This window comes from Salmo salar, chromosome ssa27 (assembly GCF_905237065.1).
Source record: "Salmo salar chromosome ssa27, Ssal_v3.1, whole genome shotgun sequence".
Classification (NCBI taxonomy): Eukaryota; Metazoa; Chordata; class Actinopteri; order Salmoniformes; family Salmonidae; genus Salmo; species Salmo salar.
The window spans coordinates 12,367,701-12,489,596 of record NC_059468.1 but is presented as its reverse complement, the minus strand read 5'-3'; the positions used below and the strand labels follow the sequence as shown (position 1 = coordinate 12,489,596).

At 42.8% G+C, this 121,896-nt stretch overlaps 9 protein-coding genes and 1 long non-coding RNA gene across 17 annotated transcripts; 5 read left to right on the top strand and 5 right to left on the bottom strand.

Annotated features, from left to right (window-relative positions):
- Window positions 1-1,379: 1,379 nt before the first annotated feature.
- On the bottom strand, window positions 1,380-5,366 carry LOC106588325 (tripartite motif-containing protein 16). Of its 3 annotated transcripts, none has more exons than XM_014177193.2 (6): window positions 4,677-5,366; window positions 3,687-3,782; window positions 3,256-3,495; window positions 2,571-2,721; window positions 2,368-2,427; window positions 1,380-2,143 (listed from the first exon to the last, which is right to left on the bottom strand). In XM_014177193.2, the coding sequence occupies exons 1-6, from the start codon at window positions 5,262-5,264 to the stop codon at window positions 1,623-1,625; spliced, it is 1,656 nt and encodes a 551-aa protein (XP_014032668.2). In that variant the 5' UTR covers window positions 5,265-5,366; the 3' UTR covers window positions 1,380-1,622. The 3 variants fall into 3 exon arrangements, with proteins under 3 accessions (XP_014032668.2, XP_014032670.2, XP_014032669.2); XM_014177195.2 differs by having other exon boundaries at window positions 3,379-3,495; window positions 4,677-5,365; XM_014177194.2 differs by having other exon boundaries at window positions 3,262-3,495; window positions 4,677-5,364.
- An 11,816-nt stretch (window positions 5,367-17,182) lies between these two features.
- On the top strand, window positions 17,183-37,677 carry LOC106588326 (GON-4-like protein). Its single transcript, XM_045709475.1, has 29 exons — window positions 17,183-17,506; window positions 18,178-18,461; window positions 18,593-18,694; window positions 18,931-19,136; window positions 19,344-19,418; window positions 19,519-19,569; window positions 19,669-19,719; window positions 20,083-20,178; window positions 20,471-20,587; window positions 20,755-20,822; window positions 20,855-20,951; window positions 21,510-21,708; window positions 22,984-23,085; window positions 23,211-23,251; window positions 23,342-23,454; window positions 24,159-24,369; window positions 26,825-26,911; window positions 27,058-27,235; window positions 27,425-27,575; window positions 27,813-27,963; window positions 29,882-29,998; window positions 30,265-31,512; window positions 31,633-31,717; window positions 33,693-33,874; window positions 35,025-35,222; window positions 35,387-35,530; window positions 35,725-36,053; window positions 36,200-36,302; window positions 36,579-37,677. Exons 2-29 carry the CDS (start codon window positions 18,191-18,193, stop codon window positions 36,699-36,701), a joined length of 4,896 nt encoding a protein of 1,631 aa, XP_045565431.1. The 5' UTR covers window positions 17,183-17,506; window positions 18,178-18,190; the 3' UTR covers window positions 36,702-37,677.
- Window positions 37,678-37,908: 231 nt separating this feature from the next.
- Window positions 37,909-47,925, top strand: LOC106588328 (protein disulfide-isomerase A3). Of its 2 annotated transcripts, none has more exons than XM_014177199.2 (13): window positions 37,909-38,197; window positions 38,621-38,699; window positions 39,337-39,454; window positions 39,532-39,639; window positions 39,839-39,968; window positions 40,265-40,378; window positions 40,571-40,696; window positions 41,091-41,273; window positions 45,509-45,617; window positions 45,787-45,915; window positions 46,119-46,198; window positions 46,334-46,391; window positions 46,861-47,925. In XM_014177199.2, the coding sequence occupies exons 1-13, from the start codon at window positions 38,037-38,039 to the stop codon at window positions 46,948-46,950; spliced, it is 1,485 nt and encodes a 494-aa protein (XP_014032674.2). In that variant the 5' UTR covers window positions 37,909-38,036; the 3' UTR covers window positions 46,951-47,925. The 2 variants fall into 2 exon arrangements, with proteins under 2 accessions (XP_014032674.2, XP_014032675.2); XM_014177200.2 differs by having other exon boundaries at window positions 38,157-38,278.
- A 1,872-nt stretch (window positions 47,926-49,797) lies between these two features.
- tcpg (T-complex protein 1 subunit gamma) lies at window positions 49,798-59,477 on the top strand. The gene is made up of 13 exons (NM_001141774.1): window positions 49,798-49,849; window positions 50,793-50,854; window positions 52,082-52,132; window positions 52,238-52,300; window positions 52,400-52,496; window positions 53,659-53,776; window positions 54,766-54,952; window positions 55,040-55,322; window positions 55,424-55,505; window positions 55,745-55,925; window positions 56,182-56,427; window positions 56,567-56,698; window positions 58,613-59,477. The coding sequence occupies exons 1-13, from the start codon at window positions 49,822-49,824 to the stop codon at window positions 58,703-58,705; spliced, it is 1,623 nt and encodes a 540-aa protein (NP_001135246.1). The 5' UTR covers window positions 49,798-49,821; the 3' UTR covers window positions 58,706-59,477.
- Window positions 59,478-61,384: 1,907 nt separating this feature from the next.
- Window positions 61,385-68,226, top strand: LOC106588330 (glycosylated lysosomal membrane protein-like). Its single transcript, XM_014177204.2, has 6 exons — window positions 61,385-61,545; window positions 64,461-64,736; window positions 65,084-65,278; window positions 66,991-67,209; window positions 67,412-67,677; window positions 67,921-68,226. The coding sequence occupies exons 1-6, from the start codon at window positions 61,438-61,440 to the stop codon at window positions 68,090-68,092; spliced, it is 1,236 nt and encodes a 411-aa protein (XP_014032679.1). The 5' UTR covers window positions 61,385-61,437; the 3' UTR covers window positions 68,093-68,226.
- A 1,203-nt stretch (window positions 68,227-69,429) lies between these two features.
- Window positions 69,430-85,587, bottom strand: LOC106588329 (CREB-regulated transcription coactivator 2). 2 transcript variants are annotated; one of them, XM_014177202.2, is made up of 14 exons: window positions 85,308-85,587; window positions 81,316-81,417; window positions 79,540-79,653; window positions 74,644-74,705; window positions 74,489-74,557; window positions 74,303-74,406; window positions 74,067-74,140; window positions 73,860-73,909; window positions 73,544-73,755; window positions 72,995-73,446; window positions 71,910-72,881; window positions 70,937-71,023; window positions 70,653-70,809; window positions 69,430-70,200 (listed from the first exon to the last, which is right to left on the bottom strand). In XM_014177202.2, exons 1-14 carry the CDS (start codon window positions 85,479-85,481, stop codon window positions 70,019-70,021), a joined length of 2,811 nt encoding a protein of 936 aa, XP_014032677.2. In that variant the 5' UTR covers window positions 85,482-85,587; the 3' UTR covers window positions 69,430-70,018. The 2 variants fall into 2 exon arrangements, with proteins under 2 accessions (XP_014032677.2, XP_014032678.2); XM_014177203.2 differs by having other exon boundaries at window positions 74,067-74,125.
- A 1,101-nt stretch (window positions 85,588-86,688) lies between these two features.
- On the top strand, window positions 86,689-90,894 carry LOC106588331 (protein JTB). 2 transcript variants are annotated; one of them, XM_014177205.2, is made up of 6 exons: window positions 86,689-86,833; window positions 87,920-88,107; window positions 88,196-88,236; window positions 88,577-88,662; window positions 89,169-89,245; window positions 89,568-90,894. In XM_014177205.2, the coding sequence occupies exons 2-6, from the start codon at window positions 88,010-88,012 to the stop codon at window positions 89,722-89,724; spliced, it is 459 nt and encodes a 152-aa protein (XP_014032680.1). In that variant the 5' UTR covers window positions 86,689-86,833; window positions 87,920-88,009; the 3' UTR covers window positions 89,725-90,894. The 2 variants fall into 2 exon arrangements, with proteins under 2 accessions (XP_014032680.1, XP_014032681.1); XM_014177206.2 differs by having other exon boundaries at window positions 89,166-89,245.
- LOC106588332 (uncharacterized) lies at window positions 90,716-92,165 on the bottom strand. Its single transcript, XR_006762499.1, has 3 exons — window positions 91,895-92,165; window positions 91,650-91,717; window positions 90,716-91,213 (listed from the first exon to the last, which is right to left on the bottom strand). It is a non-coding gene; the product is annotated as an uncharacterized lncRNA (long non-coding RNA).
- Window positions 92,166-95,676: 3,511 nt separating this feature from the next.
- LOC106588280 (cocaine- and amphetamine-regulated transcript protein) lies at window positions 95,677-97,933 on the bottom strand. The gene is made up of 3 exons (XM_014177116.2): window positions 97,442-97,933; window positions 96,197-96,286; window positions 95,677-95,971 (listed from the first exon to the last, which is right to left on the bottom strand). Exons 1-3 carry the CDS (start codon window positions 97,586-97,588, stop codon window positions 95,864-95,866), a joined length of 345 nt encoding a protein of 114 aa, XP_014032591.1. The 5' UTR covers window positions 97,589-97,933; the 3' UTR covers window positions 95,677-95,863.
- An 11,471-nt stretch (window positions 97,934-109,404) lies between these two features.
- On the bottom strand, window positions 109,405-119,304 carry LOC106588333 (uncharacterized). Of its 3 annotated transcripts, none has more exons than XM_014177208.2 (5): window positions 119,124-119,304; window positions 113,950-114,033; window positions 113,634-113,776; window positions 111,095-111,173; window positions 109,405-110,351 (listed from the first exon to the last, which is right to left on the bottom strand). In XM_014177208.2, the coding sequence occupies exons 1-4, from the start codon at window positions 119,197-119,199 to the stop codon at window positions 111,099-111,101; spliced, it is 378 nt and encodes a 125-aa protein (XP_014032683.1). In that variant the 5' UTR covers window positions 119,200-119,304; the 3' UTR covers window positions 109,405-110,351; window positions 111,095-111,098. The 3 variants fall into 3 exon arrangements, with proteins under 3 accessions (XP_014032683.1, XP_014032682.1, XP_014032684.1); XM_014177207.2 differs by having other exon boundaries at window positions 111,057-111,173; window positions 119,124-119,303; XM_014177209.2 differs by lacking the exon at window positions 111,095-111,173.
- Between the last annotated feature and the right edge of the window lie 2,592 nt (window positions 119,305-121,896).

Here is a 121,896-nt window from a genome sequence, read left to right as displayed (position 1 = left end):
TGCGACTCTCTTTGTTTTTCTAACGTCCAGTTTATTCTCCGTTAGTCAGCACCTCAACACTAAATAATGTTCTCTGGGGGTGCTCCAGCTCATGCTTTTTATTGGGCAATGTTAGGAGTTGTGCCATGAACATATTTTATACTTATATTTTACAGTGCTATGCAATTCACCCTGCCTTTGACTTTAGTAGGAATATAGAGTAATGAAATATTGAAAAAGGAGTATTGCATAATAATGGCTGGAACGGAGCAAATGGAACAGCATCAAACACATGGAGACCATGTGTTTGTATTTGATACCATCCCACCAATTCCGCTCCAGCCATTACAGCAAGCCCATTCACCCCAATTAAGGTGCCACCAACCTCCTGTGGTAAACATATACAATAAAAAGATACCCTTTTACAATAGATGTGCTTGATTTACATCGGATTGTGCATTCTTGGGTCATTCTGTTGGCTCCAAAGCGGGATCTCTGTCTACCGACACACCGTCCGAGCTCAACCAAGCGCACCAATTGATTGACAAGCACACGAATCAGGAGGATGTGTCAGGTGCGTCACTTGAATCACCAGCAACGAGATGCACCTGTGTCCAGGCACATGTACAAGGTTAGGTTTAGATTCCTCCCGTTCGTCTAAAAAGCGTGCAAGAGTTCATGGCGTCTCTCTCTCTCGAAGGTCATAACTATGTTAAATGATTATATTAATAAAAAAGGACAAAAAAAATAACTGTGGTGTGGAGATATAGTCTTATGTAATGTGTTTGACGATTATCTTGAAATAAGAGATTGAGTGTTGCATGTTAAGTATGATTCAGGTTGAGTTTTCACACTGAAGTAGTATTACAACAGCAATGACTAGAGTTCACAATTATGCTAACAAGAGTTCCCTTCGCTCAGAGATGGTTCATAACGCAGGCTATGTTCTCTTGCAGTGAAACAACATTCCCCCTCCTGGTTTGATTGGATCGAGATACTAAAAAAACAACAATAGGATTGAATGAGGCATGCAGACCAAGTTTAACATTTCTGGACAAATTTCAAAGTGGTAAACTTGGTCTGCATGCCCCATTCACTCCTATTGTTTTCATTGTTGTCTTATTCCACTTGATACGAAATCGCTGAACTGGGAGCAGGTAATGTTGTTTCACTGCATGAGAATAACATAGCCTGCATTATTTAGTTGATGCAATTGTGAACTTGATCCGAAAGCCCCATTCATTCCAACTTCCTGGTTGGAAGTGGCTTCAGTTGGCTTAATGGCTAGATAGTTTCTCCTGGCACAATAGACTACTTTCAGGTTAAATAGGAAAATAGAGATACATTAAGTCTAAAAAAAAAAAAGTTAAGATATCCTTTAACACATTCAAATCTAAGGATCAGTGGGTAAAAACACCAGACAATCAGTCTTAATTTATTGAAATCCATTAAAAAAGGCCTACTGTGTTTCATAATAAAAAATATAGCAGTACAGTAGTTATTTATATCAAAGTGAGAATACATGGAGATGAATGTGAATGTACAAGACAAACATTGACTAAACTAAAGATATCTTAAATCACAGGATGCAATAATTGCACAGGGTTAAAGTACATGATAAAGCATATCCAGTAAGGCAACCTCTACAACTTACACAGCTCTGCAGTATCTCCAACAAAACCAAAGCAAAACCCAGGAAAGAGGGGCTGAGTGAATGTGGTCTGGACCCTGTGGAGGAGGCTCATTGTACCAGAAACACTGTAGAAGGACAGAGAACCTGCCTTGTGATCCAGGTACACTCCTACTCTGGATGGCAGAGGGCCTGATACTTGAGTCTCAACACTATTGTGTCTGAAACAATAACCACCATGATGACACTGTAAACTCCAGGACTTGTCATTGAATCCTAATTCTGAGTCATTACCACCTGTTCTCTTAATATCTTTATATGAGGCTGCTATAGAAACACCGTTCCCACTCCTCTCCACCTCCCAGTAACATCGTCCAGACAGACCCTCACTGCACAGCACCTGGCAGCGGTCAGTGAATCTGTCTGGATGATCAAGATATGAACGCCCTGGTTTAGCTGTCATCTTTTTGTTCCCATCAGACAGAGAGAGGTTGCAATGTGCTGTGTTTGGGTCCAGAGTCAGCTGACAGGAATCTGGAAGAAGAGCAGAGCAGAGACCAATGAGGAGAGAATAATACTATACTATTTTACTGTACCCTGGCCGGTACCCTGTCTTTGATTAGTGCAGAGCAGAGATCCAATCGGTGCAGGAGTCAGATAGCTATCTAGTTTTTACCATTGCTGTATAATTCAATATGAGGGTGTGTGAGAAGTGTCAGTAAAAAGATTGTAAGTTACATCAGGATGAAGAGACTCACATTGTAAGAACTGTTCTCTGGTGTTGGGCTCTGGAGGTAATAGAACATCCACTGTATTCACTAGACACAAACATGTTCACAGAGAGTGGGGGAATGTTACCATCCTACCTACAATATTACACATGTATAACGTTAAGTCTGGGACCTTGGGTCTAAAGTTGATGTTTTTACAATGTGTATTAGTTCTGTATTATTTAACCCACCTGCGCTGGAGATCTTGGTCCATTGTCCTTTAAGGAAGCCTTGTAGTTTCTCTCTCAGCTCAGACACAGCCTCGCTCACGTCTCCAAAGTACTGATGAGGACTAACAACGATAGCGGGTAAGTCTGAAGATACACTAGGATTGGAGTAAGACTGAGAGAAGACAGACACAGAGAGAACATGAAATAAATGATTGTAGAAACATTCTCAAGTATAGAATGTACTGTATTATCTGTCCTTTCTGAAATTAATATCTTTTAAAAACACTGCAGACAGTCGAAACAAAAGCAATCAGTATTCTAAAAACCTGACTTTCCTGTTGTCTTGTAGACATATGAAATAGTCATAGTTAAGAAGAGAAAATCACAGGGATCATTCAAATAAGACTTCAGTGAAGAACGGTTTTACTTCAGCTTTTTCAGAGGATTCTTAGGTGTTTGATGTTTGATAGCCTATGGCCCCTGGGCTTGCCACCCTTGCCTTATTACAGGAAGTGTGCGACCGAGCAAGGGCATGCTGTATTTGGACAATCCAAATGTTACTTGCGAGCAGATATTTACATTCAGAAATGGACATTACGCCTATGCTCCAAAGTACACAATTAAAAACGAGTCAGAGAGAGAAATACATAGTCGAAAGGGCATTGACAGAATTTGTTATTCCATGTAACAAGGCAAATTGCAATACAGTTACTTGGAGGAAATGGATGTGATCCTCTGTGTGTGAGAGCTGCTCCAGCTCAGTGTCTTTCCTCTTTAGCTCAGCTATCTCCTGCTCCAGTTGCTCAAGGAGTCCTTCAGCACGACTCACTTGAGCCTTCGCCTGGGCTTTTATCAGCTCCTTCGCCTCGGTGTGCAGTTTCTCCAGGGAGCGGATCAGCTCTGTAAAGATCCTCTCATTGTCCTCTGCCGCTTCCTGTGCAGAGCGCTGTTAGGACACAGATAGAGAAGAGAAGGCTCCATGTTAAGCAGCATGCTGTATTCCCTAGCTAACTAGGAGCCAAGACAGCCTGTTCCCCACAGTGGTGCTCAGGGGGATTGAATCGTCGTCGCTCACTGACTGACTGGAAGAAGGAAGTGACACGGTGCATCTCTTTTGGTCAATAATAATGTACTTGCCTTGAGAGACTCCACAGCCTGTTGGAGCTCCTTCAACTCCTTCTCTCTCCGCTGGACTCTCTGCTGGACTTTCTGCTGACTCATCCCCAGCTGTGTCTGTGGAGAAAAAGTGGAGCTACAGTGAACTATCCCTTTAAACTAAATGTGGACTCATAAAAGGTTATTCAGATTCGTATAGAGTGCACATCACTGCACTCTATACTCCTCTGTAAACTGGTGATCTCTGTATACCTGTCGCAAGACCCACTGGTTGATGCTTATTTATAAAACCCTCGTAGGCCTCTCTCCCATCTAAGATATCTACTGCAGCAGCCATCCTTCACATACAACACTCGTTCTGCCAGTCACATTCTGTTATAGGTCCCCAAAGCGCACACACCCTTGGGTTGCTCACCTTTTCAATTCGCTGCAGCTAGCGACTGGAACGAGCTGCAACAAAACACTCAAACTGGACAGTTCTCTCTTCATTCAAAGACTCAATCATGGACACTCTTACTGACAGTTGTGGCTGCTTTGCGTGATGTGTTGTTGTCTCTACCTTCTTGCCCTTTGTGCTGTTGTCTGTGCCCAATAATGTTTGTACCATGTTTTGTGCTGCTACCTTGTTGTGTTGCTACCATTCTGTGTTGTCATGTGTTGCTTCCATGCTGATGTTTTCTTAGGGCTCTCTTCATGAAGTGTTGTGTTGTCTCTCGTCGTGATGTGTGTTTTGTCCTATATTTTTAATCCCAGCCCCCCGTACCCGCAGGAGGCCTTTTGCCTTTTGGTAGGCCGTCATTGTAAATAATAATTTGTTCATAACTGACTTGCCTAGTTAAATAAAAAGAAAGAATAGCAATGGCTTTTGACTTTGTAAAATGGTAATGCATTTGGAGAATCTAGGTTAAAATCTACATGCACTCAAGGTTTGAGGTTGGTAAATAGTATTAACCCAGCCAGGACTGATTAGATGTTTATCAGAGATTTACCAACAAGTTGATCTAGTTTTACCTGTTTCTCAGTCCTCTCTGCTGCTACTGACAGTGTATCATGGCCTTTATGTTCATCCATACACAGCACACAGATACACTTCTGGTCGGTACGACAGTAAACCTCCAGCAGTTTGTCATGATGAGAGCAGATCTTTTCCTGTAGTTGCGCAGTGGCTTTGACCAACGTGTGCTTCTTTAGGCCAGGAATATCATAGTGAGGTTGGAGGTGAGTCTCACAGTAAGACACCAAACACACCAGACAGGACATGAGGGCTTTCTGCTTTCTGGTCCCAGTGCAGAAATCACATGCCATATCTCCAGGTCCAGCATAGCGCAAAACAGGGGGAGCAGCCTGGAGTCCTGCCTTCAGTTTCTCCACCACCTCAGCCAACATGCCATTTTTCCTCAGAGCAGGTCTTGGAGTGAAGGTCTGTCTGCACTGGGGGCAGCTGTAGACGCCCCTCTGGTCATCCTGATCCCAGCAGCCCTCAATACAGCTCCTACAGTAACTGTGTCCACAGCCAGTAGTTACCGGCTCCTTTAGTAGATCCAGACAGACCGAACAACAGAACTGATCCTGGTCAAGCAGAACTCCCTGTTTAGCCATTTGGACTGCTTTTCACTCACAAAGACCGACTCAAATCAGTTTCTCTTTCAAAACGGAAAGTTTGTAGGAGCGGCTTCCTGGTTCTGCCAGAGGGGTGGGGTTAGAAAGAGCAAGCAACTTAAAGGCATAGGGTTTTAATTAGAGTTAAGGCCTTTTAATATTAAGTAAACATAGGAACATTCTCAAATATAATTCATTACAATGTATATGTCCTTTCTGAAAGGACTCAAAGCAGACATACTATTTGGCACTGCGCAGCCATGGAACAACCAGTAATATAAAAACCTAAGACTTTCCTGTTATGTAGATTTAGAAATGGATAAATTGACAGAATATGAAATACTCTACCCACAGCCCTGAAATAGAGTTCTACTTTAGAAGGAAAGAAAGTGTGTCGTCACAGGGATCATTTAAATAAGACTTAAGTGAAAAAAAAATAATGTACTTCAGCTTTTTCCATGGGATTCTTATAGGTTAGCCTATGGCCCCTGGGCTTGCCTCGTTACTGGAAATGAGCAAGGGTATGAGTATGTCGACAATCCAAACATTACTTTCAGATATTGACAATAGGCCTATTCTCCAAAGATGAAAGTAGACATTAAAAACTAGTCTTAATGGAATGAGACAAATTAAAATATATTTATTTTGACAAATCTCACAAAAATGACATACATTTGGATTGAAACAATTTGGACTGCCACTGTTGTAGCAAAACGGGACCCTAGCTCTCCAACGACCATCCATGGGTTTTGACCTGGTCCTTCCGTCTACGCACTGGTGTTAAGGCTTTCAAAGCAGCGAGAGGTTTGGTGAACAGTACCTGTAGCCCAGCCGCTCTACCGGTCTTCAGAATCTGAACAGAAGGAGAAGGGGCTGCCATGCTCGGGGGCGCGTCAGCCAAGTTGGAGTTGGTGCTTGTGGTCCTGCGCTTGTCTCCAATGTCTACAGAAGAACTTGGACGAGTTGTGCGAGAGAGACCGTCCATGTTGGTTTCAAAGGAAGGTCCTGTGGTCTTCGCACCCTTGTGGAATAGCGATTCCCTTCGTCGCGTACATGGACTCTGGGCGAGTGCGCGGAAGCCATATGAGGTGGTGACTTTGTCGACGTGTGGCAGGGACATTGCAGCTCGGGTGGATGGGTCAGATAGGTCCTCTCCCGGTGAGAGGTTCCGGTGAAGCTTGGCCCTCATAGTTGGTGTCGATGGTAGTCGAGGGACCCGAGAGGATAGAGTAGATGCGAACAGGTGTTGGTTGGGGCTGCTTGGGGACAGCAGTCTTGACTGATCCGTTTCTGAATCTAGCTGTGCATGGGGAGATCGCAGCTTTGACGGAATTATAAAGGTAGGAATCCTTTCAGGAGTCAGAGCAATGTTACGCAGAGACACACCTGCCTTTGATGCATGCATGGTCAAAAAGCTTCGATAGTTCAGTGTGCGTAACGTTCAACTTAAGCTGGTAAAACAATGTGCGACAGACTTCGAGCCAAACCTACTGGTATATTTTCAAACAAAGACCTTTATAAAAACGTCGTAATGACCGTAGTGTTCAATTGCAGGTTTTCCTGGGTAACCCACATGGTGTTTTCATAGCCTAGGCTAATGGCGCACCAGGTGAATTGAATTAACCAATGACCCAAACTAATTAGACCATTTCACAGGTTCTGTTAATTGACCGAAGTCTGTGAAATAGTGGTCACCAACCAGTCGATCGCCAAGGCATTTCAAACATTTCTGTAAAAAAAAAAAAGAAATCTACGATCACACCGAAAGTGTCGTTGGATTTTGGTACACCAGAAGTACATTTATTTCCAATGGAACACTGCGTTTGCCTTGCAGCATTGCGTTGTAGTGCGTTCGGTGTGGTGTATACGTTGGATTTATCAAACATGTGCATTAAACTCTATGCGTAGATGGCTTGACAGAAATGGTAGCAGAAGGTGAAAGTTGAACTGTTGTTGCACACATCCAGATGATGCTGCGTACTATTTTGCCCAATGAACCTATCGGTATTTGTGCTGTTCCTCTGGGTACCAGCTCATGTGGGAGTAGAGGGGGAATGAGGTGGTGGATGTTATCACCAAGCAGGCTCTTAAACATCCTAATGTTGACATGGAATTGTCAATCAGTAAAGCAGAAAGCCAAGGGGTTGATGATAACAGTGGTTAAAAACAAATGGCAAGAGTTGTGGAAAGGGGAAGGCACCTGTATAATATTCAGGAAAAGGTGGGGGCAGGGAGGTCATCAGGCCAAGAGAGAAGGGAGGAAAGTGTAATCACAGGGCTGTGACTGGAACGTACAAGGCTCAGTGGGGACCCATCATTCAGGGCACCTGTTTTGAGCCCCACCTGTTTAGCAACATAAATAATAATAATAAATTGTTTTGCATGTTATTTTGCCATTAATACATGTCACATGTCAGTTTTGCAAACAATGTAAAAAAAAAATACATCTTTGAATTAATAAAGACACATACAAATATGGTCTCTTTTTTGCTTTCTTGAGTAAAGCAGCTCCAAAATGCAGGTGTTTCAGCCTAGCTCAGTGTTTTCTGTGGTGGAGGGGCAGCCAGCAGAAAATACAGAGCGTAGGGGTTAATGTTCTCTAGTTGCGCCGTGATTGGCTCAGTGTTCTGTCACTCATGGGGACACTACGTCCCCGCGGAATCTAGGGGGAGAGCTCGTAAATTCAAGCCCCTTGGGTGCTGCCATAGAGTTACATTAGAAGTGCCCATCCAAGAAGTCTCGAGGTCATTAGCCACAGATAGAATGAAGTCAAATCACATTATATCTACCGTAGCTTTGATTGGACTGATCATGTCGACATCATACTTTCAAAATCTTAGCTAGCAAGCTAGCAGTCATCATCATGAATCAAGTCGACAATCTACTGGCAAATCCTTTTCAATCCTTGTCATATGAAGAGAAATTATAGATAAAACGTATCGGTGCTAATTGGACATAAACATTACACAACAAGTTGGAAATCGCAAATTCAACAATGAGTGGTTTGAAAGGAATCAGTGGCTAACTGCAAGCGTTGCAAAGCAATCACTAGCCTGCTATTCAGTGTAGTGGGTGTGTGGTCCAAATCTGGGTTTAAGGGTCTCTTTTCCAAGCTTAAAAAGGATAAACATCCAACACCATGGGCCAGAAAAGGTTGGATACATTGGCCATGCTGTCAATTCAGCATGACTTCTGCTGCGTTCAAAAAAACTAGAAACTCGGAACTGGGAAATCTTAGACTTCAGTGAGTTCAAGACAAGACAACTGGGAACACCAATGCCATGATTACTGTGTATATATGTGATAACCTTTGTATGCTTGCAATTCGCAATGATGGAAAAGTAATGGGTAAATGGAGATGTACTGCTTTAGTTCTCAGGCTGAGAATTGACTGCACCTGCTGATAGTCACGCAGCCTCAAGGCCCGAGATAGTAGAGTGAGAAACCACAGTCTAGAAATGTTTTTCTCATCTTAGATACTTTGTATCTAATCCAATTCAACAATGTTAAGATATGATTGACAGTAGGTTGTCCACACCAACTAGTATAAGGAGCGTTGTCTCCTGTTTCGCCACACGGATCTTTACTATAGACTACTGAGGTATTCTGTATGTGAATCTGTCTGCAATTGCAATTTATTACTAAAGAGTTTTATACCAAGGTTCCTGTGTCTGTGTCATGTATCTGGAAGACTGATTGTTAAAGGAAACTTACATCCCCCCATGTAAAGGACCACCCAACATTTGGCGAGCTTGCCAGGAGTGGGTGACCACTGCCTCTGAATGATCTTTGTCCCACTGTGCAGCTCATCAAATTATAAGGTAAGCAGAAGTCTGTTAAACCAAAAGTCTGATGACTCATTCCAGTATGTAAGTGGCACCTCACTCATGGGGTTGATAATTACAGGAACACTCGATACCTAAATGTATGTACAAGCCCGTAAAATTCTGTATATGTGATAAATGACACAGAATCCCAGGTTTTATGATTGGTGTCCTTACCTGAGGGAAGACACTGGTTTTATGTATGGTGTCCTTACCTGAGGGAAGACACTGGTTTTATGTATGGTGTCCTTACCTGAGGGAAGACACTGGATTTATGTATGGTGTCCTTACCTGAGGGAAGACACTGGATTTATGTATGGTGTCCTTACCTGAGGGAAGACACTGGTTTTATGTATGGTGTTCTTACCTGAGGGAAGACACTGGTTTTATGTATGGTGTTCTTACCTGAGGGAAGACACTGGTTTTATGTATGGTGTTCTTACCTGAGGGAAGACACTGGTTTTATGTATGGTGTTCTTACCTGAGGGAAGACACTGGATTTATGTATGGTGTCCTTACCTGAGGGAAGACACTGGTTTTATGTATGGTGTTCTTACCTGAGGGAAGACACTGGTTTTATGTATGGTGTTCTTACCTGAGGGAAGACACTGGTTTTATGTATGGTGTTCTTACCTGAGGGAAGACACTGGTTTTATGTATGGTGTTCTTACCTGAGAGAAGACACTGGTTTTATGCATGGTGTCCTTACCTGAGAGAAGACACTGGTTTTATGCATGGTGTCCTTACCTGAGGGAAAACACTGGTTTTGTTTTGATATATGTATAATTGGTGGGATTATAGATTTGGTGTGGGACAATTGTTGTATGAGTTGAATGTATTTGCTAACAGTGAATGGAAATATGCTAGTCAATATCAAGAATTTCTATGAACTGAAATAAATCTAGACTGGTATAGACAACAAGTCTCTAAGACTAGTACAAGAAGGGATACATTTGCGAATTGAGTATTGAGAAAGACATGTAGTGAGTTTACTCTTCCATTACATCCACAAGAGAGGAAACGGGGAGACCCCGTATTGAAGTTAAAATACAATTGAAACCAATTGTGGTTATTTACCACACATATGTGGAACCATTTACAGTAGCGTGGTTAGTGAATGAATGTAGTGAAACTAAAGAAGAAGAGGGGTTAGAGAAAATAGAACTGCGTTGGGTATATCATCGTATGTTAGGTTCTGCTACCCGTATACGGTGGATAGAACTGGGTTTTTCTACAGTACCATACAGATAAGTCACTCAGTCCACATTACATAGAACCTGATTAAAACAAAATCACGGGGCACCATGACAGATTCAACCAAAGGCAGTGCAGAGACAGTGGGTCCCACACCAATGAAACATTAGTCCTAAACAATATTTACAGGACAAATATCCCTACTTGAAAACCAACGTGGACTGGGTGTTTTGTAAATGGACAAAAACAGAAGAAAACTACAGGAACATTTGGGGGGGGGGCAAATGTATGCTGAATACAAACCCTGGAGTTTTGGAGATATTGCAATTGCTGCTAAATCCCTACCAAGAATGTTGAATGGAGCGGCCACCAGACCCTATGCCTTGGAGATATGAAGGTAATTTTATCCCGGGCACTCACCCATGGACAGCTCACTGATGTAATGATCCGTTGTGGGTTAACGGCTCAACCCGCTGAGCTGGAGTTAAGCCAGTGCAGACAACACCTATGGGACTGCTTGAGAGATATGTTCACTACCATGCGAGACATGAGTAGACTATCTGACTATAAATTTGGACCCGACTCAGATTTCGGAGATTGGATAGATAACCTGAAACAGAAATGGCTTGAGGAATTGGGAGAGCGCCATGACCATTCTGAAGCCACCGAGGAACATGTTTTATGACACCGTCTGCCGCAACCTCCCAGAAAAGGTACAGACGCAACTGAGGGATGTCGTGGGCTGGGATAGAAAGGCGGGTGGAGAACGCGAGGATTATATGAGACACCACTGCCAGAACTGGCTTTGTAATAAACAAGCAGAGAAACCAAGAAAACAGGGGTTTGATGGTGCAGTAAAAAAGGCCCAATTGGTTCAATTGGAGAAGAGTAATAGAGATGAGCCTGACATGGTGATGATGAACACTCCTGCTCCTACAGCGCCCCCAAGAGGACCTGCACCGCAACCACAGCCCATAGTGCCTTTATGTACAATTTACCCCTCAGACCTATAGGAACCCACAACCACGGGGCCCACCATCACCCAGAATGCCACCTATGCAATGCTGGGGGTGTGGACAATTTGGACACATGAGGAACCAATGTCCACAAAATCCTCAATATCAAGGATGGGCTACAACACCTGGAGTGAACCGAAGAGGGAAAGGACATTTCAGAGGAGGAAACAGAGGAGGATACCAACAACAAGGTGGATATCAGCAGCAACCCAAAATCTATGGAGGACCTCCCCAGCAGGCACAAGGAGGTTACCAGCCTGGTCCTGGCCACCAAGGAGGACGCGGAGGAAATCAACCACAGAGAGGGGGAAAAGGAGGTGTCTGGCCACAAGGAAATCAGAACCCCAACAGTTCCTATTTTCCTGACGATCAGCAATGAAGAGGCCCAGACCCTTTCCTCCAGTGTCCCCAGTACATATTCGAAGATGGGGGAAAAAGGACCAATTATCAAACTTCGGGTACGTGGAAGAACTATCCCATTCTTAATTGACACTGGAGCCCACTGTTCTTGCTTAGGTGCACCAGCCTGACCTCTCTGACACTGCCCTGACTGATGCCGACTTGGAGCTTTTCGTTGACGGTTCTGCATATATAGATCAAACTACAGGGAAGAAACATGCAGGGTTTGGTATTGTGACAATTGATAGAACCACTCACATACAACAACCATTACCAGATACTTTCTCAGCTCAACAGGTGGAACTTTTGGCACTAACCACTGCCTGTAAAATGGGAGAAGGGAAAACGGTTACAATTTTCTCTGATTCTGCTTATGCAATAGGGGTTTGTCTCTCCTGGTGTGGTGTCTGGAGGAGTAGGGGTTTTCACAATGCTTGTGGAAGTCCTATTCATAATAGAACTATGGTTTTAGATCTCTTGGAGGCTATGACGCTGCCCTCTGCCCTTGGCTATTGTGAAGGTTGCTGCTCACACTGGGGGGAAAGATTTTGTGAGTATGGGTAACGCCATGGCAGATGAGGCTGCTAAATTGGCTGCCTCAAAGTGTCATAGCCACTCCATGTTCTTTTCTGCTACTGTTGAGAAAGACACTGATGATTTGGCATCTAAACAGGCTTTGGATGTTGGTTCTCATTTGGTATGGCAACAGCAGGGTTGTAAACTTGACCCCGTTTCTAAAATTTGGAGACAGACTCTGTCTGGCAGATTGTGTCTGCCAGCTTGTCTTTTCGCCTCTGTTTGCCAAGTGGCCTATGGTATGGCCCATTTGTCAAGGGGGATATGATAGAGGCAATTTCTTTGGATTGGTTTTGTCCAAATTTGACTCAGCATGTGAAACAGTTTTTGTTTTGATGTGCTACGTGCATGCAATTTAACATTGCCAAAGGAACACCTCTGAAACCAAGTCATTTCCCTATGCCAAGAGGACAATTTGTCCATCTTGCCATGGATTTTATAGATCTTGCAGAAAGAAAAGAAAGGAAAAGGTACTGTTTAGTCCTTATTGACAGGTTCACCAGGTGGGTGGAGGCATTTCCCACCACACACTGTGATGCTAAGACAGTAGCAAAGCCACTAGTGAGGGAGATAATACCTAGATTTGGTTTTCCTGAGGTTTTATCTGCAGACAATAGTACCCACTTCACTGGTGATGTAGTGAAGCAGGTAGCCATAATGATGGGAGTGGACCAGAAGTTTGTGTCCATCTACCACCCCCAGAGTAATGGGGTTACTGAGAGAGCTAACCAATCCATTAAACAAGTGTTAGCTAAGGCATGCCACACTTAATAAAGGCCTGGGATGTACACCACATGAAATGTTGACAGGAAGACCCATGAATGTTCCCACACACAGACCCATGACTGACAGACAAATAGACCTCACTCTAGCTGAAGTAGAACACTTAGAGTACATGAAAGAGCTAACTACTATTGTCAGATCTCTCCACTCTCACACTAGGATAGCTCAGGAGGAGGTACCAGATGAGGACCCCGACTACCTGCCTGTGGAGGTTGGAGACTGGGTCAAAATGGAAGAAAATGGAAGAAAATGGAACCAGCCAAGATGGAAGGGGCCATTCAAGGTAACCATGGCAACACCAACAGCGGTCAGAGTCCAGGAAAGGTCCGGCTGGCACTACCTGTCCCACTGCCAGAAGGTGTTCAGCCCACAGGAGATGATGGAGCCAGACACAGCCTGAAACAAGAGGCAGAAGCAGATGTGAGTCGAGACCAAAGACTTGAAAAAGATGAAGGGCCAGACCAAAGCACTGAAGAACCAACTGTTTCACATGATCAGCAAGGTTATGTTGTAAATAAACAAACCCTTAGGCGGTATAAGGGAGGGAAGACGACAGCATGTGGTCGTTGGTGGTTGACTGTGTTGGCTCTATCCATACTACTTGTTTGTGTGGGTGAAGCCGGCCCTGTCAACACGTGGGTAAAGTTTGTTCGAGACTTAGGTAGAAAAGTGTCCCCAAACGGGACTACAGTGTTCATTTTGTCTAAACCCAAATCCATGAGAGAGTTGTTTGGTTCAATGAGTAGACCAATGGCAGAGACAGATCAGGCCTGTGGAATGTTGTATTTTATGAGTGTTACACCAATGCCATGATTACTATATATATATGTGATAACCTTTGTATGCTTGCAATGCACAATGATGGAAAAGTAATGGGAAAATAGAGATGTATTGCTTTAGTTCTCAGGCTGAGAATTGTCAGCACCTGCTGATAGTCACACAGCCTCAAGGCCTGAGATAGTAGAGTGAGAAACCACAGTCTAGAAATGTTTTTCTCATCTTAGATACTTTGTATCTAATCCAATTCAACAATGTTAAGATATGATTGACAGTAGGTTGTCCACACCAACTAGTATAAGGAGCGTTGTCTCCTGTTTCGCCACACAGATCTTTACTATAGACTACTGAGGTATTCTGTATGTGAATCTGTCTGCAATTGCATTTTATTACTAAAGACTTTTATACCAAGGTTCCTGTGTCTGTGTCATCTATCTGGAAGACTGATTGTTAAAGGAAACTTACATCACCCCATGCAAAGGACCACCCAACATGTGTAAACTGTAGGGGTACCCATGATGCTGGAGATTAGAGGTATCCGATGAGAGAAAGGCAGGTTGAGGTTGCCAGGATCAAAGTAGTGCAGAAGGTGTCGTATGCAGAGGCAGTGAAGAGAGTAGTAGAGGAAGATGGGTCCAGGGTGAGGGATCAAATCAAATTGTATTAGTCACATGCGCCGAATACAACAGGTGTAGACCTTACAGTGAAATGCTTACTTACAAGCCCCTAACCAACAATGCAGTTAAAAAAATTACGAATGAGAATAAGAAATAAAAGGAACAAGTAATTAAAGAGCAGCAGTAAAATAACAATAGCGAGACTATATACAGGGGGTACTGGTACAGAATCAATGTGCGTGGGCACTGGTTAGTCGAGGTAACTGAGTTATTAAAGTGGTTATGCATTGATAATAGCAGAGAGTAGCAGTGGCGTAAAAGGGGGGGGGGGGGGGGACAATGCAAATAGTCTGGGTAGCCATTTGATTAGATGTTCAGGAAGTATTATGGCTGGGGGTAGAAGCTGTTTAGGTATCACTTGCTGTGCGGTAGCAGAGAAAACAGTCTATGACTAGGGTGGCTGGAGTCTTTGACAATTTTTAGGCCCTTCCTCTGACACCGCCTGGTGTAGAGGTCCTGGATGGCAGGCAGCTTAGCCCCAGTGATGCACTAGGCCGTTCGCCCTACCCTCTGTAGTGCCTTGCGGTCAAATTCCGAGCAGTTGCCATACCAGGCAGTGATGCAACCAGTCAGGATGCTCTCGATGGTGCAGCTGTAGAACCTTTTCAGGATCTGAGGACCCATGCCAAATCTTTTCAGTCTCCTGAGGGGAAATAGGTTTTGTCGTTCCCTCTTCACGACTGTCTTGGTGTGCTTGGACTATGTTAGTTTGTTGGTAATGTGGACACAAAGGAATTTGAAGCTCTCAACCTGCTCCACTACCGCCCCGTCGATGAGAATGGGGGTGTGCTCAGTCCTCCTTTTCCTGTAGTCCACAATCATCTCCTTTGTCTTGATCACGTTGAGGGAGAGGTTGTTGTCCTGGCACCACACGGCCAAGTCTCTGACCTCCTCCCTTTAGGCTGTCTCGTCGTTGTCGGTGATCAGGCTTACCACTGTTGTGTCATCGGCAAACTTAATGATGGTGTTGGAGTCATGCCTGGCCGTGCAGTCATGAGGGAACAGGGATTACAGGAGGGGACTGAGCACGCACCCCTGAGGGTCCCGTGTTGAGGATCAGCGTGGCGGATGTGTTGTTACCTACCCTTATCACCTGGGGGTGGCCCGTCAGGAAGTCCAGGATCCAGTTGCAGGGGGAGGTGTTTAGTCCCAGGGTCCTTAGCTTATTGTTTAATGAGCTTTGAGGGCACTACATGTTGAACGCTGAGCTGTAGTCAATGAATAGCATTCTCACATAGGTGTTCCTTTTGTCCAGGTGGGAAAGGGCAGTGTGGAGTGCAATAGAGATTGCATCATCTGTGCATCTGTTAGGGCGGTATGCAAATTGGAGTGGGTCTAGGGTTTCTGGGATAATGGTGTTGATGTGAGCCATAACCAGCCTGATCCTAAGAGGATCCTTGTGAGTAGGCTGAGGCCAATAGAGAGAGATAGGAATAACATGTGCTTCAGGAAGGTTGTTTGTTTTGGCGTTCGTGGCCATGGTTGTCAACTGTACTGCAGGAATGGGACATAAATCACAGATGATAGATGTTGTGGTTTAGAAAAGTAGGCTGATACATAGCCAATAGAGGTAGGTGGCAGCATGCACCTATAACAATTGTTTGAGGACCACCATTCTATAGGAAGAAGAAGAAGAAGAAGAAGAAGAAGAAGAAGAAGAAGAAGCAGCATTGTATGGCACTTTATGGGATGTGAACAGAGATATTAGATCAAGGAGGAGATAGGAATCCCATTGGCCAATAAATGGAGGCACGTATAATGCCCCACCCAGCAGACTGTCGATCAATCGTGTTCACCTTGTCATGCTGCGTTGTGGTTGCTAATTTAATCTTCATGCAATAGAGTACCACAGTATGAGTCATAATACCCATACAACCTAGCAGTCAAACAGGGAAATGGTTCCAATCGTTTTTCCACCATTCATTTTTCCCATAGGGGATTTTAGAAACACTTAAAATAAGGGCTGTGTTTTGATTACCGTGTAAATCTCTCTAGATAAGGTGACTTATCAATATATTCGCTTATCCCTCAAAATGAAATGCTAATTAGCTGCTAATGTGGCTATCATAAAGAACTACAAATGCTATGATGATATGGACAAGACTTCCAAATCGAGGCAAAAGTAAGAATCTCTGGATTAAGCATCTAATATTAACTAGATGTAGTAATGGAAAAATTGGCAACATTTCTTTAAATGGACAATTCTGTGAACTGTCTTGTGCAAATTTTAAATTGTCACAATACCTGTTAGCAAAGGTGTCAGCTAGAGATGACGTGCAGTAGCTTGTAGGGATTTGTGGTCTTGCATTATGTCTACTTTGATGCTAATTAGCATTTTCGAATCTGAGAGTAAATAGAACCGAATAAATTGATAAAAGTCACCTTGTCCGAGAGAGATTTACATGGTTATCAAAACGTCACGGCAGGGTAAGCCTACACAAAACACAGCCCATATTGTAAGTGTTTCTAAAAAACCCTATGGGAAATTTGAATGGTGAAAAAAAATCTGGAACCATTTCCCTGTTTGTGGGTATTATGACACCTCCACTGTGGGGCTCTATTCCTTCTCAGGGTATGAGTCAAGAAAGTGCCTATTTTCCTCGATTACAAAGCTATACAATATTACATATAGCAAGTTAATTATCTCACATCTCGGAAAATATTTGTAATGTTGTACTTCTTGTTGACGAAATTCATGCTAATGTTGGGTTTTCGAGCTAGCGCCCAATAGACTCCCATTCCCTCCTTGAAGGAGAGGTCTCCTTGTCACATAATCATTCCCAGAATGCACCGCGTGGTCCATTGACGTCGCATGGGCAACGTACACAATGGAGTTTTCCATCTCCTCAAAAGTATCTCTGACAGGAATTAACTAAGTGTTACACCCGGAAACATAATGCTAGTTCTGGATAAGAGCGTCTGCTAAATGACGTAAATGTAAATGTAGTTGTAGTTTTATGCGTTTACTGCTGATGGAGCTAGCGGTGTTGTGGCGGGTAAGATCATGTGTTGTTTTGTAAACTCCTATTCATCAATTAATTTGAAAATAGTATTCGCCCTTTGGGAAATTCGTTTGTTGAAATGTTGTTCTGTTGAGAAGAATTTCTAGGCTAGTAGCAAAGGCAGTTTGTTAGCTACTTAGCTAGCTAGCTTAGGTTGCTAGCCGTCATACCACAACAACAGGCGCTATGAGGATGCCATTGCCACTGATTGATGCCATGGCCAACACCACTCACTCAGTAAGAGTTAACATTTGTCAACTGAAGCTAGCTGAATGCGAACGTGTTCATACATACCACCTCTAGCTAGCTAACGTAAGTACTTTACAGAAGGAGCTGGGCAGATAAGTATTGACATTTGCTTTGAGTGTTAGCAAATACTAGTAGGAGTAACGTTAGCTAATAGTAGTGCACATATGTGTACAAAACATAGTATGTGTCTCATTTCTCTCCCCAAACCAACCTGAGCTGACAACTGGACAGGTAAAATCTAATTATCTGTACTTACGATTTAGGATATTCTATTCTGCCATATGGCTTCCCCCCCATCTTGTCAGACCAGTGCTGATCAAAGTGTCTAGAGGACACAAGGATAGGGAGATACTTTAGACTACTGATACATGCCCACCGTAAACTCTTTGCATGGTTGTTCTCAATCAATCTCACAGATGGTACTACACGATGAGTCTGGTCCGCAAACGCAAGTCCAGCTCTCTCAAAGGCGGCCCTGCCAAGTCTATTAGGACAGGGAAACTACAGTCTACTACAACACCAGCATCCTACAATGCATCATCACCACTCACAACAGAGGCCAGTGCCATCGTTACAATTTCCACGAAGGAGAGAGGCCCGGAGATCCATGGGACATCGTCGCCATGGAGACGGTCTCCCAGGTTCAAGAGTCATGGCCTGATTGGCCAGGTTCCCAGCTCAGACCTTCTTGTTGCTGAGGGTAAGTAGAGGAAAGGGAGACTGGGGCAAAGGAGAGTAGTTCTCACATTTAGCATTTAATGATACGTTTTATCTATGCCTCCTACCTAAGCAATTGATATAGGTAAATATGTGAGGCTCTTGGCTTTGCAGGATCTCCAGGTCAGGTAGAGAATGAAGAGGAGGCAGGCCATTGCAGCCCTGCACAGTGCCCCCCTCAGACAGAAGAGGAAACAGACCTGGTCATCACTATGGGTGAGGAGAACCTATATCTATTAACTGCCCGCCCTTAGCAACTAATCCTGAAACAGTACTCACATCTTGTATACAACATGAACAAGGTAAGGAACGGTGCACAAAATGACCTTGGAGCAGGACCTTATCCACAATCGATCCTGAAGTTTGCTCAGCTAACCATTTTCCTTTTATAGTATGAGTAAAGCATACTGTATGAGGGCAAGACTGATTGACTCTCTCTCCTTCTCTGTCAGATAACAAGCAGGGCGGGGGACACAAGGGCAGCAGGAAGAAGGGAGGGGTAAAGAGGAAGAAGAGAGCTGCGGACGGAGAGGTGGGGGGCGGAGAGCAGGGAGGGGCCAGTCCAGAGGTGGAGATTGACAGGGAGCTGGACCGTGAACTAGAGAACAAGTCCAGACAACACAACTTGACCACGGCCAACGTCCGCAACATCATTCATGTGAGTGCAGAGAGGGACCACTCACTACGACCCTACCACTAACTCATAGCTGCAACCATGCCGAATTTCCTTATGCAGCTAGTGTGGACTGTGGAAGCGTTGATTTCCTACAAAAACAATTTGCCTACAACCTCACATACTGACAGACAAATACAGACAGACTGATTGTAAGCCTGGTTTTAAACCTTTTTGACCTTTGACCCACAGGAAGTGATCACCAACGAGCATGTGGTGGCCATGATGAAAGCCGCAATCAATGAGACGGAGGCCGTGCCTGTCTTTGTGAGTGTCAACCATTGCATTTCCATGTCCAAATGAAGACTTGACACGTTCAAGTCTCTGTGTGCACTTTCATTTAACATCTTTCTCATCTACCTCTTAGGAACCCAAGATGACACGTTCCAAATTCAAGGAAGTGGTAGAAAAAGGAGTGGTGAGTTCACTGCCTCTAGTGTGTGCGTTTTAGCACACATTTAGATGTGCCATGTTATGCTATTGAGCCTCTTGTAATTGAATCTTTGTGTAATTTCAGGTAATTCCCACTTGGAACATCTCACCCATTAAAAAGGTCAATAAAGAGAAGGTAAGGGGATACCTAGTCAGTTGCACAACTGAATCCATTTAACCCAACACAATCAGAGAGGTGCGGGGGGCTGCCTTAACCGACATCCAGGTCATCGGTGCCTGGGGAGCAGTTGTTGTCGGTTAACTGCCTTGCTCAAGGACAGAACGGCAGATCTTTCCACCTTGCCTTCTCGGGGTTTCGAACCCAGCGACCTTTCGGTTACTGGCCCAACGCTCTTAACCGCTAGGCGACCTGCCGCCACCAATGAAAAACAATCAATCGTCCTGCTAATGCTGTTAAAGTTTAGTATCAAACACTCAATACCTAACTGGAAAGTATGGCACCGTACTAGAAAAGGCTGAAGTGCTTGTCCATTTTCAGGCCCAACAGTTTGTTGACATTCAACTAGCGGAGGAAGACTCCTCTGATGAAGAGTACTGCCCCGATGAAGAGGAGGAGGACGAGACAGCGGAAGATGTAAGATTCGTAGGATTTGGCTGTGTCTTGTTGTGAGCTTGTGGCCTGAAATAAAAAATACATATATTTTTTTTTAATGCATTGTAAGACATTCATCATGCTTACGGAGTCATTGTTGTAGTTAAATAAGCGAAACAAAGTGGTTCAGCTTTATCACCTTTTAGAATGCCATAGATACATTATGATTGTATATTTCAACACTTTAAATAGAACATGTGTTGTTTCTATATATATATATATATATATATATATATATATATAATAACTGTATTGAACTTTGTGTGTGTTGTAGACATTTCAGGAGAGTGACATGGAGAGCACGGCCTCGTCTCCTAGAGGAATCAGAAGAGGCTTCCACAGGGGAATACACACACAGTGGGACGACGACAGGAGCGTCAGCCCCATGCAGGTGACACACTCTAAAATACAATTTTAAATGTTTTTATTTGTAACAACATTTTTCTTTTTCATGTAAAATTAATAAAATACAGAATATTGCCTTTTGTAAATAGCATAATATGCTCTTGTTATTCTATTCTTGTGAGATACATTTCAATGTATTTCCTTTCCTCTTAGGTCCAACGCAGCAGGTCCAGACACCTGGCGGTGGAGGTGGTCCCCATGGGCCCTCCCCCTCCCCCCAACCTTCCTCCTCCCATGGCCCCCAGGGTTCTTCTACCACCAGGGCCCTTCCAGACTTCAGCTTCCTGGAGAAGCTCCATGCTGTGGAGGAGGAGCTGGCCGTCGGTCCAGTCTGCCTGGAGCCCTACCAGGTACCAGGGTGATTCCACACCATGATAGAACGAAAATATTTGCACTGTCTCAGATTGTTCTGGCAATTCTCACATATAAACTTAATTGGGAGGAATGATATTTCACATGCTTTTTTACATTTGTATCACAATTTTAGGTTATTTTTTAGACCTATACTGTACATGCCTCCTGTAAGACCCTATGATTTGTGAACTGAACATGATGCATACAAACTCTTGGTGTCATTATCCTCTTTATATTGTGCTCTAAAATATGGAGTATGTCTAGATTCAGAAATAAGAATTGTCACATTCATTTATTCAACATTTATAATTATTAATATCTCAAATACTCTAATTGATTTTGATTATTGTAAGACATATTGCTTAGAACAATATACTCTAGTACATCACATTTACAGAGTGGGTTCTCTGCTAATTCTGACGGTATGATTTGATCTGGTAACCTCCTGCTTTCGCTCTCCCAACCCCGTCCACCTCTCCATATTGTCTTTCCTATGTCTGTTCCTCCCTATTCCTCTCCCTCCACCACCCTCTGTCTCCCTCCCCCTCTCACAGCCACCCATGGCGGACGGTCTGATGGCGTGTCGTACTCGCTCCAAGAGGCCCCTCCGGGACGTCCCCATGGGCCAGCTGGAGGCAGAGCTCTGCGCCCCCGACATCACGCCTGACATGTACGGGTGTGGCTCCGCCCCCGAGGACCTCGAGTGGACCCACTGGCTTCAGGGCATCATGACCTCTGACATGTACAACGATGGTGAGGGGGTGGAGCGTGTGTGTGCTGCTCAATTCCAAATCCACTCCAAGCAACTACCCTCGGCAGCCAGTGTAGATGGCACATTCTCACAAAGCTGTCAAAAACCAAAAACAATTCTCAAGTGTCATTTTTCACAAAATGTCCTCTTGAATCACTGAGATTAGGATCTGTACTTATCTATTTCATCATTTATTATAGTTTTTTATCATATGTGTTTTACCAACATTTTCACAAAATTCTCATTATCCTATAAGTCCAAAAATAATAAATTAATATTCCTAAGAATTATTATTTTTTACATTGCTCCCCTAATGAGTTAAACATAACACTGAAAATAAAATTGAACTTCTTCCCAATTTGAGCTCTTCAGCCAGTTCTGTAATGAGAAGGACAAGTGGGGTAAACGGGGTGTTTTGAAAATATAAACCTCATTCTGAAGACCTATTAGCAAATAAGTTAACTTGGGGGCGGCAGATAGCCTAGTGGTTAGAGCGTAGGGCCAGTAACCGAAAGGTTGCTGGATCGAATCCCCGAGCGGACAAGGTTAACCCACTGTTCCCTGGTAGGCTGTCATTGTAAATAAGAATGTATTCTTAGCTGAAAATAAAAGCTGAAATATTGAACAAAAGTATAAATGCAACATGATTTTACGGAGTTACAGTTCATAGAAGGAAATCAGTCAATTGAAATAAATAAATTAGGCCCTAATCTATGAATTTCACATGACTGGGCAGGGGTGAAGCCAGGTCCAGCCAATCAGAATGAGTTTTTCCCCACAAAAAGGCATTATTACAGACATACTCCTCAGCACCCCGTCTCAGATGATCCCGCAGGGGGAGAAGCCGGATGTTGTCCTGGTCTGGCATGGTTACACGTGGCCTGCGGTTGACGTTGAAGCCGGCATATGGTAGAGAAATGAACATTCAAATCTCTGGCAACAGCTCTGGTTGACATACCCGCAGTCTGCATGCCAATTGCAGTCTCCTATCAGGGATGGGCAACAGTCCTCAGGGGCCTGATTGGTGACATACTTTTGCCCCTGCTAACACTCCTGACACCAATAATTAACTTACCATGGTCTTTAGTTTAGAATGCAATTAGTTTAATCAGTTGTGTTAGCTACAGGGCTGAGAGAAAATTGACACCAATCAGACAAACGAGGACTGGAGTTTCCCATCTCTGATCTATATAATGGATAGTGCTACTACTCTCTGACTTACTCACTCTTGCACTCTGTTCCCCTTTCTCAAATGTCCTTTCTCTTACTCTTTTCAGAGGAAGGCGACGATGATGACGACCCCGAGTATAACTTCCTGGCGGAGATCGACGAACCCGACGTGGAGGATTACCGTAACGACCGAGCCGTCCGCATCCCCAGTGAGTTACCATGGGGACCCTAGGGACGGGGCTGCCTAGCAGCCAAGAGATGGAGTCAGCTCATCTAGGCTGTGACTATGTCGGGCGCTGACCCTCATCTCCCGTTCTTCGTAATTCTTTTTCAGAAAAGGAAGTGAACCAGTTGATGGAGGAGTTGTTTGAGACCGTAAGAGACTGTGTGTTATGTTGTTTCTTTAGTCTCTTTCTTTTGTTGTGTGGTTGTCTATGTGTATTTATCTTTCTCTGTGTGCTCCAGTTCCAGGATGAGCTCACTGCTCAGGAGCAAGATGAGGAAGGACACGAGGAAGAGAGGGAGGAAGAGGCACCTGCCCTGGGGAAGCCCACCTTCAGTACCCCGCCAGATATCCCGTTAGTATACCCGCACATTTATGCACGTCATATACACACTGTTCTGCTGTTTTGTTACGGTGTCATCTTCACAAGTACACTCTGCTGCAGGAGGTTTTGGGGTCAATTGAATTCCATTTCTCAAATCTAATTTTTAACTGTGTAGACTAACAATAAAAATGCTGACTTACGGGTCATTTTATAACAATGCAGAGTTAAAAATACAACAGAAATAGTGACACGAGGAATAAATACACAGTGAATAACGAATTCATAGTCAGTTCAAAATGTAATTCTGAATATTAATGTCAACCTCTAATCTCAACCTTCAACTCGCCCACCAACCTCTATACCTTCGACTTGCCCACCAACCTCTATACCTTCGACTCGCCCACCAACCTCTATACCTTCGACTCGCCCACCAACCTCTATACCTTCGACTCGCCCACCAACCTCTATACCTTCGACTCGCCCACCAACCTCTATACCTTCGACTCGCCCACCAACCTCTATACCTTCGACTCGCCCACCAACCTCTATACCTTCGACTCGCCCACCAACCTCTATACCTTCGACTCGCCCACCAACCTCTATACCTTCGACTCGCCCACCCAGTGACATTTTTTCAATCTCCAATCACAACCTTCATACCTCTGAGTGACAACTTTCAACCTCTTCTGATTTGACCGCTGTATAGCTGACCCAGTTTGACCTATGATCTCTAGATTGGGGGACCCCATGGCGGAGGTGACAGCAGGGCGCTACCGTACGGTGAAGGAGCAGCTGGCCGCCATCCGGCATCACCGGGCCCTGCTGGAGAGCCAGGGCCTGTTGGCCCCCAGGGCCCTCGTCACCAAGCCCCGTGAGCCCCCACCTCCATTCACCCCCACCCTCTCCCACTGCCAGAGACTCCAGCTCCAGCAGCAAGTCCAGCAGGTCTGTGGTCCTTGTCTTTGTGTTGGGGTTAATTCCACAAAATTAAATTCCCTGTCCCTGTAAATTTATTTAATTCAATTCAAATTCCAGGTCAGTCTTTGAATTCAGAGATTATTCAATTCCTCTCAATTCCAATGTTAGGAAAATTCCAAGAATTCTATTCCCAATTAAATATTATGCCAAACAATTCCACAAATACGAATTAAATTCCCTCAGGCTTTCGGGCTGATCATGTCACTGTTTAGACAGCCTAGCTATACTTGGAAATATAGGAATACATGTTGAAATAATTAAAAACAAATACTGCAGTCAATTGTTTTATACTAAGTGCATTAATTCCATTAACTGGGACATTTACAAATATTTAAATTCTAAATTCCAATTGAATTCAATGCAAATTCTCCACTTCATGAGTGAATTGAATTGCAATTTCTAATTAAATTGGAATTGACCTGAACCCTGCGTTGTTACAGTTGAAATCGGAAGTTTACATACACTTAGGTTGGAGTCATTAAAACTCGTTTTTCAACCACTCCACAAATTTCTTGTTAACAAACTATAGTTTTGGCAAGTCGGTTAGGACATCTACTTTGTGCATGACACGTGTAATTTTTCCAACAATTGTTTACAGACAGATTATTTCACTTATAATTCACTGTATCACAATTCCAGTGGGTCAGAAGTTTACATACACTAAATTGACTGTGCCTTTTAAACAGCTTGGAAAATTCCAGAAAATGATGTCTTGGCTTTAGAAGATTCTGATAGGCTAATTGACATCATTTGAGTCAATTGGAGGTGTACCTGTGGATGTATTTCAAGGCCTACCTTCAAACTCAGTGCCTCTTTGCTTGACAACATGGGAAAATCAAAAGAAATCAGCCAAGACCTCAGAAAAAAAATTGTAGACCTCCACAAGTCTGGTTCATCCTTGGAATCAATTTCCAAATGCCTGAGGGTACCACGTTCGTCTGTACAAACAATAGTATGCAAGTATAAACACCATGGGACCACGCAGCCGTCACACCGCTCAGGAAGGAGATGCGTTCTATGTCCTAGAGATGGACGTACTTTGGTGCGAAAAGTGCAAATCAATCCCAGAACAACAGCAAAGGACCTTGTGAAGATGCTGGAGGAAACAGGTACAAAAGTATCTATATCCACAGTAAAATGAGTCCTATATCGACATAACCTGAAAGGCCGCACAGGAAGGAAGAAGCCACTGCTCCAAAATTGCCATTAAAAAAAGCCAGACTATGGTTTGCAACTGCACATGGGGACAAAGATTGTACTTTTTGGAAAAATGTCCTCTGATCTGATTAAACAAAAATAGAACTGTTTGGCCATAATGACCATCGTTATGTTTGGAGGAAAAGGGGGGAGGCTTGCAAGCAGAAGAACACCATCCCAACCGTGAAGCATGGGGGTGGCAGCATCATGTTGTGGGGGTGCTTTGCCGCAGGAGAGACTGGTGCACTTCATAAAATAGATGGCTTCATGAGGAAAGAAAATTATGTGGATATATTGAAGCAAAATCTCAAGACATCAGTCAGGAAGTTAAAGCTTGGTTGAAAATGGCTCTTCCAAATGGACAATGACCCCAGGCATACTTCCAAAGTTGTGGTAAAATGGCTTAAGGACAACAAAGTCAAGGTATTGGAGTGGCCATTACAAAGCCTCGATCTCAATCCTATAGAAAATTTGTGGGCAGAACTGAAAAAGTGTGTGCGAGCAAGGAGGCCTAGAAACCTAACTCAGTTACACCAGCTCTACATTTACATTTTAGTCATTTAGCAGACACTCTTATCCAGAGCGACTTACAGTAGAGTGCATACATTTTATTACATTTTTAAATACTGGCCCCCCCATGTGAATCGAACCCACAAACCTGGCGTTGCAAGCGCCATGCTCTACCAACTGAGCTACAGGGGAATATATAATAGCTCTGTCAGGAGGAATGTGCCAAAATTCACCCAACTTATTGTGGGAAGCTTGTGGAAGGCTACCTGAAACGTTTGACCCAAGTTAAACAATATAAAGGCAATGCTACCAAGTACTAACTGAGTGTATGTAAACTTGTGACCCACTGGGAATGTGATGAAAGAAATAAAAGCTGAAATAAATCATTCTCTCTACTATTATTCTGACATTTCACATTCTTAAAATAAAGTGGTGATCCTAACTGACCTAAGACGGGGGATTTTTACTAGGATTAACTGTCAGGAATTGGGAAAACTGAGTTTAAATGTATTTGGCTAAGGTGTATGTAAACTTCTGACTTGAACTGTATATTTGGTATTGATCTTTTATTTCATTGAGATAAACCTGTTAAAACAACAACAAAAATATCTAAATCAACCTAGGTCGTAAAATCCTGGTCAATCCTGGGTTCACAATGAAGATGACCTTTGTTTGTTTCTTGGTCAGTAATGACTGTATTTTCCTCTGTCTGCAGCACGTCCAGCTCTTAACCCAGGTCCAAATGTTGACCAGCCCGGTGGCTACACTGCAGAGCGAAGCTGCCACCACCAAGCAGTTCCTGGTCAGAGAGAAACATACTGACAAACACACTAAAAACATACTCTCATTCTCTCTCTGATACTCCCACCATATCTCCCTCCCTTTTCATCTCTCTCTCTCTCTCAAAATATATATAGTTAATGTGCTCCTTCCCTACCTCTTCCTCAGATGGAGTTACAGATGTTTGCCCAGCGTGGGGAGTTGACCCGGGGCCAAGTGGAGCCAGGCTTCACCAGTGTGTTCAAAGCCTGTAACCTACAGGGGGCACTGTCACTACTAGAGGAGCTCTCACTGTCCCCAATCCCTTACCAAGAAGCCCCTAACGAGCCACGAACAAGCAGGAGAGGTAAGCGTGCGCGAGAGCTATGACGATAGTCAAATTGATGAGGTAAAGACAACTTCTGATAAACATATACTCCGTTTCATTACAACATACCCGTCTCAATTGAAAATATTTGGACTCACTTAGGATGTTGGGCCTAATTCATGTTTGTTTAATCTTTCTCACACTAACTGGTTCGTTGTGTGTTACCAGTCCGGAAGCATCCGTCGATGCCCCCCCAGCTGGCATGGCTGTTTGCCACGCGGCCGGTTTTCCTGTACCCCGAGCTACTGCCCCACGTCAGCCTGGACCCAGCCCTGCACTCTGCCCGCTCCGTCAGCATGTTCACCGCAGGAGAGGACTGGTAAGAATAACCTATTAAATATCATGACTATACGTTATACCCTCCTAGAATGCCCATATTACACTGTATATGCTCTGTTAAATGCACACCGTCCTAAACCAATTTGTTTCCGTAGTACGTAAACTTGGAATCTAAATTAATTTGATTTCTGTATGCTTTTTGTGTCAACAACTCACTGAGAAATAAACTAAGTCCTTAGGCTGAGTTTTTTTGCTCTTCGCCATTTTGTTTTTCCAGCCTGATCGTCCTGGGCCTGAGGAACCTGGGGGAGACCCTCCAGCCCAAGGAGCTGCTGTGTCACTACCTGCTCCGCGCCAAGAAGGTGTCTCAGCTCCGTGACCACATTTTGGAGAAGTGTAAACCCACCCATGCCAACAACGTCATCAAGGTAGAACCTGGATCTACAAATTCTATACAGTATTACTAAAGTAAGTGTTAGTGGGACTATTTATCGTTTGGGATAGTGCACATACATTTTTCTAAATGACTTGTTTCTAGTTAGTTAGTTTGCTAGTTTCTTTAATTAACTTGGACCTGTTTTATAGGCCAGGAGAGATTATAATCTACACTCTAGATTTCTTCACGTAGACATAGTGGCAAGAAAAAGTATGCAAATCTTTTGGAATTACTTGGATTTCTGCATAAATTGGTCATAAAATGTAATCTGATCTTCAGCTAGGTCACAACAATAGACAAACACAGTCTGCTTAAACTTATAACACACGAACAATTATACTTTTTCATGTCTTTGTTGAACACACCATGTAAAAATTCACAGTGCAGGGTGGAAAAAGTATGTGAACCCTTGGATTTAATAGTTAAATAAAAATAACTGGTTGGCCCTCCTTTGACAGCAATAACCTGAACCAAATGTTTTTTGTAGTTGCGGATCAGACCTGCACAATGGTCAGGAGGAATTTTGGACCATTCCTCTTTACAAAACTGTTTTAGTTCAGCAATATTCTTTGGATGTCTGGTGTGAACTGCTCTCTTGAGGTCATGCCACAGCATCTCAACCGGGTTGAGGTCAGGACTCTGACTGGGCCACTCCAGAAGGCGTATTTTCTTCTGTTGAAGCCATTCTGTTGTTGATTTACTTCTGTGTTTTGCGGCGTTGTCCTGTTGCATCACCCAACTTCTGTTGAGCTTCAATTGGCGGACAGATAGCCTTACATTCTCCTGCAAAATGTCTTGATAAACATGGGAATTCATTTTTCCGTCGATGATAGCAAGCTGTCCAAGCCCTGAGGCAGCAAAGCAGCACCAAACCCTGATGCTCCCTCCACCATACTTTACAGTTGGGATGAGGTTTTTATGTTGGTGTGCTGTGCCTTTTTTTCTCCACACATAGTGTTGTATGTTCCTTCCAAACAACTCAACTGTAGTTTCATCTGTCCACAGAATATTTTGACGGTAGCGCTGTGGAACATCCAGGTGCTCTTTTGCGAACTTCAGACGTGTAGCAATGTTTTTTTTGGACAGCAGTGGCTTCTTCCGGGGTGTCCTCCAATGAACACCATTCTTGTTTAGTGTTTTACGTATTGTGGACTCGTCAGCAGAGATGCTAGCATGTTCCAGAGATTTCTGTAAGTCTTTAGCTCACACTCTAGGATTCTTCTTAACCTCATTGAGCGTTCTGTGCTGTGCTCTTGCGGTCATCTTTGCAGGACAGCCACTCCTAGGGAGAGTAGCAACAGTTCTGAACTTTCTCCATTTGTAGACAATTTGTCTTACCATGGACTGATGAACATCAAGGCTTTTAGAGATCATTTTGTAACCCTTTCCAGCTTTATGCAAGTCAACAATTCTTAGTCTTCTGAGATACCTTTTGTTCGAGGCATGGTTCACATCAGGCAATGCTTCTTGTGAATAGCAAACTCAAATGTTTAGTGTGTTTATAGGGCAGGGCAGCTCTAACCAACATCTCCAATCTCATCTCATTGACTGGACCACAGGTTAGTTGACTCCTGACTCCAATTAGCTTTAGGAGAAGTCATTAGCCTAGGGGTTCACATACTTTTCCCAACCTACACTGTGAATGTTTAAATGATGTATTCAATAGAGACAAGAAAAATACAATAATTTGTGTATTGGTAGTTTAAGCACACTGTGTTTTGTCTATTGTTGTGACTTAAAATTTGATGACCAATTTATGCAGAAATCCAGGTAATTCCAAAGGGTTCACATACTTTCTCTTGCCACTGTATCCACATACATTAACTAATACTCAACTAAATGTTAGCGATGACCATAAACAATAAGAACGAATGGGCCTCAAAAAGTGCCTCTCCCTACGTCTTTTTCAGGCCTACCGGCTCCAGAAGGTGGTCCAGCCCATGCCAGTAGCCTGTGAACGAGTGAACCCGGGTGACCTGCGCCCCTCAGTGGAGAGAGACGAGAGAGCCATGCCCGGATGGCTGGGGGTACCAACCAACACTTAGAATACTACTGCCTGATCCCAATCACAAATCAACAACTAGGATAGTTAGAAACTATATTGTTGGCTACTTAGCATTCCAATTTTCCTAGGGGAGCTTCCACCGTATTGCAAACACTTATTGTCTTCTAACAATAAAGGTTGTTTCAGACTGAAAGTTTGTTTGTATCAGTTAAGATAAGTCAACTTTGTTTGGATATTTGGATAACTAAATAGTTAATATTGATTTAAATACTTGTTCAATTGCTACAGAGAAGTTTGCCTTATATCTACGAGGCAATCGAAGATCTCAACAGCTCGCCAGATGCGGAAACCATGTCGGCCTGTCAATCAAAGAAAGCCCCACTCAACACGCTTCTCTTCAGTTCTTCCAGAACCTTGGACTACAGCTTCCCACCCGCGACTCGCTACCCGCCCCAACTCCCCGACAGCCTTTCATTCCAGCGCTGCGGCTTCAGGCGCTGTCACCCTCCACCAGACTGTGACCTCTCGCTGTCCCTTGCTGTATCGCACAGTGCCACCCACAGTCTGAAAAGTGGAACTACACGCTCAGAAAATAATTTGCAGACGGGTGCTGTGATTCAGCAGGGCATGACCCACCACGAACTGCAACCCATCCACCCTGCAACATCCAAACCTCCTTCTCTTCAGCATCCCACCAAGCCTCATCTGAAACATCCCCTCAGGCCTCAACCCAAACCTTCCCAGAAGCCCCTGCAAGTCATTCTCAATTTGCCTGCCCCAGTGGCTGCAGCTGTCCTTTGTCCCGCTCATTCCGCCAGGGTATTGGCCTCCCGATTGTCCCATTCCGCTCCATTGGCCAAAGACCTGGTTGCTGGGAAGTTCAGCACGCTCGCCAACCTCCGCAGGCTGCCCAGGCTGCTGCCAGCTCCTCCACCCAACAACAAGAACCCTCCACAAACAAACCTGAATACCGTGACACCTAACAGTGGAGCAAACCTCCTTTGGTTTTCTCATATGAATAGTAGAACAGCCTCCTCTAGTACCGAAACCCAAACCTCTGTCTCTACTACGATTCCTATCGAACAATTCAAGGACAAATCCTCCAGGACCAGCCGGCGGGTGACGAAGGAACTCAAAAGCAGCCTGAAGAGTGAGGGTCAGCCCCAGCCTTCAGCCTCCCCGGAACCCCCTGCCCTGGACCAGGCTCTGACCCCAGACGACTGTGTCACAGTTGTAATGGAGGAAGAGGGGGGAGATGAAGAGAAAGAGGACTGTGGCAGGGAAGAGGAGGATGGGGATGATTTTGGAATGACCCTCCTGGCCCTGTCTGAGTCCTCGGCCGGTCCCCCGAGGAGCGTTGACTGCATTGACTCCATGGAGGTGCAGGCGATAACGCTGACCCTATCACCCAGGCCGTCGGGCATGGGGGACGGAGGGAGAGAGGGTGACGAGGGGAGGGGAGACAGACATCGGGAGGTAGAGGAAGCGGTGTCACCAGCCTCCGAGGTGTCCACATTGTCTGTGCCAGAGCTGCAAGTGAGTGAGATCATGCGACACGTTGATATTACAACATATTAATAAATTGTATTTACCAAGTTCTGTACACGTATATCACACGCCTCATAGTTTTGGTTTGTGTGTTATCTTTCCTTGTAGGAGACGATGGAGAAACTGTCACGGCTGGCGTCAGGGGGGAGGTCAGAGGACTCGGAAGAAGGCGAACGATCAGGCACACCCTCAGGTTAGCGTCCCGCCAATCTTTAAAAACCACAACATGTAGGGGGACACGCACTGTTTTTCCACTAGGATTATTTACAGCAGCGGTTGCAAAGTTAGCAGGAGGGGGGGGGTTCCTGCGCAGGGCAGCGCATGCGGTCTTCCTGGGGCATATCTATATGTCTCCATTATAAATAAAACTTGTTTTTATTTTTTGCAGTGTAGGCCACAATTTGCAGTAGCAGCCGCTGCTAAATGTGTATGGGGGGAACACTTCACATAGAATTGAATAGGTTTATGAAATATACTGCTCAAAAAAATAAAGGGAACACTTAATCAACACATCCTAGATCTGAATGAAAGAAAAAATCTTATTAAATACTTTTTTCTTTACATAGTTGAATGTGCTGACAACAAAATCACACAAAAATAATCAATGGAAATCCAATTTATCAACCCATGGAGGTCTGGATTTGGAGTCACACTCAAAATTAAAGTGGAAAACCACACTACAGGCTGATCCAACTTTGATGTAATGTCCTTAAAACAAGTCAAAATGAGGCTCCGTAGTGTGTGTGGCCTCCATGTGCCTGTATGACCTCCCTACAACGCCTGGGCATGCTCCTGATGAGGTGGCGGATGGTCTCCTGAGGGATCTCCTCCCAGACCTGGACTAAAGCATCCGCCAACTCCTGGACAGTCTGTGGTGCAACGTGGCGTTGGTGGATGGAGCGAGACATGATGTCCCAGATGTGCTCAATTGGATTCAGGTCTGGGGAACGGGCGGGCCAGTCCATAGCATCAATGCCTTCCTCTCGCAGGAAGTGCTGACACACTCCAGCCACATGAGGTCTAGCATTGTCTTGCATTAGGAGGAACCCAGGGCCAACCGCACCAGCATATGGTCTCACAAGGGGTCTGAGGATCTCATCTCGGTACCTAATGGCAGTCAGGCTACCTCTGGCGAGCACATGGAGGGCTGTGCGGCCCCCCAAAGAAATGCCACCCCACACCATGACTGACACACCGCCAAACCGGTCATGCTGGAGGATGTTGCAGGCAGCAGAACGTTCTCCACGGTGTCTCCAGACTCTGTCACGTCTGTCACATGTGCTCAGTGTGAACCTGCTTTCATCTGTGAAGAGCACAGGGCGCCAGTGGCGAATTTGCCAATCCTGGTGTTCTCTGGCAAATGCCAAACGTCCTGCACGGTGTTGGGCTGTAAGCACAACCCCCACCTGTGGACGTCGGGCCCTCATACCACCCTCATGGAGTCTGTTTCTGACCGTTTGAGCAGACACATGCACATTTGTGGCCTGCTGGAGGTCATTTTGCAGGGCTATGGCAGTGCTCCTCCTGCTCCTCCTTGCACAAAGGCAGAGGTAGCAGTCCTGCTGCTGGGTTGTTGCCCTCCTACGGCCTCCTCCACGTCTCCTGATGTACTGGCCTGTCTCCTGGTAGCGCATCCATGCTCTGGACACTACGCTGACAGACACAGTAAACCTTCTTGCCACAGCTTGCATTGATGTGCCATCCTGGATGAGCTGCACTACCTGAGCCACTTGTGTGGGTTGTAGACTCCGTCTCATGCTACCACTAAAGTGAAAGCACCGCCAGCATTCAAAAGTGACCAAAACATCAGCCAGGAAGCATAGGAACTGAGAAGTGGTCTGTGGTCCCCACCTGCAGAACCACTCCTTTATTGGGGGTGTCGTGCTAATTGCCTATAATTTCCACCTGTTGTCTATTCCATTTGCACAACGGCATGTGAAATTTATTGTCAATCAGTGTTGCTTCCTAAGTGGACAGTTTGATTTCACAGAAGTGTGATTGACTTGGAGTTACATTGTGTTGTTTAAGTGTTCCCTTTATTTTTTTGAGCAGTGTATATCAATGCTATCAGATTTCTACAAAGTCCTAGGGGTCTGTTTGGAATTAGGGAGTCCTCTTGCTGTTCTCCCATCTAACCACACCTGCTGGGTTTGATTTGTCCTTCCCAGGCTGCTGTAGTAGCACCCCCAACCCTCCCAGCTCAAAGCACGAGCAGCATCACACTGGAGAAGTTGCCAGCGAGGGCATGTCCAAAAGCCCACCAATCCTCTACGGCGATGACGACGTACTCGACAGCGACCCCCTGAGGGAGAAGAAGGAAATAGCCTTCGCTCAGAATTATCTCAACAGGGTAAATAATAATTAATTTTATTTATAAAGCTAATTTCTCGCACCCAAAGCGCTTAAAAGGCTGCAAAGGCTTTTTCTGTCTGATTAACACCCCTAGCATTGAGCAAAGTTGGCCAAAATAATAATTTGAAATAGACTGGGGTGGCATTCAATTCGATACTACATCGGAATAAGGCAGCTTGCGATTGCATGCAGTGTATCACATGCAATACGTTGTTGCACTGTTTACAGTTATAACCACCCTCTCATCAACACCATTTAGATTTCTGCCTAAATAGACATACCCAAACGTGATTATTTTTCACGAGACGGCCATTAACAACTGTTGCGTAGTTTCAGAAAGGTCTGGAACTCACCTTTCTGGTAAAAATAGTTATGAATTGCTGAGGTGTACTCACTTTGAGGACGCAAGTACATAGTACTAATATCAGATTTTTCATAATGATTTCTAAATATAGAAACAATCAAATTATAAACGACTTACTATAAGATTTCACCTTTAGAACAGTAAAATAAATGTGATCACACTTAGTGACAGTACAATATTGGCACAAGTTCATATAACTGACGAGAGACCTTTCTCCTAAACGTCCACTGAGCGGCGCAGACGCCATTCAAATGTGTGCAGGTTTGTTACAACTGCGGCTTTAAGCAGGAATTGATTTCGGCCATCTGTGACCAAGAGAAAGTGGTCTTGTTTAAATTCTATGAAATGTAGTCTTTTCCGGTTGAGAGCTGTCCATCTGACTGAGAATATCACAGTGAGATGAAACCTCAACTGTTGTATTCGCTAGACTGTCCCCTTTCGTATACCGTCTCCCAGGCTGGGCTCAGTCACTCAGAGGAAGAGCAAATCGATTATTTGTCTGGATAGGCCAGAAAATCACTCCTTATGCAAATGTGGGGTCTAAAACCTGACACTTCAAGTCAGCGCCGCTGAGAGAGTGGTAGCACAGAGCAGACAGATGGGGGTTTCTGGCACTAGAAGGAACAGGACCTTACGACAGTCACAGAGCGCTTTGTACACCAGAATGTCAGTCGGAACCAGTCCAGAACCGCCCAAAATCCCCTATATAGGGGACATAACAGCTAAGAGCTTAAGAAATCCTTAATCCTACTGCAAATATAACTCTCTTGCTCTTTATGACCAGGTGTGCCATGCCCTGCAGGAGGTGCCGGGGCGTGTGGAGGACTTTCTGGAGGTACTCTATGAGTTTGAGCAGGACGGAGATGAGTACACCTCTGTGGAACTCTTCACCAGGCTAAAGCCTGTTCTGAATGAGTGGCCGGAGCTGCTCCGAGACTTTGCTGCCTTCCTCCATCTCGAACAAGCCCAGGAGTGTGGACTGGTATGTGCTGGCTTGGCCTTCTATTCACTTTGTAAATACACACTTTGAAACTTGTCGTGTGTGTGTGTGTGTGTGTGATTTCATCAAAACTAAAGCCCACTGGTCTGTTATTTGTGTGTGACAGCCAGTGGTCAGTGTTAATGTTCCTCCTCCACCTGCCGTAGCTCGCAGAACAGCAGGCATTTGAGCGGAGCCGGCGCTTCCTGCGACAGCTGGAGCTGAGCTTCGGGGAAACCTCCTCGCGCTACTACAAGATAGTGAGCGTCCTTCAAGGAGGCCCTACTCTCAGCCCTGCTGGCATCAAGGAGGTGTGCTTGGGAGTGCTACATTGATTTCACATGAGCAGAATGTTCTACTTTTTAACTTGGAAAACGGCAATATAGCGTAATATCAAAGCTAGCGAAGCAGATGGGAGTGAAATATCATAGTGGAGGAGGGTCAATTTATTCATCAGATTCGAGAGGTAGTTTATTAGGACATTAGATGTCTCTTTATCTTTCAGATGAAAGCTCAGATGGCCACCCTTCTCCAAGGTCACACCCACCTGCAGGGGGAATTCTGGGGGTTTTTCAACGAGCTCCACATACGGCCCTCGCTACAGTGTCAGACTGAGAACAGAGGCTGTGGTGGTGTGACCAACACAAACTCCACTTCCCAGAGGTCATCAGCAGCAAATGCCAAGAGATGCCAAGGTCCTAAAACCCCAAAAGCCAATCGAGTAAGGGAGGATGAAGCGGATGAGGAGAAAGAAGGGGATCGCTCTAACCGCCCAGTCTGTGCCAAAAACATCTCGCTTACACCCAGTGGAGAGAAAGTCATCCTCTGGACCAGGTTAGATCCATTGTCCTCCTGTTGTATACTCATTTAAGGAGTGGGATGCAAAGTGTATTCTACCATTCTGGTGTATTGTCAAATAGATGCTTCGCAATTGAAATAATTGTATTCAATCTTGTTTCATTATTGTTATTATTTAACAGGGAGGCGGACCGTGCCATCTTGACCGCCTGCCAACAGAAGGGAGCTAATAAAAGCACCTTTCAGACCGTCTCCACCCAACTTGACAACAAGACAGCCAATGAGGTGAGAGAGAACCACACCCACTTCTACACCTTACCACTTCCCATAGCCCCACTATGGGGCTGAAAGAACAGGATAGCAATGTGAAGGAAACTGCTAGTTTGGGTAGAACCATAACCATGTTACTTCCTATTTAGATCTGTGAAGGGCCAGCAGCTAGACCAATGGATACTAAAATGGAATTGGGTCTGTGTTTGATTTAAGATGTTTCCTTTGAGGAGGTGGCCATTTTACCCTTTTATCCCTTTACTGTAACTTCCCTAAACATGTCTCCTCTAGGTTTGCGCCCGTTTCCAGGACCTCATGCGCCTGTTCCGTTTCTCCACGCAACGGGTCTGCTCCGATGAGGACGCTAGTGACACAGAGCAGCCAACCAGCAGCAGGGAGCCAGAACTGGACTGAACCGGACCCAACACCAGGGCTGCGATCAGCGGGGAAAACGTGGAACATTCAAATGGACATATACTGAGCGTGGCCCAGGGGAAGAGTACTGTTATAACAGTCAGCTGGACTGACCTGAGAGCAGTCCAAGCTACAGAAAAGGAGGAGCACTTGATTTAACAATCTCTGAATACTTGGCTGGGACTGTATAAGAATCTCTGACTCAACATTATAGGGGACTGCAAAGACATGTCTCCCTTTGATGGCGCTATATGGGTCCACTAATGAGAGGATTTTTTACTATTATGTGCCATGTGCAGGCCACATGAGGTTCCTGGTGCAATGAACCATGTAGGTGGGAGGAGGTGCAGCAACTGTGAAGTACAATTGTCTTGATTGTATAAAAGAGATGGATTGCAGAATGTGTAAAATTGGTCGTGGCTCCGCATAATATTTAGTTTGCTGTTCAGGGGATTTCAATGAAAACGGACATATATACAGTAGCACAATCATGTTGAAATGATCAGCTGAAATATATATGAAATATGTTGTTAAAGGGGAAAACGGGTAATTGATTTCCAACAACCAGGTCAGGCGCCATGCCTAAGCGACATAGTCGGTCGCCTTGGGATCTCAACTTACTGTTACTCACAACTTACTGTTGAGTTGGAATAGTAGAATACACAAGGTGCAATTTCGAAATTTGCTTGTGCACCAGCAGTTTTTCTCATCAGTTACTGACAGTCACTAAATTTGCTATGTCAGCTAACCATTTTTAGATTGGTAAATTAGTCTTGCCTAGGGCCCCCAAATGGCTAGGGCAGCCCTGTTTCCAATTGTACAGTTTGCCATTGTGTTTTGTAATGAATCTACTGGTCTTGAGTGGGTGGGCAATTGTGTATATTTGAATTAAATGTACACATTTGTTTTACAGAATAAAACAGTGGTGCCTTCCAGTTTATTGTTGTGTTAAAATAAAACATGAATGGGATTCTTACTTATAGTATTTGATGTCTGTTAATTGATGGCGTATATATTTGGGACAGGTGTTCTGTACTGTATGAAGCCTGTCATTTGGTCATGTGTGATGATATGGACCTTGGTTGCACTATGATTGACATCAAAGTGGACCGATGTACTACTTACATCGCATCAATGTATGTCCTCCTCGACCAATGACAAGGTCAGTTTCCGTCATATTCCGTTTATGTCCCGCCTTTCAATTGCCCACTCGTCTTTTTCCCGAAATAGGAGCAGCAGGGTGACAGCGAGGGTCCTCTTTTCCACAACATATGGCCTCTCTTTATGTTTCTGTATTTTATTTGATCATTCTGTTCACTTGAAGGATTTAGAAATATGGCATCCTTTTTGTCGCTCATCCCTGCTTTCACGTTATCGGTTGTGATATTTTGTGGAGCGGTAGTCGCACGGGGTGACGTGCTAGAGCTAGGGGACGCGGATTTCGATTACCTGGCAGCGGAGCACGAGACGATGTTAGTGAAATTCTACGCTCCATGGTGAGAGAACAAATGGAAACATTCCCTCATGGCTTTATCCATTGTCATTCATAGACATTCAATGTAATTTAAGGCAAATATGTAAGTACAGTATCTATTCTAGGCAACTGTCCAAGACATGTTCCGTTAGCCAGCTAACTATATTCTTTGTTTCAGCTGTCAAGCTCAAGGCAAGTAGCTACTGTATCAATGCAAGCTAGCTAGCGGCATGTTGGCCGTTATGTGCAAATAGTATCTGCGCTATTGATATGTTTTCAAAATTGGCAATATGTCTTTATAACCCCAATTTGCTTATGAGTTTTACAGGTATAACACATTTATACCCACGCATAACTATGGTATCATTTGCATTGCCTGTCACTTCATATTCAGTTCCTTGGATTATATCTCCAGTAATCTATTTTATCATTATTTGCTTCGCAGGTGTGGACATTGTAAGAAACTAGCCCCAGATTTTGAGACCGCGGCCAGTCGACTGAAAGGAACAGTGCCACTTGCTAAGGTATGATGTAGATACCACACACACTTTGTCAGAATAGCTTCCAATTTATTTTGTTTGCCAATTTGTGGTACAGTAGATATTTATATAACCCAGGGACATTATATGAAAGGGATAATATACTTTTATAGACCCCTTTCCGGTACACGACACAGTGACGTCGACGTTCACGCACAGATGCACCCAACTCTTGGCTGCAGTAAGAAAGGCATCGACATATTCGCCCATGAAACATCCAGGATTTACGTTTTTATTACTTCTAAACAAAATAACTTTTCTGGGTTCTCATATGCTTACAATGATGTTTCGATTCTTGCTTGAAAAGTTGCTAAGATTATGTTTGGTTGTGATCTTTGCAAAATAACTTTTGGATGCAGCAGTTGTTTTGCTACATAGGCTGTAGCAAAAGCTAGCCAAAGAGCAATTTTTCGGGTTGAAGTGTTTTTTTAAGTATAATGCAGTTGATTTGCGATGATGACACAAATATTATATTAAGCAGGACATTCACACGAGCCTTAAAATACAATTATAATCCAAAAGTAGTGTGAAATGCACTCATTAAATAGAGCCTTCCCCCCCTCTCTCTCTACCTCCCCATCCTCTGTATCTCTTCCATCCATCTCACTCTCTCACCCCTCAGGTGGATTGCACAGCGAGCCCAGACACATGCGGGCGTTTCGGAGTCACAGGATACCCCACGCTCAAGATCTTCAGAAACGGAGAAGACTCCTCGTCCTATGACGGACCACGCTCAGCAGGTGTGTGTGATTTTAAGTGTTATTTAAAATGCACTAATCATGTAGGCCTACTAATGCATTTGTCTGCATACAAACAGATGGGATTGTCCACTACATGAAGAAGCAGGCTGGACCCAACTCGGTTACCCTGCGCAGCGAGGCAGACGTCGAGGCCTTTGTCAACCACTTTGACGCCAGTGTAGTGGGTACGTAGTACTCTAGAAGAGTATAGTTACCTGTTTGTTCTTAACTGAATCTGTACTTTTCACATTGGGCATCATTTAATTGATGTCCAGTGCTCTGAAAAGCCTTGTGAGAGGTGAATGCAACATGGTGGACGCCAACACTGGCAGTGTTGGAAAGGGCTAATGTACTTTCTCTCCATATTTATCTCTCCCCTCCCAGGTTTCTTCTCTGGGCCTGACAGTGCTCAGCTGGCAGAGTTTCTGAAGGCGGCCGGCGCCATGAGGGACCATTTCCGCTTTGCCCACACCATCAACATGACCCTGGGCCTCAAACACGGGGTGGACACTGAGTGAGTGAGTGAGTGAGTGAGTGAGTGAGTGAGTGAGTGAGTGAGTGAGTGAGTGAGTGGGAGGAAGGGGTAGAGAGATGGGGAGGGATGGGAAGAGAATGGGAAGAAGTGAGCGTGATAGAGAGTGAGATCAAGATAACCCTGTTGAGGTAAATCAGGTGTCTTAGTGCTGGGGTAGAGCAAAATTGTGTACACCCAGGAATGGACTGAGAAACACTGCTATAGTGTGACTGTACATGGTGTGACCAACAGACTGATCAACTACCGTCTTATCGCTCTCCCCTGCGTCTCTCCAGGAGTGTTCTGCTGTTCAGGCCCCCAAGGCTGAGCGGTAAGTTTGAGGAGAGCGTGCTGCGCTTTACTGAGACCATCACCACCCACACACTGCGCCGCTTCATCAGAGACAACATGTAAGACTACTGCTCCCGTCTGTCTACTCTAAATCCATCACCTGAATGTCTGTGTTACATTAGTGTCTCTATCTCTCTCTTATCTCTCTCTCTATCATATCAGTCTCTCTTTTTCATTTCTCCAACTCTGTTTCCCCCTCTACCTCCACTTGAGCGTCTAACGTTATTGGTCTTCCTGTTTCCTTTGGTCAGTTTCGGAATGTGCCCCCATCTGACCAATGAGAACAGAGATAAGCTGAAGGGGCAGGACTTGTTGACTGCGTACTATGATTTGGACTACCTTCGGAACCCCAAAGGCTCCAACTATTGGCGGAACAGGTTGGTACACCTCCAATACCACAACACTTTAAACCATACTCATATTAGATGACCCACACTTAATAGCAACTTTGTCTTTTAAGTCAGTAATGTTTTTAATTTGATACTGAATTCATAGTAGGTATGTTATTATTGTATTGGTTACAATTATGTTACACTCTTTTTTTTTTAATGGGATGATATTGAAATACTATTATTACCTTACATGGTCATTGGGCAACGTAAAGTGTGACCAAGTAGTAATGTAGATATGTATTCTCTTGTATTATGTATTTTGATTTCGATCTTATCCTACATACACTACATATAATACCTGAACTCCAAATATTGTATACAAGGTGGTATATAAGTCTCTTATCATTATTATTAAATGACGTTCATTTGCTCTTCTCAGGGTGATGAAGGTGGGTTATCAGTTTGCGTCCCAGGGCCTGAGTTTTGCAGTGGCCAATCGCAGGGACTTTGTGGACGAGCTGGAGGAGGAGTTTGGTCTGGGTGCGTCGGACGGAGGAGATCTGCCCTTCGTAACCATCAGAACACGACAGGGCTTCAAGTACACCATGAGGGAGGAGTTCACGTGAGTTACAGACATATATACTCAGCAAAAAAAATAAATCGGGGGGCCTCCCAAGTGGCGCAGTGGTCTAAGGCACTGCATCGCATTGCTAGCTGTGCCACTAGAGATTCTGGGTTCGAGTACAGGCTCTGTCGCAGCCGGCCGCGACCGGGAGGCCCATGAGGCGGCGCACAATTGGCCCAGCGTCGTCCGGGTTAGGGAGGGTTTGGCCGGCAGGGATATCCTTGTCTCATCGCGCACTAGCGACTCCTGTGGCGGGCCGGGCGCAGTGCACGCTGACACGGTCGCCAGGTGTACGGTGTTTCCTCCAACACATTGGTGCGGCTGGCTTCTGGGTTGGATGTGCGTTGTGTCAAGAAGCAGTGCGGCTTGGTTGGGTTGTGTTTCGGAGGACGCATGGCTCTCGACCTTCGCCTCTGCCGAGTCCGTACGGGAGTTGCAGGGATGAGACAAGACTGTAACTACCAATTGGATACCACGAAATTGGGGAGAAAAAACAGGTGAAGAAAATAAAAATAAAGAATTGGTCTTTTTTCTTTCAACGATAATTCGTAAAAATCCAAATAACTTCACAGATCTTCATTGTAAAGGGTTTAAACACTGTTTCCAATGCTTGTTCAATGAACCATAAACAATTACCGTAATTTCCGGACTATAAGCCGCAACTTTTTTCCCACGCTTTGAACCTCGCGGCTTAAACAATGACGCGGCTAATATATGGATTTTTCCCGCTTTCAATTTTTTTTGAAAGGAGATGACTTCAGTGGTTTCAGTGCACAGGAGGAGGAAGATAGTGACCACTGACTTTCTTGGTAGGCTACTGTTTACTGCTAATTTTTTATTTTTTGTTACAAGCCGTGTTTCGTTAAAGCCTATTTATTTTTGTTACAAGCCATGTTTCGTTAATGCCTGTGTAAAGTTAATTTGTTTCAATGTACTGGTAGGCACCTGCAGCTTATAGACAAATTCAGTGGGTGCGGCTTATATTCAGGTGCGCTCAATAGTCCGGAAATTACGGTAATGAACATGCACCTGTGGAACGGTCGTTAAGACACTAACAGCTTACAGACGGTAGGCAATTAAGGTCACAGTTATGAACACTTAGGACACTAAAGAGGCCTTTCTACTGACTCTGGAAAAACACCAAAAGAAAGATGCCCAGGGTCCCTGCTCATCTGCGTGAACATGCCTTAGGCATGCTGCAAGGAGGCATGAGGACTGCAGATGTGGCCAGGGCAGTAAATTGCAATATCCGTACTGTGAGACGCCTAAGACAGCGCTACAGGGGGACAGGACGGACAGCTGATCGTCCTCGCAGTGGCAGACCATGTGTAACAACACCTGCACAGGATCGGTACATCCGAACATCACACCTGCGGGACAGGTACAGGATGGCAACAACAACAGCCGGAGTTACACCAGGAATGCACAATCCCTCCATCAGTGCTCAGACTGTCCGCAATAGGCTGAGAGAGGCTGGACTGAGGGCTCGTAGGCCTGTTGTAAGGCAGGTCCTCACCAGACATCACCGGCAACAACGTCGCCTATGGGCAAAACCCACCGTCGCTGGACCAGACAGGACTGGCAAAAAGTGCTCTCCACTGATGAGTCGTGGTTTTGTCTCACCAGGGGTGATGGTCGGATTCGCGTTTATTGTCGAAGGAATGAGCGTTACACCGGGGCCTGTACTCTGGAGTGGGATCGATTTTTGAGGTGGAGGGTCTGGGGTGGTGTGTCACAGCATCATCGGACTGAGCTTGTTGTCATTGCAGGCAATCTCAACGCTGTGCATTACAGGGCAGACATCCTCCTCCTTCATGTAGTACCCTTCCTGCAGGCTCATCCTGACATGACCCTCCAGCATGACAATGCCACCAGCCATACTGCTCGTTCTGTGCGTTATTTCTCGCAAGACAGGAATGTCAGTGTTCTGCCATGACCAGTGAAGAGCCCGGATCTCAATCCCATTGAGCAAGTCTGGGACCTGTTGGATCGGAGGGTGAGGGCTAGGGCCATTCCCCCCAGAAATGTCTGGGAACTTGCAGGTGCCTTGGTGGAAGAGTGGGGTAACATCTCACAGCAAGAACTGGCAAATCTGGTGCAGACCATGAGGAGATGCACTGTAGAATAGCGGTCGACCGATTATGATTTTTCGATGCCGATTATTGGAGGACCCCAAAAAAAAGGCCCGATACCGATTTAATCGGCCGATTTTAAAAAAAAAACAAAAAAAAAATAATACAATTCAAAAAAAAAAAACATTTAGAATAATTTTAAAAATTCAGGGGGAAAAAAATCATTCATAATAATATTAATTTAGCTTTTTTTAAAATTATTATTTATTTATTTTTCCTTATTTTTGTATTTTTGATTTAAAAAAAAATGTAATAATGACAATTACAACAATACTGCATGAACACTTATTTTAACTTAATATAATACATAAATAAAATCAATTTAGCCTCAAATAAATAATGAAACGTTCAATTTGGTTTAAATAATGCAAAAACAAAGTGTTGAAGAAAAAAGTTAAAGTGCAATATGTGCCATGTAAGAAAGCTAACGTTTAAGTGCCTTGCTCAGAACATGAGAACATATGAAAGCTGGTGGTTCCTTTTAACATGAGTCTTCAATATTCCCAGGTAAGAAGTTGTAGTTATTATAGGAATTATAGGACTATTTCTCTCTATACGATTTGTATTTCGTATACCTTTGACTATGGGATGTTCTTATAGGCACTTTAGTATTGCCAGTGTAACAGTATAGCTTCCGTCCCTCTCCTCGCTGCTACCTGGGCTCGAACCAGGAACACATCGACAACAGCCACCCTCGAAGCAGTGTTACCCATGCAGAGTAAGTGACATTTGAAACGCTATTAGCGCGCACCCCGCTAACTAGCTAGCCATTTCACATGGGTTACACCAGCCTAATCTCGGGAGTTGATAGGCTTGAAGTCATAAACATCGCAATGCTTGAAGCATTGCGAAGAGCTGCTGGCAAAACGCACGAAAGAGCTGTTTGAATGAATGCTTACGAGCATGCTGTTGCCTACCATCGCTCAGTCAGACTGCTCTATCAAATCATAGACTTAATTATAACATAATAACACACAGAAATACGAGCCTTAGGTCATTAATATGGTCGAATCCAGAAACTATCACGTTTATTCTTTCAGTGAAATACGGAACCGTTCCGTATTTTATCTAACGGGTGGCATCCATAAGTCTAAATATTCCTGTTACATTGCACAACCTTCAATGTTATGTCATAATTACGTAAAATTCTGGAAAATTAGTTCGCAACGAGCCAGGCAGCCCAAACTGTTGCATATACCCTGACTCTGCGTGCAATGAACGCAAGAGAAGTGACACAATTTCACCTGGTTAATATTGCCTGCTAACCTGGATTTCTTTTAGCTAAATATGCAGGTTTAAAAATATATACTTCTGTGTGTTGATTTTAAGAAAGGCATTGATGTTTATGGTTAGGTACATTCGTGCAACGACTGTGCTTTTTTCGCAAATGCGCTTTTGTTAAATCATCCCCCGTTTGGCGAAGTCGGCTGTCTTTGTTAGGAAGAAATAGTCTTCACAGTTCCCAACGAGCCAGGCGGCCCAAACTGCTGCATATACCCTGACTCTGTTTGCAAGAGAAGTGACACATTTTCCCTAGTTAAAAGAAATTCATGTTAGCAGGCAATATTAACTAAATATGCAGGTTTAACAATATATACTTGTATATTGATTTTAAGAAAGGCATTGATGTTTATGGTTGGAGCAACGTGTACCTAAGCGATTATATGCAATGGAGGACAGGCTAGATAAACTAGTAAAATCATCAACCATGTGTAGTTAACTAGTGATTATGATTGATTATTTTTTATAAGATAAGCTTAATGCTAGCTAGCAAATTACCTTGGCTTCTTACTGCATTCGTGTAACAGGCAGGCTCCTTGTGGAGTGCAATGTAAAGCAGGTGGTTAGAGCGTTGGACTAGTTAACCGTAAGGTTGCAAGATTGAATCCTCGAGCTGACAAGGTAAAAATCTGTCGTTTTGCCCCTGAACAAGGCAGTTAACCCACCGTTCCTAGGCCGACATGTTAAAATGTTAAACGCAGTTCACAGTGAGAGTACGTTACTTTTTTTGCTGAGTTTAGTTGAGGTTTTAAGTCTAACCTTTAAGTTCTACCACATACAACCCTACTAATTATGTTTGTTGTTGAACCTATTTAACAGGAGAGATGGGAAGTCCCTGGAAAGATTCCTGGAGGATTACTTTGCTGGACGGCTAAAACGTTACATCAAGTCGGAGCCCATCCCTGAGAAAAACAAGGGTCCTGTCAAGGTATGTTTGTTTGTCTGTGTGTACGAGTGTGTGTATTTCTGTGTTATTATTCAATACTCAATCACAGTACATTTGTGTTTCTGATTTTGTTGTCACAACAATTCACATTTAGTGTGTGTGTGTGTGTGTGTGTGTGTGTGTGTGTGTGTGTGCGCGCGCCCACTCCCAGGTAGTGGTAGCAGAGTCATTTGAGGAGATTGTGAATGACCCTGAGAAGGACGTGCTGATTGAGTTCTATGCCCCCTGGTGTGGTCACTGTAAGAGCCTGGAGCCCAAGTACAAGGAGTTGGCAGAACAGGTGAGAAAGACTACATACAGACTCACCAATGCCACATTTTAAGTCATTTCAAACTAGAACAGAATATTTTATTTACTGCCACTGTTTACTATTATGGCTTTCCTTTAATATTGTGATTTGTCAATAAACTAAGGAAAAGAGCTAAAGCCAAGTAAACCCTTTTGTTCTCATTGGTTATTTCTCCTGTTTTCTTCTCCCCTCAGCTCTACTCTGACCCTAATATTGTCATTGCCAAGATGGACGCCACAGCCAATGATGTTCCACAAGGCTTTGATGTGCAAGGGTGAGACACCACACTTTATCGCCTGGTTATCCTTTCCCTTCTATCAGCTCTCACTTATCTTTCCATTCATTTTCACACTGTCTCTGGTCATTCATTCATTGCGTTTCTCTCACTCTCTCATGTATTGTTCTGTAGGTTTCCCACCATCTACTTTGCTCGGGCAGACAAGAAGGACCAGCCCAAACGATATGAGGTGAAATCTCCCTACACTGTTATTACCAGTTTACATAAGCAGACACAAACTAGTCATATACCACTGTTACCCATATATTCATTTAGCAGCGGCGTCCCGCCATTCCCCAAAAATATTATTAAAAGAAATATATATATATATATATATAGAGAGGGAGGTTTCTTTGCATATATAGATGTTTCTGCCGAAACATGCTTTTAAAGGGATAGTGCACGATTTTCGCAATGAATCCCTTTTTCTACTTACCAAGAGTCAAATAAACTAATGGATACCATTTTTATGTCTCTGTGTGCAGTTTGAAGGAAGTTCAATGACTGAAAGCAATGCCTCGCAAAACAGCTTCACCCACTAGATTTGCCACCGCTGCTGAAAAGAAATCCTAGGGGAAACACTGCAAATACTGATGTATCAAAGATTGTATATGTTGAGTTACAAGGGGAGCATAAATTGTTTTCCTCTGTAATTCCAGGGAGCCCGTGAAGTGAAGGACTTCATCAAGTACTTGAAGAGAGAAGCCTCGCACATCCCCGTTGTCAGCGGCGTGAGAGAAGACTTGTGAACAGAAGTTAGGCGATGGCAGGGGTGTATGATGGGAAATGTAGCTTGAGACCCCTGGAATTGCGGTTGTGGATACACTGTTCCTGAAGAGTCATAACTTCTGCTGAGATTCTTTATTTCTGATAAAATAACACTCCAAAAACTCTACCCACAAAGTTTTTTTCCCTTGAAACAACAGATTTGAATGAAATCCAAGTTCCACGATTGACTCTCCAGGAACAGAGCCCCTTGTAATTGATCAGGAGGAGGAATAGCATTTCTACAGAAGAAGAGAAACAATGAGTGAGGACTGCCAGCTTCTAATGTCAAGTGACCTGGAAGAGAGATGAGGCTGATTGTCTTGGCATAAGACTGAACCAAACCTTCCCAATTTACATTCATATAAAGGCAAAATCAAAATGTACATCAACAGCATGAACTCACCAAGGATCAGTTTGTTGCAGGTTTGTCATGCATCAAATACCGTGAGATTAATATATGCTGTATAATGATACTGTAATAACACCTATTTGTTTCTACGGTATATAGATCTTGACTTACCATCTCTCCTCTATCTCAGAACCATCTGTCTTCCTCACCATAATAAGCCATACCATCCATTCCACCAATGATGCTTGCTTGTGTAAAATACTCTGAAATGGCTCCATATTTCCTAGTTCTAAAAAAAAGTTCAGATGGGTATAAATACCTGCTGGTCTTTTTGTATGTGCGCTTGAGCTACTGAGTTGGTGTCATTCCAGACAGCACCAACAACCAACCAACCACTCCTGATCTATCTGCCTCCTGACTGCATACAAAATTATATGCCATTTTGCCAGGAATTTTTAGAGCAACTAACTTCTGAAAGGCCTGTACGATGTTTGGATGTGGCCATGAAGGACGTGTGTGTGGGTAGTCATATTTATTGAATAGAGTATACAGTAAGCAACATACTTTGTACATAATGTGTGAAAACAAAGGATATTTGCTATCTTAATTGTCTCTTTTTTGACCGAGCCTTAATTTATTGATGTACATTTTATTTGTTGCTAGAGTTTTGCACTCAGAGGACCCATTATCCTTACAGTTTATTTTTGATCTGCTAAGAAATTGAGATATGTCTTTGGTGTTTTCTCACTTAAACGATTCTGGTACCATTTAAAAAAAAAAAGGTATTTGATGTGTCTGACTTTCTTCTGGAAAACAGTCAGACAATAGTCTACTGTCGTACAACGTAGTAACACAGTACGCATACTTACATCAGTGAATACATATTTTGTTTTCTGGACACAGTGCAGCGTTCCCCAACTGGCGAGCCCCCCCCCAAAAAATATATTTAAATATATATATGTTTTTTGTGTTGGACATACTCATTGTCGGACATACTGAACTAAAATATAAACACGACATGTAAAGTGTTGGTCCCATGTTTCATGAGCTGAAATTAAAAATCCCAGAAATGTTCCATATGCACAAAAGCTTATTTCTCTCAAATTTTGCATTTCTCCTTTGCCAAGATAATCCACCCACCTAACAGGTGTCATATTAAGAAGCTGATTAAACAGCATGATCATTACACAGGTGTACCTTGTGCTTTGGACAATGAAGGTGACTCTAAAATGTGCAGTTTTGTCACACAACACAATGCCACTGATGTAGCAAGTTCAAGGAGTGTGAAATTGGAATGCTGAGGGAAGGAATGTCCACCAGAGCTGATAATTTAATGTTAATTTCTCTACCATAAGCCGCCTCCAACGTCGTTTTAGATCATTTGGCGGTATGTCCAACTGGCCTCACAACCGCAGACCACGTGTATGGCGTTGTGTGGGCAAGTGGTTTGCTGATGTCAACATTGTGAACAAAGTGCACCATGCTGGTGGTGTGATTATGGTATGGGCATGCATAAACTACAGACAACGAACACAATTGAATACAATTGCATTTTATCGATGGCAATTTGAATGCACAAAATACCATGACGAGATCCCGAGGCCCATTTTTTTAAGGTATCTTTGACCAACAGATGCATATCTGTATTCCCATTAATGTGAAATCCATAGATTAGGGCCTATTGAATTTATTTCAGTTGACTGATTTCCTCATATGAACTGTAACTCAGTAAAATCAATGAAATTGTTCCATGTTACGTTAATATTTTTTGTTCAGTATAAAAAACTAAAAACACAAGGAAATCAGCTCAAAGTGATTTTAATTTAAGAAATCTGTTCCGAAGTATTCCCACGCATAATAGAGAGACGTGATCGTATACCAATGTAAGCAAGGTCTGAAATGATTGTTTTAGACAAACATATGTTTGGGCTTCTTGCGGTCAATTTGCAGTCTACAAATGTTCCGCTCCAGAAAGAAATGGCCTGCTTCTGAATCTAGTTGATCCCTGCATTAGTAGGGCGGCGCACAATTGCCCCAGGGTCGTCCGGTTTAGGCCGTCATTGTAAATAAGAATTTGTTCTTAACTGACTTGCCTAGTTAAATAAAGGTAAAATAAATACAAAATAGTGGTTTGGTATTGTCATATCTTTTTTTTTTCTTCAATTCAACAACAAGAAGGGAAACATCCTGTAATATATGTATCCTTGAATTTCAGAAAAGGTCAAGCCAATATTGGATGACTGTATATGGAGTTGCTTGGTTTTGTACAGGGCAATGAATATATGATACAGGGTGTGTCTCACAATGATGCCCTGTACATACTCGCCTCCCCTTGAATCCTCTTGCGTTTACCCCGGTTCCCCAACTGGTGGAAGTCACAGTACATCATGTTTTGCTCGAAGGTTATTGGTTAACACTGGGAGTAATCCGCCCCGCATCTGGATCTTCTTCCTCTTGTGTTTCCCAGAAGGTTCCAGACCGTTGTCCCACACACACTGTCACAATGATGGGCCAACAGGTTCTCGTGCTGAGTAAGTAAATAGTAAAACCATAATCAACGAGAAATTTAACATCTTAACTTTGATTTCTGTGGAAATGTGACGCATTTTGATGTTTTTGTCGTTTGTAATATCCTGACAAGCGGCCAGTACAGGCTACACAGGTAGCCAGCAACAAAGCATGTGCTTCTGCTTCCTTGCCGACAACTGACAGTGCTCGCTAGCTAGCGTTAGCAAGGTATTTAGCTAGTAGGCTAACTAGCTCTTTGTATGACTTTCTTGGCCATAACGTCAGATAACGTTACAATAAACCTCTCTGGCTGGCTACAGTGCATTTTACACAACCGCTAACGTTAGTTAGCTAACGTTAAGTGTTCAACTAAAATGTCCATTCTCAAGAATACATTTTGCAATGACGTTTCACATTGACAATTCATTGCTAGCTAATTTTAGCTAGTTTGGTTGCTGTTGACCAATTGGGGCTAAAAACATGGGAGTCCTACCCATCTGTTCGGCAACATTAGTGAAACTCAGTTCGACTCAAATCACTGCAGTTTGAACCTGGTCGTTGGAGCTTCCAGGCATGTCAACATTAGACAGCTCCTGCATGTCAGTAACTAGCATGTCAGATGATTTAAGCCAACTTTGGTGCTGTATTTGTGTGTAGTTTAGTAACTATGTATCTGTTAGCAACAAGGCATAGTATTAGTGTAAAATGTCAGCCTTCCAAAATACGAGACATCCATAATCCAAGCACGATACGCCTAGCTAGCTATTGTATGATGTAGGTAGCTAGCGAGCTACAGATGTGGGATCTAAATTTGTACATGGAAATCAAAAGGTGTAGAACAAACGTAGACTGGTTGGATCCCAGAGGTAACTAGACTAATTGCTGTAATGATGTTTTGGTCTGCTGTCTTTTAGCAGCATTATGTTACACAATATAGTATTAACTTCATTCTCATGTTCCCTACAGGCCAGAATATGAAGAGGGAGTCTGGACGGAAGGTTCAGACAGGAAATATCAGTGCAGCCAAGGTGAGGTCCCATTAGTTGGTGTCTTCCACTGTACTTGGTTGAATTATCATGGTTTCTAGCTATGTTATTTCATCATAATTGTATGTTTAATTGCTGACTATGGGGCCCAGTACTAGGGCTGGGATGATACCAGTATCGTGATAATTGCTAGCATCGTGGAAAGAACAAAACATGAAGCGGTCTGAACTTCTTTAGGAAAACAGCCCTAATGTTGGAAACAAACATCATGTTGTCATCTAGAGTCACATTTATTTTCCAAGCTATAGCATGCAATATTTGACATACTGCAGGTGTTTAAGGACCAAAGAAGTTGGTCTGCTTTTTAATTTTTGCCATGGAAAAATATTGCGATACTGGTATCGTCACATCCCTACCCAGTACATTGCTACTGTAGCTCAATTTATGAGGAATTTTTATTTTATTTATTTCACCTTTATTTAACCAGGTAGGCTAGTTGAGAACAAGTTCTCATTTGCAACTGCGACCTGGCCAAGATGAAGCATAGCAATTCAACACATACAACAACATAATACAGTAGAACAAAAGAAAACAAAAAGTCTATATACAGTGAGTGCAAATGAGGTAAGATAAGGCAATAAATAGGCCATTGTGGTGAAGTAATTACAATATAGCAATTAAACACTAGAATGGTAGATGTGCAGAAGATGAATGTGCAAGTAGAGATACTGGGGTGCAAAGGAGCAAGATAAATAAATACAGTATGGGGATGAGGTAGGTAGATGGGCCATCTGTAAACAGCCCATCTATGTACAGGTGCAGTGATCTGTGAGCTGCTCTGACAGCTGGTGCTTAAAGCTAGTGAGGGAGATATGAGTCTCCAGCTTCAGAGATTTTTTCCAGTTTGTTCCAGTCATTGGCAGCAGAGAACTGGAAGGAAAGACGACCAAAGGAGGAATTGGCTTTGGGGGTGACCAGTGAGATATACCTGCAGGAGCGAGTGCTACGAGTGTGTGCTGCTATGGTGACCAGTGAGCTGAGATAAGGCGGGGCTTTACCTAGCAGAGACTTGTAGATAACCTGTAGCCAGTGGGTTTGGTGACGAGTATGAAGCGAGGGCCAACCAACGAGAGCGTACAGGTCGCAATGGTGGGTAGTGTATGGGGCTTTGGTGACAAAACGGATGGCACTGTGATAGACTGTAGGATAGCCATGATGCATTGCCTGTTGACAATGTATACATAAACCTTTTTATCGTGTGTGTTGTAGACGATCGCAGACGTCATCAGAACATGCCTGGGACCGAGGGCCATGATGAAAGTGAGCTATAGGTTTCTTTTTATCCTCAGGTTTTTGTCAGTTTTGCTTGAAACATACTTTATGGAAGCACTTGAATTGGGAAACCATAACATGCTTTGTGTGTAGATGCTAATGGACCCCATGGGTGGGATCGTGATGACCAACGATGGTAACGCTATCCTGAGAGAGGTAAGAGCACACTTGCTGTGATTCCCAATACGTCTACTTCCATGCAGAAAATATCAATGTGCAAAGCCCACCTCCTTCCCTCTGTCTCTGTTTCCACAGATCCAGGTCCAGCACCCGGCTGCTAAGTCCATGATTGAGATCAGCCGCACTCAGGACGAGGAGGTGGGAGACGGCACCACCTCTGTCATCATCCTGGGTGAGTCACCACATGCCCAATACTGTGAATACTCTGCACCATCAGGTCTATCCTCGTTGTAGTAGTAGTAATCCAATCCAGCCTATTCTTCATGTATTACTCCTGTGTCTCAACCAGGCTAAGAATTTAGTGGTTTTAGGGGCAAGGCCATTTGGCTTTTTTACCTTAATTTAACTAGGCAAGTCTGTTAAGAAAAATTGTTATTTACAATGACGGTCTATACCGGCCAAACCTGGACGACGCTGGGCCAATTGCAGACCTGCCAACATGCACGCGGTTTGCGTACCAACAGCGCAATTCTATACACGTACGAGATCGGAGTTAAAAGCACGCAGAAATGAATAGGGCCTGATTTTTATATATATATATATATATATATATATATATTTGATTTTCTTTTCATTTTAATCATGTACATTTAATTCTGCGTCCCCTTAGTTGTATTTTCCACACAACCTGATAGACCGTTCCTGCTAAATGCATGTTGGAACATTTGCAAGTATAGCTGCGCTTATAATGTGAAGAAATAATAGGTTATCAACATTTTAATCTAGAAGTTCTGATCTGTTGCATCAGACTCATTGCTTTTACAATTTTGTTTTGATGTACAGTAGTAGTGTTCATTTGTGTTCTATCATCCCACAACTGTCCCAGAGCTTCTGTTTGGAATGTTTCTTTCTTGTACAGAACGACAAGCTGACCCATAGAATAGGTCAACTTATGTGAGATAGTAGGTTGACATAGGTTAGTGCTTTTGTTACTCATCTTGTTGGCTGACAAAGTAAACATGGACAGTTCTAACGTCTTCAATATAGGCCTCGGAATTCGATAAGGATGCGCGCTGTTGCATCCCCAATGTTTCTGACATCACTAGTAGTCTAGTTCGGAGCTGCAATGCCTGTGAAAAGGACCTGATCACTTGACGGGCATTGACTAATAAGAATTTAAATATCTGAGAGAGCCATGTGAGTGGAGAGGTGCTTCGGAGCAGGGCGGTTGTCAGCTGGGAGAAGGGAATTTGTATTATATTCAGCCCAAGGGTACAATGGCCACTTTGGCCGCAAGGCGTGGATTATTTTTTTTAGGGGGCGTTTCGGCCACAGAAGGGGGCATCGACAGCCATGGCTGGGGAGACATCCATACATTTTGTGCATCTCTCTAGCGGGTGAGATGCTGTCCGTGTCTGAGCAGTTCCTGGAGCAGCAGATGCACCCGACGGTTGTCATCAGCGCCTACAGACAAGCCCTGGATGATATGCTCAACCTGCTCAAAGATATCAGGTACTGTTCCTGCCTCTACCACCCGCCCACACACACAACCTTTTAATTGTTAAGGACTGAATCCTAACTTGACATCTGTAAAACTTCACTTTTTATGGAAATCTGTGATTGACATTAATCCTTGATTTTTATATGAAGTCTAGAGCTTTGGCCCAAATACTTTTTCTGGTCACTGCATGTTTCATGTCAAACAGTGATCCACTTTCAAAATGCAAGTTATGTTTTAGACCTGCATTTTAAGGTGAAAGTCATGTTAGCAGCCAATGTCCTGTCACTTCTCTGGAGTCCAGAGCAAGCAGGTTACGACCGACCTGTATGTTGCAGGATCGGATGGAAAGCATGGTCTGTCTGCAGCATTTTTTCTTCCTCACAAATATTGTAACATATTCTGGTAAATGTATTACATCTTCATCCCGTAAGTATTGAAGGCAGTGCGACGTTACAGCTATGGTATCTTTAGCCAGTAGCCACCCAAACTTGGCCTAGGCCTGTCTGAAATATGAAAATGATCAACGAATCCAGGAAGCCTATTCTGGCAAAGATGCGTCTGTAGCACATTGCTAAACATTTTTATATATAAACATACTATGTTTTTGCCAGGTAAAACTGGAGAAAATGAAACCAGTGCTTTCTGGTCATTCATCTGGATATGCACGCCCGCCTTTGCGTGCCAAATGCTTGATGACTGGTCAAGAAACGTTTTGGTTCTGAGGCACAGATGAGATGTTTTTGAGACGGGCCTACAGTATTGTACCAAATTATTATGTTAGTAACCAGATCGAATAGGCAAATGTATAAATATACAATACAAATGGTATATGTAGCCTATTAAAATGTAGGGAAAATATGTATTTTTCCCTATCAGTTTCAACCCCCACAAAAACCTTCTCGCGACCCCCAGTTTGAGAACCACTGTTTTAGGTGGCAACTGCTTTCACACTCATATTTGTATAACAACAGTCTCTCCTCCATCCCTCCCCTCCTCCCAGCACCCCAGTAGACGTGAGCGACAGGGAGATGATGCTGAAGATCATCAACTCTGCCATCAACACCAAGGCTCTGAGCCGCTGGTCTGACATGGCCTGCAGCATCGCCCTGGACGCCGTCAAAACTGTGGAGATGGAGGAGAACGGACGCAAGGAGATTGACATCAAGAAGTACGCCAAAGTAGAAAAGGTAAGGGTCAAAGTGTGTCTTTTTAATGTCTGTTTTCCTGTGCAGTCCAAGTTCTACTTCATCCTCTGTGTTAATGTGTTTGTCAAGGTTCCCGGTGGGATCATCGAGGACTCGTGCGTGCTGAGAGGTGTGATGGTAAACAAGGACGTGACCCACCCGCGCATGCGAAGAATGATCAAGGATCCCCGTATTGTCCTGTTGGACTGCTCCCTGGAGTACAAGAAGGGAGAGAGCCAGACTGATATTGAGATCACTCGTGAGGAGGACTTTGCCCGCATCCTGCAGATGGAGGAGGAGTACATCCAGCAGATCTGTGAAGACATCATTCGCCTCAAGCCTGACCTCATCTTCACAGAGAAGGGCATCTCGGGTACCCCACGCTGCTCTTAAAGCTCTTGTTAAGGCATATGTCTGATGCAACTGACTTAAAAAAATACATATTTACCTCTACTATATTTTGCCTCTCTTCAGACTTGGCTCAGCACTACCTGATGAAGGCTAACATCACGGCTATTCGCCGTGTAAGAAAGACCGACAACAACAGGATCGCCAGGTAAGCCAATTGAAAGCAAAAAAAAAAACATTTGGGGGACGTTACATCAATTATTGGAGACAATTGTCACAAACAAAAACATGTTTAAATGTTGACGTTTTTCTCTGTGTCATGTTACTATGTACATAGCTAGCGAATGACCGAGCACTTTCATTGAATATTGGTTTATTTCTGTTTCTTTAACGGGGTGTATGGTCTTCACAACTACTGCTCTAACCTATTTCCCCGTTACCCCTCAGGGCGTGTGGCGCACGCATTGCCAGCCGTACGGACGAGCTGCGCGAGGAGGACGTGGGCTTAGGGGCGGGCCTGTTTGAGGTCAAGAAGATTGGAGACGAGTACTTTGCCTTCGTCACAGAGTGCAAAGACCCTAAAGCCTGCACCATCCTGCTGAGAGGAGCCAGCAAGGAAATCCTGGCGGTGAGAAACTGAGAATAAAGCTCTCAAAATAATATGCGCTTTTTATTGTGCAACAATCACTAAGTGCTAAAAGAGAGGGATGATAATGTAAAGAATGATGTTAATGGGATGAGTCTCTGCTCCCCCACTCCCCTCCTAGAACCTGTCTCTTTTTTGTTTTAATTGTAAGTCACATAAGTTATCAGCGCAAAGATGTCTAAATTAGGTTTTACTTGTGTTCTGAAATCTCTCTTTTCCCCATTTACCTCTCTCCCAGGAGGTGGAGCGTAACCTGCAGGATGCCATGCAGGTGACCCGCAATGTGCTGCTGGAGCCCAGTCTGCTGCCTGGCGGTGGCGCTGCCGAGATGGCTGTGTCCCAGCGGCTGATGGAGCTCTCCAAGGCCCTCACTGGCGTGGAGCAGTGGCCCTACCGTGCCCTGGCCCAGGCCCTGGAGGTCATCCCCCGCACCCTCATCCAGAACTGTGGCGCCTCCACCATCCGTGTGCTCACCTCCCTCAGGGTAAGAGAGAGACGGAGAGAGTCAAAGGTAGAACCTCATACCATCTCGGAGGAAGACCGATGGGAGAGGGTGTGAAAGGGAGATGGAGGTTTTACTGTACATTATAGTGGCATTTTCACTTAGCTCCATCTCTTTCCAGGCCAAGCACACCCAGAAGGGCAGTGTGTCGTGGGGGGTGAACGGAGAGACTGGCACCCTGGCTGACATGACCGCCCTGGGCATCTGGGAGCCACTGGCCGTCAAGGCTCAGACCTACAAGACTGCAGTAGAGGTGAGACTTCCAACCACCTGCTCAATATAATGTTGAGGGCATTGATGCGCTACACAAGTGTTCATTAGTTACAGTGCCTTCAGAAAGTATTCACACACCTTTACTCTTTCCATATTGTGTTACAGCCTAAATTTAAAATGGATTAAATTGAGATTTTGTCTCTAGCCTACACAAAATACCCTGTAATGTTAAAGTGGAATGTTTTTAGACATTTTTACAAATTAATGAGAAGCTGGAATGTCTTGAGTCAATAAGTATTCAACCCCTTTGTGATGGCAAGCCTAAATAAGTTCAGTAGTAAAACATTTTCTTAACAAGCCCCATAATAAGTCGCATGGCAATACTAGGGTTTAACATGAATTTTGAATAACTACCTCATCTCTGTACCCCACACATATACAATTATCTGTAAGGTCCCTCAACTGAGCAATGAATTTCAAACACAGATTCAACTACCAAGACGGGAGGTTTCCCAATGCCTCACAAAGGACACCTCAAATCAAATGTTGGTCGCGTACACATTTTGCAGGTGCAGTGAAATGGTTGTTTCTAGCTCCAACAGTGCAGTAACGACTAACAAAACAATACACGCCTATATAATTAAGAAATATCAGAACGAGCAATGTCAGTCCGAAATAAATATATATTTATATGATGGTGTGTATAGACATTATGAATAGAAAAGGTGTGTACAGCATTAGTTTTATAGGATGAGCTTTGACTAGAATACGCCTATTGGTTTGATGGGTTAAAACATGTATATATTTTTTTTTAAAGCAGACATTGAATATCCCTTTTGAGCGTGGCAAAATGATTAATTACGCTTTGGATAGTGTATCAACAAAGATACAGGCGTCCTTCCTAACTCAGTTGTCAGGGAGGAAGGAAACCGCTGAAGGATTTCAGAGGCCAATAGTGACTTTAAAACAGTTAGTGCTTAATGGCTGTAATAGGAGAACTGAAGATGTAGCAACATGCAATAAAGCATTAAAAGTAAAACTGCAAAGAAATGAGCTTTATGTCATAATTCAAAGCGTTATATTTGGGGAAAATCCAACACATTACTGAGTAAAAACAAATCCATGAAATTAAATGTATGAAATGTATGCATTCACTACTGTAAGTCGCTCTGGATAAGAGCGTCTGCTAAATGACTAAAATGTAAATGTAAAATGTACCAGTCTTCATCTTTTCAAGCATGGTGGTGGCTGCATCATGTTATGGGTATACTTGTCATTGGCGAGGACTAAAGTTTCTTTTAATCCTAAAAAATGTAGCTAAGCACAGGCAAAATCCTCGGAAATGCTGGTTGTCTGCTTTCCAACAGACACTGGGAGACAAATTCACCTTTCAGCAAGACAACCAAAACACAAGGCCAAATATACACTGAGTGAACAAAACATTAAGAACACCAGCTCTTTCTGTGACATCGCTTTCACCTGGTCAGTCTATGATCCCTTATTGATGTATCTTGTTAAATTCACTTCAATTAGTGTAGATGAAGGGGAGGACACGGGTTAAAGAGATTTTTAAGCCTTCAGAAAGATTGTATGTGTGCTGTTGCGGGTCAATGGGTAAGACAAAATATTTAAGTGCCTTTTCAACGGGGTATGGTAGTAGGTGCTAGGCACACCGGTTTGTGTCAAACTGCAACAATGCTGGGTTTTTCACACTCAGCAGTTTCCCGTGTGTATCAAGAATGGTCCACCACCCAAAGGACATCCAGCCAACTTGACTCAACTGGGAAGCATTGTAGTCAACAGGCCCACATCCCTGTGGAATGCTTTCAACACCTTGTAGAGTCCATTCCCTGACGAATATCCAAGGGGATATGAATACTTTCTGAAGGCACTGTACATATTGTTTAGCTGTGCAGTTCTACTCCCTTGGACTCCTTCTTCTTTCTCTCTCCAGACGGCCATCTTGTTGCTGCGCATCGACGACATCGTCTCTGGACACAAGAAGAAGGGAGATGAGCAGACAGGAGGAGGACAGGGTGCCGAGTAGAGGGGGAGAAGGATTGGGAACAGAGAGGAGGAAGAGGGTAGTGGAGGAATAGGCAATCTGAGCTATTTCTTGTTGTTGCATTGTTGAAGGAACCTGCAAGTAAGCATTTTGTTGGACAGTGTATGCCATGTGTATTTTCTACATATGATTTAATAACTTAACAGCACTGTTTTATAAGCTTCTCACTCATATGACGTTTTGTTGTGGTCACTCTAAGCAGACGGATAGGGTTGTTGCATGTATTACATACTGTATGAATGTACTGGATTTGGTACCAAGGCACTCAAGTTTAGTTTGGTTTGTTTGTGTGTGTTTGTGCAGTATTTATGGCAGTAAGATGTGACTGAATATGTTCTCCTGGGACCAAGGTTTACCTCGGTTAGTCTCACTAGGCATTTCTTTGTTTGGGAGAACTCCTTTTGTGACTTGAGTTGAAGAACGGTTGCCAGTGGGTGGTGACCAAATCATGTGACCAAGTCATTTGAATGAACTACTAAAGCACTGTGATCCTATAGAAAAATAGACCTTGCAAATTATTTATAGCCTGCAATGTCTACCTCCTGAAGGTCCTTTTTAAATGCTGCATTATATGGATTGGATCGTCTTGCATTTCAATGAGTGAGAATGCTTTTTTTTCTGTAAGAAATAGTTGGAGTTACGGTGTTTCTGGTTCTGAATCCTGTTACTCCACCAGACCATTACCCTCCATTACCCTTTGCCTGGGGCTGTTACCTGTGATAGAATCAACCTCAATAAAAGTGGATACAAATGACATGGGCCTATGTTTGTTTCATTCACTTTGCCGCCCATGATGTGTGTTTGATTATGATTCTCTCACCACTTTTATTAATCATGTAGCTTAGCCTATGGTGAAATGTTTCATTAATTGCTAAGGTGGCATTACATTTGCTGCATCCTGAAATCCAGAGTACTTAAGTAAAAAAAAATACTTTAAAGTCCTACTTATTAAGTAGTTTTTGGGGCTATATGTACTTTACTATTTTATGCTTTGACAATATCTACTTCACTACATTCCTAAAGAATGTACTTTTTACTCCATACATTTTCCCTGACACCCAAAAGTACTTGTTACATTTTGAATGCTTAGCAGGACAGAAAATGGTCCAATACACACACTTATTAAGAGCTCATCCCTACTGCCTCTGATCTGGTGGATTCACTAAATCAAAAAATGGAATTAAGAAATATCTAAAATATTAGGATGAGCAATGTTGGAGTGGCATTGACTAAAATACAGTATATACAGATGAGTAAAGCAGTATTTAAACATTAAAGTGACTAGTGGATGTTGTGGAGGGCAGGCAGTGTGCCCCCAGTGATGCGTTGGGCAGACTACACCACCCTCTGGAGAGTCCTGCAGTTGCGGGCGGTGCAGTTGCCGGCTCAAGCGGTGATACAGCCCGACAGAATGCTCTCAATCTGTAAAAGTTTGAGGGCTTTAGGAGCCAAATTTCTTCAGCCTCCTTTGTTTTGTTGACAGTGAGTGAGAGGTTATTTTCCTGGCACCACTCAACCAGGGCCCTCCCCTCCTTGTAGGTTGTCTCGTCATTGTTGGTAATCTGTCATACTATAGTTGTGTTGTCTGCAAACGTGACTGAGTTGGAGGCGTGCGTGGCCATGCAGTCATGGGTAAACGGAGTACAGGAGGGGGCTGAGCACGCACCCTTGTGGGGCCCCTGTGTTGAGGATCAGCAAAGTGGAGGTATTGTTTCCTATCTTCAACACCTGGGGGGGGCTGTCAGGAAGTCCAGGACCTAGTTGCACAGGTCGGGGTTCAGGCCCAGGGCCCCGAGCTTAATGATGAGCTTAGATTGCACTATGGTGTTGAACGCTGAGCTATAGTCAATGAACAGCATTCTTGCATAGGTATCCCTCTTGCCCAGATGGGATAGGGCAGTGCGATGGCGATTGCATTTTCTGTGGATCTATTGGGGCGGTAAGCAAATTGAAGTGGGTCTAGGGTGTCAGGTAAGGTAGAGGTGATATGATCCATAACTAGCCTCTCAAAGCACTTCATGATGACAGAAGTGAGTGCTACAGGGCGATAGTAATTTAGTTCAGTTACCTTTGCTTTCTTGGGTACAGTAACAATGGTGGACATCTTGACGCAAGTGGGGACAGCAGACTGGGATAGGGAGAGATTGAATTTGTCAGTAAACACTCCAGCCAGCTGGTCTGCGTATGCTCTGAGGATGCAGCTAGTGTTGTACGTCGGCCACGGAGAAGGAGTTGGTAGCGGGCCGTGTCGGTGGCACTGTTTTATTCTCAAAGCAGGCGAAGAAGGTGTTTAGCTTGTCGGGAAGCAAGACATCAGTGTCCACTAAACACAAATGCTTAATTTGTAAATCATGTCTGAGTGTTGGTGTGTGCGCCTGGCAATCTGTAAAATACATTTAAAAAACAAGAGAATTATGCCAACTGGTTTGCCTAATATAAGGAATTAGAAATTATTCATACTTTTACTTTTAATACTTAAGTATATTTTAGCAATTACATTTACTTTTGATACTTAAGTATATTTAAAACCAAATACTTTTAGACTTTTGCTCAAGTATTTTACTGGGTGACTTTCACTTTTACTTGAGTATGAGAATTGGGTACTTTTTCCACCACTGCTGAAATCGATACTGACGAGTCAGCTGAAGACAAATCAGCTGATCAAATAAAGTACTCGACACGTGATTCCTCCATGTGTATGCCGAAAAAGAAAGATGCCGGCGGAGATTTTGTACACAATCCACTTTTATGTCTTATTTTTGCTTTTAACGGTTCGGTTTTCTTCTAGTTTTATCGGCAATGGTGATAACTACCGACGGAATGTAAGTTTGGTAGTACATTGCTGTTTGCATTTATGTTGTACAGTAATAAAGTGCTATAAAAGGTTGCTAACGTTAGATAATCTTTTGCTGACCACATAAAGAAGTAAGAAGTACTGTAACGCGCTAGCTGACGCTTTGAGAATTTAGTTAGTATCTAACTACTGCTAGATAGCAAGTTATACGTTTTAGCTAGTTGGTGATTACTAACATTTTGGATATACGTGTTTGGTTTTGTATTTATAGCGCTAGCCATATTGTAATGATGACCAACAATCTATAAAACTATAATTTACCAGTGGTGTAAAGTACTTAAGTAAAAATACTTTAAAGTACTTCTTAAGTCGTTTTGGGGGGTATGTGTACTTTTTTATATTTTTGACTACTTTTACTTCACTACATTCCTAAATAAAATGATGCACTTTTTACTCCTTACATTTTCCCTGACACCCAAAAGTACTTGTTACATTTAGAATGCTTAGCAGGACAGAAAAATTGGCTAATTCATGTAATTATCAAGAGAACATGCCTGGTCATCCCTACTGCCTCTGATCTGGCGGACTCACTAAAGACAAATGTTTAGTTTGTAAATGTGTGAGTGTGCCCCTGGCTATCTGTAAAAAGAGTAAATTGTGCCATCTGTTTTGTTTAATTTAAGGAATTAGAAATTATTAATCATTTTACTTTTGATACTTAAGTAGATTTAAAACCAAATACTTGTAAACTTTGACTGAAGTACTATTTTACTGGGTGACTTTCACCTTTACTTGAGTCATTTTTTATGAAGGTATCTTTACTTTTACTCATGTATGACAATTGGGTACATTTTCCACCACTGTCATTTACCCATTGTTGGACCCCAGCCAACAATGCATACTGTAGCGACATAAGATTACACAATCCCTTGTGGGTGTGATTTGAACTAGGGACATACGGAAAGTTTTCAGACCCCCTGACTTTTTTCACATTTTGTTACGTTACAACCGTATTCTAAAATTGATTAGATTTTAATCCATCTACACACAGTACCCCATAATGACAAAGCGAAATGTTTTTTTTTTTTTTGCGTGCAAATTTACAAAAAAGAAGTATTCAGACCCTTTGCTATGAGACTTGAAAATGAGCTCAGGCGCATCCTGTTTCCATTAATCATCCTTGAGATGTTTCTACAACTTGGAGTCCACCTGTGGTCAATTCAATTGATTGGACATGATTTGGAAAGGCACACACATGTCTATATAAGGTCCCACAGTTGACAGTGCATGTCAGAGCAAAAACCAAGCCATGAGGTCAAAGGAATTGTCCATAGAGCTCCGAGACAGGATTGTGTCGAGGCACAGATATGAGGAAGGGTACCAAAAAAATTCTGCAACTTTGAAGGTCCCCAAGAACACAGTGGCCTCCATCATTCTTAAATGGAGGAAGTGTGGAACCACCAAGACTTACTAGACCTGGCCGCCCAGGCGAACTGAGCGATCAGGGGAGAAGGGCCTTGGTCAGGGAGGTGACCAAGAACCTGATGGTCACTCTGACAGAGCTCCAGAGTTCCTATGTGGAGATGGGAGAAACTTTCAGAAGGACAACCATCTCTGCAGCTCTCCACCAATCAGGCCTTTATGGTAGAGTGGCCAGACGGAAGTCACTCCTCAGTAAAAGGCACATAACAGCCCGCTTGGAGTTTGCCAAAAGGCACCTAAAGACTCAGACCATGAGAAACAAGATTCTCTAGTCTGCTGAAACCTAGATTGGAGTCTTTGGCCTGAATGCCAAGCGTCACGTCTGGAGGAAACCTGGCACCATCCCTACAGTGAAACATCGTGGTGGCAGCATCATGCTGTGGGGATGTTTTTCAGTGACGGGGCAGGGACTGGGAGACCAGTCAGGATCAAGCGAAAAATTGATGACAACCTGCTCCAGAGCGCTCAGGACCTGACGGGTGAATGTTCACCTTTCAACAGAACAACGACCCTAAGCACACAGCCAAGTCAACATAGGAGTGGCTTCAGGACAAGTCTCTGAATGCCCTTGAATGGCCCAGCCAGAGCTTGAACCCGATCAAACATATCTAGAGAGACCTGAAAATGCCTGTGCAGCAATGCTCCCCATCCAACCTGACAGAGCTTGAGAGGATCTGCAGAGATGAATGGGAGAAACTCCCCAAATACATGTCTGCCAAGCTTGTAGCGTCATACCCAAGAAGACTCGAGGCTGTAATCGCTGCCAAAGGTGCTTCAACAAAGTGCTGAGTAAAGGGTTTGAATAATAATGTAAATGTGATAGGTGCCAAAATTTCAAAAAATCTGTTTTTGCTTTTTCATTATGGGGTATTGTGTGTAGATTGTGGAAAAAGTCAAGGAGGCTGAATACTTTCCGACTGCGCTGTAGGTGTAGACCAAAGTGTTTGGGTTTTAAATTTAAATACATTTTTATTTTATTTAACCTTTATTTAACTAGGCAAGTCAGTTAAGAACAAATTCTTATTTACAATGACGGCCTAGGAACAGTGGGTTAACTGTCTTGTTCAGGGGCAGAACGACAGATTTTTACCTTGTCAGCTCAGGGATACTCTAGCAACCTTTTGGTTACTGGCCCAGCGCTCTAAAAACTAGGCTACCTGCCGCCCCAGTTGCTGAGATAGCTAAATCAAATAGTGCTGAAACAAATATAAACCGAACACTACTCTGTACTGGCAATCCAGCCATGTCAGATATGAATAAATATTGATTATGAACGATCTCATTTGAGACTTCCTTGCTTACCAAGTTTTTAGCGTTGTTGGCCTGAGCAGGACTCTGTGCTAATCTGTTATTGATTCATGAATCACCTCTGTTTACAATTTCGGTTTGCTTGTTTGATTCTCACCTATGTCGCCAAAGAAAAATTATAAAACATACTCTGTTTTACTTACCTCTTCCCAGGTATCCCTGGAGCTGAACCCTGGTCTGAACTCCTTGCTGACACCGCTGCCCCCTGGTGTTGGCTTGCTCCATGTGCGGGCGCTTGGCAAAAACAACACACTGCATTACCTCCTCTGCAGCCAGGGGGCGCCAGCATTACTACTGGTGCACACAAGCTCCATTTCATCCAAGGTAGTGGTAGACTGGCCTGCCTTCCTTGTGCAAAATACCACAGGCAGCCTGAAAGTGACTCCAGAGAGCAGTGTTCTGTACAGCAACGCACTCGTCTTTACCAGGGTGAGTCATCAGTAGTTCTAAATTGATGGTCATCGTGTTCATACGTGTCCGTTGAGGTGATATTCTGAGTGGCTGATACAGGTCACATGACTATCTCATTCAAATGCATAAACCATAAAGACAAGTGAGGTTCTAGGTTTTGAACCATAATCCAGGTTATTGAAAGTAATAATTTGCGTGGTCAAATTCTAGCTCTAGACATTTCTTGTAGATCATAAATGTTTGGATGGTTGTTAGCAATATGGTAATAGCTCTAACAAACACCTGGGTATTAAAAACGGGTTGATTTCAGACTGGTCAGCCATACGTAACTCATTCACTAAACCAACTAATTTGTCTCTTGTCAGCTGTGGGAGTATGACGATGTGAACGACACAGCTGACCCTGAGCACCTACCCCCCTCCAGCTTTTTCCAGCCCTACGAGCTGCAGAATTTCACCTGGGGCGACCTGAACAAGACATTGGACCCCATGGCCAACACCGCCCTGCTTTGTGGAAGAGACGCCAGCGAGAGCTTCAGCAATGGCTCACTCTGTCTGAAGGTAGGTGGAACTGGATATTCTAAAGCCTGCATGATGAAATTAGACATTTCATCATGAGCGATTCAGACCTTTGTTTGGATCCACTCAACAGATAGCATGGGACATGGACTCATCTCTACATTACACCACTTTTAACCTCCCTGGGCAAGGTGGGACGTTTGCGTCCCACCTAGTCAACAGCCAGTGGAATCGCGTGGGGCAAAATACAAATACCTCAAATGCTATAACTTCAATTTCTCAAACATATTACTATTTTACACCATTTTAAAGACAAGACTCGTTAATCTAACCACATTGTCCGATTTCAAAAAGGCTTTACAGCGAAAGCAAAACATTAGATTATGTCAGGAGAGTACCCTGCCAAAAATAATCACACAGCCATTTTCAAAGCAAGCATATATGTCACAAAAACCAAAACCACAGCTAAATGCAGCACTAACCTTTGATGATGTTCATCAGATGACACTCCTAGGACGTTATGTTATACAATACATGCACGTTTTGTTCAATCAAGTTCATATTTATATCAAAAAACAGCTTTTTACATTAGCATGTGATGTTCAGAACTAGCATACCCACCGCAAACTTCCGGTGAATTTACTAAATTACTCACGATTAACGTTCACAAAATACATAACAATTATTTTAAGAATTATAGATACAGAACTCCTTTATGCAATCGCGGTGTCAGATTTTAAAATAGCTTTTCAGCGAAAGCACATTTTGCAATATTCTGAGTACATAGCCCGGCCATCACGGCTAGCTAATTTGACACCCACCAAGTTTGGCCCTCACCAAACTCAGATTTACTATAAGAAAAATTTGATTACCTTTGCTGTTCTATGTCAGAATGCACTCCCAGGACTTCTACTTCAACAACAAATGTTATTTTGGTTCCAAATAATCCATAGTTTATTCAAATACCTCCGTTTTGTTCGTGTGTTCAGGTCAGTATCCGAAGGGTGACGCGCGAGCGCATTTCGTGACAAAAAAATTCTACATTTTCCATTACCGTACTTCGAAGCATGTCAAACGCTGTTTAAAATAAATTGATACTATTTTTCTCATAAAATAGCGATAATATTCCAACCGGGCGACGTTGTATTCATTCAAAGGCTGAAAGAAAAAAATTGAGAATTCTCATGAACGCGCATCTCCAGTGTCACTGTTCCCAGCCTGACCACTCACAAACAGAGCTGCTGTACTTAGCCCAGAGACTGCAGACACCCCATTACACTTTCTGGCGCCTTCTGAGAGCCAATGGAAGCCTTAGAAAATGTCACGTTACAGCAGAGATGCTGTATTTTTGATAGAGATGCCACAGAAGGAGAACAAATTGTCAGACAGGGCACTTCCTGTATGGAATCTTCTCAGGTTTTGGCCTGCCATATGAGTTATGTTATACTCACAGACACCATTCAAACAGTTTTGTAAACTTTAGAGTGTTTTCTATCCAAATCTACTAATTATATGCATGTTCTCGTTTCTGGGCAAGAGTAGTAACCAGTTTAAATCGGGTACGTTTTTTATCCGGCCGTGCAAATACTGCCCCCTAGCCCCAACAGGTTAAAGGTCTGAAAATGTCTGACAAACTTAGATTTTATGATTTTAAACTTGGTTACTGAAGTGAAGTGAGTACTACTGATCAGTGAGATTATTAATTTTATTGCATGTTAGCTAGCCTGTATTCAACCATTATTTTCCTAACCTAGTTCTCAGCCTTTGATGTTGAGGGGCGGGACCAAGGCTGGCCCAGTCTCCTCCACAACGCTAACTCCTCCCAGCTAAGGGTGGGGCTGGACGGCGTGGCCCCGAGGTCCAATCGATCCCGCTTTTCCCTAGAGCTACAGGCCGTGGGAGACACCCAGCCCATGAGCAGAGTGGACTTCCTCCGGTCAATAGATGACGAATACACTCCCTCCATATTCAAGGTAATGTCTGTGTGTGTTATAGACATGCAGTTATACTGTAGTAAATGTTACTGAGTAACATAGTGTTTAGATGTTTATATTTCAACAAATGTTGTGTGGTTGATCATTTATGGTTGATTCACTGTTCTAAACGTCCTTCTGTCTGTAGACTGTCACTAAAGCTGTCAGATTCTACAGTGATCTTGTCTTTCCTCTCCCTTAGGTATCTCAGTGGGTGTCCTCTCCAGTCAACTCCACCTCCCCTGTTCTTGGCTACGCCCAATGGAAGCCCGTGGCCTACCGCAGGCCATCGCCTGTCTTTGAGGACGCCACTCCCTGCCGGCACTCAACCCCTGTCCCCGTAGCCCAGCTTCCCCCCTCCGGCCTGGTGCTGGCTTATTTTGGAGGGGAGCGCCAGACCACCGGGCTCAACATGACCTTCAGTATCACTGGAGACCCATTCTACAACACCACCAACTACCTTAGCTGGTAAGTAACTGTTTACATCCTATTGGTTCATCCTGGCTATAATATGTTGCATTTTAGCAACTTGAAATGAATTATACAGCAAATTGCAGTTTATAGCCCCTCTGTTACCCAAGCATCAACTATCAAGCATCTCACACCACCACCAACTACCTGAAATTAGAATGAAATTGTCAGCACTGATATTCTTCCTTCTCTTGCTTTTTCTCTGTCTTATCACCTAACCTTTTCTCCTTCCTAATTCAGGACTGTGTTGGTGGGACTGGGCTCTCCTCCTGTGGACTCGTTTTCTCCCCTGGTTCTGGTCATCATGGCGGTGGGGCTGGGCACTCCCATGCTGATCATCCTGCTGGGCGGGGTGTGTGTGTGTGTCCGCAAGAACAGGCCCCAAACGCAGGTTTACGAGCCAATCAACTGAGGCCAAGCCAGGATACGTGTCCCGCCTTTAACCATTTTCTAGCCAATGAACAGAGACACCTGGGCCCAGTTTTTCAAAAGTTATCTATCTGGATTTGGCCTATCGGATACGATTAAATGCATGGAATAAGTGTCCAGCAGGTGTCACTCTTTTTTTAAATATGGGGTGCACTGATACATGTGGAATACACCACTTGCACGGAGGTCTGTGTAATGCGGTCTTTGACAGAAACCCATTTCTAACCACTTGCATAATTTAGGTGTGGGCTGAATCATCCTGTGGACGAGAGCCAATTAATGAGTGTGTTTATTTGTGCTTGTGAATGCTAAAGGCTCCCATCTCAACCCTAGCATTCCATGTGAGCATTTTTATACAGCAAATTGTGAAAAGGCTTCTTACTGTAGTAAGAACTAAATGACTCATGGAGTACACTCTTTCAGTTCTGTGTAAAACAGTATATTATCTTATTGTTGCTCACCAAACAGTACATGACATGCTCTACTGAAGCTATCTATGTTTGGCACTGCCAAGATAGGATATACTGACCTGACATGGGTTCTACACTGTCTAGTGATCGACTCACGCACATATAAATATCTGACGACATTAGAAGAGTCAGAAGGGAGCAGGGTCTTTTTTTTCCCCGAAACACTGATCTGAGGTCAGTTTCTATTGTAATGGTTTAGGAATTGGTGAAGATGAGCTAATCCTGGATCTGCGCCTGAAGGAGACCCACACAGTGAGAGGAAAATAAATCTCAGGGAAGAACCTTTCTTTCCCAACCCCCTGGATGTTAGTTATTCTTTGGGGAAATGGGAAGCATAGTTTGGGTCCATGTGCTCTTCAAAGTAAACTGAAATGTGATCATTGTAAAATATGTTTAGGCTTGTTTTAAATTCTTGATTAATGTTTGAGCTTCAATGTGTCAGCTAAGTTAAGTTAGCAATCGGTATGGGATTACAAAATGTTTTGTATGATCTTGTAATTAATGTTACTTTGACGCCCAGTGTTGATTGTTGCCCAAAAACTTTTGTCAAACCTCTCCTTTGGAATGAATTTAAAACATGCTTCATAATCAGGTGGTAATCACATAGGAGAGTAAATTGCCTTGTGGAGTATTTACCTGTTTTTCTATTAGGCAACAATATGTTACCTTAATTTTAGAGCTAAATGCGAAATGTAATGCGAAAACACGAGTACCTGAAATATTATTATGCAATCTAATACACAGGTCATGTTAATTTTTATTTTGAGGAAACTTTCCCTTTAACTGATTGGTAATGTATTGTCTCAATTCATACAATTGTATTTTTTGGAAGAAGAAATGGGCAGGCAAGTTATTTACTGCTCATTTTATTTTCTTTGTAAAACAATGTCTGGTACACAATGTCATTACAGATGTTTAAAAAAGCAACAAGGACCTCTAAATATAACTGGTTTCTTGGCCACATTTTATATACACAATATCGTTTTAGATTAATATATATTTTTTTCCATCTCTACAAGAGATGGGAAAAGGCAGGCTGTTAGAATGTAAATAATTGTATTACAAAAATATATATTTTCTTTACACAAACTACACATCTGTTCTCATTATTCAACTACATTAACACTAGGATGCCAGCTCTTGGCTGTATTTTTCCATTGCAGGCAAGCATTAAATTACAACTAAGAAAAAGTGCAGTCAGCTAACCAGTCATGTGAGGCAGTCAATGTCCAGTCACGTGCTTTTCAAATCCCATGACATGGACCTGTCCAATCACATGAGGATGCTGTAAGAAATACCATGTCCAATCAAATTATGTCCAGCAGTGAGAGAACCTGAAACGCATAGTTGGCTGTAGTTTATCATTGCTGCCATTAGAGGATAACAAGACAGCAATCTTAGTTGAAAATAGTGTTCCTGGATGCATCCAATTCCCCAGGTCACCTAAGTAGGTTAGAGCAGTGACCTTTCACAGAGTCCTCGACCATGTCGCCATCTGCCAGCTTGTTAAGCTCCTCCAGGTCTAGAGGATCAATCTGAAGGGGGTTATCCAGGGCAAAGGTGTCTGCATCAAATCCCAGCATGGGCAGTACTCCAGAGAAATCCTCAAAAGCTGTTTTGTCTATTAAGTGAGAAACAAAGATAAAGCGGATAAGAGAGAAAGATTATGACCGGGATTCAATCCGAATGCGGGTTATAGGCATTGTGGCTTTTAAAGGTAATGCTCCCGTACGCGGAGTTCCAATTCACAGTAAACGCTGCATATGTCGGCTCAATCAGAAATTGGCTTTAAAAGCCGCAATGCCTATAACCCGCATTCGGATTGAATCCCGGCCAAAGTTTTAAAATAGACAAGATAAGCTCTATAAAGGTTAAAATCACGGTGCCAATTTTTTTTTTTAACCATGTTTATGATTCAATTGCCAGATCCAACCTTTCAGGAAATGGACTTGTAACCTTCTGGATGAAACAACACACTGTGTAAATTGAAAATAAGGTAACAGTTCCCCCAAAAGTTAACTAACTGCAGCAAGCAATTAAAAAGTACAAGAGGGGGGAAGGAGTGGGTCCTACCTGTCATAAGGATGTTATGACAGTCCACACTGCTTTGGTTCTGGCAGTGGACGGACATCTGCGGTACCTGGTTCCCACAGTAAACCCCTCCATCTTTCCCAACCACAGATTGAGGCCCAGAATCTCCCCAGAGAGGCTCCTTACTGAGTTGTCCCAGCTGTGGACAACCAACAAAGATTACAGACCGTTAGATTAAAACTATGGACACTGAATGAATCAACAGGTAAAATAGAGTTGTCCTTTCAATACTGTTCGATTATTTACAGTTTTAGGTCTTAGGTTACCTGCTGGGAGAGCGCCTGAGTCTGGCTGGGTGTGAGGTGTAGGCCCATGTAGGACTCATTCTGGAAATGATCCAGTATGGAAGAGTCCTAAGAAAGCAGAAAGGGGGTGAGTGAACCATTAATAGGGCTGCACATTGACATTTTAATATCGACATGTGCAATACCCATATCGCAAAAGATCCATATCGCATGCAATATTTTAAAACGCATCTCAGCCGTGTGTAACATCTATTTTGGTAGTTCACTAGTTTTTTCTATCTTGCGGCTGCTTCCCACACACACAACAAGCCCGTCCCCTGTCACTCTAGCAGCACAGTTCCCCAGTTAGATTCACTACACAGGATTCCCTATACAGATGTAGCATCTTAATTTAAGCCAGTTTGCTACAGTAGGAAAATAATCCTGCAGCAACAGGACATTTGAATTATTATGTGGATTATAATTAATGGACATGTTTGTAGGGGTTGATACATTTATGGTAAGGGAAAATCAAGTCTGAAATTTCAAAGTGGAAATCACAAATTTCAAATGCCTTTTTAAATCTCAAATACAATACAAGTTCTACAGGTACGTTCTCCTGCAACAGGGTTATCAAATTAAGATCCTACATCTGTAAGTTTGCCTGCGGTTCTGTTAGGTCAAATGCAGTCAACTGTTCCAAAGAAGAATGATGCTGCTTTCCATTTTGCTTCTACATTCTATTCCAACAGTTCACCAAAGTTTTTTGATCTATATTGCACATCAAACTGCAAAATCTGATCCAATTTTAGATTTTTTTAAATCAAAATAAAATTCGCAATTAGATTTTTTGCCCATATTGTGCAGCCCTACATTACCATACCTTACTGATAGACCTCAAATGGCCTCTTACTGATCCTAAACAGCCTACATCACAGACAAAACAAAGAGGCTGATAAAAGTGCAAAATGTACACTGACACAAAGCTAGTGAAAACAGATGGGGTTATTCTCACATTGTAGAGGTCCGGACTGTTGTCCATGAAGGAGTTCATCTGTGAGGAGATTTTGGTCGACTGAATCTGGTCCTTCTGACCTTGCACCTTTTGATGTGCCCAGCTCCTTCCCTGGGCTTGGGTCTGATGCTTACGAGTCATCTGCATTGTTGATACTTTTTGTGGGTTTGACATGTTCTGCCCGTTCAAGTTGAGGCTCTGAGATGGCGGGTATGCACATTGGAGATGCCACTGATGTTGCTGCTGGTTGCCATTTAGCCGCTGCTGCTGTTGGTATGGTTGAAACTGCTGGAGCTGCTGTTGCTGCTGGAGCACCTCATCTTGTCGAAGTGCTCGGTGTTGCTGAGGTTGTCTTTGGTACACTTGTTGTTGATACTGTTGCTGATGTGGGTTCTGCTGGTGTGGGTGTTGCTGGTGCAGCTGGTATTGTTGCCTTTGCTTCTCTTGCTGTTGCTGTGGGAGGTTTTGGTACACTTGTTTCTGTTGTTGCTGGTGCTCTTGTTGTCGTTGATGCTGTTCCTTTTGTAATTGATGTAAGTGTTGTTGCTGTAAGTTCTCACACTGGTTTGACCCACTTTGACGTTGCTGTTTTGTGTCCAGGTCCTGACCTTCTGTCTGGACATGCTGGGTCTGGCATTGATATAGTTGATTTGGGTGTTGGTACTGTTGTTGATGGTGATATTCCACTCGTCGGAGATTGTGTGTCTGTGGGAGCTGTTGCTGATGTTGTTGCTGCTGCTGCTGATGTACACCTTGTTGTTGTAGATCCCTGGATTTCTCGTGGTGTGGCGGCGTTTTCTGCGGTTCCTGCCTGGGTTGCTGCTGCCCCTCTGTCAGAGAATGCTGTCGCTGTGGCAGACCTCTATGCATGGGCTGCTGAGCTGCTGGAGCACCCTCGTGTTGAGGTTGGCAGTGACGATATCCTGGTGGCCTTGACTCCTGTGGTAATTGGTTGGTGTTCAGGAGAACTCCCTTGGAATGTAAATAAGAGCAATACATCAAACTGTCTTAATATGGAATTATATGAAATAATCGTATTAATGAAAAACAATGATGTCACTTAAATTCTAGTTTGCTTGAGATACCTGAGTTATAGAAGATAACTTTGGAGACCCAACCGGTGAAAACTGTTTAGATTGGAGCCAGCGAGACTCTCCACCAGTGGGAACGACCAGTGGGCTGAGGGGAGTCCGTCTCCTTGACGGAGGCACCTGCGTCTGGCTAGTTGGACGTGGGGAGCAGGATAGCGAAGAGGAGGAGCAAGAGCGAGATCCACCAATCCCACTGCTGTAGCTACAGTGGCTAGTTGTGGATTGCAGGGATAAGCCACTTAGGGAAGAGCTGCTGAGGAAGGACTGGAGGGATTGGTTGCTAGGGGATGACTGCAGGGAAGTGTTGCTGAGTGAGAAGTTCAAGGAGGTGGAGCTTAGAGAGCTGGAAAGGGAGTGGCTGCTGAGAGAGGATTGGATATTGGGGATGCTGTTGGAGGACTGGAGCAATGGATTACTGTATGAGCCTTGGAGAGACAACGACAAACCTGAGAATACAGAATAAATGGACACCATCATCACAATATGAACATACCTAAACTGGCACCGACATACAGTAAGAACTTAGCACACAGACAAACACACCTGGCAAAGGAAATTCATCGTCCCTCGCACCAAGGTGAGAGGGAGTTCCAGGTAGGTGGCCAGTGCTGCAGGCAGTGGGTTTGTCTGGGTCCACACCTACTGGCTGTGGGGAGGGAAGGTGCAGGCTGGAGAGGTCGGGCAAGGAGCCACTCACATTGAGAGCGGAAGGGACGTTGAGAGCACTGAACTGCTGATCTGGAGAGGACAGGATGCTGGAGAAACCACAAGAGGGAAAGGTAGGAGAAAGGGAGGTTCAGTTAGGGCCCAGGGGTTGACTTTCTTTTTGACAACATTCATTTGGAAAAGCAGAACTTACTTTATACCAGGGAATTTACGTGATTTGATTCCAGTGGGAAGTGCAGGACACTAGGATGACAAACAATTAGCAAGGATACATCAGCTACATCAATGAGAAAAATAGTCATGCATCTGCTAGACTCAATAGAGCAATTTTGCACCTATTCACATAGGAAATATGAAGCATTGTGGATGGTTACATTGGCAGGAAATAAGAGAATAATACCTTCTTGGTATTTCTTAATGGTTTTCCCTCTTCTAGGACATTCTCCTCAATCGGAGGCACTGGATATGGAAAAACTTAGTTGACAAAGAGGAAACCATCAAATGGATTAACGCATGGCATAGAAAATAAAACTCCCTTTCAAGAGGCATTCGCCATAATTAACTAAGGACTAACGCAGGAACACCGAACACAATACTATGACTATTTCAATACAACTGGAGGCATTGTGGACTTACCACCATGTCTGTTCTGTGAGGTTACAGCCTGCTGGTTTGGGCTCAAATGGTCCCCTGTGTGGGTGTTCCTCACACTGGTGTGCAGGGCCGAGTCCGAGTTAGTTCTGGGGAGGAGAGCACACATCTTAGAGGGGAAAGCAAGAGTTTAGAAGAACAGCAGAGAAACACCATGGATACATTGCTCACCTATTAAGTGCTGTGATGGGATGGTGCATCTGGTGGCTTTTGTCCACTGGAGAGCTGCTAGACCAGTTCCTTTTCGTGTGACAGAATCAGAGTCAAAATATGTATTAAGATATTTATTACAAAGTGAACTAAACATATCAGTTTGGATCCATTACCTTCTCCAGCTGGGTTCGGGTGGTGGAGACAGATGAACTGAGCGGTAGGGAGAGTTGTCAGTCTGTGGCGGAGTGTTAAGGCTACACACAGTGCCCTTAGAAAAACCTAGGCATAGACCTACTGTTGGCAAACAACGGTACGAAACGTTGACAGGGCATTGCCTGCACTGTGCGGTGTACATGATTAATCCCCTTATCTGTTTCTTAAGTGGATCAACATTTAACCTCTTAGACAAAAAGGTGCTATCTAGAACCTAAAAGGGTTCTTCGGCTGTCCCCATAGGAGAACCCTTTGAATAACCCTTTTTGGTTCTAGCTAGAACCCTTTTGGTTCCAGGTGGAACCATTTTCACAGAGAGTTCTACATGGACCAAAAAGGGGACAGCTGAAGAACAGTAGTGTGGCATTTGACCCCAGCCCACTTTTACACACAATAGATGTTTGGTCATCTTGCAATAGGCAGGAAGTAGGCTACTGTGGGTTTAAGGCAATAGTTCACCCCTTTATTGCAATATATTTATTGAAATATATAACTATTGCTTTACATCCACTTTTATGGTCGTCCTCCAGTGCTTGACTTGGGCAGGAGCTCAGCAGAGCTGAGTACTGGCACCAGCAATTTCCTACTGTTTGAGCTCCTGTTCCTCTTCTAGAATATTAGCTCAAAAGTATTGTGGAGCTCCTGCACCTAAATGTTTGAGTTTATTTATTTGAGTTTATTTTATTTTTACAGGGACAGTGCACATTAATCAACGTTTCAGTAAAAGTGCCGGTTTTAGCCAGCCGGCTAATTTTCAACCGCAGTCCCTGGGCAGGTTATTAAAAACAATTACAATACAGACAATCATTGAGCAGTGAGCACACGCAGAGCAACATAGGACAAGCAAGATGTAGCATACAGACAGAGCAACATAGGACAAGCAAGATGTAGCATACAGACAGAGCAACATAGAACAAAACGCAACAAGACAAAATCCATAAAAGCAACAGTGTTTCCACACCTCACAAGCTACAGACAACAGACAACATGGAAAGCGGCAATACTGTCACTGTACACAATACTGTTATTGTAGTTTGGTCAGGACGTGGCAGAGGGTATTTGTTTTATGTGGTTCGGGGTGGTGGTTTATTTAGTAGGGCGTTTGATTTATTATTTCCGGGTTTTTGGGTAATGTTCTATGTTTGTATTTCTATGTGGTCTCTGGTCTTTTGTATTTCTATGTCTGGTTTATTGGGGTTGGACTCTCAATTGGAGGCAGGTGTTTTCTCATTGCCTCTGATTGGGAGTCCTATATACGGGTATGTGTTTGGTTTAGTGTTTGTGGGAGATTGTTTGTTTCTTGTTTTGCATGTGTGAGCCTGACAAGACTGTTTTGTTGTTCGTGTGTTCTTTCTTTCTTTCTTTCTTTGTTTGTTATTTTGGTGTTTTCTTGATTTAAAATAAATACAAGATGAGCATCCACATTCCTGCTGCGTTTTGGTCCTCCATTCCTGACGACAACCGTTACAAATACACAGCTAGGGATTATGTTCACAAATCTGATTGGCCTTTAGCCATGTCTTCATGTTTTTTGTGAAAGTGTGATATATGGTGCAGTTATGTGTGTCTGATGGCAGTGTATTCCAGACATGGGAAGCTCTCACAGAGAAAGCAGATTTACTAAAGGTGCTTTTTCTTAAGGGAACTATACAGTCACCTCTCATGGCAGACCTTGTGGATCTGCTGCCATATCTTTGGGTTTTCTGTTTAACAAAAATACTGAGTGGAGGGGGAGCCAGGCCATTTAGGATCTTGAATACAAGACATGCGTCGGTGTATTGCACAAGATTTTCCCAACTCAGGAGCTCATGCTTTCTGAGGATGTAACAGTGATGGTGGCTATTGGGCTTCCTATCAAGCACTTTGAGAGCCTGTTTGTAGACAGACTGAATGGGTTTTAATGTTGTACAGCAAGCTTGGGCCCAACTAGTCAAGCAGTATGTTAAGTGGGGGAGTATCACAGGTTTGAAGTACAGTTTTGCTACCTCTGTAGTCAAACAATTTCGTATGACCATGGTGCTTGCCTACGGAGCTGTGAGGGGAACGGCACCTCCGTACCTTCAGGCTCTGATCAGGCCCTACACCCAAACAAGGGCACTGTGTTCATCCACCTCTGGCCTGCTCGCCTCCCTACCTCTGAGGAAGCACAGTTCCCGCTCAGCCCAGTCAAAACTGTTCGCTGCTCTGGCACCCCAATGGTGGAACAAGCTCCCTCACGACGCCAGGACAGCGGAGTCAATCACCACCTTCCGGAGACACCTGAAACCCCACCTCTTTAAGGAATACCTAGGATAGGATAAAGTAATCCTTCTAACCCCCCCCTTAAAAAATGTAGATGCACTATTGTAAAGTGGTTGTTCCACTGGATATCATAAGGTGAATCCACCAATTTGTAAGTTGCTCTGGATAAGAGCGTCTGCTAAATGACTTAAATGTAAAATGAATCTGAAATTAGCTTGGTTGAATTTGGTTATTTTAATGACCTTTTTCACCTGCTTTTTAAAAGAGAGGTTGGAATCAAGTATGATGCCAAGGTATTTAAAATTGGATACCACCTTGAGCTTCTCCCCTGACACAGACATCTGGCTCAGTAGCATCAGTTGCCCTCTTTGTGAAGAACATGCAGACAGTTTTTTTCACATTGAGATGCAAACACGAGTCACTGAGCCACTTTGTTACCTGGACCACTACAGTAGTGAGTTCTTGTGCAGCTTGTTGTTTGCTCTTTGCATGCACATATATCACTGTATCATCTGCATACATTTGAACTTCAGTCCCAGTACAGACAGAAGGCAGATCATTAATGTACAGGCTGAACAGGAGGGGCCCCAGTATTGACCCTTGGGACACGTCCACATCATAGCTAAGAGTGGGCAACAGCTCATTGCTCACTCTGACACACTGAGTTCTGCCTTCAAGGTATGATTTCATCCATCTCAAAGCATCAGGGGAAAAATTGAACTTGATTTTGTGATGAGAATCTCATGGTTAACAGTATGTAAACAGTGCTGGCACCCAAAATGAGTACAGGCACCTATTTTAGTCCAAGTCAAGCACTGTCGTCCTCCATGCACTTCAGATATTGTCACGGCTCTCTGAAGGATTGGACCAAAACGCAGCGTGTTCGTAGTTCCACATCTTTATTTACCCTGAAACTGAATGCTATACACTAAACACTAGAAATAACAAAACAACAACCGTAATGCAGAGCAGGCAACAAACACTACTCAAAAATGAACAACCCACACATGGAAAACAGGCTACCTAAGTATGGCTTCCAATCAGAGACAACGATAGACAGCTGCCTCTGATTGGAAACCATACCTGGCCAACGCATAGAAAAGGAAAACAGAAATAGAAATCTACAAACCTCACAATGAAACAGAAACCCAAAAACACACTCAAAACACCCCCCCTGTCACGCCCTGACCACTCTACTATGGAAAATGACCTCTTACAAGGGTCAGGACGTGACAGATATCTGGAGTGCATGGAGCACGACCATCATTTCTGTGTGCTTACTTTACTAGAGTAGCAAATGGCTAACGTTAGCATTGACCATTAGAAAACCTTGCCCTAAAAGCTTCTGTTTGTGCTTTAGCAAACTTTGAATCGCAGCTAGTCCTATGTTAGTGGTCACATGACCACATGACTTAAAAAACATAAGCCTATACAACATTAACCCATTGAAAACAGTTATGTAGCAATGAGGTTTGTGCAGTAGGCTATAGGCCCAATACCTTATCACTGCATATTGGTGACGCTTGAATTGCCCTGCCAAGGTTGTTCTTCTCAGACCATTTTGAAGTTATATATATATTTTTTAAATGGTATATAAGGTATATGATCACACTGGTAATATATCACTTATTGTATTACTTTTTACTGGACTGATGGCTTGCATCTGATGGTCAGTCTGAGGGGAGGTATTAGTATTTGGTCTTTTAATAGGACCCCCATTAGCTGTTGCAAAAGCAGCAGCTACATACATTTTTTAAAAGGCACACGTAGCCTACATATCAATGAACACATACAAATGATCTAGGTCAAATAGGGGACTCACCGTCCCTTCTCTCTCCCTCCACTGAGAAAAGGGACACAGTCCTCCAGCTGATGGCGAAACTTAAGTCGAACTGCATTACTTCTGCCTCGTGAACCAATTCATGTTGTTAGTCCTATGACCAGAGAAAGTGAAATATTCCTCGATATTAAAAAAGACACAAGCTGCAAATAATAACGCAAGTTTATCGAAACGCGCATTTTATGGGTTATTAAACTTTTGAGCAGTGTTTACAGTGCTGAATAACAACTTAAACATAAACTTACTCATAAAAACAGCAGTTCTTTGCTATATTCATTGAGTCTCTCTCTAGTCAGGGTTTTGAAATTTCACATTATCAACTTTGCTGTGCGTTTGAGGCTTCTTTTTACAGTCTATGGCGCGAGGAAACTGTTGGGACACAGTGATCTGAGCTATCTGATTGGCCTATAGGTGCACTTGATTTGCTATCTACTATGCAGGCTGGGCCTGCCGGGTAGGCGGAGTTCTACCTTCATAGATATGAAATGGTTCAAAATGGGAACACTTTGCCTTCCCGGCGCTAGGGCTGCTGAATGAAGTGCACCTACCGTCAACAGCACGAAACAAATACAAAAATAGAAACGTAAGGCTTTATCGTTGTTTTTTTTAATGAAATGTTTGGTGATTGACTAGGACTGGCTTGACCGTTGGTGACCACTGTCCTATGGGATCAACTAAGCAATACAGACATTGTTACACTAGCAGTGGCCTCACTTCACTTTGTCACTTTAAGTGACCCGTCACTGCCTGCCCTTTGACTGAACATAAAGGATACATGTTTCCTGTTTGGCCTGACTGGGAAACTGAGCCGCCCCTCTCCTTGTGCCCGCTCTGCCATTGGGTGAAGTCTTATGGGGTAGCCATTGTCTGGACCACAGGAGAGCTGACCCTAACAGAGTCAGACAGATCAAGGGTTCATTTGACTTTCAGTAGCCTACAGTTGAAGTCGGAAGTTTACATACACTTAGGTTGGAGTCATTAAAACTTGTTTTTTAACCACTCCACAAATATCTTGTTATGAAACTATAGTTTTGGCAAGTCAGTTAGGACATCTACTTTGTGCATGACACAAGTAATTTGTCCAACAATTGTTTACAGACAGATTATTTCACTTATAATTCACTGTATCACAATTCCAGTGGGTCAGAAGTTTACATACACTAAGTTGACTGTGCCTTTAAACAGCTTGGAAAATTCCAGAAAATGATGTCATGGCTTTAGAAGCTTCTGATAGGCTAATTGACATCATTTGAGTCAATTGGAGGTGTACCTGTGGATGTATTTCAAGGCCTACCTTCAAACTCAGTGCCTCTTTGCTTGACAAGTATAAACACCACAGGACCAGCCGTCATACCACTCAGGAAGGAGACGCGTTCTGTCTCCTAGAGATGAATATACTTTTGTGGGAAAAGTGAAAATCAATCCCAGAACAACAGCAAAGGACCCTGTGAAGATGCTGGTGGAAACAGGTACAAAAGTATCTATCTATATCCACAGTAAAACGAGTCCTATATCGACACAACCTGAAAGGTCGCTCAGCAAGGAAGAAGCCACTGTTCCAAAACCACCATAAAAAAGACAGACTACGGTTTGCAACTGCACATGGGGACAAAGATTGTACTTTTTGGAGAAATGTCCTATGGTCTGATGAAACAAAAATAGAAGTGTTTGGCCATAATGAACATCATTATGTTTGGAGGAAAAAGGGGGAGGCTTGCAAGCAGAAGAACACCATCCCAACTGTGAAGCACGGGGGTGGCAGCATCATGTTGTGGGGATGCTTTACTGCAGGAGGGGCTGGTGCACTTCACAAAATAGATGGCATCATGAGGGAGGAAAATTATGTGGATATATTGAAGCAACATCTCAAGACATCAGTCAGGAAGTTAAAGCTTGGTCGCAAATGGGTCTTCCAAATGGACAATGACCCCAAGCATACTTCCAAAGTTGTGGCAAAATGGCTTAAGGACAACAAAGTCAAGGTAATGGAGTGGCCATCACAAAGCCCTGACCTCAATCCTATAGAAAATGTGTGGGCAGAACTGCAAAAGCGTGAGTGAGCAAGGAGGCCTACAAACCTGACTCAGTTACACCAGCTCTGTCAGGAGGAATGGGACAAAATTCACCCAACTTATTGTGGGAAGGTTGTGGAAGGCTACCCGAAACGTTTGACCCAAGTTAAACAATTTAAAGGCTGCCAAATACTAATTGAGTGTATGTAAACTTCTGACCCACTGGGAATGTGATGAAAGAAATAAAAGCTGAAATAAATAATTCTCTCTACTATTATTCTGACATTTCACATTCTTAAAATAAAGTGGTGATCCTAACTGACCTAAGACAGGGAATTTTTACTAGGATTAACTGTCAGGAATTGTGAAACTGAGTTTAAATGTATTTGGCTAAGGTGTATGTAAACTTCCTGACATCAACTGTACATCATATAACCATTGCTATAGCCTACATGTATGTAAATAGGCTAATAAATAGACAAATTGTTATAATTAGTAAGTCATGAAGTTAAAAGTCAGATGTTAGTAATGACTCTCACCTGTACATCTGAAGTGCTTCTCCCAATCTGGTTGACATTGGGAAGGGAGCCTCCGTAATAAGTGCCAAGGCTTCTGGCCTGCCGCGCTCTCTGGACCTGAATCTGAGACCCGGAAAGAGTGGGGGGGGGGGTAAAGACAACAACTAGTTTCATTTGGTTAATTACCAGAAAAAGCTAATGGCATTTACAGTCATTGTTATAACAGTCTCACTTGTATAATGGAATTACTGGTAATTGTAAAACTGAGACAAAGTATATTCCGTATATAGTGACACTATAAGAGTGAGTCAAGGTTACTGTTGGCTCAATCTTGGAAAGAATACCCCCTGACTGCCAACCCTTGGCATGAACATGGAAATCAGATACTGCAGGAGAAATACCCTGGCATACTTCAAAAGCCAATGTGTAATAAACCACAAGTATAGCTGACTACCATCTCCTATTGCTACTTTAAGGATAGTGTTGCATGGTGGTTATGTAACATGACGAATTCGGGTATTAATGATATGTAAAGTGTAGGCTATGCAAGAGGTCAAAGAGCTACCTTAAAACAAGTGCCATGAAGTCTAGGCTCCTCCCTTTCAAGCCAGAGCAGGGGGCTGCACCTCATTTCCCCTGACACCCAGCCTGGTCTCATTGACTAAACGTAACATAGTAAATGTAAATCCAGGACACTCAAATTTGTATAATATGTTACGTTTGGTATGGTTACATAAGACAGATGGTTACTTAACCTGTTAGGGCTAGGGGGCAGCATTGACACGGCTGGATAAAAAACATACCCGATTTAATCTGGTTACCACTCCTACTCAGTAACTAGAATATGCATATACTTATTACATATGGATAGAAAACACCCTAAATTTTCTAAAACTGTTTGAATGGTGTCTGTGAGTATAACAGAACTCAAATGGCAGGTCAAAACCTGAGAGATTCCTTTACAGGAAGTGGCCTGTCTGACCATTTGTTGAACTTCTTTTCCATCTCTATCATTTACTAAGGATCTCTGCTCTAACGTGACACTTCCCACGTCTTCCATAGGCTCTCAGAGCCCGGGAAAAAACAGAATGTCGTCATTCCAGCCCCAGGCTGAAACACATTATCGCCTTTCTCAAGTGGCCCATCAAGAGACACTAGCTTATGCGCGTGACCCCGACCGCCCCCGCCTTTGGGATTTTTTCCTCTGTTTGCCGAAAAGGAGATTCCCTGTCGGAATATTATCGCTTTTCTACGAGAAAAATGTCGTAAAAATTTATTTTAAACAGCGGTTGACATGCTTCGACGTACGGTAATGGAATACTTAGAATTTTATTGTCACGAATTGCGCCAAGCGCGTGACACTTCTTTACTATTTCGGATAGTGTCTGGAACGCACAAACAAAACGCCGCTATTCGGATATAACGATGGATTATTTTGGACCAAACCAACATTTGTTATTGAAGTAGCTGTCCTGGGTGTGTATTCTGACGAAGACAACAAAAGGTAATGACATTTTTATAATAGTAAATATGATTATGGTGAGTGCTAAACTTGCCGGGTGTCTAAATAGCGAGCCCGTGATGCCTGGGCTATGTACTTAGAATATTGCAAAATGTGCTTTCACCAAAAGCTATTTTAAAATCGGACATATCGAGTGCATAGAGGAGGTCTGTATCTATAATTCTTAAAATAATTGTTATGCTTTTTGTGAACGTTTATCGTGAGTAATTTAGTAAAATGTTAGCGAATTCCCCGGAAGTTTGCGGGGGGTATGCTAGTTCTGAACGTCACATGCTAATGTAAAAAGCTGGTTTTTGATATAAATATGAACTTGATTGAACAAAACATGCATGTATTGTATAACATAATGTCCTAGGGTTGTCATCTGATGAAGATCATCAAAGGTGAGTGCTGCATTTAGCTGTCTTCTGGGTTTTGGTGACATTATATGCTGGCTTGAAAAATGGGTGTCTGATTATTTCTGGCTTGGTACTCTGCTGACATAATCTAATGTTTTGCATTCGTTGTAAAGCCTTTTTGAAATCGGACAGTGTGGTTAGATTAACGAGAGTCTTATCTTTAAATGGCTGTAAAATAGTCATATGTTTGAGAAATTGAAGTAATAGGATTTTTAAGGTTTTGAAAATCGCGCCACAGGATAGCCGTGGCTGTTACGTAGGTGGGACGAATTCGTCCCGCCTAGCCTAGAGAGGTTAAGGAAAAAAAACAAAGTAGGGTGGAACCTGAATATCTAGCAACCCAAAGCTTATGTGTTTTAATCTCATCACGGAAAACTTCAGCATTTGAGCTAATTAGCAACTTTTCAGCTACTTACTTATTTTTATCCAAAAACTTTCCTTATCCCAGGATACTTCAACTGGTGACTATCCAAAAGAATAAAGAAAAAGGAGCATTCAGTTGCTGTGTAAATCTGATAATTTTTTGGACGGGACAAACAAACAATAGGCTTACGTTTTGGCATGAATCGCCTTCATCGGCCACTCTGATGAAGGCAATTCATGCCGAAACATAGGCCTATTGTTTGTTTGTCCCGTCAATAAATCGATCAGGTTTATGCAGCAACAGAGTGCTCTTTTTCTTTATTCTCTCCTAGGGTAAGGAATGTTTTTTGCATTTTCAAGGCCTTCAGTCAAGCACCTGATCCCCCCCCCCCCCTTTTTCGTTTAAGCTGTGCTGAAGCACGTTTGTGTATACCTTTTTACCATTGTTCTTTTTAGCTACTTTGCAACTACTTAGCATGTTAGCTAACCCTTCCCCTGACGCTAACCTTAACCCTTTTAGCTAACACTAACCTTAACCCCTAGCCTAGCTAATGTTAGCCAGCTAGCTAACGTTAGCCACCTAGCCTGAATTCATAACATATCATGCGTTTTCCAAATTCGTAACATATTGTAGGTTTTGCAAATTCATAACATATTGTACGTTTTGCAAATTCGTAACATATAATACGAATTGTAAATTGTATCATATCATACGAAATAGGTGATGGACATCCACAAATTAATACATTCTCGTACGAAACGTAACATATCATACTAAATGGAGTGTCCCGGATTTACATACAGAATAATACAAAAAGCTCTGAGACCAGGTTGCAACACCAGAGACTTATTCAATAGGATTCTGTATTGTGTTCACAACATTGAAGATTCATGTGCAATGTAGCCCAGCTATAACATGGACAGTGCGCTCTATAACGCAGAATAGGGAAACGCAAACTTGCGCACTTTACACATACATCTACCATGTTTCAAACATATATTTATTACACCCCCGGCAAAATGCTGGAGTCAAATGCACAGAAGGCAATTAGATTCCAAAACGATAACATAAAGTATCATATTATCCACTACTTAATACACTCACTGAACTGTGAGGTTGTAGCACTCCAACTGTGTACTGGGACAATGACACTCCCATAGAAATAGAATAGTAATTATATTTAATATTAACACAATAACAAATCAGCACACTCCTAGCCTAATAGACACCCCCATGAATAGCAACGTGAGGACATAGCCCATAAATCTTAACATATTTACATTGTTCAAATCTACTATGCAGGCTATCCCAAGAGTGCAAATTGTAATTCTAGCCTTGGAGGTTGTGGGCAGCCTGCACTCCATGCAGCTGTATGACAAATCAACAGGTGTTATAAGCATGCAATAAATGTGGTATAAGTATATATAAAGCATATATTATGTTTAAAGATTACAGTTAGAGTGTTTTGAAGCTACATTATATCGACACCTTGGACTAAACTGAGATTTGTCAACCAGGGTATAGCCTATTTGCGGTCATAGTCTCTATATTGCAAAATTGAGCGCGCTGCTTGATATGGCCTGGAATTTATTGCGCCTCTGAAAAGTGAAAACAAAGTCCTCTGACTGTCTGGTGGTCAACATCACTGACGTTTGATTTGTTTTTGACAGCTTTGTGGTTACTCTAGTTTTATCAACACGAAGCGCGTAGGCCTGTCCTCTTGACTCACCCTGGTGGAAGTGATGTCCATCATAACCTCCTGAAAGGCTGCGGTGTCCTCAGCTTGCCGCTGGGTGAGGAGTGCTATCTTCTCGCTAAACTTTCGCGGATTGCAGGACCCAGAACTAGAGCCTGGCCCCTGGCCTACCCCGCAGCCCCCGTTGCCTGTACCTGCCATAAACATAATGGATCACAATTAGTGTACAATTAACTGGACACAAGCCCCTAGAGAACAAGTTGCAAGCCGAGACGGACGACTTTATGCACGTCATTTCGAAACGCTTTGTGGGATATGTTGTTCTTTAATAGAAGCGGGAGGCGTGTAAACCACAAAATTAAACTACAAGACCCATGCTTAGTTTTTTCATCACAGACAAAAACAACTTTGTGGATATGGGATATGTGGTTTTAAGTGTTGAGTCCCATTACATTGTGACGACGTTGTAATTACATTGTTTATTGTGTAATTGTTTATTACTTGTTTATAGTTTCTTACAGGTTAACCATGTTTAATTTATTATAGATTTATATATCAACTCACTATAGAACAATTGTCCTTTTTTTTATCACGTAGTCCTCTTTTTTGTGAGTTTATTTCCAAATCATTGGCCACAACCAACCTGGTATAATTGTATTATAGAACTGTGTATCTACCATTGTTTATGAATAGACACAGCCATGGTCTACCAGTATATATAATGTAATAACAGTATTGGAGACACAGTGTACCTGTATCTCCAATAATCTGCTGTACCCACTTATGTATCACCCTTACAACAACAAAAAAAGATGGCAGTTTTGAAACTGCAGTTAAAAGTGCAGTAACTGCTGTCAACTGTGGTATTTTGGACGCAGTAATTTCAGAATAACTGCAGTTGAACAGCAGTTATGCTGCACTGTAACTGCAGACACACTGTAAAATTACTGCAGTAAAAAAAACGGTTCTTTTGGAAGCAGTATTTGAAGCATACTGCAGTTTCACTGCACTCTAAATACAGTTATACTACAGTGTACTGCAGTTATACTGCACCCCGACAGCAATCTTTTTTTTCTTCATAAGGGCAGGTATTGGGGCCATGCATTGGCTACGGTCAACTGGAAATGAAGTAGGCCTACATTTGATCTGACATGATCAAATATCAAGTTAGATACTACAGAGCAATATTATGCATAAGGCCAATGTATGCCCAAAAGATACCTTTGAATGAAAGTGTAATAGAGTAGTTGGTCATCATCTGGGCAGACCGGGCCCCTTGTCATTTCAGTTATCCAACATCATTTGTCATATAAATTGTTTTCCAGTTCTTTCACTAACAGCAGACCTAGACACAGGTTATTAAAGGCCTGCTTTCAAGACAAGTGCTAGGGGGCGCTGTCGGTACTGGGACCGGGTGCAACGCATTTGATGACGTACGTATTCATCAGCGTTTACAACATGACTCAAAATGGCTGTGCTCTTTTCCACTAGACGGCTACTCGGCAACTGAAAGAAAAAGCAACCTAATCACACCAACAATTTGTTCGACATCTGTTAAGGTTTGTTTTTCAACTAATAATATCGTAATCTAACGATACATTTTTACGTTCAATTCTTTCAGCATGTGTGTAAGAAGGGCTTTTGGTGAATATGCTGGCTAGCCATCTTCTCACTATATAACCTTAACTGTTACTAGCTAACTTATTGGAGTAAACCTAGCGAGACTACTTGGAACAAAATAGCCAGCTGCTAATCATCTTGTTTGGTATGTCATGTAACTAACTTGTTGGTTAGTTAGTGCCTAAACGAAGTTATGATAGTGCTACTAGCTAGCTATTATATAATTATTACTTTCACGTTGTCAAAAAAAGAGAACCCAGTTTACTATTAACGTTACCTAGCTAGTTAAGTAACTTATCTTAGCTTCGTGATGCATACATTGGCCTGGCGTGGTTTTTATGTTCAATTCTTTCAGCATTTGTATAAGAAGGACTTTTGGTGAGTATGTTAGTATGCCATCTTCTCACTATATAACTGATAATAGCTAAGTAACTTAGCTAGCGTTGTAACTGTTTCCAGCTTTTAGTTAGCCAGCTAACGTTGGTTGGCCACAACTGCACTCCCTAAAAGCGACCCGCGTTATCTGCTTTGCTCACAACGTTAAGGAGCTGCCTAATATCGCTATTGGAAAGATGAGATCAAGGTTGAAGTCCAGTTGACTGTTGGAATATTTACTGCATTGTCTCATCCACTGGTGAGTTAAGAGAGAGATTGCCGGATAAACCACACCTGGCTAATGTATTCATCATGAAGTCGGTTACAGCTGTTTAGCAGACCTTCCCCACAGAAGTAACGTTAGGTGTCCACAGTCGACTTACGCTGTATCTGATGGGGGGTCGTTTTAAATGACTGGAAGACAGAGGTATGAGGTCCAGCTCTAGACACAGTTGAACTTGAACCAGCATGCTTCAATTGGACATGTAATGAGATTAACAGTGGCAACTAGATAAGCTTATTTGACCTCTTTCAAACCGTGTCTTAGTGGTTGCTAATTATAAATGGGATAAAGGGGTGTTTAGTTGTTGAACATGAGCATCACCCTTGCCCATTGTTTGTCTCTTAGTGGTCATTTGATTGTGTGACAGGTTTCAGCCATTTTGGACCATAGAGGATAATTCTACTATGACAAGCTTCCAGCCTTGGTTGTAATTGTGGTGCACATCTCACACACCTGCATGGGAAGGATGGAGAGCGATTGCAGAATCCCCATGTTGTGCTTGAGGCCCAGAGTCCTGGCTTTGCATGCACTCTTCTGGGGTTTGGTGTCTCTCAGGTGAGTGTACTGGTGTTGTACTTCTTGCTGATAATGCTTAATGCTCTGCATTGCTTCAGAGCTTAACTCTCATTACTGTCTCTTTCAGAGTGTTTGGTGCAGCTCTGCTGAGTGAGGAGAAGACCACAGGTACTATACTTGTATCTGTATTTAAGCATGAGTTGGAGAACTTGAGTCCAGGATTGATGTGGTGCTGCAAACACAAATGAGAGTGCTCATACATTGTTAGTATAGCAAGTTAGCAACACGTTTCACGGAGAAGCAAATGTTTGTGCGTGGGGCTGATATGTGCATCTACTATTTGCAACATATATCAATGTTCCAGTAGAAGCTCCAGTTTGTTTGACTCCTGTCAGGATAAAAAGAAAAGTGTGCCTCTGTTCATCTCATTAAGCACAATTTCTGTCAAAACTATTCCCAGCCCTTTTCAGATACTGATTCAAGGCTTTTTGTTTTGCCTGTCTTCTAGTGGCCAGGCCGGTGACCAACCCCTGTTGGCAGATGGAGGAGTTTGTGGTTGCGGTGGAATGCTTCCGGTGCAACGCTTTCCAGTCGGTGAGATCTCTCTCTTTGTCCATCTCCCTCCCCACACTTCTGCTGACTTTTCCTTTCGTCCGCCAATAGTTCTCTGCTTAAGAGAGAGTTTATTTTTGGGAGATGTGAATGTATGCCATTAATGTAGTCATGGTTTATGCCACCTCACAGTCCAAATGGTTGCTTATGACAGTGGACTTCAAGCTGCAACAAGGCCTTTTAACTGTAAGCTATAGAGATACTTAGATACTCTTATCTGATTTTTAAAGTGGACAGGTTTTAAGATGGCTCAGTGAAAGAGAACACTGTCAAGTATTGTAATCTGGTTTAGGACGCTTCCCAGCCAAAATAGAACCCTCTCTCCAACCTTTCTGTTGGACTTGTAAATTCGGTGTAAACCCATTAAATTGCCTTGCACCTTCCACCAACACATTACTGTAATTAAAACATTGTTTTGTGTTTGTTGATGCATCATTTGACCGTTGGTAGACTAGGCACCCTTAACCATCCTGTCCTCACTCTAGAAGTCATGGGCAGCATGTACTCAGACGGGATATGTGGAGGGGATCAACTGCATCAAGTCTAATAAAGACGAGTACAAGAGGTGAGTCCCTACAGGTGCTATTGACATTCCTTTGTGATCGTTGCTGTGATGCCGAGCGATCTCTTGATTTGACAGGTTGGATCCAGATCTTGTGTGAATTGGATGTAATTAACCTGAGTAAACAGTTGACTAATAATAAAAGTACGCTTTGAAGCACTTTTTCATCATAGATTACAGGAGACAAACTCAAATGTTTAGACTACTACACAGACTGATTTTAAGTTTGAATGAAGATGTATTTATGATTTTTACATATCAGAAATACTATTCAGTCAAGCTAATATTTCCATAATAAAGACGCTTGTTTCCCTCCTGCGCATAGCTGCCGCTCTACCCTGATGGAGGAACACCTTTTCTGGAAGTTTGAGGGAGCCATGTTGGGCCTTACCGTACTGTTCGCCCTCGTAGTGGTCGCTAGGCAACGTTCGCTGGACCGGCTTGCCTCCGAGAAAGTCCGCAGGCAGATCGAGTCCATCTAGCACAGTACACCAGAGTGAAGAGACTAGTAGACCTCAACATAGTCGCTCAGCTCATTTCAAACTCTTAAGAATGAACAGAGCCACCAAATTTCAACAGCATGGAGGTCTGGAGAACGGTATATCCGACAATGGGCCAGGCTTACTGGAAAACGTTTTCTACATTTTGTTGTTGAAAAAATGAAAATGAAATCAAGATTGACAATGAAACTCCAGCCCTAATTATAACCCGCCAATGCACAAATGATGAACAGTGTCTGGCGTTTTGTCAATGGAATGAATATCCCTAAAGGGAATGGCTCTTCTGAGCAGTGAACTTCCGGTACTTTGATCTAGACAAAGTCTGAAGTTGATGAACGTTGGGAACTGGCTGCATTCTAAGTAGCAGACAATTGATGGATTCGTTCGAGCCACATACATGATTCTTTAATTACGTTTGAATTATTATTTTTTTCCTGTATATAGAATTGTCTGACAAATGCCAAACAAGTTTCTGGCACATGTTTCTGTTCTCTGAGAGAACCAAGGATATAATATAGTGTCAAATGCCCTGTCTCACTTGGAAACATGGACTAATAACTAGGTCTGTGACTCGAATGGATGTAGAATCAGTCTTATTGAGGCATAAATAAGAATTTGTTCTTAACTGACTTGCCTAGTTAAATAAAAGTAACTTTTTTTTTTTTTTTTTTTAAATAGGGGATGGGTTTGCATAGTGTTACCGTGTACTGGAGTATGAGTTTCATGCTGCAATGCTGTTTTCACCTTCGTGGGTTTCATATTTCCAAGGTTCTGTATTGGTGTTCTGCTGAAAGTCTACAATCACTATGTTGTGAAATCTTGTGTGTTTGGAGATTCCATTCCAGACATGGTTCTAAATGCAAACACTAACATTTCCTAGTAGTGTTTTTGATAGGCTACAGAGTTTCCAATATACACAACACACATTCATTTAAAAACTGTTGGATTTCCACTGATTGTGACTCTTTTTTTATACTCCTTTTAATGTTGGTCTCTGAGCTTAGTGATTGCCAAGATTTTACAGATTTGTTTCAAACTAATGATTTTTATCATGTTTACATTTCAACTGTAAATAATGTATTTTTAGGAAAGATGTAAGGTGTTTTCAAACCTCAGCAGCTGACAGATTACAAAATAAATGGGGGAGAAAAATCTTGTAATTAAGTCCACTTTTCAGGAATATAATAGACAACACAAGTTGAATATGAAAAAGATGCTTCCCAGAGTCAACTTGGACCACAGTATTCGTATCAATACACTTTGATGTACCAGGAAAGCATTCATTGTATTTTTCACTTGAAAATGTGCAGTTTTGTTATCAATACAGTTTGAGGGAGACAAAACAGCACAACTGACATGGGCAATCTAAATTGAGCTCCACAGACTCTTTTGATTCTCTTGGACAGCAGCAAATGTGGCCATGTTGAGCTCCATCTTTGACAGAACAGTACTTGTCCACGTTGGAATTGCACTAGAAGAGAAAAGTAAAGTTGATTTTGTTTGGTTAGTGCAATCTCTCACAAACAAGGGCACTGAAGTTGGTGTGGGTTTCCAAGTAACCGCTAGATGTTGCTCTAGTACCACAAAATCAAACTGAAGGCAACTAGAGAAACTTGGGGCCCTACTCAAAGCTGGTAGGCCTAACTGGGATATCCCAGAAACATGGTTAAAGGTTTTGATTGGGCCCTTAGTTTATAAAATACAAAAATTATGAAAGGGGACAGGGTTAGGCTACTAAAAACAAGTTGTCCAACTGCATATTAATTATTTTTTTTAAATACAAAACAGCTCAACAAAAAAGCCGCTCTATGAAGCATATAAAATAGGTCTAAACCTGTGGTTAGTTACAGACCATAATGTACAATAATTGTGATTCGCTTTCTGGATAACGTTAGACGTTGACATACTCCAGGAAGGCGGTTGAACGTATTTCTCAAAACGAAGGAAGACCATTCCCTCTGAAGTTGTCCCCGATCTTGGAAGTAGAATAGAAGATTGAAAATGACAGCTACACTGGGGCCGAGACCATAATACAAATCATCATACTCTTACCATTAAACAATTATATTAGACAATTTATTCGTAGCATTAAATTAGTCTCTTAGCCTTATCAAATGACTATGCTGTTTGAATCATAGCCAGGATACCTAACCTAATTTACGCGCGCGTGAGTCACGCGTTTCCAACGACGGGACGTCTGGTAATCTTGCCTCTACTCCAACAGACAGAAAGTGCACAACACAGCAGAAACGATAGGGTGAAATTCGTCAGGTGTAATTTCCACGTCGGTCAGACAGTTGCGCAGCTGATCTGTACACGTCACGCGATTCACAACGCGCGAGAACTCAAAGGTGCTAAACGGATTTCCGGTCAAATGGCGAGTCGTTCGACTCCGTTGTCCCCAAACAATATTTTGTCTCGACGTCGATTACGGACACTATAGCACCCTGCCGAAAACGCTGTCCTCGATGCACAGTAATCTTTCCTGTTTCTTAACGGATTTAATGATCACATCAGGTGCAATGACACTTTGACAGGTTGACACAGGCTGTAGGCGTTGGCGTTTAGCTCAAATGAACCAAACATGGTTTATATCCACAAGACAGGACAAACATTGCCTATTAGCTAATCACACGATTTCATTTTTGTTAATCCACAGTGCCTTAAAGTATTCCCACCCCTTGACATTTTCCACATGTTACATTTAGATTCACTGGCCTACACACAATACCCCATAATGTGAAAGTGGAATTATGTTTTTCGAAATGTTTACAAATGAATGAAATCTGAAATGGCTTGAGTCAATAAGTAATCAACCCTTTTGTTTTGGCAAGCCTAAATAAATTCAGCAGTAAAAATTGCTTAACAAGTCATAATGATTTGCATGGAATCACTGTGTGCAATAAATAGTGTATCGTTTTTATCACTATCCAATCATTTCTGGGTAACAACCTTACTAGCTAGGTTTCCATCCAGTTGGTGACGTTTTCATTCCAATAGTCAAAATAATCTGCATAAAAACAATATGCGCATTTTCCCACTGTGTGTTTCCATCTAATTTACTTGTTGCGGATAAAAGCATGATGAGGTAGTGGACATAAAAATAACTTTTGCATTAAATTCCCACATTTTAAATGGGTTTCCATCACATTTTAAACTCTACTGTTGGTTTTGGCACAATACAATTTGCGTTATATAGTATATGTGCCCACCCTGGTCTTGGCACGTGCACTCAAGCCAACAGCTTGCAGATATAGCCTACTACATGACGAGATTATTATGGACAAATGCGCTAGAATATTTTTATTTGTCAAACGGCAGTCAAGCGTCAATCCTCATGTCACCAAAATAAGACCCCCGTTTAGATTGTTGTTCACTGCCACTCCCAATCTTCAAGTCTTTCTGCAGATGTTCAACTCTGAAGCAAGTTCTCATCAAGGATTTGCTTTTATTTGGCTCCATTCATTGTTCCCTCTATCCTTACCAGTCTCCCAGACCTTTCTGCTGAAAAGCATCCACCTAGTATGATGCTGCTGCCACCACCATGCTTCACGTCGGGATGGTGTTAGACAGGTGATGAGCTGTGCCTGGTTTTCTCCAGACAGAGATTTGCATTCAGGCCAAAGAGTTACATTTTTGTATCATCAGACCCCAGAATCTTTTGCTTCATGCTCTTGAGTCTTTCACATCTTTTTGCAAACTCCAGAAGTGCTGTCGTGTCTTTTTCTCAGGTATGGCTTCTATCTGGCCACTCTCCCATGAAGCCCAGATTGGTGAAGTACTGTAGAGACTGATGTCCTTCTGGCAGGTTTTGCAGTCTCAGCCAAGGAACTCTGTAATTCTGAGTTCTTTGGATTCTTTGCCACCTCCCTGACCAAGGTCCTTCTTTCCCTGTTGCTCAGTTTGGTCAGACGGCCAGCTCTAGGCAGAGTCTGGGTAGTTTCGTATTTTTTCAATTTCCCAATGTGGAGACCACTGTGCGCTTGGAAACTTTCAACAATCTACAAATTGTTTTATACCGTTCCCCAGATACTGTATATGCCTCATCAAAATTATATCTCGAAGCTCTACGGATAGTTAATTGGACTTCATGGTATAGTTTCTGCTCTGACATGCAATGTTAGCTTTAGGACCTTATATATACAGGTGTGTTCATTTCTAAATCATGTCCAAACAATTGAATTGGTCACAGATGGACTCCAATCAAGTTGTAGTGGCATCTCAAGGATGATAAATGGAAACAGGATTCACCTGGGCTCAATTGGAGTGTCATATTGGTGTAAATGAGATATATCTGTATTTTATTTTCAATACATTTGCAAAAATGTCAAACATGTTTTCATTTTGTCATTATGGGGTATTGTATGTAGATAGGTGAGATGAAAAACTGTCACACCCTGATCTGTTTCACCTGTCTTGTGCTTGTCTCCACCCCCCACCAGGTGTCTCCCATTTTCCACATTATCCCCTGTGTATTTATACCTGCGTTTACTGTTTGTCTGTTGCCAGTGTGTCTTGTTAGGTCTTACCAGCGTGGTTCCAGTTTTTCCTGTTCTCAAGTATTTGTTAGCTAGTCTTCCCGGGTTCTGTCATTTCTGCCTGTCCTGAGCCTGCCTTCCGTCCTGTACCTGACTCTGACCTGGTTTACAAACCTCTGCCTGCCCTCGACCTGCCTTTTGCCTGCCCCTTTATAATAAATATCCTGAGAATCAAACTATCCGCCTCTTGTGTCTGCATCTGGGTCATATACTGAGTCGTGATAAAAACATCTATTTAATCCATTTTGAATTCAGGCTGTAACACCAAAAAATTGGATTAAGTCAAGGGGTATAAATACTTTCTGAAGGCACTGTATTTTATTTTCATAAAAAGGTTTGAAGGAAACAGGGTTTCTGTGATAGTTTTCAATTAAAATGGTCAAAAATAAACAAAAATAACTTCTTAGAAATAAGGTATTTCTCTAGCAAGAATTTGGCCAGAGTGGTCTGAGAGTGGAGGGGGAAACTGAAAACTAGCTGTTATTGGTAGAGAGGTTTGGAACTCTCTTTCTTATTGGTCTATCCACTAATTTACCACCTGGTGTAGTCACCAGGCAGGCCAAAACTCCATCCCACCAAAACAGGCTGAAATTTCAGTTGGTCTTTTCAAACAGCTCTTACACTTAAAGGGAATTATCATAATTTTAACAATTTCACAGTATTATTCCAACCTTATAGTGTGGAATTAGATATATAAAATACAGAAAAATCACATTTTTGAAGACACCTGGCCTTTAATATCTGAAATCTGCTGGTTGAAAAAGCCATAGGTCATCTTCATATCTCACGCATTATTACATTATCTCAACCAAAAGGTCAGACAGGTTGATATAAACTATTGGTGATAGAAATGTGCATCATATCATTTTTGTATATACACTGGCCCATTAACCACTGACTGAGACAGACTCCAAATCCATCTGGTATTAAAGATCACCACTTGTCCATCCAGGTCAACTCAATTCTTGAGAGCTTGATTCATATTTGATTGGAAAGTCTTATGATGGTAGCACAATTAGTCATAGGCCTAGTCATTATGGAGCAAAGACAGCAGTGACTGCATCTCTCGGCAAGATTAAGGCCTAGCAACTATTGCAACAATGTAAAATTACTTCCAAACGTGCAGTTATCACCTTGGTCTTTTATCCATGAACTAAAATGTGTTCAAAATTGTAGGCCTAATAAAAAGTGCATTTTAGACAGCATTTCTGATGGATGAAACTTAATCCAATTTTTCGATTTTCAATGTCATTATAAGCAACCCCTTTGGAGTTTAACCTAAACTGATTTAAATGTAGCTGTAGGGCTACAAATGCAATAGGAAAATAATAAGTTCACTTTTTTTAAATGGGTCATCAAAAGGCTAGTACTCTACAATGCAAGAGGACGCATGGAGCTTTATGAAGACGTTTTAATAAACAAATAAATACATTTACTTATACTTCGAGAAGACAAAGAAACTCAAGACAAAGTCATACATGCAGACTGACATTTACATTGGTAATGGCATACGTGCATGGGAGTATCACAAGCCTGGGTCTCGGAAATGTTGTGCGTCTGAGGGTATAGGTATGTGACCGGGGTCAGTAACAACGCAGGAAAAATGTGTTGCACGCGGTGCCTCGCAGACAGTCACAAAGCCTTCCAATGCGCGGCCCGTGCTTCATAGCGCACCGCTCTCCAACATCACACTGTATATATGAGAGAAGAGAGAGATTACCTACATTTGTTAGGTCCTACTTGCACATTTCTGTTCCCAAATCAAAGCATCTTCAATGTAACAGACAACTTCTCACAGCACCATGGGTTATGCTGACTCTCCAAACAAATGGCTCTGGAACAACCTGTTGCGTTTTGGAAATGAGAGATATGAGGTAGATGTGAAAGAACGAAGGTTCTTTACTTAATTTACTTACCCGTGGAATGAGACTTGCTTTTTTCTCCACCGATAGACCTATCCTGTTGTCTTGCTGTACGCCTTCCAGAAGCCTCTCGAGCGCATCAGCCTGAAAAAAGGTCCCCAATAAAGATTATTAGAACCATCTTCATTATCAGACCAAATAAATATTGCATGTCATCGATTTTTCGACATTAGCTTGAAGTTGGGACGATACAATCGGCTACTTTACATTGGGAAAGAATGGGCACAAATCATGTTGCTAGACGTTTGCGTCTAGCAACCCAAAGAATGGGCACAAATCAATGGTGGAACAAGCTCCCTCACGACGCCAGGACAGCGGAGTCAATCACCACCTTCCGGAGACACCTGAAACCCCACCTCTTTAAGGAATACCTGGGATAGGATAAAGTAATCCTTCTAACCCCCCCCCCCACTATTGTAAAGTGGTTGTTCCACTGGATATTATAAGGTGAATGCACCAATTTGTAAGTCGCTCTGGATAAGAGCGTCTGCTAAATGACTTAAATGTAGATCTGCGATTCTCAACTGGTGGGTCATGACCCACATTTGGGTCGAGTGAAGTTTTGAATGGGTCATTGGTGTCTGAGTAAAAAAACATTTAAATGTTTTTATTTTATGAAAAAATACTACAGTCTGAAGTTAAACGACTTCAATTCAAGTGTGTAGAAATGATAATGAACGTAATCTTTTAAATAATGTAATCTCTGAAAAGAATTCTTCAATCACAGTATTTTCAATATAGAGCAGCACTATTTTGGTTGATTTCGTGGTCTCAAACCAGCGAGATTACTAACATTCTTCATCAAGAATATGGGCCAAATGTTATTATTGACAATGAAAGATGTGGGAATGTTGTTCTCTTGTCATATAATTGCTACATTTAATATCAATATAAGATTAAAAAAATAGTTTTCCAGGTTGTATTTTGCCGATGCTTTTTCGTTTTGCGAATATTGGGCCACGATTGAGACAACCTGGTTCAATGTGGGTACCTAGGCAAAACCAGTTGAGAACCACTGATGTAGATAACATATAGCCTACATAGCTAATTTGAATAAGTAAGGTAAAAGTAGACTATCCTCCATCTCTATCAAAGAATAGTCACACATCAGTTGATGGTAAAACAAAAAAAAATAGATCAAACTTGAACAAGTTCTGGATTGGTTTGAATCGAAACAAACTGCTTTATCCTAAAATCCTCCAAAAGGACAAAACCAAGTAAATTAGTAAAGTGACTTACCAAATCTCTGGTGACATATCCCAGTGGAAATTGTTCCTCTTGTGAAGAGAGTCTGTTGTCATCTGACATCTGCCCCTGGCAAACAACACTGAAGACAGACAGACAGATGCCCAGGTAGAAGATTGCTCGGACCCTGATGCTGTCCATGGTGCTCAAAATCTTGCGCTTGAACTGAGAAAATGCGAAACAAGTCGAATTTCAGCTAATTTCTCTTGGTAACTATCAGTGTCTTTGGTATTATTCTCTCCCTTTCTATTTCACAGCTCAGGTCCTCAGTCTTTCTTCTCATGGGTACTGCACTTGCTTCTGTTGTTGCTTGGAAACTTTTGTTGGCTATTTATACAGAACCAGCCCCGTGCTGCTCCCGTTTCACTCAAACGTCATCCCTGTCGTCTCCTCAGACTTTTTTTTGCAAGGATTGGGTGAGATGGGTATCTCGGTCAATAATATTAAACATTCACGCGACACCAAGGAATTCATCGACCAGGGTGAAACTTTAGGAGCCTATCCATATATTACCATGATGTTTATATTGTGCCTCCAAAGTTGCAGACTGGCCTCAGGCTAGACGTAACATAGTACATGTAAATCTGTGACACTCAAATTAGTACGATATGTTACTTTGTTATAGTTACATAAGACAGAAGGTTACTTATGCTAAAACGAAAAGAGGGAGGTTGGTCGGGGAGGATGGATGCCATATAATGCAAACGTCTAGCAACCCAAAGGTTGCGTGTTCAAATCCCATCACAGACAACTTTAGCATTTTAGCTAATTAGCAACTGTGCAGCTACTTACTACTTTTTAGCTACTTTGCAACTACTTAGCATGTTAGCCAACGCTTTCCCTTAACTCCTAACCGTAACCTTAACCCCTAACCTCTAACCCTAGCCTAGCTAATGTTAGCCACCTAGCTAATGTTAGACACAACAAATTGGAATTCATAACATATCATACGTATTGCACATTTTTTACATATTGTACGAATTGCAATTCGTAACATGTCATACGGAAATGTAACATATCATACTAAATGGAGGGAGACAGGTTTATATTTACTTTGTTACATCTATCCGTGAGTCCGGGTTGAAAGGTGTCATGTTACCATATTGCTATGGTGCTACATCAAATAAGAGACGTCAACATTCTGTATAATGCTTTATGATTGATGTTGTTCTAATTTCTTCAATGCGCAACAGTTCGAAGGAAGGAAACTACAATATGCCTTGTATAAATGCATATCAAGCACAACTTACTTTGCAATTGTTTCATTTTGATGAATTATGTTAATTAATTTATGGATCACTTGGACATAAAGTGCCTTCTGATACCATCACGAATAGGACAAGATTATGTAATGTAGCCTAATGTGAGATTACTGATCATCTCATTGTCAGTAGAAAATGACCTACAGTACACCACTGTTCCCCAGGCGCCAAAGATGTGGACGTTGATTATGGCAGCCCCCCCCCCCCCACCTCTCTGATTCAGAGGGGTTGGGTTAAAAGCAGAAGACACATTTCCGTTGAATGCATTCAGTTGTACAATTGACTAGGTATCCCCCTTTTCCCTTTCCCACAGTCACCTTTACAATTGGCTTAACTGGCGTGATTAAATCAAATGCCGTATTACTCTTCAATATCTAGGCCTAAATGCACATGAGAGGTTTATGGATGTTTCTCAATGTTGTGTGAATGACTCTACCTACAGTGCCTAAAGTACCTAAGCAAACGGCACATATGTCATTTGCTGGGATACTTCATGCATGGCTCCCTTGCTAGACGGTGACGTCACTCTAGGCTTTGAGGCTTGAATTATTGCCTCTGTGGAATTTCCTCTCTTTAATGTTATTCTAGTGTGATTGAATCCAATAAGTATCTGCTAGTGTGTAAGGGCAATCAAGGCTAGAGAATAGGTCCACCATAAATGTCAAATGACTCAATCTATGGTGTCCAGCAGATATATCCTAGGCCTAGGTAACATCTGAGCAATTTCTGGTCCGTAAACAACTTGCCTACAGTCAATACTGATTTTTTCCCTTCATCAATGTAAATCTCGAAGGAAGAGCGCTGGTGTCAGGAGCACAGCTTGTTTCAGAGAATGAGGGCACGTTGTGCGTTTCTCAAATTTAGTAAGGCGTTGGTATTGGACTCCCGAGGAGCGTTAAATGGGACCAAGCATGCACTGGCCTCTCTTCGCATCAGGACTTTGATGAGTCAGAAAGCAGCTTGCGCTTTGTGGACCTCAAAGTGCAAGGAGCCTCAGGCCTCTATGGTGCGCACCATGTGGGTCTTGATCCATCCTATATTAGACCTAGAAGTTATAAAGAGATCTACAGACTCGTCCTCACTGTTCTCCTCCAGGTCTTTGTCAAAAGTAGCATATTATCCCTTCTTGGTTCATATAGACAAGAAAAATACAATCATTTGTGTGTTATTAGTTTAAGCACACTATGTTTGTCTATTGTTGTGACAGATGAAGATCAGATCAAATTTGATGACCAATTTATGCAGAAATCCAGGTAATTTCAAAGGGTTCACATACTTTTTCTTGCCACTGTAGTTCAACAGCTGTCATCAGTGTCGTCTCATTATAATTCACTGCAGAAGGTTTAGCTCAAGGATCCCTCTCCATCACCAAGGCGTAATTAAGTTCCTACTTTCCTGACACTCCCCAGCCACAGACAAGTGGAGGTGGAAACTGGACTGCAGTGTTGAGCCATGATGGACGTCCATTGGGAAAGTGGCTACAGGGTGATATGCAATTAGCACTTGCTGAGTAGAAAGGCACATGCTGTTGTGCAAGTGATGTGGACTTTCACATTTGGTCACCTTTGGGCTGCTGCTATCCATTGTTGACTAATTGACAGGTCAAGTAAAGTTGTAAGTAATGAAAGGATTCAGTCATTCCAAAGTGAACCAATTGGCCTCATCACAGTGGTTCTTGGATTGATGTGGTAATTCGGGATTATATTGGGTATTTGGGTGTGGGTGAGGGTTGAGCCAGAGTGAGGGTAAGGGTTGAGCCAGAGTTGAACAAAAGGGTCAGAATTAGGGCTAGGTTTGAGCCAGGGTTTGGACCAAGGGGCCAGGGATCCAGTCTAGGAGAATGTTTTTGACTGCTCCTACAGTCTTGCTTCGGTACTGCAGTTTAACTGACGCCGGGCCCAGAAAGACAATCTCCGTAGATGACTACATAGAGAAGTCAGATTTGAAAATCTATAATAAGACACTTCAGTCATCACCTTTGTACACAAAACATCCATTGAATTATTCTAGTAATTGTCGCTGAGGCTGACAGAATGACATTAAAACAATAACGTTGATTAAAATATACCATTTCGCTATCAACATTGAAACAAAGTCAAATAACCTATGTGCAATCGAATCTAAAATTCTGCATTTCAACCACCCAATATACACTGAATGTACAAAACATTAAGAACACCTCACTAATATTGAGTTGCCCTCAGAACAGCTTCAATTCATCATGCGACTCCACAAGGTGTTGAAAGCGTTCCACATGGATGCTGGCCCATGTTGGCAGTCTGTGAGTTCATTCTGACCTCTCTATCACAATTCCTAACTCCATCTCTCCTTCCCCTGAATGTGGAATGGCCAGTTCAGACCAGTTTCTAATACTGATTCCCAGGTAAATTCTTGGTCCACTCTTATAATTATAATACTATAGGAATGGACAGTTGGTCTTCAGCCTGCAGGGAATAGAGAGGGATCACTCCTCCAGCGTTTTATTGATTATTGAATGACTTACAATTGTAATGACTAGATGACTCACTCTCCCTCTTTTTTGGAGTGACTCGTCTTACAAATTAACTACTCAATTTCAGTGATGCAGTCCTGTCGAAATGCAATACTGGCTAAAAAACATGCCACAAAGCAATTGGCTGAAGTATTTGAAGTAATTGGCTGAAGAGTTTGGAAGATATTACTGAAAATGTTTGCACTTGATGATCACTAAGAGAGAATAATTTAGGCAAAGAGCTGAAAGTAGATTGTTCACCAAGGCCATAGTGTAAATTAAAACTTGGCAACATATACTGGTCGATTTTGATTGTTTACATGTCTGTGTGTGCACATACGTGTGAGCCCTTGACAGACAGCCCTGCATTATTCAGAGGTGTGGGGTCTGCCATGTCCCCCGTCTACAAGAAGTCAGGTCATTTTTCAGCCCCTCACCTGATTATCGCAATAACCTTGTGAAACACACACACAGAGGAACAAACACTGAAATATGTATAGGCAGTGCGTCAGCGGCACCGTGCGAAGCCTCCCCAAGGACCTCTCACATAGGAAGGAGTTGCTCTCTGGACTGGGTTCTATGAAGTACTAACTGACCCAACAAGTCTGCAATTGTCCACCAAGGACTTATGAGTTTTACTACTCTTCACTTCTGAGTTGCCATAGCCATTTAGTCTGCACATCACCACACTCACATGTAGTCGGTGGGGATTTAAATTGAAATATTCCCAAGCTGCTGAAAGCTGGCGCAAGCATGTCTCAATATGTGTATCCTTAATTCAGAACTCCATAAATACAGTACTGCATTCTAACAGTAGCTAACGAAATGTGAATCAAATGGTATTTCTTTTCAAAGAAACATACTAGAGAGCTGTTAACCTGACGAGACACATCTACATGAACACTTCGGTTGTGTAATTCAAGGGCATGGGATGATATCACTCTGAATCTTATAGTATTCTATTGTAAACAAGTCTATATTTACGTGTGCTTAGTGGGTGGCATTTATTACCCAACTCAAAGAATGTCTCTTTTAACAAACCTGGGCTTATTGACTAAAATCATTGTATCAGCAGGTGGCCATGAGTCAGACATTTTACACCTGCATTCAGGTGTGCCACAGGGATCAATTCTAGGAACTTTTATTCATTATAAACAACATTCGGAAGTACTCATTCCATTGTTTACTGTAGTGGCGGTAGTTATTTTGGAAGTGTACAGTGGGCAGTATCGATGATTATAAAAATGTTGTTGACAGTCCTCCTTGTACTGTTATTGTAAATGCTAGATATTGTTTTGTCTGGCCAGAACTTGCCTCAGGAATGATCTTGGTCTGGGAGCTGTGATTAAAGTCAAAAGTATATCGGAGGGCCATCTCCATTTCTCTGTTGGTTCACTCGCATGTACAACTGTTTTAGCCGAGAGTATTCAATGTTGATGGAACCTGACTTAAGGCCGTTGGACAACTACAATGGATTTCTTCACATTATCAGCCAGTAGCTAATGATAGTAACTTAAACCATTTTCTTTTGAGTAGAGATGCATTCTAAAAATGTCATGGAAATGGAGGAACATAGTCCTGTACTGTAGTTTGAATGCCATGGCATTTGTATGCCACAAATGTTAATTTATGCTCTGCCATGTCATGTCGCCTTTTCCAATGCGCGTGTGTGAATTCGTATATCTTGGGAGGTTTTCTGCTGAAAGTGGATCGATAATGACCTGATTAGCATGTGTGAAGATAAAGGGGAAGGTTCTACATCTGTTGTGGGCTAGCATCTATACCATAGGTGAGCTGAAGACCGTGTCTTCCATAAGCAAAGACGTCTAGATGTTCTACTACAGACGAAGACTAATTTATCTCCAAAGAACGGCCCGCTCTGTACCTATTTTGTTTTAGTTTTTTTAGTACATGCTCAATTGTTCTAGGGAATACTACCATTAATTCAGGGCAACTAAAAGGACCAACAGATTATGTTACACTATTGTTTCTCAAATAGGAAATGAATGAGGTTGCTGGTTTCAAGACGAGCCCCTTGTTACATTGGTGTCGAAAGTGGAATTGCAGACCGCAGATAAGACAACCAAATATTTGTATGAGAGACTTGAGATGAGTGAGACAATGTGAGGGGACCCTGTGAAAGCCATTTCGCTTCTGTTGGGGTCCAGTGTTCTGCCCAACAATTACGTTTGGGTAAGCATGACTGCAATACATTTCTCTGTAAACCCAGAGGTCTTGCTTGGTTTCCTTCTTAATGGGGACATGGTGTAGCTCCTGATGAATGATATAATAGAGCTTATATTGAGATATTTTCACAATGCTTTGTCACGATGTTCAGATTTCAGAGGAATCCAGCTGAAAAGTGCCGATTAATAAATGCTTCCGGCTGACCCGTCTTATCTCTCCTTCACATCAACGAGCCGGCCAGGTACATCTCTGCTGACCTTACCGTGCGTTTGTTTTTAAATGGCTTCTGACACCTCTATTCTCTCTCTGACACCGCTATTCTCTCTCTGACCTATTGACACTGACGCTGCTTCTCCAGTCCATGCGGGCGTCATGCTCTCCCAAATGAAAGTATCTGACGCATGATTTCCGAAGCAGCGTGCCAGTTTCAATGCTCATTTCCCCATTTGTTTTGTTTCTTAATTATCTGATCAAATCAAACTTTATTTGTCACATGCGCAGAATACAACAGGTGTAGACCTTACTGGGAAATGCTTACTGACGAGCCCTTAACCAACAATGCAGTTCAAGAAAGTTAAAGAAAATATTTAGTAAATAAACTAAAGTAAAAAATAAAAAGTAACAAAATAACAATAACGAGGCTATATTCAGGGGGCACCGGTACCGAGTCAATGTGTGGGGGTACAGGTTAGTTGAGGTAATTTGTACATGTAGGTAGGGGTAAAGTGATTATGCATAGATAATGAACAGTGAGTAGCAGCAGTGTAAAAACAAAGGGGGGGGGGGGGGTCAATGTAAATAGTCCGGGTGGCCATTTGATGAATTGTTCAGCAGTCTTATGGCTTGGGGGTAGAAGCTGGAGTGGCAGCAACTAGATATGTACTGTAGTACAGTATATAGAAAGATAGACGTTATGACTGTGAGTTGGTGCACCATAGTGGCTGTTTTTACATGTATAACCTACCATCAGGCAGAGAGATGATTTAAATAGCTTCTCAGGTTTGACTAATTACACCGTGTTGACTGACTAGCTCCACAGACTTCATGGTGAACGTGCCCTGAAAACAAGAGCTACAACCACATTTAGGTGTTTGTCTTGGAAATACCCCCCCCCTAAAAATGGCGTGTTCCTGAATACTGAATAGTCAATGTGTGCCCTGGAGGTGTCTTTTAGTGTATAACAGAATTCAGATGGGGCAACTTTATTCCACAGTAAATAAGATGGGCAAAACCTCGTGTTAGTGCGAGACTGCTACAAATTCATAAGATTAGTCATTTCTTCATAGTACAGTAGCACAGTGTGTTTCCCCTGGCTTGAAAGTTCAGGTCAGACAACAGGCAGCATGCAAAGTGAAGATTAAAAAGCCAAGCTGGGGAAATGATTATAATTGCTCTTTGCTGCCTGAATCTAGGTCATTTTCTAAGTCACCAATGTCAGGCATTCTCTCCGGTGTGACTTTTCATGTCCATTTTGGCAGACAGTTGCCACTGACTGTTTTTAGCCGGTCAAAGGTGATGTGTGTGTGCTCTTCTTTAGACATACACTACCAGTCAAACGTTTGGACACACCTACTCATTCAAGGGTTTTTCTTCATTTGTACTATTTTCTACAGAATAATAGTGAAGACATTAAAACGATGAAATAACACATATGGAATCATGTAGTAACCAAAAAAGGGTTAAACAAATCAAAATCTATTCTTCAAAGTCGCCACCCTTTGCCTTGATGACAGCTTTGCACACCCTTGGCATTCTCTCAATCAGCTTTACCTGGAATGCTTTTCCAACAGTCTTGAAGGAGTTCCCACATATGCTGAGCACTTGTTGGCTGCTTTTCCTTCGCTCTGCGATCCAACTCATCCCAAACCATCTCAATTGGGTTGAGGTCAGGTGATTGTGGAGGCCAGGTCATCTGATACAGCACTCCATCACTCTCCTGGGTTAACTATCCCTTACACAGCCTGGAGGTGTGTTTTGGGTCATTGACCTGTTGAAAAACAAAAGATAGTCCCACTAAGCACAAACAAGATGGGATAGCTTAACGCTGCAGAATTCTGTGATAGCCATGCTGGTTAAGTGTGCCTTGAATTCTAAATAAATCACTGACAGTGCCTCTAGCAAAGCACCATCACACCTCCTCCTCCATGCTTCATGGTGGGAACCACACATGCGGAGATCATCCAATCACCTACTCTGCGTCTCACAAAGACACAGTGGTTGGAACCAAAAATCGTGAATTTGGACTCATCAGACCAAAGGACAGATTTCCACCGGTCTAATGTCCATTGCTTGTGTTTCTTTGCAGCAATTCAACCATGAAGGCTTGATACACGCAGTCTCCTCTGAACAGTTGATGTTGAGATGTGTCTGTTACTTGAACTCTGTGAAGCATTTATTTGGGCTGCAATCTGAGTTGCAGTTAACTCCAAATCAAATCAAATTTAATTGGTCACATACACATATTTAGCAGAAGTTATTGCAGGTGTAGCGAAATGCTTGTGTTCCTAGTGTAATCGGCCTGTGTGTAGCTGGTGTAGAGAGTCAGGCGCAGGACAGCAGATATGAGTAATCAACGTAATTTACTCAAGATTCACAAAATACAACATAAATTTACCTAGCCCACAATAATGGACCGTATACAAGACAAACAATTACTCACAAACAAACATTGGGGAACAGAGGGTTAAATAATGAACAAGTAATTGGGGGATTGAAACCAGGTGTGTAAAACAAAGACAAAACAAATGGAAAATGAAAAGTGGATTGGCGATGACTAGAAGGCCGGTGACGTCGACCGCCGAACGTCGCCCGAACAAGGAGAGGGACCGACTTCGGCGGAAGTCGTGACACCTAGCTCCAGCAGCGCAGTAGTATCTATCATTGCAGTAGTATCTATCATTGCAGTAGTATCTAAAAACAATTCACAATACACACAAATCTAAAAGTGAAAGAATATAATTAAGAAATATATAAACATTAGATTGAGGAATGTCTGAGTGGCATTGACTAAAATACAGTACACTAGAATACAGTATATACATATGAGATGAGTAAACATTATTTAAATATTATTAAAGTGTCTAGTGTTCCATTGTTAAAGTGACCAGTGTTTCCAAGTCTATGTATATAGGGCAGCAGTCTCTAAGGTGCAGGGTTGCGGTGGAAGCCGGCAAGAGATGGCTATTTAACAGTCTGATGGCCTTGAGATAGAAGCTGTTTTTCAGTCTCTCGGTCCCAGCTTTGATGCACCTGTACTGACCTCGCCTTCTGGATGATAGCGGTGTGAACAGGCCATGGCTTGGGTGGTTAATGTCCTTAATGTCATTTTTGGCCTTCCTGTGACATCGGGTGCTGTAGGTGTCCTGGAGGGCAGGTCGTTTTTCCACAGTGATGCGTTGGGCAGACCGCACCACCCTCTGGAGAGCCCTACAGTTGCGGGCGGTGCAGTTGCCGTACCAGGCGGGGATACAGCCCGACAGGATGCTCTCAATTGTACATCTGTAAATGTTTGTGAGGGTTTTAGGGGCCAAGCCACATTTCGTCAGCCTCCTGAGGTTGAAGAGGAGCTGTTGCACCTTCTTCACCACACTGTCTGTGTCGGTGGACCATTTCAGATCGTCAGTGATGTGTACACCGAGGAACTTGAAGCTTTTCACCTTCTCCACTGCGGTCCCATCAATGTGGATAGCCGCGTGCTCCCTCTGCTGTTTCCTGAAGTCCACAATCATCTCCTTTGTTTTGTTGACGTTGACTGAGAGGTTATTTTCCTGGGTTCAGTCTCCCAGGGCCCTCACCTCCTCCCTGTAGGCTGCCTACTACTGTTGTGTCATCTACAAACTTGATGATTAAGTTGGAGGAGGTGTGTGTACAGGAGGGGTCTAAGTGCGCACCCTTGTGGGGTTCCTGTGTTGAGGATCAGCAAAGTGTTTCCTACCTTCATCACCTGGGGGCGGCCTGTCAGGAAGGGCCCGTCAGGAAGTCCAGGACCCAGTTGCACAGTGCGGGGGACAGACCCAGGGCCCCGAGCTTAATGATGAGCTTGGAGGGTACTATTGTGTTGAATGCTGGGCTATAGTCAATGAACAGCATTCTTTCATAGGTATTCCTCTTGTCCGGATGGGATAGGGCAGTGTGCAGTGCAATGGCAATTGCATCGTCTGTGGATCTGTTGGGGTGGTAAGCAAATTGAAGTGGGTCTAGGGTGTCAGGTAAGGTAGAGGTGAAATTATCCTTAACTAGCCTCTTAAAGCACTTCATGATGACAGAAGTGAGTGCTACAGTATGCTAGTCATTTAGTTCAGTTACCTTTGCTTTCTTGGGTGCAGTAACAATGGTGGACATCTTGAAGCAAGTGGGGACAGCAGACTGGGATAGGGAGAGATTGAATATGTCTGTAAACACTCCAGCCAGCTGGTCTGCGCATGCTCTGAGGATGCCATCTGGGCCGGCAGCCTTTCGAGGGTTAACACGCTTAAATGTCTTACTCATGTCGGCCACAGAGAAGTAGAGCCCACAGTCCTTGGTAGCGGGCCGCATCGGTGGCACTATTTATCCTCAATGCGGGTGAAGATGGTTCGGAAGTAAGACGTCCGTGGCTGGCTTTCCCTTTGTAATCTGTGATTGTTTGTAGTCCCTGCCACATTCGTCTCGTGTCTGAGCCATTGAATTGCGACTCCACTTTGTCTCTGTACTGAAGTTTTGCCTGTATGATTGCCATATGGAGGGAATAACTACACTGTTTGTATTGGTATTGGTCCATATTCCCAGTCACCTTGCCATGGTTAAATGCAGTGATTTGCGCTTTAAGTTTTGCTGAAATTCTGAATTTATCCTCTGCAGCTGTGGCAGTCCTCATGAGAGCCAGTTTGATCATATCGCTTGATGGTTTTTAGGACTGCACTTGAAGAAACTTTCAAAGTTCTTAAAATGTTCCATATTGACTGACCTTCATGTCTTAAAGTAATGATGGACTGTCGTTTCTTTTTGCTTATTTGAGCTGTTCTTTCCATAATATGGACTTGGTCTTTTACCAAATAGGGCTATCTTCTGTATACACGACCCCTACCTTGTCACAACACAACTGATTGGCTCAAACGCATTAAGAAGGAAAGAAATTCCACAAATTAACTTTTAACAAGGCACACCCGTTAATTGATATGTATTCCAGGTGACTACCTCATAAAGCTGGTTGAGAGAATGTCAAGAGTGTGCAAAAATGTCATCAAGGCAAAGGGTGGCGACTTTGAAGAATCTCAAATATAAAATATATTTTGATTTGTTTAACACTTTTTTGGTTACTACATGATTCCATATGTGTTTTTTCATAGTTTTGATGTCTTCACTATTATTCTACAATGTAGAAACTAGTAAAAAGAAAGAAAAACCCTGGAATGAGTAGGTGTGTCCAAACTTTTGACTGGTACTGTAGTTCTACACCGCAAAGCCTGCCCAAGTCTCCCTCCCCACAGACACCATTTATGGTGCAATAGTTTAGTGGGAAACATTTTTAACATGATTGCACAAACTGATATTCATAAAAACAAAGTCAAGATAAACAATTATTTTCCACTTTTCTTCACTTAAGCTGTCATGAGTGGAAATGCACAAGTGTACCCTGGTGCTGAAATTTGCTGAATGTATCAGTTGAGAAAGTACACAAATGCTTCCCTTAACGAATACATGAAACCAGATGGATTACTCAATGTAGGTAGTCAGAATTTAACACATCTTTGTGGGATTTCGCAGAGTTTAATCTTTTGAATACACAAAAATGCATTATATAATATGAAAAGGTCCATCAGACAAATAACAAATCATTAAAAAGGAGAACAAATGTATTCAAAAATATTCATTATGAAATATAAACAATATGTATAAATGCATACACTACATTGACAAAACCATTAACCAGTTGACATGATTAACCCTGTGTGCATTTGAGTAGTCGGTATGACCGCCTCTGTAGAGTTCATTTATTCACTGTCTATAAACATTTCTAAAACACTTGTAAGAATGACAGAAAACACAACATGGTAATAAGAGTGTGCTGCAGAGGGTCACCGGCCCTTATGAGGGGGGTGACTGGTGATGCAGAAGTGCCATTTTCTAAGGAAAGTGCCTGTGTGTGTGGTAAACAGCCTGGCTCAGATTAGGATGCTGTGCCATGTTTGTGTGTGATGTTTCTTACATCCTAAACACAGACAAACCAGGGTAAATGCGCCACACACGGGAAGTAGTGAAGCTTGGAATGAACACGTGTAAAACGGAACATCAGATATATTCGAGCTAATGGTATCGAGATTCACAATCTTTTCAAACCGGTCTTTTGGGAGCTTTTCATTAACAGAATGACACATTTTCTCAACACAAAGCCACATGAATCAAAGTAGTTCCAAAACAGAAGAAAAATACTATTGACCATCCTGAAGGGCAAAGCGTTGCTATGGGATTGTAGATATTTCCAATCTGTTTCTTACTTTTTGAGCAACACTTTAATATCCTCTCATTAACCGGCCTCCTTTCTCTTCTAAGACCTTCTGCCCTTTAATAAACCGTCGTTGGGCATTTCTTTCTATCAGCTTCATATTGCCTGTACCAACTTCACAGATCAGCTACCTCCCTGAATGATGCAAAACCATATGAATATGGTGCGGTGGTAGCGTTTGCTACATAAGCAGTGTTGCGTGCGTCTTAACACATAAAAACAACAGGACGTGAAGTGATTTATCCTATGTAGTGGTTGTTCGTCTCCTGACTGCTATAGAATACTACGGGTGATGTGTTGTAGTGACATGTCCAGTGGGAGCTGTGGTTTGAGTCCCCGGTTTGGCCTTCAGGTCCTGAGGAGGCGCAGTCGTAGACTGAGGGGTTCTTTACATAAGAAGGTTTGAGTTCACAGTGTTGAGGTGAAATGTCCCCGAGAGTCCTTTCACGCTCTTGCCTTCATGCTTAGATCCATGGATATCTGAAATGTTCCAGGAAAAACAGTCATGTTTTCCGCCAAATAAGAATGAACTCATCACACTATACACGATGTAATGCACATAGGTTGAGAAAGAGGCATGCTACTAATGGTGTCCACTTCCTAATCAACACGTAGGTTGAGAAAGAGGCATGCTACTAATGGTGTCCACTTCCTAATCAACACGTAGGTTGAGAAAGAGGCATGCTACTAATGGTGTCCACTTCCTAATCAACACGTAGGTTGAGAAAGAGGCATGCTACTAATGGTGTCCACTTCCTAATCAACACGTAGGTTGAGAAAGAGGCATGCTACTAATGGTGTCCACTTCCTAATCAACACGTAGTTTGAGAAAGAGGCATGCTACTAATGGTGTCCACTTCCTAATCAACACGTAGGTTGAGAAAGAGGCTTGTTACTAATGGTGTCCACTTCCTAATCAACACGTAGGTTGCAAATAGCTCTCTAGCAATCAGACATATTCACCACATTCAGTGTGCAGAAAGCACCATCTACTTTATCAAAATATCACTACATCTACCTACCATGTTATTATTATAACTATAGTACACACTTATTAGAACCTTTCACACTTAAATCTGTAGTACGCACAATTATGCATTAGTGTCTTTGACCCACCAATGAGTATGCATACTGTATGTTCAAGTGTGTATTCAGTACATGTATTTTAGCGTGGGTCTGACCCACCTCCTAAGTGTGTGTCCTATAACGTCGTTGGTCCTGACCATCTCATAGGAGTTGGCCCAGGTGGTGCACGGTTAAACCCACGGCCAGCAGCAAACAAGGACGAGCGGTCCTGGAGCCCTGTACAAACCAATACACAACACCCAACGTAAGTCATTCTGAACTGTAACAAGATAAAATAGTCCTGCCAAGGATAAAACAAAAGATAACCGTGCAAGAGAATTATAAACTGAGGAGTGGCAAGGTGACCAGACGAGAACTGAGTAAGATGCAACCACTGCCACCAATGTCCACCAGTGTCCACCAATGTCCACCAATGTCCACCAATGCCATGAACAGCTGAATGTTCAGCTGAAAGGTTCGACGTAATCTAATGTGGGAGAGATTTATGGTTCAAGTCTGTCTTATAAATACGGTATGTTTTTGTTGGGCTAGAAGGCAATAATAACAGTTGCCTTTAACATTTATACAGTTATGTGAATGTGTTTGCATGTATGTGTATACATAACACTTTACTATGTATATAATACACTGAGTACACCAAACATTAGGAACACCTTCCTAATATTGAGTTGCACCCCCCGTTTGACCTCAGAACAGCCTCAATTCATCGGGACATGGACTCTACCACATGTCGAAAGCGTTCCGCAGGGATGCTGGCCAATGTTGACTCCAATGCAGGTGTTCTTAATGTTTCGTATACTCAGTGTCTATATTCTGTGTGTTGCAGTCTGCATCTTCAGCGCTAACTCTATATGAATGTGCAACGCTCAAATGATTTATCACACACCCACTAAAGATATGGCGCTGGATTGTTACTTAAATTTAGTGTTATATATACAAGACAATTCTTGGAAAGGTCCTGTATGAGCTTTGAGCAAGGTGACCGTCCCACACTCTCTTTATTCTTGCACAGACAAGGAAGAGTTTCTATCTAAACATGAATTCCAATGATACTAGTATTTGTTTAAATGTCAAGACTAAAACCCCCTAGAGTTTACATTACGAGATACCACAAACGTTTATGTGTAAGGTATTACAGCTGGTCACACACATTCACGCGCACATATAACATCAATAAGATGAGATCACTTTATTGGTCAATTGCACACGAGGTCCAACCAAAATTTGACATCCGCTTCTAACCCAACCCCTCCGAAAGACAAACATACAGTTATCACATATACAGGTTTTAGACAGGCTGTACTACCACACTGGGTGCCTCCCCTTTCGGAGGGGTTGGGTTAAAAGTGGAAGTCAAATTTTGGTTGGACCTCGTGTGCAATTGACCAATAAAGTGATCTCATCTTATTGATGTTATATGTGCGCGTGAATGTGTGTGACCAGCAGTAATACCTTACACATTAACGTTTGTGGTATCTCTTAATGTTAACTCTAGGGGGGTTTAGTATTTTATCACTATTATTATTGGAATTCATATTTGTATGAATGGTAAAGGAATACAAGAGAACCAACATAAAATAGTGACAAAGTAGTAACACACACACACACACACACACACACACACACACACACACACACACACACACACACACACACACACACACACACACACACACACACACACACACACACACACACACACACACACATACACACACACACACTGACTGTTGGGGATTGATATTGCTTTTTGGCAGAAGGTCCTCCTGCTTTCTCATGGTTGGGAGGCTTTGGACAAATCCCAGAGTGTTTGTTGATAAGGGTTTCCTGGACTTGAGTTTACAGATATAAAGCGGATGGGCTTTCAGACAGACCCGTATCGATAATAGGTTCCACCTGTTGAGGTCTTGACTAAAGCCACTGAAATGTGCTGAATTTGTACTTCTAAAATAAGTACCCTCAAAGCAATACGTATCAGATGTCATCATTAAGTTGTATTGTCTTTCCAGGGAAAGTATGCCTGTCTAAGGACTTAAAATGTTTAATAACCAAGTACAGTTATCATTTTGGTAAAGCTATCCACTCATTTTGAAATAGGACTAGGTTAACTCAACAAAAGTGGGTTGTCATAGTTTGTTCTTGCTGCCAGTTAAGATTTGGATGTAGAAATGCTGTTTATTTGAAATGAACGAAAACACAATACTGTAGTGGAAATAGCAGGAGAAGTGGCTCCAAAAATTGCTGTGATTCCTAGTAATTTTACTGTTCCAAATGAACCCATCAAATCTCTCCAGTGCTGGTTTGCCCCTGGGTAATCCACACACCCACGTAAAACACAAGTAACCATCCTCGTAACTTCCGCAAGCATGGAACAGGTCAGTGTGACATCAGTGTTCTCAGGGCAGAGGTATGCGGATTTTGGTTTAAGCCTCCATCTTAAAAGACATATGACTCAAAGGTCAACCATAAATGACTCAAAGGTCAACTATATATGACTCAAAGGTCAACTATATATGACTCAAAGGTCAACCATATATGACTCAAAGGTCAACCATATATGACTCAAAGGTCAACCATATATGACTCAAAGGTCAACTATATATGATAGACCTTTCATTTGGGAGATAAAAGGGAGTCTAATCAGACACAAACGACTGCAGCAATATGATGGGATACCTTCGCCGTGACTCTGCTGCTGACTGTGGTCGACATAGCGGTCGAGAAGGTTGTGTCTTCCTCTTCCTCCATATCTTCTCCCTTATCATCCTCCTCTTCACTTCCACTTAGAAACTTGTCCAGGTCCTCAGTACTAGTGTTACCTAGTGAACAATACTTTTTATTTGCGAGGTAACTTTCCAGTACTTACTGTATTTCAAAGAATTAAACACAAACACAAAGAAGCAGATTACATTTTTTTTTGTTGTAATTATGTTGTCCCCAACGGGGATAAACACATCGGTCAAAATGTATAAAAGTAAAGGTTTTAACATACTGAAAAAGGTGTATTCAAAGGTGGCATTGTAGTCGTAGTCCGATGTCGGCGTTGTGTCACCGTAGTCATCATATTCATTTTGGCCTATAGGGAAGGAGCAGAAACAGAAGGTTATGTCAATGCAGTGAGTCAAGAACAGATTGTGTTTGGGTCTAAAAAAAAAATGTACAAAAATAAAAAGCTTTAACCAAAATCAAGGTCAAAGATGAGAGGGGGAAAGCTGACCTAAAATGTTTTATTTCCCATGTGCTGACTGGCGCACGGCTAGCATCAGCGTAGCTTAAAGGGATAGTCCACTCAAAATGCAAAGTTGATCAGATATTTCCAGACCTAAAAAGTGGTCTAATGTTAAGGCGAGTCCCAAGCTATCGGTTGTATAGATACGTCTCAATTCCAAAAGAATGAGAACGATAGGCACCAAATAAAATCAGTAAATTAGACAGGGCCTATCTTATATTCATTTAGGGTTGAGGCATATAGCTGTATATATACAACCAATAGCTTGGGACTTCAGAGGTCTGAAAATGTCTCGCAAACAGTGATTTTAGAGTAAATGATCCCAAATGGACAGTAAAAAAAAGGGGGGAAATAGATCATGGTGCCAATCCTAAATCTCAGTAAACCTTTAAAATGGGTTAATCCATCTCGCCCTCTGTCTAAATTCCCTGAGCTCTTTAATCGTCAAGCATTATTAAAGTGTTTTTAATCAGTATTTACAGTCACCCCATTAACACTCCTAAAATGATGTGATGAACCTTTATATTCTGAATAATCTAATGCCATTTGGTCAGTAAAGATTCAGCAGAGGCTGTTGAACGTTAATGACAGTCTTAATAATTTACGACGATTCATGCATGTAGAATCCAGTGCTAAACAAAGCTGATCGACTCAAAAACAGAATCTGACTCAAGGGAAATCATGCTTAGTTTTGTCACACAAGCAGGGGTGTGAGGGGGGAGCTTAGCATGGGATCCATGAATCGTGCCTGGCCAACAGACGTTTCTGTGAGGGAAATTTCTCTCTCTCACGATATGTCCTAAATATACCGGGTGTTGAATGCCATCTCTCTAATTGTACGTCGCTCTGGATAAGAGCGTCTGCTAAATTACTAAAATGTACGTACATGTAAAATCTCTGCATGTTTTACAGTTAAAAGCAGTGGTTTCACAAAATGTTCTATCAGCTGTTGCTCGAACTTCATTTACAACAGCTTAACGGGTAAGGCAATATTTGAGACAAACTTGGGTTATTAAGATGGGACAGGTAAATAAATAAAGAAGCAACAACAAAAGCCACAGCAAAGCTGGTTCTGTCAGTCAATCATGATGGTGGACACGTGGCAAAAGGGTTACAGGAAGTCAGCTTTTATCTGGACAGCGCTGATGTCACTCAAGGAAATAATGTACTACCCCAATATAAGTATTGACATAATTGTTTTGTTAGAATATCCGTCTGTCATTCATTTCACTGCATCCCCAAATGTTGTGTTGAAACAGTTACAAATCGGTCTCGCTCAGTTGAGAGTATTTTGTTTGATTAGTTTACCTTTGTGGGTCTGACGAAGATTGTTAGGCCGAAACATTGGAATTATATAAGTGACACTTTGAAAGTGCAGTGTGCACTTTTCTTTACTGCACCAACATTTTTCACCAGCGATCTGTCCACCTCAAAGTTACTGTGACCCCCTAACTTCCTCAAGCATTCAAGTCTGTGAAGACACTCAAGAGAATCAGTAAACCCTCCCTATAACATCATTCAAGCTGCAGGACTTCCATCCAGTCACCTGGACATCAGGGAAAGACGATGGCAGCCAGGGGACATCTCGTCATCAAACGGTTAGGAAAGTCACACATCACTTAGGCCATGCGAACCAGGGCTAGAGTCCAGGAAAAGAAGACATGATTTGCTGCTTCTAAAAAAAAAAAAAAACTCCTGGTTGTCCCGCATGAGAGATATGGGAGACCTCAGGACAGGGGTCACCCTGCCCGCCAACGCTCTGGTGGTTCTGGGACTATTAGAACTCACAACTCACAGAAGCTCTGGACCCTCCTCTGTGGTTCAGAGGTTCTGAAGAACAGACGATGGGAACTGAACTGACCCCCACTTCCTTGTCCCCAAAAATGTCTATCTAAATAGGGATCCACCAGTTGCACGTGATTCATTTATACAGCTGTATTAGTTTCACTGTGAGTCGAGTGCATTTCCCAAGGACACAATATATACTGTATCTGTCTGCCTCTGTTATTTCAACTATGACTCCCTGCTATTAAGTTTACTTAAACCTTTTTCCATCTGTGTTCAATTGCTCTCAATGTCAGTAAGACTTATCGTGATCATCTGGGTGGACTAGTTTATCATTTTTTGATGCTAATTTACCTCCTCATTCCAGTTTCCCACATGCAACCACTGCCCCAAACATCCTCCTGCTTCAGTTTGTCTGCTTGAGCCGACCCCAATAAATCATGCACCAGTCCCGCTTCCTGATCATCTGTTTCTGGTGAAGTCATAACGACTGCCTTGAACTAAAAGAGATAGCCTACATTACAATGACTGATGGGGAGGGTCAGTGTAAAACGATAAGATACATGTGGGAAATGTTATTACCAAAGAAATAGTATCAGATGGGCTTTGATTCTAGCTTCTCTTTTTGAAACTTCAAAAAAAAAGTTGAACCCAGAGATGAACCATACTCCTTAGCTTGTGGCAGGCTGCCATCGTGACTTCAGATATACAATCCCATTCTCTTTAAACACGCCACGACGCCACTGGCAGTGGAGTGCTACGCGGAACTAAACACGAATGCACTAGTATCATTGGCATTGTGTGGACCACTTAAGAAAACCGTTGAATCTCGGGTCAAGGCTAACTACGTTGAAGCTCACATGCATCATTAATGAGGCAGTGTGTGGCCTCCTGTCCTCTATATTCAATCCCTCCACAATGCTTGTGAGTCACAGTCTCCTCTCAGGACCGAGATTTATGCTACCTCTATGAAAGTCAATGAACAAGTGTTGAAAAACCCTCCCATACACAACCGTGAGTGACACAACCCTTTAAATAGAGAGTATAAGTGGATCTGTGCTTCTTCTGAGAAGACAGGCTGCTTGTTTTAACCATGCCCTCCAGTTTAGGAAGACGAGGTCCCATTGTGGTCACTGTAGGTGTTGTACAGGGAAAGAACTGTGGGAAGGGAATCTCACTCCTGCTGCTTTGCATGCTGCAGGTTCAGCTGATTCACCTAGTGGGCTCTGATACCAAACTAGATACAAGTTCAGAATACCCACCACATCACATGCTAAGCCCGTAGGGGAAAAGATATTAGCAAACAGACAGTAAGGTCTGGAAGGACTGTTTTCACACACCCTATTATTAAAGGAGTAGTCCTTCCATGTCTCCCTCTAACAGGGAACTAATGAAGTCACTCAAAATGTTGCCTCGCATGACACACTGGGGGCCAATAAAAAATTAAGAAAAAAAGTAGGGCATTTTCTCCGTACATCCACGGATGGGCCAGTCACACTTCAGCTAAACAATCTCAGCAATCTCAATCGCAATCCACACTGCCCTTTCTCACCTGGACAAAAGGAACACCTGTGTGAGAATGCTGTTCATCGACTACAGCTCAGCGTTCAACACCATAGTGCCCTCAAAGCTCATCACTAAGCTAAGGATTCTGGGACTAAACACCTCCCTCTGCAACTGGATCCTGGACTTCCTGACGGGCCTCCCCCAGGTGGTAAGAGTAGAGTGTTAATTGCAGTGAAAAGGAGCCTGGTGTAGGACTTTAACACCCCGTACAGCTTTGTTAGGCTTTTAGGCCTTCATTTCATCCCCTATGTGTCATTCCCACCAAGGTTTGCAAGATGATCAAATTTCCTAAATCTGGCAGGTGGCCAATGTCAAGGAACATTTATTCTAAGGAGCCTGAAAACAGCCTGAACATTGCAAAGCACTGGGAAAAGATTCTCACCAACAACATTTGAGACCGGCAAAACAGGGTTAGCGTGACACATTACATTTTCCCCTCATTCGCTCTAATCTTTTATGATTAATAAAAAAGAAAAAAAATCCCTGTCGGTGCAATCTGTCACACCCCCACAAGAGGAAGTTGCCGAGCCTCATGAAAACCCCGTGCCATGTTAAGCCTCCAACCATAATGAAATGGGGGAAAAAACAATCAAAACACTATGTGCACCGTGTAAAGAGATTTCAAAACAAAAAGGCAACCGTCAAGTAACACATGGCATCCATCATCATTAAGATGAGTAGCATCCGGTCATGTCAGAAGATGCAACATGTTTTTTCATCCCCACTTGAAACCACAACTGCTATCCGTTTGGGCCGAGGGTTTGACAGGGACTTGCAGACATATCCTGAGAACAATCGAACTTCCCACTCACTGACTAAAAGCCAGCTCAGCCCACGGTGGGACATTGGTGTGAGGGGGAGTGAAGGAGGATGCTGGGAAAGCGTGCTCACTTTTCAAACATGTCTACACAAAACAGCTGTGCTGGGAAGTGCAGTGGGATTGCATCGCCGGCGGATTCTCTTGTGCTTGAGACAGGAGCCTTGTTCAGCGAACGTTGTTACGTTCGGCTTGATTCACTGGCTTGTGTGTTTTCAGACTTTTCACAGACTTTTAAGCGTTTTAGCTGAGTAGCCTTCTGATAAAATATTTTGATGGAAATTAACTAGATTTGTAAATCTGATAGTCAGCAATACCTCATCCTGCTATTACCCTGTAACTCCAATTGTACAAGTCTGGCAAAAAAAACGTTGAAATGATCTTGCAGCAAGTTCCCAGTCTCTTAAAATTCCCCTAAATACACAACCCACTGGGCAAAGACATCAATTCAACTTCTATTCCACATTGGTTCAATGTAATTTCATTGAAATAACATGGAAACAACATTGATTCAACCAGTGTGTGACCAGTGGGAAAGCTCTTACACCTGCCCCCCTCAGTACTCACTCAAGCTATGTTCTAGATCACCCAATAATACTCTAACACACACTAACACACATGCTTGTCTCGATCAGAGGTCAATGCAAACAGATACACATGCCACAGGTTCTCAATTCTTACATTCAGTTTTTTCATGGTACTCAATCTCCGCACAAACAACCGTACTACGCACCCACAAAACAAACACCCTGCCTATTGCAGTACTCACCCCAGCAGAGAGGTAGCAACAGCAGCACTCCAGTCAAGCAGACCAAGAGAAAGCGGTAGTGGGTCAGCCTGTGCATGTTGCTCCAGACAGAGAGAGTGAGAGTGAGTGATCAGACTCCAAACTGGGCTCTGAATGAACGTGGTGTGTGAGTGTGTGGGATAGGGGAGGGAGTGAGGGGTGGGGGAAGAGAGAAAGGAGGGAGGCGGTAGTAGGGGGGAGCTCTCCTTTGCCTCAATGTGCCAAGGGGTGTAAACCAAACATACTCAACGATTGTCAGTGGCACACAAAGTGGCTGTGGTCTGGATTAGGGTGAGGTAAAATGATTCCGGATCCATCATGACTTTTTAACACTGATGGGTTGAGGTCAGGATTACAGTAGATGAGTCTGATTTTGAGTCAGTACCACTTTTTACAAACTGTAGTTGGGGTTAGGGATTATATTTGGATGACCTGATTCTGGGTTATAAAAGTTTAGGTTATAAAGGACATGGAGTTGTGGTCAATTGTCAAGTCAGTGGGTCCATTAAATGAACAAAGTGTTCAGTTAAACAGACTCCAGTACAAAAGGCACTGAAACGGATCTGCCTTTCACAATTAGTGGAGAGTTTAGGAATAATATTCGGTGTTTCATATAATTTACACAATACATGAATATACATTCTAACATGATCATTAGATAACATAGTATAACGATGAGTATCCAGTCATCCATATTTTACATATGTTTAAATTGTGCCTATAAAAAAAGCCATTGTTGTTTGGACATCTTGCTGTGAACTGGCCAGTTAAGACACAAGCAACTACCCTCTCCCTATTGTATCTGTAGTAGAGGAAATGCTCTTTACCAAATGCCAGATGTTTTTGAGTTTTACATAGGAGAGGTGGGGGTTTCGACTGCCCCCCATCCTCTCCAGTCAGCAGGGGGGTCGCGGAGTAAGGTATATTTAAGTGTGCCCCATGAGGAAGAGAAGGGGGTTGGATAGGCGTAGGAGGGGTGGTATGCCTAAATCCTGCCCCCTCCATCCCATGGCTCTCTCAGCTCTCCTGATGATTGTGTCTTGGCTGTCAGCTCTATGACTCAGTGAGAGTTGGCCTGGTTTCTGTTGTTTCTGTAAGCACCTCTGGCTGTGAACAGGACCGTGGGACCATGTAGGTGACTGGCTACGGTAGTGAATACGTGAGCCATCGCATTCGCCTCCTACAAGCAGCTCTTGTTTCTCAGCGCCGTGAGTGTCAGGGTCTGGCTGGTGTCCGAGTCCAACCCATCCGCTTGCATCACATCCCAATAAACTAAGAGACCCCACAAACTGCAAGGGATAAAATCTCTTCATTTGCATGGGTATGAGAGCAAGGACACTGTTGTGCATAGGGGAGTGTATGGGCAATGACCTAGAGTACACCTACCCGGAGCCAAGTTTCCTCACGAGATCAGCTTCGACTCCGACAGGGGTTTAGTTCCAAAGAACATCTCGGGGTCAGAGTTTGGTTCGGTCTTAAACTCTTTTCTTGCTCCCTCTCTCCTTGAGGCCTGTTTATTTCTCCAAGTGAACAAATGCCCAAACCCCAAGGGTCTCGTCTGTTTCCCTGCAGAGTTGGCAAGGGCGAGTGCAGCAGCCTGGAAAAACCTTTACAGAACTGTCCTATTTGTTATTTTTTTGCACAGAGAACAGCTGGTCAAGGGATGTGAATGGTCCACTGCCGGGGGCAGATGGTATGAACAGAATACGCACAAATGCACCCCTTCTCCAAGTCTCCAGTTTCAGGACTGCAGGGTGACCGGGGGATGTTTGGGAAACCAGCCCCAAGAGTAAGAGTGACATCCCTGACCTCAGCATTAACAACGTGGCGGGGATGGGCATGTACACAATTCACACTGCTGACACCCTGACGGAGAGATACGGGACAGGAGTGGGGGAAAGGGTTTTGAAAATAGTCATGGACAGGGGGATTGGCAGGGATGCCCAACATGCCCCAGGCTGGCTGTAAGGCAGTGTTCAATGAAGTGGACAAAACTTGGTTCAAGGCCATGTCCTGGGACTGGTTTTGTGGTTGTCACTGTGTCGGCTTTGCAGGCTGACACACATATTCCAAAGAATCTCATTTAATCCATATGGCTGGTCAGCATCCTGCAAGAGTGTGCTCCTTTTGAGCAAGTGTAACCTAGCCCAGTTTGCAGCACTATTTACTAATGAAGTACAAATATGAAAGGCAGATGAGAGGACCCCTGGAGGCCAGTGAATGGTCATTTAATGATGTGTTTGGGTAGCAAGGTGATAGACAGGTCTGAGATGTTATTTCCTTTCTAGGGATTCCTTGTCGGCACTATCTACTGTATGTGTTGATGGATGGTCCTGTTGGAGATTCGTTGAAAGTTCGACAATATGATCCAAGTTCTTAGACACTTGGATCATATTCACACTTAAATTCATTATCCACCTAACACTCAACCCCCCCATTCATTATCCCAACTTCCTACTACCATAAAGTCCAAACACCCCGTGTAACTATAAATATCAGAGCTCTCCCTGAAGACTGAGTCAGCTTTTGTTCTCTCCCACAGAAGAACGTGTGTGGGTGTGAGGGAATTCTTTTTTTCTTCCGTGGGAGCATCCAGAAGATCATTCTCTGGGCTCCAGGGGGCCCCTGGGGGTGGGGTTGTGATGGATCTGTTGTGCTTGCAGAGTTTCCAACCCAGCGGGAGAACACATTTGTGAATGTTTACCATTGGACATTTGCATGGAATCCGGGCACGGTTCCAGCCACTGTTTTCCAT

What these genes read in the sequence shown, in the direction of transcription:
- LOC106588325 (XM_014177193.2), bottom strand. Translation starts at nt 5,264, where the DNA reads ATGGCTAAACAGGGAGTTCTGCTTGACCAGGATCAGTTCTGTTGTTCG. An exon ending in AGGCTGTGGAGTCTCTCAAG is followed by an intron (nt 3,496 to 3,686) that starts GCAAGTACATTA and finishes GTGTCCTAACAG; the next exon opens with CGCTCTGCACAGGAAGCGGC. An exon ending in TCCATTTCCTCCAAGTAACT is followed by an intron (nt 2,722 to 3,255) that starts GTATTGCAATTT and finishes GTCTTCTCTCAG; the next exon opens with TCTTACTCCAATCCTAGTGT.
- LOC106588326 (XM_045709475.1), top strand. Translation starts at nt 18,191, where the DNA reads ATGAGTCTGGTCCGCAAACGCAAGTCCAGCTCTCTCAAAGGCGGCCCT. An exon ending in AGACCTGGTCATCACTATGG is followed by an intron (nt 18,695 to 18,930) that starts GTGAGGAGAACC and finishes CTTCTCTGTCAG; the next exon opens with ATAACAAGCAGGGCGGGGGA. An exon ending in CGGAGGCCGTGCCTGTCTTT is followed by an intron (nt 19,419 to 19,518) that starts GTGAGTGTCAAC and finishes TCTACCTCTTAG; the next exon opens with GAACCCAAGATGACACGTTC.
- LOC106588328 (XM_014177199.2), top strand. Translation starts at nt 38,037, where the DNA reads ATGGCATCCTTTTTGTCGCTCATCCCTGCTTTCACGTTATCGGTTGTG. An exon ending in GAACAGTGCCACTTGCTAAG is followed by an intron (nt 38,700 to 39,336) that starts GTATGATGTAGA and finishes CTCACCCCTCAG; the next exon opens with GTGGATTGCACAGCGAGCCC. An exon ending in ACAAGGAGTTGGCAGAACAG is followed by an intron (nt 45,916 to 46,118) that starts GTGAGAAAGACT and finishes TTCTCCCCTCAG; the next exon opens with CTCTACTCTGACCCTAATAT.
- tcpg (NM_001141774.1), top strand. Translation starts at nt 49,822, where the DNA reads ATGATGGGCCAACAGGTTCTCGTGCTGA. An exon ending in CCAGCAAGGAAATCCTGGCG is followed by an intron (nt 55,926 to 56,181) that starts GTGAGAAACTGA and finishes CCTCTCTCCCAG; the next exon opens with GAGGTGGAGCGTAACCTGCA. An exon ending in GTGTGCTCACCTCCCTCAGG is followed by an intron (nt 56,428 to 56,566) that starts GTAAGAGAGAGA and finishes ATCTCTTTCCAG; the next exon opens with GCCAAGCACACCCAGAAGGG.
- LOC106588330 (XM_014177204.2), top strand. Translation starts at nt 61,438, where the DNA reads ATGCCGGCGGAGATTTTGTACACAATCCACTTTTATGTCTTATTTTTG. An exon ending in ACGCACTCGTCTTTACCAGG is followed by an intron (nt 64,737 to 65,083) that starts GTGAGTCATCAG and finishes GTCTCTTGTCAG; the next exon opens with CTGTGGGAGTATGACGATGT. An exon ending in ATGGCTCACTCTGTCTGAAG is followed by an intron (nt 65,279 to 66,990) that starts GTAGGTGGAACT and finishes TTCCTAACCTAG; the next exon opens with TTCTCAGCCTTTGATGTTGA.
- LOC106588329 (XM_014177202.2), bottom strand. Translation starts at nt 85,481, where the DNA reads ATGTTTATGGCAGGTACAGGCAACGGGGGCTGCGGGGTAGGCCAGGGG. An exon ending in CGATGAATTTCCTTTGCCAG is followed by an intron (nt 73,447 to 73,543) that starts GTGTGTTTGTCT and finishes CTGTATTCTCAG; the next exon opens with GTTTGTCGTTGTCTCTCCAA. An exon ending in AGTTATCTTCTATAACTCAG is followed by an intron (nt 72,882 to 72,994) that starts GTATCTCAAGCA and finishes TTACATTCCAAG; the next exon opens with GGAGTTCTCCTGAACACCAA.
- LOC106588331 (XM_014177206.2), top strand. Translation starts at nt 88,010, where the DNA reads ATGGGAAGGATGGAGAGCGATTGCAGAATCCCCATGTTGTGCTTGAGG. An exon ending in TGGGGTTTGGTGTCTCTCAG is followed by an intron (nt 88,108 to 88,195) that starts GTGAGTGTACTG and finishes TGTCTCTTTCAG; the next exon opens with AGTGTTTGGTGCAGCTCTGC. An exon ending in GGTGCAACGCTTTCCAGTCG is followed by an intron (nt 88,663 to 89,165) that starts GTGAGATCTCTC and finishes TCCTCACTCTAG; the next exon opens with AAGTCATGGGCAGCATGTAC.
- LOC106588280 (XM_014177116.2), bottom strand. Translation starts at nt 97,588, where the DNA reads ATGGACAGCATCAGGGTCCGAGCAATCTTCTACCTGGGCATCTGTCTG. An exon ending in GATATGTCACCAGAGATTTG is followed by an intron (nt 96,287 to 97,441) that starts GTAAGTCACTTT and finishes ACCTTTTTTCAG; the next exon opens with GCTGATGCGCTCGAGAGGCT. An exon ending in AAGCAAGTCTCATTCCACGG is followed by an intron (nt 95,972 to 96,196) that starts GTAAGTAAATTA and finishes TCATATATACAG; the next exon opens with TGTGATGTTGGAGAGCGGTG.
- LOC106588333 (XM_014177208.2), bottom strand. Translation starts at nt 119,199, where the DNA reads ATGCACAGGCTGACCCACTACCGCTTTCTCTTGGTCTGCTTGACTGGA. An exon ending in GTTGCTACCTCTCTGCTGGG is followed by an intron (nt 114,034 to 119,123) that starts GTGAGTACTGCA and finishes CCTTCCCTATAG; the next exon opens with GCCAAAATGAATATGATGAC. An exon ending in GCAGCAGAGTCACGGCGAAG is followed by an intron (nt 111,174 to 113,633) that starts GTATCCCATCAT and finishes TGGTTTGTACAG; the next exon opens with GGCTCCAGGACCGCTCGTCC.